The 144,179-nt window shown below is 35.0% G+C and overlaps 2 long non-coding RNA genes and 1 pseudogene across 4 annotated transcripts; 1 reads left to right on the top strand and 2 right to left on the bottom strand.

The window, feature by feature from the left end:
- Positions 1–31,074: 31,074 nt before the first annotated feature.
- LOC129058735 (uncharacterized) lies at positions 31,075–54,649 on the bottom strand. The gene is made up of 3 exons (XR_008524070.2): positions 54,523–54,649; positions 52,434–52,539; positions 31,075–31,518 (listed from the first exon to the last, which is right to left on the bottom strand). It is a non-coding gene; the product is annotated as an uncharacterized LOC129058735 (long non-coding RNA).
- Positions 54,650–61,347: 6,698 nt separating this feature from the next.
- Positions 61,348–122,882, bottom strand: LOC129058734 (uncharacterized). 3 transcript variants are annotated; one of them, XR_008524069.2, is made up of 4 exons: positions 122,754–122,882; positions 101,940–102,058; positions 85,290–85,387; positions 61,348–61,505 (listed from the first exon to the last, which is right to left on the bottom strand). It is a non-coding gene; the product is annotated as an uncharacterized LOC129058734 (long non-coding RNA). The 3 variants fall into 3 exon arrangements; XR_008524067.2 differs by lacking the exon at positions 61,348–61,505 and adding an exon at positions 78,578–84,418; XR_008524068.2 differs by lacking the exons at positions 61,348–61,505; positions 85,290–85,387 and adding an exon at positions 96,731–97,069.
- Positions 122,883–131,560: 8,678 nt separating this feature from the next.
- On the top strand, positions 131,561–132,416 carry LOC100450233 (trimeric intracellular cation channel type B-like; annotated as a pseudogene).
- The last annotated feature ends 11,763 nt before the right edge of the window (positions 132,417–144,179 follow it).

The following is a 144,179-nucleotide window of genomic DNA, read 5'->3' as shown; positions in this document are numbered from 1 at the left end:
TCTTCAATGCTTCTAGCAAGAATCAATCTGGTGTAAGTTTGTAGAGTGTTAATAGGTCAATGTTTAATTATCTCTCCCTCTCCTGCCTGGATTTGTCTATTTTTTTGATTAATAGATAATATCAATCTTTCATATATTCAATTTTCCTCAGAAATGTAAACACAATACTCTATAAAAATAGGAAATTGAACACTTCTTCAAATATACTATTTATAATTAGGTGGATTACATACAGGATATCTTTAGGATATTCAAATGGATTTCAGTAAAAAATAAAATTTTGCATGTGATTTGAATTGAGTTGGTGAGTGTTTTTGCAGTTATGGTGTTGTCTGAGCAATTTCATATCATTTAAAGTTGTTTTCAATTTGAGAAAGAAAGGATCATTAATTTGTAATTGTTCTCACTTCAGAAAACTCAAAATGTTCAAAACATTAGTGTTGAATAGCAATCTGAACATGACTCTCCCAAACCTAAAGCACAACATTCACCATTAGCTTATTAGAAATCTAGTAAAAAGGTCAGTAGGAAACTAAAGCCAAATAGAAATCTTCTTGAAATTGAGAAGGAATTAGATATAAAGGAAGTCTGCGATCGGGGAAAAGGATACGAGTGGCGTAACTGTGAAGGTAAGGTTGGTGGTTATGACTTTTTTGTTTCTATGATCTTGTCATGTCTTTCCCTAAGCTCCTGTACAATGTCTTCATTAAGTTTTTAAAAAACTGCATCGTATTTTAGAAGTTTAGAAATTTCATCCTTTTTGGCAGAAATTCACTTTGAATGTTCACCTTTTAAAATTTGCTTTTCTTTTCCTCTCTAGTACAGAGATTGATTCAACAAGAATCAATCATTTGTCTTTCAGTTAGGTGAGTTCTTCACTGATAAGCTGATTTTTTGGACGTTGGTGTGGAGAAAAGACTGGGATAATTGACAGGCCATCAGGAATATTCCTTATGATAGACAATTGCACGTGAGAGAGCTCTCTTTGCCTTCATTGAAAAAGTACTACAGAATAGCTTTGTGTAGTGTAACCTGGAGAACTAAAAAATAAATGATCAGCTACACAATGTCCCAAGAGAATTGCACCTGGATCATTGGTTTGAGACCCTAGCATATGTATTTTCAAAACTTTCTCAAGTGATCCAAAAGTAGAGTAAGAGCTGGGAATCACTATTTACTTTTTGTTTCTCACCAACTACCTGAGTTTGTCAGACAAAGGACTGTTCAAACCAGTCTTCTCATTGCTTTCCTGCAGAATTCTGGCCATAAATATGGGTCAGCCCCGCTAATTCTGTTTGGAAATAAATTGAGCACAGTGAAGCTCTTAGGGCCAAACCATACTCCTCTTGTATTGTGTGGTTTCGAGTTTCAAACAAATAGTACTTTCACCAAAGATGGGATTTCAAAAAATTTTTGTGCTTATTGACTTTGGATAGTTTTTAACAGGATAAAATAAACAATAAATAAAAAAAAAACTTTTTCCTACTATGGTAAATCCAGAAATCTTTATAAATATTTTATAAGTAAATTAAATATCTTTTTTATATTAATAGACTTTATTTCTTTAATTTTTTTATTTTTATTTTTTCTTTTTTGAGATGGAGTCTCACTCTGTCACCCAGGCTAGAGTGCAGCAGCGCAATCTTGGCTCACTTCAATCTCCACCTCCTGGATTGAAGCGATTCTCCTGCCTCAGCCTCCTCAGTAGCTGGGATTACAGGTGTGCACCACCACACAGCTAATCTTTGTATTTTTAGTGGAGATGCAGTTTCGCCATGTTGGCCAGGCTTGTCTCGAACTCTTAACCTCTAGTGATTCGCCCCCCTCGGCCTCTCAAAATTCTGGGATTACAGGCGTGGGCCATCGTGCCCCGCCTAGAATTTATTTCTTAGAGGAGTTCTAGGTTTATAGCAAAATTGAGTGGAAATTACAAAGAGTTCCTCTGTACCTCTTGTCCCCACACATGCACAATCTCCCCCACCATCAACATCCTGCATCAGTGTGGAACACTTGTTACAAGTGACTCACCTACACCAAGTTAAGTATCTTTTGATAAGAAAAGATTTGGCTTCTTTTCAGAATTTGTCTTTATAGGCTGCTATTTCAGAAAACAGTGAGAAAAATCCCATGATCGTTTCTCAGAAAAGTATTTTGGAAAGAGTGATATTTAGACGTTGAGCTAATGATCAGCCGGGTGCATTTTTTTTTTTTTCTTTCTCAAAGCTTTCTCATGTTTTTGTGAGGCTGCTATCACAAACACTGCCACAATTTCCATAAATACAACTAGGCCCAATAAGAAAAGATACTAAACTTTTTAAGAACTTTTATAAACTAATCTTTAACATCATCCCAGAAGGAACTGATTATAATGATATTGTGCCCAAGACAACACTTTCCCAGAGTGTTGCCTTTCCTCATTTCAATGAAACCTAATTTCTTTAAGGGGAGCCTAGAAACCCCCAACATTTCATTGATAGAGAGAATTTCTTTTTATAACGTTGCAATAGGGAAGAAGCCCTGAGTTTATTCTTAGAGATTAACTCTACTACAATACTGATACTTCCATATTTGTGAGCGAGGTGGAGCTGTCTGTTATTGATAGCCTCAATTTGATTACATGCTCTGTTAAGAAAATATATCTGTGTCAAGAAATACAAGTTGCAAGATTGAATCAACTTACTTTTGTGCTGTTATTGGACTATTTAATTATAGTTCATAGTTTTAGACCAACACAGGTTAATAATAAATATGAACAATTTATTGCTGGACTTTAAATGTAGAATGATATTTCAAATAGTGTTGGAAACAGAAATATTCATTTCATATTTAATTTTGGCATAAACTTAGTAACAAAAACCATATCAAACTGCATAAAAACATAAAAATTCTGGTTGCATTTAACAGTGTTTTGGAAATAGAGCGTTTAGTTTAAAATAGTGATGTTTTTAAAACTTAAGCTGTATTCCAGTTTAATATTTGAAAATATGTTGCTATTGACTGCCAAGTTAAATGAAATATAGTATATATGAATGTAGATTTTAGCCGTAATTCACTACACCACAAGCTTGTTATAACAATGTGTACTATAATATGGATGAGACTCTATTGTGGGCTGTTTCATTCTTCTAGGGACACAAGCATTCACAGAAAAATAATGATATAATACACAGTAAATTTTTGAGGTGTAGTTATATACTCAGTTCCAGACTAACATAATAAATTAACTGAAACATTATGATAATTTTTTAATACATGAAGCCTGAAATGTTAAAATCTGCACGCTTTTTATCAGAAGTTCCTAACAGTGTCTAATTGTCAACTAAAATGGATATTCAGAAGCATAAATTAATAACAGATTAAGGAAATATTTATGACTTTAAAAAACTGATATTGTCTTAGATTTCAACTGAATTGCACACTGGAATACTAATAGATGGGCATATGCCTTCAGAGACCAATTAACAAATAATCTCTGGGAACTAGCGCTCAAGCACTGATACTTTGTTAAGCTCCCATAAATAACTAATGTATGCCTAGGGTTGACAGCCTTAGCTTACCACATTCTACTTCTTCATCAATATCTTGAAAACACTGCTTTTCTATGCTAAAGAAATGGAATTTACTTCAGATGCAGATGAGATTGGTTTAAGGGATGGCCTCTTCTCTTAGCCACAAAATTTAAGTTGTGATTTTTCTGCACTTCCCATTCTTAGTCTTTGAAATAAGGAAGATTTTCTAGGTAAAATGCAAGATTCTCTCAGCTTTGAATTTCTAGGTTTTTTAAGTAATGGAAGGAAGAAACTATTCTGTATCTCTGCAATCATGAACTGGTTAATCTATGTAATGAATTACCAGTAAACTGGCAGTAAACACAATTATTTATGGTGGAATTATTAAATAATTCTATGTAATAAATTTGAGTCTTCTGCTTTTTTATGTTAAAAATACAAATAGAAGACTAAAGTAGAAATAAATTTTTATCTAGAAAATTTAGATCAAAATTATTTATTTTCCAAAGAAAGCATTTAAAAAATGAAACATTTTCTAAATAATACCTTAAAAATACTGATTTTCTCAATTTGCCACATATGTGAAGCTTGACTATAAAACGTAGAATATTTACGGCAAAATTTCACTATATAAATTTGCTCTTTGTATAATGAGCTGTGGTGTATTGAAATTTAAAACTTTGCGTTTGAGCTTGCCATTACTATATGTCTCTATCAGTAGACCTCCAACAAACCTTCAAAAATGCATTCTCAGAATCATTTATTTATTCAGTTAACAAATATCTCTGTTGCAAATCTACTGGGCACTAAGGATGGAAACAATTGTCACTTCTTAAGGAATGCAGGGCACAGAATCATATCTATATATGATTGTATATTATATTGTATATTATATATGTGTATAATATATATTTATATTTAAAAGGGGTTTCTTATAGGCAGCATGTAATTGATTATTGCTTTATTGTACAGCTTTACAATCTCTGCCTTTTTATCAAAGTGTTTTAGACAAGTGATACATTTTTTAAAATGTTGAAATGATAGCAGTAGACACATTTAAAAACATAAAAAGAAATATATGTGTATAATATATATTATATATAATACACTATTATATATAATATAATACACTATTATATATAATATATAATACACTATAATATATTATATAATATATAATACACTATAATATATTATATAATATATAATACACTATAATATATTATATAATATATAATACACTATAATATATTATATAATATATAATACACTATAATATATATTATATATTATATAATATATAATACACTATAATATATAATATATGTTATATTATATATATATTCCAACAGAGATATCGACAATATAATTTGGAACTAGAGTAGATGTAGCCAGTAACAAAAGGTAAAAGAGAAGTAATTCTTTAGGAGGAAAGGGGAAAACAGACATTGCACGTGGAAGTTAAGTATGTGTATAAAAAATGAACATTTCAACAGTTTTAACCAAGCCTGTTAAGTTTAGAGAATTAGAATTCAGTTTGCAGGGTCATTTGGTGTTTGTATAAAAGGAGATAATTCTTTAAAAGAAGGTTACATGGTGATATAAATGTTAATTATAACTTAAGATGATATACTTGACATTTCTAGAAGATCAAATGGCCACATAAAGATTAACTTTGCACTTTAAATATGCAGTATCCCTTATCCAAAATTCTTGAGATCAGAAATGTTTCAGATCTTGAATTTTTTCAGAGTTTTGGAAATTTGCATGTACCTAATGAGATATTTTAGGGAAGGAACCCAATTCTATATACAAAATTCATTTGTTTCATATTCACCTTATACAAATAATCTGAAGGTACTTTTATACAATTTTTAAACAAATATTTTATCTGTAAAATATACACATATTTTCAATGATTTTGTACATGAAACAGCTTTTCACTGTGATGTCTCACGTGATCAGTTGTGAAATTTTTCACTTGTGGCATTGTGTTGGTATTCAAAAAGTAGTTGATTTTGGAGCTTTCCAGATTTCAGATTTTCAGATTGGGGATATCTAACCTATATATTTTGAAAAATAAACATTTGTTTTTCAATATCCTTCATTTGAAGACTCTTTCACCTAAGATCTTAGTACTAGAAAATGTCTTTCTCAACTATATAATATTGCTTTTTTTCCCAGATATTGAGACAAAGCATTCCACTTTTTTACCTCTTTAACACCTAAGTAGAAAACTTAATGGTGAGTTCTCAAGCGGCAGAGGCAACCAATGTTCTGATTTTTTTTTCCCAGCGTATGTTAGTTTTGCCTCTTTTGGAACTTCATACAAATGAAATCATACAATATATATTCTTTTGGTATTTGGTTTCTGTTTCTTAGCATCATGGTCCTGATATATGTTCATGTAATTCCGTACACGAGTTTTCCTCTTATTGCTACACAGTACTCCATGAATGAATGTGTATGAATATGCTAGGGTTTTTTTAGTCTTTTTTTTATATTGGATACCTGGACAACTATATAGTTTCCAGATTTGGGCTACTATGATAAATAAATAGATTTACTTGTAGATTAATCTACTATGGACATGTGTGTACTTTTTTAACGATTTAATTTATTTGGGCTAATACTTGTGAGTAGATTATGTTTAAAATTGTAAGAAACTACCAGATATTTGCCAATTAGGTGTATTATCTTAGGTCCTCACCAATAATGTAGGAGAGACCTAATAGTCCACAACCATGAGAATATTTACTGTAAAGTTCAATGAGTTTTCACAAATGTATATCATTATGGAATCTTTTCATCACCATACAAAGTTTCTTCTAGTGATTTTTTTCTGCTACTCTGTGTCTTTCATATGAATTTTTAATGATATCTTTTGATGAACAGAAATTTTTAATTTTAATGAAATCTAATTTTTTAAAAAAATTTTATGGTTATTGCTTTTTGTCCAGACCAAGAAGTGTTTGTTTACCCAATTGATGAATATATTATCTGGTGAGTTTTTTAAAAAGTTTTATGGTGGCTGTTTTTATGTTTAGATTAATTATCCATGTGAAATTAATTCTTGGTATAATGCATAAGTTCAATTTTTTTCTCCTATATACATATTGAGTTGTTCTAGCGCCTCTTTTTGAAAAGACTTTTTTCCTTTGGCCTGTTTTGGAATCTTTGTCAACAATCTAACCATACATATGTATAGATCAGTATCTTGATAGGCACTCTATTCTCTTACATTGATCTTGCTGTCCTTTGGCAGTACCACAATGTCCTTAATATAAAATTTAGTTGTGTTGAATACAGGTACTCTAAGTCTCCAAAATTGTTATTCTTTTTCAATATCACTTGAGATATTCTGGATGCTTTACAATTTTATATTTAAAGTGGTTTCTTATAGACAGCGTGTAGTTGATTATTGCTTTATTGTACAGCTTGACAATCTCTGCCTTTTATCAAAGTGTTTTAGACAAGTGATACATTTTTTAAAATGTTGAAATGATAGCAGTAGACACATTTAAAAGCATAAAAAGAAACAGGCAACTGATAGCAGTTATATATTTAACTCAGTATATCCAACATATTATCATTTCAGTAAGTAATAAAGACAAATATATTCATTGGATTTTTACATTATTTTTCATACTAAATATTTGAAATCCAGTTTATATTTTACGCTTAAAACATATTTCAAGTTTAACATAAAATTTTCATTGCAAATATCTTATCTTTAGATTTCTTAAAATTTACAGTTAAAAATGTTGATTCACATACATGCAGGGTCCAAAAATACTGAAAAGTCTCAGAATAACTGAACTGTTTGTTTTCCAATTTAAGCTTTAATTAAACATTTAATAAAGTTAAAAATTTAGTTCTTGATGTATGTTAGCCACACTCCAAATGCTAAATAGCCACATGTAGCTAGTGGCTACCATATCAAAAAGTATATATTTAAAGTAATTCAATTCAAATAAAGTATAGATCAATTCAAATTTATTGTAATAATTTTTATGGTTGAGTTTAACTACAATCTTGCTTTTTTACATATTTTTCCATTCTTTCTTTTTTTGAATTATTTTTGCTCTTTAATATTACATTTTATCTCCATTATTGGCTTATTTGCAATACTTCTTTGTTTTACTTTTTAAAGGCTAGTGTATGGTTTTTAAAATGAATCTTTAAATTAATAAAGTCTATATTCAAATAATATATTGCTTCTTTATGTATAACTGAACATCACACAGTATAATTACAATAGTGTGCTCCTTATATTTTGTGCTATTGATATCAGGCGTTCTCCCTCCTAGATATGTTGTAAACTTTACAGTACATTGTTATTTTCATTTTAAGTTTTTTTCTTTCAAAAAATTTTTTTTAAATGGACAAAAAACTATTGTATATTTGCTCACATAATGACCATTTCTGGAGCTGTTCATTTCTTTTTATAAATCCAAGTTTTCATCTGGCATTGTTTTCCTTCAGCCTGAAGATATTTTTTATACTGTGGGTCTGTTGAAAACACATCCTCTCAGCTTTTGTCTGTCTGAAAAAAAAATCTTCATTCACTTTCATTTGTGAAAGGTATTTTTGCTGGATATAGATTTTTTTTCTTTTCTCTTTTAGCACTTTAAAAATAATGTTCCATTGCCTGTAAAGTCCCTGTTCAGAAGCCTGGAGTCATTCATATCTTTGTTCCTGTATCCATAATGTGTCTTTTTGTCTGGGTGATTTTATATTTTCATAACTGTTTTTGTGTAGTTGGATTATATGCCTCCATGTACTTTTGTTTTGTTTGTTGGTTTTTTTAGCCTACTTGTTGTTTTATATTTTTCTTGAATTTACTAGTTCATGATTTTTATCAACATTGGAAAAATTTTTATTCATCATTTTTCCAAATTTTTTCTCCCCATTTTAAGGAAATCCAGATACCCATGTGTTTGATTATTTGATACTGTCCCATTTTATACTGCTCATTTTCTTAGGTCTTTTATTTTTATTTACTTCAATTTTGACCATTTCTATTAATAATAGAGTCATATTCACTGATCTTTTCTTCTGCAGTTTCTCATCTGCGATTAATCATATCTAGTTTTTTTCTTAAGCTATTATATTTTTCAATTCCATAAGTTCTACATTGCTATTTTCGTATCTTACATTTCTCTTCTCTTTATGTTTTTGTTTTCCTTTGAGCATTTTGGCATATTTACATTAGCTATTTTAAAGTTCTTTCTGATAATTCCAAACTTTCTCTCATTTCTGGGTTCATTTATATTGACTAGTTTTTCCTGATTATGCATTTCAATTTCCTGCACTTGGCCAGATTCTGAACACTGCAAGTGCTTTACCATTGAGTGGTTGAATATTGTTTTATTCCTTTAAATTCGTTGGCTCTTGTTTCTGTCAAGCAACAGATTAGCTTGAATCTTTGAGACACATTTTAAAAAGTCCTTAATTATTCTTTAATCTAGTGGTGTGGTGCTATGTATTACTATCAGGTCCATCTTTGGTTCTCAACAGATTGGTTGAGTAATCAACAAGGCTTGTCAGAGTTTAAATGTCCTCCTGGAATGTTTGACGCTTTAGGAATTGTTCAATATTCAGCTCAGAAGTCACTGAAGTTTTATCATATCTATGCATAACTTAAAGTTCATGTTCAGCAAAGACTCAAGAGAATCCTTATGAAGATGTTTGGAGCTGTTTTTTTTTTTTTTTTTTTTTTTTTGCTATATAACCTCCAGCTCACTGAAACCCTGTCCCACTACTTGTAACTCTCTCAATGTTCCTGATCTCTGATCTCTGGCTCTTCACTTCAGTAAGGCAGCCTCATTTTTCTTGGCATTCTATTCCCACCCTTGCTAGAATGAAAGTCTGGGAAACCAGGCTCCACCATTATGTTTACTTTACTCTTGGGTGTCACGGTTCTGTGCTGGCTTTAGTATAATGTCTGAAAAGTGACTTCATACATTTTGTTCAGTTTTCAAATGTTTACAGCATGAGGCTGTATCCAATTTCTGTTTAGCATGTTCAGACGTGAACATCTGTTCTTGTTTACATGATTTTAATTAAACTCTTGCTTTCTTTTCTAAACCTCATCAAATACTTTATAGAAGAAAAACAGGAAAAGGGTAATTGTAAAAATTATTTAGCAAGGGTACTTTCCCTATGTATTCATAACTCAAACATGGCCAAATGCAAACTTAGAGCAAGAAATTACCAGATGAGAAAATGTTCATATTCATTGTTCAAAAGAATGGGAAGACTCATGAGTTAACAAGTATAATAAGCATAAAAGATCTTTTACCTAATACATATCAAGGATTGATACTAAAAAATAAATAAGATTAATATATAGAATTGTGTCCGGAGTTCGTTCCTTCTGGTGGGTTTGTGGTCTCACTGACTTCAAGAATGGAGCTGCAGACCTCCGTGGTGAGTGTTACAGCTCTTAAAGATGGCAGGGACCCAAAGAGTGAGCAGCAGCAAGATTTATTGTGAAGAGCGAAAGAACAAAGCTTCCACAACGTGGAAGGGGACCTGAGCTGGTTGCCGCTGCCAGCTGGGGGTGGCCAGCTTTTATTCCCTTATTTCTCCCCGTTTATGTCCTGCTAATTGGTCCATTTTACAGTGTGCTGATTGGTTCATTTTACCGCGTGCTGACTGGCCCATTTTACAAACCTCTGTCTAGTTACAGAGCGCTGATTGGTGTGTTTTTGCAGAGCACTGGTGCATTTTACAATCTTCTTGTAAGACAGAAAAGTTCTCCAAGTCCTCAGTCGACCCAGGAAGTCCAGCTGGCTTCACCTCTCAGAATCAGAGCCTTTTTTTTCCTTTTTTTCAGACACAGAGTTTCACTCTTGTCGCCCAGGCTGGAGTGCAATGGCATGATCTCGGCTCACTGCAGCCTCCACCTCCCTAGTTCAAGCAATTCTCCTGCCTCAGTCTCCCAAGTAGCTGGGATTACAGGCATCCGCCACTTCGCCTGGCTAATTTTTTTGTGTTTTTAGTAGAGACGGGGTTTCACCATGTTGGGCAGGCTGGTCCTGAACTCCTGACCTCAGGTGATCCACCTGCCTCAGCCTCCCAAAGTGCTGGATTACAGGCGTGAGCCACCGCGCCTGGCCAGAATCAGATATATCTTCAATGGTTATCCATCTTAGAAGCAGGCCAAGGAAATTTATTGAGCTGCAAAAAGACAGGTTTATCTAATAAATTCAAATAGAATAAATGTTAATAATTGTCTCAGTTCATTCAGGTGGCTTTACTATAAACTGGGTGGCTTATAAACAACAGGAATTTATTTCTCACAGTTCTGGGGGCTGGGAATCCCAGGATGAAGGCCCTGAATGATTCTGAATCTGGTGAAGGCACACAAACATTTGGATCATAGTAATAATAATAAAGGATACTTACATAGATAAATTATGTCTAAACTTGCATATTATTTACAGATTACAAAGGTTTCCACATTTTATCCAGACAACAAGCTGTAAGGAAGGCAAGGCGAAATTATCCCCAAAGTCAGAATTAAATTTGAGATAATTGATGTCAGAGACATTAGGATACAGAAGAAAAACTGGAAACATGGTTGTCAGACAGACCTGTTTTCAAATGTATGCCATGGCAGTTACTGTGTGAGCCTCAATTTCACTATCTGAACAAAAACTGGAATACAAATAGCTATAAAACAGGAAATTTGGATCCAACCATTTTAACTCTGATGACAATTTGAATGAATCTGAGTATAATTTATTATGAATGCAAAACAAAATGAAGAAAATATGTCTTATTGGCATGACAGAAACCTAACAAAATTGATCTGGGTAAAATTAGATTTCACAGAACAAATAAACTCAAAACAAAACAGAAGCTTAAAATGCAGAAGGCAATGAAAATTTATTGAAAATTTTAATTTTCTTTATAAAATTAGATCAGCAAAATCTGACCTGAGAAAAAAATAGGCATGAGAGAAATAGTAGTCATGAATAAACACAACAGAAGTTGTGATGGGTAAAATTAACACGTACCAAAATTTGACTTATAATCCTAATAATTATTGTAAAATTTCTCATAAAGTAATAAGAACAAAAAATTAGGATTTATGTTAACTAGGTTTCTGTATAGAATCTAGTTAAATGATTAGTGTATTCATATTTGCTCTGGAAAATTGTTTCTCAATAAAAAGTCATCAATATTATAATTGTCATTTTTTAAAATTCATAAACCTAGACAAGAAAAACTTCTGCTTCATCACAATAAGCCAAATGTTTCAGACATGAAACATTTCTAAGAATAATTCTTTATCAGTAGTGCCATAATATACACAAAATTTTCTAGTACAGTGTCTGGCATAGGAAGCACAAAATATACAGATGTTTTAGACTCAGAATAGCTCAGGGCACATTTTGGCTCCACTGTCCCATTCTGTTTGACTGTGAGCAAATCGATTAACCTATTCAGTTTCCCCACTATAAAATGAGGATAATTTTAATAGTAAATTGGAGATAATGCATGTATATTACTAGTATTATTTAAAACTTTGATTATTAATAATATTATTACTTTATTGCTTGAGAGAGCACAACTCTGCAAAGATCTCTATCATGATTCAATTATCCATGAGTCGGTTCCTGAGAACTTTGGCTGAAACAGTTTTATGTTTTGCACCAATATGATACAATGTTAATTACTGTAGCTTTACTGTGATTTTGATACTTGGTAGAGCGTATAGTCCAATTTTCTTCTTTTCTCAGGGTGTCTCATCTATTCTTGGTCGTGTGCATAGCCATAGCAATATTAGACTAAGTTTGATAAGCCATATATACTTGCACACACCCACAAATATAGAGACTCTTAGGGTTTTAAAATTGAGATTGCACATACTCTTTAAATCAATTTAGAAAATATTGATACCCTTACAATATTGTTTCAAATATGTTTTTTCCTAATCGTAAACATGGTATATTTATTCCTTTCAAAATATTACTGGTCACTGACAATGTACCTTGTCAACCAACAGCTCTGATAGAAATTTACAGAGATTCATGTTGCTTTTATGCCTACTACCACAACAGCCATTGTGTAGCTCATTAAACAAGGAGTAATTTGGACTCTCGAGTCTTATTATTTAAGGCTTTATTATTGATAAGGCTGTAGCAGCCATGAATAGCTATTTCTCTGGTAGATCTGAGAAAAGTCAATTTAAAACGTTCTTGGAAAGATTCACCATTCTGAATGCATTAAGAATATTTGAGGGCTGGGCACGGTGGCTCATGCCTGTAATCCCAGCACTTTGGGAGGATGAGGTGGGTGAATCACGATGTCAGGAGTTCAAGACTAGCCTGACCAATGTGGTGAAATCCCGTCTCTACTAAAAATACAAAAATTAGCTGGGTGTGGTGGTGCACGCCTGCAATCTCAGCTACTCAGGAGGCTGAGGCAGGAGAATTGCTCGAACTCAGGAGGCAGAGGTTGCAGTGAGCTGAGATTGTGCCACTGCACTCCAGCCTGGGTGACAGAGTTATACTCTGTCTCAAAAAAAAAAAAAAAAAAAAAAAATTGTGATTCATGGAAGGAGATAAAAAATATCAAAATTAACAGGAGTTTGGAAAAAGTTGATTCCAACCCTCATGGATGGTTTTGAGGGATTCAGGACATCCATGGAGAAAGAAGTTACAGATGTGGTAGAAATAGCAAGATAAATTAGAAGTGGAGCCTGAAGATGGGACTGAATTGCTATAATATAACGTTCAAAATCAAACAAATGAGAAGTTGCTTCTTATGAGTAAGAAAAGAAACTGTTTATTGACGTAAAATCTACTCTTGGTGAAGATGATGCAAATGTTGTTGAAATCACAACAAAAAATTTAGAATATTACATAAACTTAGCGATAAAGTAGCAGCAGGGTTTGAGAGGATTAACCCCAATTTTGACAAAAGTTCTACTGTGGATAAAATGCTGTGAAACAGCATCACTTGTTACAGAAAAATTTTTCATGAGAGAAAAAGCTAATATATATGGCAAATTTCATTCTAGTCTTATTTTAAGAAATTTTCATAGCCACCCCAACCAACCTTCAGGAACTATCACCCTGATCAGTCAGCAGACACCAACATTGAGGCAAGACCCTCCACCAGCAAAAAAGATTACAACTGGCTGAAAGTTTAGATAACTTTCAGCAGTTTTAAATAATGAAGTATTTTTAAATAAAGTATGTACATTGTTTCAGACATAATATTATTGCACATTTAATTGACTACAGTATAAGCATAAGTACTACATGCACTGGGAAACCAAAAAACTCATGTGAAAAATTACACTTTTTCTCTCTTGAGTGCTCTTGCTAGTATTTCCAGCACACTGTTGAATAGAAGTCATGAGAATCGACATCCTTGCTTCTTACTGGGTCTTAGTAGGAAAGCTTTCAATTTTTCCACATTGAGTAAAATTTTAACTACAGTTCTATTTGCCCATTCTTGCACTGCTATCAAGAAATACCTGAGACTGGGTAATTTATTAAAAAAAAACCACGAGATTTAGTTGGCTCATGGTTTTGCAGGCTGTACTTGAAATGTAGCGACTTCTGCTTCTGGAGAGGCCTCAGAAAACTTACACTCATGGCAGAAGGCAAAGGGAAAGCAGGTGCATCTTATATGGCCAGAGCAGGAGCAAAAGAGAGAAGACAGAGGAGCTACACACTTTTAAACAACCAGATCTCATGAGAATGCTATCACTATATAGTAATAAGGGGGAACGGTAATAAACCATTCATGAGAATTTCACTCCCATATCTAATCACCTCCCACCAGGCCCCACCTCCAGCAATGGGACATTTCAACATGAGATTTGGGTGAGGACACAGATCCAAACCATATAATTCCACTCCTGGCCCCTTTCAAATATCACATCCTTCTTACATTTCAAAATACAATCATGTCTTCTCAAAGTCCCCTGAAGTCTTAACTCATTCCAGCATTAACTCAAAAGTCTATAGTCCAAAGTGTTATCTGAGAAAGGGCTGGTCCCTTCTGCCTATGAGCCTGTAAAATAAATAAAAAACAAAACAAGGTAGTTACTTCCAAGATAAAATGAGGATATAGAGATTGGATAAATACTTCCATTCCAAAAGGGAGAATTGGCCAAAACAAAGGGGCTACACTCCCCACGCAAGTCCAAAACCCAGCAGGTTAGTCATTAAATCATGAAGTTCCAGAATAATTTCCTTTGACTTCATGTCTCACATCAAGGCCACATTGGTACAAGGTGTGGGCTCCCAAAGCCTTGGGCCCTTGGGTAGTTCTGGCCCTGTGGCTTTGCAGTGTTTGTCCCCTTCCCCCAGCTGTTTTCATGGGCTAGCATTGAGCATCTGCAGCATTTTCAGACGCATGATGCAAGCTGCCAGTGATTCTACCATTCTGGGGTCTGGAGGATGATAGCCCTCTTCTTATAGCTCCACTAGGTAGTGCCCCACTGGGGACATTGTGTAGGGGCTCCAACCCACATTTCCCCTTTACACTGCCCTAGTAGAGCTTTCCATGAGAGCTCCATCCCAGCATCAGACTTCTGCTTGGACATGCAGGTTTTCCACACATTCTCTGAAATCTAGAGAGAGGCTCCAAGCTTCACCTCTTGCACTCTGCTTACCCACAGGTTTAACACCAGATGGAAGCCACAGAGGCTTACAGTTTGAACCATCTAAAGCAGTACCTTGAGCTGTACTTGCGCCTCTTTGAGCCAAGGCTGGAACTGGAGCAGCTGGGATGCAGGGAGCAGTGTCTCGAGGATGCACAGGAAAGCAAGGCCCTGGGCCTGGCCCTTGAAAGCATTATTCCCTCCTAGGCCTCTGGGTCTGTGATAGGAGGGGCTGCCACAAAGATCTATGAAATGCTTTTGAGGCCTTTTCCCCATTGTCTTGAATGTTCGCACTTGGCTCCTTTTTTCTTGTGCAAATTGATACAGCCTGCTTGAATTCCTCCTCTGAAAATGGGCTTTTCTTTTCTACTACATGGCCAAGCTGCAAATTTTCCAAATTTTTATGTTCTGCTTCCCTTTTTAATGTAAGTTCCAGTTTTTGGTCATTTCTTTGCTCACACATATAAACATAGGTTGTTAGAAGCAGCTAGGCCACATTTTGAATGCCTTGCTGCTGAGCAATTTCTTCTACCAGATACCTTAAATCATCACTCTCAAGTTCAAAGTTCCACAGATCTCTAGGGCATGGGCATAATGCACCCAGGCTCCTTGCTAAAGCATAACAAAAACGACTGCTCCACTTCCCAATAAGTTCCTCATTTCTATCTGATATCTCATCAGCCTAGTGTTCACTGTCCACATCACTATCAGCATTTTGGTCACAACCATTCAACAAGTCTCTAAGAAGTTTCAAGCTTTCTGTCATCTTCTTGTTTTCTTCTAAGCTCTCCACACTCTTCCAACCTTTGCCCATTACCCAGTTCCAACATCACTTCCACATTTTCAGGTTTCTTTATAGCAATGCCTAGCTCCTCAATTATCTGTGTTAGGTTGTTCTAGCATTGCTATAAAGAAATATCTGAGACTGGATAATTTATAATGCAAAGAGGTTTAATTGGCTCATGATTTCCTATGATACAGAAAGTACAGCAGCTTCTGCTTTGGGGAAGCCTCAAGGATCTTTCACTCATGCTGAAACGCAAAGTTGGAAAAGGCATCCTACATGGCAGGAGCAGGACCAACAGAGAGAGGGGGGGAGATGCTGCATACTTTTAAACAATCAGATCTCATAAGAACTCTCTCATTATGCAGTACCAAGGGGGGATTGGTGCTAAACCATTCATGAGAATGCCACCCACATGATTCAATCACCTCCTATCAGGCTCCATCTCTAAAACGGGGAATTACATTTCAACATGAGATATGGGTGGGGACACAGTTCCAAATCAAGCAACAGGTTTTCATAAATGACATTTATCATGTTGAAAAACTTTCCTTCTATACCTAAACTGTTGAAGGTTTTAATTAAGAAAGAAGGTTGGATTTTGTTGAATGCTTTTTTTGCATCAATTGAAATAATCATGTAGTTTCAAGTTTTCATTATGTTAATGTGATATATCACATTGATTAATTTGCCTATGTTAAACTAGCCTTGCATGTCAGAGATAAATATTACTTTGTCATAATATATAGTATTTTAAATACATTGTTGAATTTCATTTGCTAATATTTTGTAGATAATTTTTGCATCAATGTACATCAGATAAATTGACCTATAGTTTTCTTTTCTTGTGACATGCTTTTTAACTTAGGAATCAAGGTGATGCTGGATTCATAAAATGAGTTTGAAAGCATTCCCTCTAGTTCTATTTTTCAGCAGTTTTTAGAATTGGAAATTATTTAAGTTTTCTTTGAATGTTTAGTGGAATTCTGCTGTAAAGTGGTCTGGTCTTAGGCTTTTCTTTGTTGGAAAGATTTTTACAACTTCTTTATCTCCTATTTGTTTTTATATGTTCAGATTTTTTATTTCTTTCTGGTTCAATCTTGGTAGGTTGTATTTTTCTATTAATTTATTAATTCCCTAGATTATCCAATTTGCTAGCATATAATTGTTCCTAATAGTCCCTTATGATTTTTATTTCTGAGATACATATTATGAAATTTCCACTTTCATTTTTAATTTTGTATTTGAGCCTTCTCTATTCTTTTCTTAGTCTAACTAGGGGGTTGTCAATTTTGTTTTTATTTTTAAAAAATCAAGTGCTGGTTTGATTGATTCTCTCTGTATTTTTTCTGTTCTCTATTTGATTTCTTTCTGATCATTTTGGGTTTAATTTGTTCTTTTGATTCTTCAGGCATAATGTTAGGCTATTTATTTAGAATGCTTCTTCTTTTTTAATGTAGGCATTGATTGATATAAACATCACTCTTAGAATTGCTTTTGCTACATTTCGTGGGTTTTGGTATGTTGTGTTTCCATTGTTGTTGGACTCCATATATTTTTAAATATTTCTTTTGATTTCTTTCTTTACTCATTGGTTGTTCAGAAGTGTGTTGTTTAATTTCCACATATTTGTGAATTTTCCACAATTCACCATGTTATTTATGTTTAGTTTCAAATCTTTGTGATATGAAATGATACTAGATATAATTTCAAACTTTTAAAATTTGTTAAGACTCATTTTGTAGCCTAACATATGTTCTATACTGGAGAGTGTTTCGTGTGCACTGAAGAAAAATGTGTGTTCTGCTGTTGTTGGAGGTAAAGTTTTGTAAGTGTGTTTTAGGTCCATTTGTTCAAAAATACAATTCAATTTAGTATTACCTTATTAATTTTCTAACTGGTTGATTTATTCATTGTTCAAGGAGGCTTATTGAAGGCCCCTATTTTATTGTATTGTTATCTCTCTTTTCTTTCACATTTATTAATATTTGCTTTATGTATCCAGGTGCTCCAATGTTGGGTGCATGTATATTTACAGTGGTTATGTCCTCACAATTAATTTACCTTTTTATCATTAAATAGAGACCTTCTTTGTCTTTTGTGATAGATTTTGACTTGAAACCTATTTAATCAGATATAAGTATAGCCACTTCTGCTCTCTTGTAGTTGCCATTTACATGGAATATCTTCTTTCATCCTCTCACTTTTAGCCTATGTGTGTTCTTAAAGTTTACATGAGTCTCCTGTATGCAGCATATAGTTAGTTCTTGTTTTCCTATGCATTCAGCCACTCTATGTCCTTTGATTGGAAAATTTAATCCATTTACATTCAAGGTTATTATTGGTAGGTTAGCACTTACTACTGCCATGCTGTTAATTTTTCCTGGTTGTTTCGTATCTCCTTTTTCCCTTTTTTCCTCTCTTGTTGTCTACCTTTATAATTTTATAATATTCTGTAGTCCTATGCTTAAATTCCTTTCTCTTTATCATTTGCATATCTGCTATAGTTTTTTGTTTTGTTTTGTTACAATGAGGTTTGCATAAAATATCTTATAGTTGTAATCTACTGTTTTAAGCTGATAACAACTTAACTTCTGTGACATACAAAAAATCCCAGACTTTTACCCTTCCCCTCACAATTTATGTTTTTATGTCACAATTTACATCTTTTTGTAGTGTGTGTTTCTTAATAACTTATTGTAGCTTCATTTTTTACTCTTTTGACCTTTAGACTTCATACTAGATATATGTATGAATTACACAGCATCATTGTAGTACTGGAGTATTCTGGATTTGACTACATATTTAATTCTAACAGTGAGTTTTATGCTTTTATATATATATATAATAGCAATTATTGTCCTTTCATTTCTGCTTTAAGAACTCTTAAGCATTTCTTATAAGGCTAATCTAGTGGTAACAAATAACCTGAGCTTTTCCTTCTCTGGGAAAGTCTACTTTTTTTTTTCACTTCCGAAGCACAGCTTTGATGGGAATAGTATTCTTGATGTGCAGGTTTTTTTTTTTTCTAGCACTTTGAATATATCATCTCATTCTCTTCTGACCTGCAAGGTTTCTGCTGAGAAAACTGCTTATGATTTAATGAGGATTTCCTTATATGCGAGTTGATGCTTTTCTCTTGCTGCTTTTCAATTTCTTTCTTTGTCTTTGACTTTTGATGTTTTGATTTTAATATGTGTTGGAGAAAATCTCTTTGCATTGAATGTATTTGGGGACTTTTGAGTTTCATGGATGTCCATGTCTTTCCCAAGACTTGAGAAGTTTTCAGAAAGTACTTCATTAAATAAGCTTTCTGTTCTTTCTCTATCCCTTTTCCTTCTTTTAAACTCTCACAATGTGAAACGTTGTTTGCTTAATGGTATCTCATAAGTCCTGTAGGCCATCTTCACTATTTTTAATTCTTTTTTCTTTTTTTTATTTCTTTTTTCTTTTCTTTTGAATGAGTCAATTCAAAAGACCTTCTTCAGGTTCACAGATTCTCTCTTCTATTGGACCTAGTCTGCTGTTGAAGCTCTCAATTATATATATATACATATTTATTATATATATATAGTTTGTATATTATATATATTTATTATATATAATTTGTATATTATATATATTTATTATATATAATTTATATATTATATATTATTTATATATAAATATTTATATATAAATATTTATAAATTTATATATAAATTTATATGAAATATATTTATATTATATATAAATTTTTATATAAAAAATTTATTATATAAAAATTTATATATAAAAATATTTATATATAAATAAATAATTTATAATTATATATTTATATATAAATAAATATACATTTATATAAATATATAAATATATTATATATAATAATACATTATATAATATATTATTCTATATTATAGAATAATATATATTATTCCATATTATATATAAATATAATATAAATCAATATAATAAATATATATAATTATACAGAGGGTGCAACAGCAACTGGGCTGAGGGGAATGTAGGGGATCTGCAGTAGCTTGGCTCTAAGGTGCAAAGATGGAGCATTACCTTTGCTTGGAGATGGAACACTACTCAGTGGGCATGGTGCAGTGGCAGCTTAGCCTCTGAGATGGAGGATCTCTGCAGTAGGATGCACTCCAGCAGTGGCTCTGGTTCTAAGACGGTGCAGAGAGGTGGCCGCATGGGCCACAGGGGTGAGGGTGGAGCACAGCGTCAGTTCCTTCTCTGGGGGTAGCTCAGCACATTTACTCTCGGGAGCTTCCCCAGCTGGGCTCAGAGCCTCTGAGGACTACACGAGTTTCCAGTAGTGAAGATGCAGGTGCCTGTGATGATAATGGGTGCTGTGAGGTCCTCTTGTTTACCTTTTCCTTGCAAAGCGAAGTCCCTTCTGGTTCCAAGCCGATTCTGACTTAGGGGAATGAGGTGGCAGAGGCAAAGTGTCTCCTTTCCTTCCATGTGTGACCAACCTGAGTTTCTGTGCTCTACAAGATTTCTGCAGCTTCCTCACTATTCTCCAGTGCTCCTTTAGTTATTTTGGATAAAGTGTAGATTTTTTTTGTAGTTTTGGAATTTCTTTTTATGGGAATGAAGACCACAAGGAGCTTCTAGTTAGCTATCTTGCTGATGTCACTGTTGCTACTTCTTGTGTCTATCTTTTAATATTATGCTTTCCTAAAATGTTGCCTATTTCATCTAAATTTCCAGACATAATTTTTCATAATAATTTATTATCTTTTTAATATCTGTTAGCTTTTAGAGACAAAGTACTTTTACTTTTTAGTTTGTTACAAGTTATTTATGCCTTCTAACCCCTTTCCTCTCTTTTTAAAATCATTTTTCCAGATGTTTGCTTTTAGTCTTTTCAAAGAATTAACACTTCAATGTATTAATCATCTCTTTATATTTTTTCAGTTTATTATTCAGCTTTCATCTACATTATCTTTCCTTTTTTTATTAAAGTTTTCTTTGCTGTTTTATTTCTAACATCTTTAGATGTTAGCTCCTTACACTTTGAGCTGTCCTTGTTTCCTACTGCATTACTTTAAGGCTATAAATTTTCATCTATTACTATGTTAAATGTGTCCCAGGTTTTTTGTGTAACACACTTTTATTATCATTCATTTTAAGACATTTTATAATATCTGTTGTTATTTCTTTTTATTTAAGGTTTAAATAACATTCATTTCTTATTTAGCAAATAGAGTTTTTCTAGAGGCTGTTTGTAGTAGTTGCCTAGTTAAATTTTGTTGTGGTCAGAGAACATATTCTATATTTTATCAATCCTTTGGAAATTGTAGAGATTTTCTTTTTGGATGAAAATAGAGTCAATTTTGTGAATATTCCTTTTTTGCTTGAAAGGAATGTGGGTCTTAAGATTGTTGTATGTTATATTCCGATATAAATTTATTTGTTCAATATTAATTGTTTTGTTAACATAAACATTTATAAAAAGTAATATTTTTCAAAATATAGCATTATTTTATATTTTTGTAAAACTCTTTAATTTTGACTGTTTGAATATAGCTAAATTCTTATATCTGTTTCTGCATTCAACCTGTTGCAATACTTTATTTTGGTTTAAGTGCATGAAGACAATTGGGCCTCATCTAGTTAGGCAGTTGGAAAATAGAGTAAGTCAGATGACCGTTAGTTGTCAGATCATATTTTAAGAATGCCTGGTCTAGTTCCATTATTTCATTAGATACCACAAAATACTAATTTTCTAATTTTACCATTACCTCAGTATTGAAAAATCTCCTTTGTATTCTCTTTTAATATCTGATTTATTTTTTATTTATCATCCATTCAAAACAATATATTTTCTGCCATATCTCTTTACTCTTGTGTTAATTCTAATCTTTTTCCTGATTATTAAACTTTACTTATAATTATTTCCCAAATTCTTTTAACTGTCTTTCATGTCCTTATTTCTCATTTTTTCCAATCTTTCTGCCAGATATCCTATTTTTCTTTCATAATCCCTGTTTACTCCTATAGAAATACTAGTTTATAGGTTTTCCCTGCATTGTGACACATTTTTCTTGTGTGTCTCCATTTCCTGTAGGTGTTTGATTCTCATTATCTTCTTTTATTCTTCTAGTATTTACTACGGGCTTGAATGTAATCCTTTTTTATTCTTTATGTCTAAGTCAGATGAATTTTGTTATAATTTTAGAACTTTAAGCCAGAAAAGCATTTCTCATTTTATGGCTCCAGGGCTGCTTCTTTGGGGTGTGATGAAAATATTATTGCTACTCTTGGTAGAGGTGCTGTCTGGAGGAAGCTCTGAGCTATCAACCTCTTCAGGGATTAGCTCAGCTACAGAAAACCACTTTGCTCACATTCACTCCCCTTCCTGGAGTGATCTACAACCAATTAGGATGAGGGTGGGAGGCCGGGCACGGTGGCTCAGGCCTGTAATCCCAGCACTTTGGGAGGCCGAGGTGGAAGGATCATGAGGTCAGGAGATCAAAACCATCCTGGCTAACACAGTGAAACCCCCATCTCTACTAAAAATACAAAAAAAAAATTAGCCGGGCGTAGTGGTGGGCGCCTGTAGTCCCAGCTACTGGGGAGGCTGAGGCAGGAGAATGGCATGAACCCGGGAGGTGGAGCTTGCAGTGAGCCGAGATTGCACCACTGCACTCCAGCCTGGGCGACAGAGCGAGACTCCGTCTCAAAAAAAAAAAGATGAGGGTGGGAATTAAAACCCAACTCCGAACAATTCCTGAAGGGCTTTTCTTGCTGCAGAGCTCCCAGTGTGGGCAGCTGAGGCTATTGTGCTGACATTGCAGCTTGATAGCTCCCTGTATCCAGCCCCACTTCCTTCCCTCCCTTTCACAAGTATTGATCCCGAAGGATACCCCTTCATAAGCATCCAGTGTGCTAAATCCCGTCTCAGAGCTTGCTTCTAGGACCCAACCTGAGATGTGACAACTAATATTGAGAAAGTAGTCTCTCCGTCACTTTACTAGAATTTCTGCCACCTGCTTTCTCTCAAGTTTTCCTCAAATGGTATCGAAAACTTGCCCTCCTTTTACCCCAAATCTGTTTTATTCCTTAAGCAATTTGTATTTTACTTCAAGTTGTCTGTCTCTGTTGCCAAGTCTCTGTCCTTTTGTTGAGTATTTCAGTAGCTGTGAAGTCCCAGGTCAACCCTCATGGTCAGTTCCTTCCCAGAGAATCTTGTACTCACCTACCAGTTTGGATTGCTGTTCTCAGATCCACCAGTCAATTTCTTTACTCCCAGTGGGGAGGCTTTGTTTGGAGTGGTGAGGACTTAGGATTGCTCAGAGCCGCCTTCTCTTTCTTCCCTTTGTTCTCACACCACTGCTGACCTGGTGGTTTGCCCCAGTCTCCTTGATGCATATTCATCAGGTCTTATTCAACACATTGTTTCCATCGTTTTGTTCTGCTATCCTGGTTGCTCTATCCATTGTTTTGGAGGATTTGTAGAGATTTTAGTAAAGCTCCAAAGATATGCTTCTGCTATCTTCTTAACATTTATCCAAAGGTGATATTTCTTGATACATTCTAAATCTGGACACCTCTTAGGGAGTTTCCTTGCTTTCTTTTCTTCATCTCCTTAGTGATCCTCCCGCCTCACTCTGACTCCTGCTCACAGCATTTCCCATTCCTTGTGGAACTTCCTCTTTTGGGTTCTGCCACTGCCAGTCTACCACTTGTCTTCTCATTTTTTCCTGCTTGTCTCAGTTTTTGCTTTTTTGTGTTTGGTGTTGCTTGGCTATATGAACATATAATTTAGACTTTTTCCCCACTCATTTTGTTTTCTTCTTTAGTTTATTTGAGAAAAAGTTGAGCCATTATTTCTGATAACATAGGCTCCTAAAATGTGGAGGCAGAGTCCAACTCTTACTTGACACAGTTGTTTTACCTTTTACTTTTATTATAGGTAGCTAGCAATTGTGTAAATTTTCACTTCACCTTCCATTGTTGAGAATTCCATTTTACTGCATTTAAATAAAAATTCAAATTCTCAGTTGATAAGTGGTTACTGATATGTAACATAGCTACTCACACAAACCACTAATGGCTAGAGCCCTTGGAGGGAAAGGCAGAAGTGAGTCTAATTTGAGGTAGCCCGATTATCTCCTTTTACAGTCTATGCCTGTCAATAACTAGGCCAGGTATTCAATTTAGTCTCTTGAAGTGAGATAAATGTCTCATCAAATGATTTATATCAACATTCAGAAGCATTTACCTAAGTGAGTGCTACATATAAAGACTATTTATGATTTTATAACAGATGAGAGCTGTCTGAAATAAGCATTCAGCCTGTACCATAGACATACATCATTTCATTTTTAGAACTTTTGAAATATCTTTTGTGTGTGTGTGTATTCAACACATACACACACATAATGTATATGTGTATTGTGTAGTTTTCTAAGTAAAATAAAGCATTCTCCTATGTACTCACCTTATCACTCAAGAAAAACAAAATTACCAGTAGCCTTGAAACCCAGTGTGCGTGCTACACAATCACATGCTCCACACACTTTTTACAGAGATAACTATTATTCTAAATATGTTTTTTTAAGTAAATTCTTCCATATTTTTCATTTGAAAATGAGCTTTCTTGTCCATGTTTCCTGATGAACATGTACAAGAGTATTCTGGATTTTAAAGTATGCAATTGTTATATTTAGATAATGCAAGATACTCTTCCAAAGTGCTTTTAAAAATCTCCTGTCACAAGGAATGTGTAGGGGTCAATTTCTACAAATCCTTGCTTGTGCTTGGTACTGCCACATTAAATTTCTTTGAGACAAATTAACATTTTACTGATTACTAATACGTAAGCATCTTTTCTTATTATTGTTGTCCTTTGTGTTGGCAAGCCAGGCAAACTTCTTTGCTTCGACAAGAAGAAAATCATAAGCTTCAAAGCACGCGCTAATAGAGATGGATAGCACTGGTGGGCTCTATGATGGGCCCTACAGTCAGTGAGGCAACCTACCCACATATATGCCGTCTTCCCTCTGAAGGCTGCAAAATACTGCACTCACTCATAATCTTGAATATGCCACTTTCATTTTGTTAACAAATGTTACTGGCCTTTTCTTCTCTCTTTTATTCTGACATCTTTCTTTTTAGTGTGATTGATATTTCTGACATAAGAATCATGGTGCTCTTCCATGGTAGGGGTAGTTTTGATCAGTGCCCCATAACAAGCTAGCAATTTTCCTCTAAATGAGCTATCATGAGTATTTGTATCAGGGACATTCATATATCAACACCTGAGAGTAGCCTTTTGCAGAGTTTCTGCCAAAAACTCCAGTCTGGGTACATTTTATTAGTAGTTTCTGCAGACTAGCCTTCTTTGGTTTCTGCCCAGAGCTTGAGTCTGGGTATATTTTACTTTCTAACATGTCTAGCATCATCTGAGCAATGAAGTACACTAATAATGGCCAAGTTGGATTGCCTGTGCTATGATCCTTAGGAATATTTTAAGGCATATTTTCTAAACAGCTATCCTCCCATCCAAATTCAGATTTGTTTCTACTGATTTTGTTAATTGGACCAACAAGATTCCTGGACGAGAAATATAATGTCACCAAAACCCCAAATTCTTAGCTGTCTCTGAGTTTCTCAATAGTGACTTGGTCTGTGAGAAATAGTAGCTTATTTCTCACAGTTTAAGGAATGATTCTAAATTTAAGAGCTCATGCAATCCTCTAGAACTTCACAAACTTTGCTAAACCCTGAATTTTAGTTGGATGCATCAGCTACACAGGGTGACTGTAGTCATTAACTTTTCCTTTACACCTCCCTCTCCGAAGCCAGCTATCAAGATATCACAGTTGTAGTGCCTAACTTGCACTTAATTTTTGTCAGTGTAAATCCTGCCTCTCTAAGTGATGGCAAAACAAACACAACACTCAAAACTTAATAGCAATAACATAAACCTAAAAAGGAACAAAATATTTGAATACACACTATACCAAAGAAGACATACTATTGCAAATAAGTACATTAAAATATGTTCAACTTTTTTTTTACAGGAATGTAAATTAAAACTGTAATGAAATACAACTACATGCCAACTGGAATGGGTAAACATAAGACTGGCCATGTCAAGTGTTGGTGAGAGAATGGAGCAAGTAGAATTCTCATACACTGCTGGTGGGAATGTATAATGATGCAACCACTTTGGAAATTAGTTTGTCATTTTCTTTTCTTTTTTTTTTTTTTTTTTGAGACAGAGTCTTGCTCTGTCAACCAAGCTGGAGTGCAGTGGCACAATCTTGGCTCACTGCAACCTCTGCCTCCCAGGCTCAAGCAATTCTCCTGCCTCAGCCTCCCGAGTAGCTGGGATTATAGGCGTGTGCTACCATGCCCGGCTAATTTTTGTATTTTTAGTAGAGACAGGGTTTCACAATGTTGGCCAGGCTGGTCTCAAACTCCTGACCTCAGGTAATCCATCCACCTCGGCTTCCCAAAGTGCTGGGATTACAGGTGTGAGCCACTGCGCCCAGCTAGTTTGTCATTTTCTTAAACAAATGATATGTACTCTACTATATAACTCAGGCATTCCACTCCTCTATGCTTATTTGAGAGAAATGAAATATGGGTGCATACACAGGAATGATGTGAATCATCATATTAGCTTTTTGTGTAGTAGCCAAACACTAAAAACAAGCAAAATGTCCATTGAGAGGTGAAGGAATGAACAAATTGTGGTCTATCCACACAATAAAATACTACTCAGGAATGAAAAGAACAAACTTTTGATAAATGGAATACATGTATCAGTTTCAAAATAATTATTCTTAAAGTATCCAGGCACTAAAATAATAGATGTTGTATGATATATTTATATTAAATTCTAGAAAATATAAATTAATTTATAATGACAGAAAGCAGATCAATTGTTGCCTGTATAGGTGGAGACAAACAGCTAATGCTATTGGTTGAATAAATAGGCTAATGGTTTCAATGATTACTAGTATAGGGATTAGTGGAATGGGAGAGATGAATTGCAAATGAGGAAACTTTGGGAAGTAATGGTTGTTTTTACTCTTTCGCTTATGGCGATCTTTTCTTCACTTGTATGCATACGTCAAACTTATCAAGGTGCACACTTTAAACGTGAAGTTTATTGTATTTCGATTATATCTCAATAAATCAGTTTTTACAATATATCAAATCAACCCCTTCTTTAATCAGAACAATGATCTCTAATTTCTCTCCTGGTATTATAATACATTTTTTCTCTTATATAGCTTAACATATAGCGCCAAAGAAGGCTTGAGCATTTTCAAATGTTTCCATCCAGAATGGCTAATAAACACCGGCTCAAAAATGAATTTAAGCAATGTACCCTTTGAAGATAGTAAGGGCAAAATTCTTCATTCACATATAATATATATCATTATATATCATATAATATATATCATTATATATCATAATATATATCATTATATATCATATAATATATATCATTATATATATATCACATGTCATTCACATATAATATATATCAAAATATATCTTCAGGCCATTGTTAGTAATTTAACTCACACATTAAGTCACATCTTCATGACATCTCCTTATCGCTCAGTCTCACTTTTTAGACCCTTAGAATGGTGTCCTTACTCCTTACAGGATATACACTAATGGGTATACAATAAGCACTGATCAAGCCACCCTAAAAGGTGATGCAACCACCCCTAAAACTGGAAGTTCTGAAATCTATTTTGAAACCAACATTATTTCCATCTCACATTTGTAGATAATTTTAGGTTTTATGTATGTTTTAATTTTTTTTCCTAACGTGGGAATATAATCTGCCAGTCTCTTGGTTGTTTGAGGAGAGAGATTCTTTCTTCTATGTTGCTATCCATAGAGTTTAATATTGTTTCCGAACCATGGTAGGAAGACTTTTCTTGATTGCTAAATAAAACAACTGTAGTAGATACTGTTGACTTTTTAACTGTTATTTTTAATTGTGGCAAAATATGCATAATTTAAAATGTATTATCTTTAACCATTTTGAAGTATACAATTTAGTAGTGTTAAATGCATTCACATTGTTGTGTAGACAGTCTTCGTAACTTTCATCTTGCAAAACTGAAACTGTATACTCATTGAATAGTAACTCCACATTCTCCTTTTCCCCCCAGCCCCTAGCAACCACCATTCTACTTTTTGTCTCTATGTATTTGAATACTCTAGGTACCTCACATACCCTAATGTCATCAAGGTTCATCTATGTTGTAGCATGTGTCAAATTTTCTTCCCTTTTAAGGCTGACTAATATTCCACTGTTTATATACACTGCATTTTGTGTATCCATTCATCCACTGATGGACACTGGGCTGCTTCTGTCTTTTGCTACTGGAAATGATGCTGCTATGGACACAGATGTACAAATATCTCTTCAAGATTCTGCTTTCAATTCTTTTGTGTATATATCTGGGGGTGGCATGACAGGATTATATGGTAATTCTATGTTTAATTTTTTGAAAAAGCACCATTTATATTCTACAGTGGATGCATCATTTTACATCCCCAGCAAGAGTGCCCAAGGGTTCAAATTTCTCCATATCAGCAATATTTGTATTTTCTGTTTTTTAAACTGTCATGGTCATCCTGATGATGTAAGGTGGTATTCCACTGTTCTTTTGATATTGCAGAAAATGGGAGGTCAGAAAATTGCAATTTATTCAAGATTACATAACTGTTACATGACAGAGCTGGCACATGAATCCAAATCTGACTCAGTCTAGTACTTTTCATCTATATGGTTAATAAGCATATTATATATAAATCTGATTATGTCACTTTCCCATTGAAACCCTCCTTTTGATTCTCATTGCACAAATAAAACCACATTACAGTTATGGCTTGCAAGGTTCTGTACTATCTAGATCCTGCCTTCCTGATTGAATTATTCTAGTCTGTACTTCCCTTCTCTCACCATTTTTCAAAATTTGCCTTTTATTCCTGTTTCTTGAACAGACATGACTCACCTACTTCTCAGGACCTTGTCAAGAACTATGAGGGCTCTGATATTTTACCTTAATTGCAATTGCAGAAGGTTAGTCTGCAAAAGTTTCATAGATGTTGGCAGAAGATAAGAGATTTCTGCATCAGCCTTAAAGGACCTTATTACTTCCAGGGTTAACAGTAACCAGAGTGTCAGCAATTATGCTGATTCTCTGAGTCACGACACCCAGGGCTTATTGAAAAGAACTTTTCACATGCAGTTGTTTGCACTCCAGAAGAGTAACCTCAAGCTTCTGGAACCCAAATCTTTATAACAGATAGTGAACATTCCTGATCTTTGACCCAGAGGATGACATTATTTATATTATACCAAATGGGGGGTGAAAAAAAAACAGTTTTCCCTTTGCTCTGGAGAGAGACACTATTCTTATCATCAGACTTTGTAAACAAAGCTACGTTTGCACTGGAGGAAGACAGTGTCTCTATCTTCTAATGCTGTTTTCCACACACACATTCATGAAAAGGTGGTCTAAAACAAAGACAGTAAGTACCTCTGCTCAAATTGAGAGGTGACAGCGTGCTGGCAGTCCTCACAGCCCTCGCTCGCTCTGGGCGCCTCCTCTGCCTGGGCGCCCACTTTGGCGGCACTTGAGGAGCCCTTTAGCCCACCGCTGCACTGTGGGAGCCCCTTTCTGCGCTGGCCAAGGCCAGAGCCCGCTCCCTCAGCTTGCAGGAAGGTGTGGAAGGACAGGCGCGAGCGGGAACCCGGGCTGCGCGCGGCGCCTGCGGGCCAGCTGGAGTTCCGGGTGGGCGTGGGCTTGGCGGGCCCTGCACTCGGAGCAGCCGGCCAGCACCGCCGGCCCCAGGCAATGAGGGGCTTAGCACCCGGGCCAGTGGCTGCGGAGAGTATACTGGGTACCCCAGCAGTGCCAGCCCACCTGAGCTGCGCTCGATTTCTCGCCTGGCCTTAGCTGCCTTCCCGTGGGGCAGGGCTCGGGACCTGCAGCCCGCCATGCCTGAGCCTCCCCCCGCCCCTCGCCGTGGGCTCCTGTGCGGCCCAAGCCTCCCCGATGAGCGCCGCCCCCTGCTCCAGGGCGCCCAGTCCCATCGACCACTCAAGGGCAGAGGAGTGTGGGCACATGGCGCGGGACTGGCAGGCAGCTCCACCTGCAGCCCCCGTGCAGGATCCACTGGGTGAAGCCAGCTGGGCTCCTGAGTCTGGTGGGGACATGGAGAACCTTTATGTCTAGCTCAGGGATTGTAAATACACCAATCGGCACTCTGTATCTAGCTGAAGGTTTGTAAACACACCAATCAGCATCCTGTGTCTAGCTCAGGGTTTGTGAATGCACCAATGGACACTCTGTATCTAGCTACTCTGGTAGGGACTTGGAGAACCTTTGTGTCCACACTCTGTATCTAGCTAATCTAGTGGGGGTGTGGAGAACCTTTGTGTCTAGCTCAGGGATTGTAAACGCACCAATCAGCACCCTGTCAAAACAGACCACTGGGCTCTACCAATCAGCAGGATGTGGGTGGGGCCAGATAAGAGAATAAAAGCAGGCTGCCGGGGCTAGCAGTGGCAACCCGCTCCAGTCCCCTTCCACACTGTGGAAGCTTTGTTCTTTTGTTCTTTGTGATAAATCTTGCTGCTGCTCACTCTTTGGGTCCACACTGCCTTTATGAGCTGTAACACTCACCACGAAGGTTTGCAGCTTCACTCCTGAAGCCAGCGAGACCACAAACCCACCAGAAGGAAGAAACTCTGAACACATCTGAACATCAGAAGGAGCAAACTCTGGACACGCCACCTTTAAGAACTGTAACACTCACTGCGAGGGTCCGTGGCTTCATTCTTGAAGTCAGTGAGACCAAGAACCCACCAATTCCAGACACAAAATGTCATGTAGAAATGCATACGCATACAATTTTAATTTTCTTTAATTATCCTTAAAGTACTCGTCATATTTGAAATTTTCTTCTTTGCTTATTTTCCTGTCTCAAGCATACCTTGCAAGCTCTTCAATTTCCCTGAAACTATCAAAGCTTCATGAAAACAGAAATAATCTGCAAAATTATCTGCCTTATTCCTGGAACCTATACCATTTGGCATATAGGTGCTTAGTAAACATTTCTTGAAGGAATAAGTGAACCAGACACCATTGACTCAATTAGAACAAGTTTTATTATAGGATTCTGTGATGGTTTATTCTTGGCTTTCATAGACTTTTTAGATGGTTTCCTTTTGGCTTTCATTTCTAGCCTTTTGTATGAGAAATGAGAGAATTGTATTCACTCATTTATTTATTAGGATTCAAGCATTCAGTACATGGGTTGCACTTATATTAACAAAGAAGCTAATGCAGCAGATACGTTGTTGTGAAAATAGGCAAATAATTGCTCATCTAGGTATGAGACAATTTAATATTGTAATGGGCTCCTCTGCATGCAATGCTGATTTTCAGGCACTGGTAGATGCAATTCAGTACTGAATTCTGCAACTCATCACATTTTCTGATAGCAGCAGCATCTGAATTAGTCACAGTGATTGTGTGTCTTGGAGATATAAAACTATATGGGATCTTCATCTTTCAAAATAAGTAGAAAAATATCTATAAAATAAGATATAGAACAAAATATAAAGGTTAATTTTAATTTTAATTGAAATCTTGTTATCTAAGTTGCCTTTTTTTTTTTCTGGGTACGTATAAAGACCCAATGGTACAAAGAGCTCTGCCTTCTTTTTCTACATCCACTGTTCCTCATAACTCAGTACTGAAACACCACACATTGTTCTATTAGGTTATCTACAGAACATTTCTTTAAGTAAGATATATACTCTTCTCTTGGGAGACTATGGGCCAATCAAAATTTGTTAATCCAAATAATCGAATACTGTGAAAAGTTCTGTATCTTATCTCTTTTCAGAAAAGCAACTAATTTTTATCGAGCATCCACAAAGTGCAAGACACTATGCCATTTTGTGTAATTTTTCAGAACCAAAATAACCTTATGAGATAAATATAACCTTCATTACTGTTAGTGCTATTATTACCACTACTGCTTCTATTGTTATTTAAATAACATTTTAAAATGTGGAAGCTAAAGCTTAGAAGGATTAAATAATCTGATCAAGGTCACAAAATTAGATGTGGAAAAGCCAGGATTATGTTTTTAGTAAATCGTTCAAATGAGGATTAGGAAACTTCATTCTCTGAACCTTAACTGGACTGTGTCTGATCATATATCTGAATGCTACCAATATTTCACATGCCATACATGACAATCTTTTGAAACAGGCCAATAATTCTAAGCATTTGGTATATAAAATCCTATGTTAATATATATTTTGCATAATTAGGTTCTGCTGTATCTACTGCATTTTAATTTACATTTTCTCTCCATATAAAAATAATCTGGAACATTTTCTCATGTTGTTAGATGCTTTTATAGCCATAGTGGCTACCTTGTAGTACATTACGGGGATGGCAAGACAATTACTCAGTTGATATGGTTGCTTCTGATTTTGATCTGTTAGGCCACATAATTACATATGTAAAAACATTGATTATTTAAAATTGTATAACATTTATAAAAGTTTAAGGTTCTTGAAACATAATTTCCAAGTCAGGTTCAGAAATTTTGCACCAGTGTACTTTGCTGCAAGTAATATTTACGAAGCTTGCTTCTGATTTTTTCTGAAACTAGGTACTACCAATTAAAAAGAAAAATAACCGATTTTCAAAAAGAAAATCTGGTTGTCGTGGCTATTTTTTATTACTTTAGTGGTTGAGGTAGTAGAAATGTTCTTCATCTCAATTGCGGCCACCATGACATTTGTTAAAACTCATCAAATTATCTCTCTAAAACGGGTGAGTTTTACTGTGTGTTAATTATTGCTCACTAAACTGACTTAATGAAGTTTTATATCTCACTCAGGCTGTATATCCATCATGGGTCAGCCGGGAGGTTTGCTTCAAGTAGTCCTCATTTTAGGACTTAGGTTGGAGGAGAAGCCACCATTTCACATATTGCAGAGAGAAAGGGAGTACAGTGATCACCATTGTATTAGGCTGCTCTTGCATTGCTATAAAGAAATACCTGAGACTGGATAATTTATAAAGAAGAGAGATTTAATTAGCTTGTGGTTCTGCAGGCTGTGCAGGAAGCATGGAACATGCTTCTGTTGCATTCTGGGGAGGCCTCAGGGAGCTTTTACTTATGGCGAAAGGCAAAGGGGAAGCAGGCATGTCATGTGGCAGAACGAAAGCAAGAGAGAGAGAGAGTTGGGGAGGGAGGTGTCACACTCTTTTAAACAACCAGATCTTGCAAGAACTTACTATCATGAAGAAAGCACCAAGCAATGAGGAATTCAGACCCATCATCCAAACAACTTCCACCAAGTCCCACCTCCAGCATTGAGGATTACAATTCAACATGAGGTTTGGGTAGGGACAAATATCCAAACTACATGAACCACATTCTTTGACCTGCTCCAATAGGGTACAAAATATTTTTCTTCACCAATGATCATAAATTGAGTTTATCTTACCTAAAAGCTAAAAACACATATTTGGTCATGGGATTTTACCTCATAGATAAACATATGATGCTCTGTAGATTGTCTATGCAGTTTTGGAAAATTAGGGTACTAACAATCTTTGGTATTTTCCTGATAACTTATAACACAAGCTCTAAAATAATTTTTTATGGCTATAGCCTCAATATTAAAACAATGTCTGGCACATATTAGCCACACCAAAAAATATTTGTCAAATGTATGATGTGTGTAATTTTAGTGAGTAGAATTTTTTAAAGAGATAATTAAATACTGTTTGTTTCAGTCAAGAAAAAAACAGTACAATAGATTGTGTCATTACAGTATAAATTGACCTACAAACCAGAAGAAAAGGTCAAACATAAAAATTAATAGAGACTCACACATCCAAGGCCTAAAAATTAAGAAATTGGAAAATTAAGAAAAATGTCAAACAGGTTAATTTTAATAAGGATTTGTTTACTTTTTTAATATTGCACAATGGGTTGGGAAATGGTTAGTGGTCATTTGAAAGATGGCTTCATATTTAGCACTTCAGAGCAAATTGAAGGTGTTAGAGATGATTATCCACAGCTACAGACTTTATCACAGCAAATATAATGTTTCAAATTGTGTATATTATAAATGTAGACAATTCTGATTCTGGATTGGAGTATAGAACTAAACCACTTTATATACCTTACACGTTTGGTATTCTTGTATTTACCAGTAGCGGGCTAAATAGCACATACACTCACTTTCAGCTGACTTCACAACTCTATGATGAGATCCTGACTATGGAGCATGACATACTCTGGCATGTCACATTCTGTCACTTGAGAAGAAGACTAGTTTGATTGCATGCTTTGTCTTCTTTTAAATGAAATTGAAATTCCTAAACCTAAATCTGAAGTGTGTGACTTAAGCCTGATATGTACTTTATAAACAATATTTTCCTGTATGTCATTATGCCACAATTAAATGTTGGCATTTATTTTCTCTAAATGAGTTGCTCATGAGCAACAAAAGATGTGCTTAATGTACAAGATTATCCCTTTCTAAATTACAAGGTGGTTTTCTGAAGGATTTATTATTTTATTTTTCATGTATGTCAGTCATCACATTTAAATATCTCTGATATATCCATTTATTTTTGTAATATAATTGCATATATAATAAATGTGATAAGACTGTATCCTGGCAAAAAGCATTAAAATCCAAAGTCTGTAGAAAAGAATAATACAATGTTAAAAATCAAAGGCAAGATCTTATGCCTTGAACAAACCATCCAGATGAAACCTAGGCTATTTTATTCAAGATCATAAATAATCCAATGCCTTCATTAACCTTTATTCTTTTTTATTAGCAGACTAGGCACCATGGCTCTGAGCCGAGCCCAGCAGGCTGCCCATGAAGTGACATTTTAGAGATTGGCAAAGAAATGCACTTTGTGTCAGAGTATACTATCTTGAGTTTTTGTCCTTCACAGCAGGAAAAAGCCTCTCTGGATCCTTTTGTCCTTTTAAAAAGAGACTTGAGGGCACATACACATAAACACATGAGTGTAAGAATTTTTCTTGCTAATATGAAAGATAAATTACTTACCCTTCTAATTTAAAATAGAACACTAAGTATTTGAGTTGGTCGCAAAGTAACTTAAACCAAATTCAGCTGAAGAAAAAACTTAAAAAACAGAATTGAGATTTCCTTAATGATGCATTTTATTTCACAAAGATGCACTAGGTATTTAAGTAGACCCTTCTGTAGTTTTGTAATTTGCTTTAAATATATAAATACATATTTAGGGAAAGTAGATAGGCAAGATATGGTAGTTACAAAAAACAAAATAAAACAAATCACATACAGTAGTTGGAAGTGGCAAAGATGTGAACATAACAACACTCCTGGTCTTAATAACATACAGCTGAATGAAAAGAAGTGAAACATTTTTATGTATAACAAAATATCACATAGTTAATTTAAATACATCCATTCAAAATATTAATGCAGATGTTTTAGGAAGGCAAAGAAAAAAGCCATATACATTAAACACTTTAGAATTATTGCCTAGGTTGAGAGTGTGAAATGAGAGCTCAGAGAGGGATAAGTAGATAGATAGGAAGATAGATAGATAGATGATATATAGATAGATAGATAGATAGATAGATAGATAGATAGACAGACAGACCAAGAGGACTTTGTGTACACCAGGGATGATAATGTGGCATAATGCAAACATTATAATTAACTCAGATATCTTCCTGTGATTAAAAAACAATTCCAGTGTGAATTGAACCTACAAAACAATATGAGACTGTCTTCCTTTCTTCTATTCTATGAAAACAAAGGTGCATTGAACAACTAAGAACCCACTTCAGATAGATAGACTTGTATGTAGGGGTAATATTAGGTAAAATTATAAAACAGAAAATATCACTTCTAAGGTCACCTCTTTGAGACCTTTCTTCACTTCTATGCCTTTAAGGCCAAAAACAAGGATCTGCCTCTCCCGCAAAATGTTGTAATTCAGTAAATTCCTCACTTTATGATTACTGAGAAATAACCTATAACTTCTTCAGTAATTATTGGAAAAGGAAAAGAAGAGAAAAGAAAAATCACATCTACCTAACACATATACTATCAAAATACATATGATATGTTATATAATATGTATTTTATATTTTATAGAAATTTATATACACTAAGTAAATACATGTAAATACATTATATATATATATACACACATATAATGTTTAATTCACCCTATGTATATTTATTCGAAGTATTTTCTGTACCAGGGAGTTTTCTATGCTCTAGGAAAATCACAGTCAACAACACAAGGTCCATGTCCTCTGGGAGTTTATTTCTGCCGAGGGAGACTGACAATCCATAGCAAATAAATTTAGTGTCAGGTAATAGTAAGTGCTATGGAGAAAAAAAATAAGCAGAGAAGTGATAGGTAGTAACAGGGAAACTACATTATATACATAAACCACAGACTGAGAAGGTAGCATTTGAGTATAGCGTGAATGACACAAGAATCCTACGATCCCCAATAACTTATGGAGTTGAGATGGCAACATGGCTCTGTATTACAGAAGCCATGTAGTGGAGTTGGTTTCCTGACCATAAACACAAATATACAAGTAATTATTTTTTCCTAATTCAGTATCTACTCTTTTTTTTGGTGGCATTTGAAATGATGGCAGCAAACAACTTAGTAAATTCTAAATAAATGGTGATTTCTGATTGGAACACAGTCAATGCAAAATTGCAATCATTCTAATATCTTTCCTTCTCCATTGGATTTATCTAAGCAATAGTGGGGGTGATGTTTGTGTATGTTTTTGGGGTGGGCAGGGGGAATTATGTGGCATTATGGTGCAAGTTAGTTAAATAAAGGCATATGGTCCACAGTTGTTCCATGCTGGCATCCACTGGGGTGTATAAATCTGGGACCTTGCATTGTCATCCCACTGCAATGGCATCCTCTGAGGTGTCAATCTTCCTCCCTGGTGTCTGACCATATGGTCTAGAGTGCCTTCTGCTGCCATGCCCCCTTGTCAAAGACTCAGAACTCCTTCAGTCTTTTTCTCTTTCAGTTGTATTTAATTACTTACTCGAAGGCAGGAAATGTTACATTTGGCTTCAAGGCTGCCTTTCATGGCTTGTTCAGGCCCTCAGCACCTGAACATCCATTTCTCTCCAAACATTTCTCTACTGCGAGGTAAAGGGGATTCCCTCAAGCTTTCTCCTTCTCAAGATTTTCTGTGAGAAAGGAGACTTGTTTCTTCTAAACTTGTATCCTGACACATTTTAAGAAGTTTATTTCATTATTTCCTTCCCACTGAAGTGAACAGGGAAGGCAGGATGTAACTCTTATTGCATAACCAACCAATGTTTACAAATTGCTTCTCACTTTAAATTCTCTTCCCAAGCCTGGAGAATATTTAGTCTCAGGGAAGTGAGAGAAATGCCCTAGTAAATAATCTTTGGGTCTTGTTTTATTTTTTTTTTCAGCCTGGAAACTGATAATCTTGTGTCTGAATTCTTTTATAATAAAGCCCCCTTGACAGCAGAACTTTTAGGGATGAGGAAAGGAACTTATGGAACAACTGAAGAAATCCAACGAAGCTTGGAAAGGAGATAAATAGTCAAATACAGGAATACCTTGCAGATATTGTGAGTTTGGTTCTGACTACCACAATAGAGTAAGTATAACAATAAAGCCAGTGGCACATTTTTTTGTTGTTGTTTCTCAGTGCATATTAAAGTTAAGTTACAACATACTGTAGTCTATAGAAAATAGCACTATGTCTAAAAGTAGTTTATTACTAAAAATGCTAACTATCTGAGCCTTCAGTTAATCCTTATCTTTTTGCCCATGGAGAGTACTGCTTTGATGTTGACTGATTAGGGTAGCGGTGGCTGCAGGTTGGGGTGGCTGTGGCAGTTTCTTAAAATAAGACAACAATGAAGTTTGTTGCAATGATTTGGTCTGCCTTTCATGAAAGATTTCTCTGTAGCACACAATGCTGTTTGATAGCATTTTAGCCACAGTAGAACTTATTTCAAAATTGGAGTCAATCCTCTGAAACCCTGCTGCTGATTTATATACTAAGGGTATGTGATATTTAAGTCCTTTGCTATTATTTCAACAACATTCACAGCATCTTCACCAGGAGTAGATTCCATCTCAAGAAACCACCTTCTTCACTCGTCTCTAAGAACAACTCCTCATCCATCCAAGTTTTATCATGAGATTGCAGCAATTCAGTCACATCTTCAAGATCCACTTTTAATTCAAGTTTTCTTGCTATTTCTACCACATCTGCTATTACTTCTTTGACTAAAGTATTGAATCTCTAAAAATCATCCATGTGGTTTGGAATCCCTTCATCCAAACTCCTGTTAATGTTGATATTTTGACCTCCTCTCATGAGTCACAAGTGTTCTTAATGGCTTCAAGAATGGTGAACCTTTTTCAGAATGCTTTCAGTTTACTTTGCTCAGATTCATCATTGGAATCACTATCTGTGGCAGCTGTAGCCTCATGAAATGTATTTCTTAAATAATAAGAGTTAAAAGCCAATATTACACTTTAATCCACGAGCTGCAGAATGGATATAGTGTTGGCAGGTATGAAAACAACATGAATCTCTGCATACATCTCCATCAGAGCTCTTGGGTGACCAAGTGCTCTAGCCAATGAGCAGTAATATTTTGAAGGGAATCTTTTTTCTGGAAAGTAGGTTTCAACAGTGGGCATAAAATATTCAGTAAACCATGCTGTAAACAGATATGCTGTCATCCAGCTTTGTTGTTCCATTTATAAAGCACAGACAGAGTAAATTTAGCAGAATTCTGAAGGGCCCTAGCATTTTCAGAATGGTAAATCAGCATTGGCTTCCACTTGAAGTCACCAGCTTGTATTAGCCCCTAACAAGAGAGTCAGCCTGTCTTTTGAAGCTTTGGTGCCAGGCATCGACTTCTGTCTAGCTATGGAAGTTCTATATGGCATCTTCTTCCAATGTTTGTCTACATTAAATATCTGTTGTTTAGTGTAGCCACCTTCACCAATTATCTTAGCTAGATCTTCTGGTTAACTTGCAGCAGTTTCTCCATCAACACTTGCTGTTTCACCTTGCATTCTTTTGTTATGAAGATGGCCTTTTTCCTTAAACCTCACAAGCCAACCTCTGCTAGCTTCCAGCTTTTCTTTTTTTTCTTTTTTTTTTTAAGACAGAGTTTCGCTCTTTTTGCCCAGGTTGGAGTGCAATGACGCGATCTCGGCTCACTGCAAATTTCACATCCCAGGTTCAAGTGATTCTCTTGCCTCAGCCTCCTGAGTAGCTGGAATTACAGGTGTGCACCACTATGCCTGGCTAATTTTGTATTTTTAGTTGAGACAGGGTTTCACCATATTGGCCAGGCTGGTCTCGAACTCCTGATCTCAGGTGATCCATCTGCCTCAGGCTCCCAAAGTGCTGGGTTTACAGACATGAGCCACCAAGCCCGGCCCCCAGATTTTCTTTTCTAGATTCCTCACGCTTCTCAGTCTTCACAGCATTGAAGAGAGTTAGGCCATTGCTCTGGATTAGGCTTTAGCTTAAAGAATGCTGTGGCTGATTTGATCTTCTATCAAACCACTAAAACCTTTTCCATATCAGCAATAATGCTGTTTTGTTTTATCATTTGTGTGTCCACTGGAGTAGCACTTTAAATTTTCTTAAAGAATTTTTCCTCTGTATTCACAATTTGGCTTGCTGTTTAGTGCAAGTGGCCTAGTTTCAGCCTATGTCAGCTTTGGTATGCCTTTCTTACTGAGCTCAATCATTTCTAGGTTTTGATTTAAAGTGAAAGATATGTGAGTCTCTGTTTCTGGGAACACTTAGAGGCTATTGCAGGATTAGTAATTGGCCTAATTTTAATATTGTTGTGTCTCAGGGAAAGGGGAGGCCTAAGGAGAGAAAGGCAGATGGGAAATGGCCTGTTGGTGGAGCAGTCAGAACACACAACATTTATGGATTAAGTTTGTCGTCTTTTATGGGTGCAGTTCATGAAACACAACGGTAACATCAAACATTGGTGAAATAGATCACCATAATAGAATAACGATGAAAAAGTTTGAAATATTGGGAGAATTACCAAAATGTGACACAGAGACATGAAATGAGCACATGCTGTTTGAAAAATGGTATAGATAGATTTTCTTAATGCAGGGTTGCCAGAAACATTTAATTTGTGAAAAAACCCCAATATCTTTGAAATGTAACAAAGCAAAGAGCAATAAAATGAGATATGACTGTATTTCACAGATTTTGTAAAGGGATGATTAAAGATCTTCCACTCCTCTGGCCACAGACACAAAAAATTCGAGAGAAAATGTATGAAATTTTAATCAATGAATGGCTGCTCCTGTAAAAAGACATTTCGGTAAGGCCAGGAATAAAGTGGGACCACATTACAGACCATGCCTACTCCAGAAGGATTTTTGTAGCTAATGGAGAGGTGGAGACTGTTGACTGAGTCTTAAGTCTATACCGGGAAGAGAGTGAGTTTAGAAATCACCCACCTAAAACTGAAACGGAGAAAACGATGAGCTGGCACTAACCCATTAAGCCAATAATAAAGGAAAATTGTTTGTCTGAATTCTGGCTCCATTGGAGATTAAAATGCAATAAATAAAAATGCTTATATGTCTGTGGGCCTGAGTTACACTATACATGTTTTCTTTTTTTATTTTATTTTATTATTATTATACTTTAAGGTACATGTGCACAATGTGCAGGTAAGTTACATATGTATACATGTGTCATGCTGGTGTGCTGCACCCATTAACTCGTCATTTAGCATTAGGTATATCTCCTAATGCTATCCCTCCCCCCTCCCCCAACCCCACAACAGTCCCCAGAGTGTGATGTTCCCCTTCCTATGTCCATGTGTTCTCATTGTTCAATTCCCACCTATGAGTGAGAATATGCGGTGTTTGGTTTTTTGTTCTTGCGATAGTTTACTGAGAATGATGATTTCCAATTTCATCCATGTCCCTACAAAGGACATGAACTCATCCTTTTTTATGGCTGCATAGTATTCCATGGTGTATATGTGCCACATTTTCTTAATCCAGTCTATCATTGTTGGACATTTGGGTTGGTTCCAAGTCTTTGCTATTGTGAATAGTGCTGCAATAAACATACGTGTGCATGTGTCTTTATAGCAGCATGATTTAGAGTCCTTTGGGTATATACCCAGTAATGGGATGGCTGGGTCAAATGGTATTTCTAGTTCTAGATCCCTGAGGAATCGCCACACTGACTTCCACAATGGTTGAACTAGTTTACAGTCCCACCAACAGTGTAAAAGTGTTCCTATTTCTCCACATCCTCTCCAGCACCTGTTGTTTCCTGACTTTTTAATGATTGCCATTCTAACTGGTGTGAGATGGTATCTCATTGTGGTTTTGATTTGAATTTCTCTGATGGCCAGTGATGGCGAGCATTTTTTCATGTGTCTTTTGGCTGCATAAATGTCTTCTTTTGAGAAGTGTCTGTTCATGTCCTTCGCCCACTTTTTGATGGGGTTGTTTGTTTTTTTCTTGTAAATTTGTTTGAGTTCATTGTAGATTCTGGATATTAGCCCTTTGTCAGATGAGTAGGTTGTGAAAATTTTCTCCCATTTTGTAGGTTGCCTGTTCACTCTGATGGTAGTTTCTTTTGCTGTGCAGAAGCTCTTTAGTTTAATTAGATCCCATTTGTCAATTTTGGCTTTTGTTGCCATTGCTTTTGGTGTTTTAGACATGAAGTCCTTGCCCATGCCTATGTCCTGAATGGTAATGCCTAGGTTTTCTTTTAGGGTTTTTATGGTTTTAGGTCTAATGTTTAAGTCTTTAATCCATCTTGAATTAATTTTTGTATAAGGTGTAAGGAAGAGATCAAGTTTCAGCTTTCTCCATATGGCTAGCCAGTTTTCCCCGCACCATTTATTAAATAGGGAATCCTTTCCCCATTTCTTGTTTTTCTCAGGTTTGTCAAAGATCATATAGTTGTAGATATGTGGCGTTATTTCTGATGGCTCTGTTCTGTTCCATTGATCTATATCTCTCAATAAATTAGGTATTGATGGGACGTATCTCAAAATAGTAAGAGCTATCTAGGACAAACCCACAGCCAATATCATATCTAATGGGCAAAAACTGGAAGCATTCCCTTTGAAAACTGGCACAAGACAGGGATGCCCTCTCTCACCACTCCTATTCAACATAGTGTTGGAAGTTCTGGCCAGGGCAATTAGGCAGGAGAAGGAAATAAAGGGTATTCAATTAGGAAAAGAGGAAGTCAAATTGTCCCTGTTTGCAGATGACATGATTGTATATCTAGAAAACCCCATTGTCTCAGCCCAAAATCTCCTTAAGCTGATAAGCAACTTCAGCAAAGTCTCAGGATACAAAATCAATGTACAAAAATCACAAGCATTCTTATACACCAATAACAGACAAACAGAGAGCCAAATCATGAGTGAACTCCCATTCACAATTGCTTCAAAGAGAATAAAATACCTAGGAATCCAACTTACAAGGGACATGAAGGGCCTCTTCAAAGAGAACTACAAACCACTGCTCAATGAGATAAAAGAGGATACAAACAAATGGAAGAAAATTCCATGCTCATGGGTAGGAAGAATCAATATTGTGAAAATGGCCATACTGCCCAAGGTAATTTATAGATTCAATGCCATCCCCATCAAGCTACCAATGACTTTCTTCACAGAATTGGAAAAAACTACTTTAAAGTTCATATGGAACCAAAAAAGAGCCCGCATCACCAAGTCAATCCTAAGCCAAAAGAACAAAGCTGGAGGCATCACACTACCTGACTTCAAACTATACTACAAGGCTACAGTAACCAAAACAGCATGGTACTGGTACCAAAACACTATACATGTTTTCTAAAAGTCTGTACCTACAAAATTTTAAAGGTAATTACATCTGTAATTGCCTTGTGAATCTGGCCAAAGCAAATATAAAACCTCTCAGAAAGGGATCCCCAAACACCACAAGAAGTTATGAAAGGAAAACACTAAAAAATGGTGAGTTAAAAAAGTAAGATATGGGAAAATCTAATATATTGACTACATAGAAAAAGTAGTATCACGAATAATTTCTAAATTGAAGAGACTTTGAAAATGTCACAATTAAAACATAGGATAATAATAGCATATAAGCTAGGAGAGGTTAAATATCTTGAGAGGCCGAGGCATGCAGATCACGAGGTCAGGAGATCGAGACCACCCTGGCTAACACGGTGAAACCCCATCTCTACCAAAAATACAAAAAATTAGCCGGGCCTGGTGGCAGGTGACTATAGTCCCAGCTACTCAGGAGGCTGAGCCAGGAAAATGGCGTGAACCTGGGAGGCGGAGCTTGCAGTGAGCCGAGATCACACCACTGCACTCCAGCCTGGGCGATAGAGCCAGACTCCGTCTCAGAAAACAAAAACAAACAAACAAAAAACTTGGGGTCCTTAAGCTGTATAGAAGGAGGGTAAACACTTTAGAAAATTAAACCATTAAGTTAGGTATGTGCATATTAATTTCAAGGCTTACCAAACACAAATAGTTATTTTTCGAAAACAGAAGAAGATTAAAATAGAAAAAGAAATTGTGTTAGCACAAAATAAGACATGAAGCAGAGGAAAAAAATAAATGGAAAATACCCACAAATAGGAAGCAAGAATAAGGTGGTAGAAATAAATGTAAATATAGCAACATATATTTAGACACTGTGTAAAAAACTCAATTACTTGCTTTTTAATAGAACACACCTAAAATGTAAAAACTGATAAAAGTAAAGAGTGAAAGTTTGGGAAAAGGAATTTAAGTAAACACTCAACACAAGAAAGCCGGTGTAGCCGTTTTTGTTCTGGGATACCCATTCTCATGGGGGTGGCTGACAGCAACAGTAGCGTGAAAGAGAGATGACATTCTTGAGTCACTTTACAGTTCTAGACAGCAATGAGGGGCAGCAGGTGGCAGGACACAATAGGGACTGTTTGTAAGCTCATGTGAAATACCTTGGGGAGCTTCCAAGATATCCTTGTCTCAGAATGAGGAGAGTTTTTTTGTGGTATTAGAGTATGATTTTATGCATGTAATTTAGGCATAAATAATAACATGTATAACACTTATAACATTAATTTAGTTTTATAATTTATAATGTTTGACTTGAACCAGCAGGCAGGTAAGACCTAGAGAAATACGGGCTGTACCCATTACTTTTGTTTACAACTTTCCAGGAGACTCTGAAGGCCATTGGTGAGCAGTTGATGTATCAAATGCATTCTCCCTGCGAATAAATAGATCTAGCTAATACCAAATGTTGGGTATATATTCAAACTTGTCACATTTGAAACCAAACTATAAGAGAGGTTATAGATGTCTTATAGATGTAAAACTAATTGTATTTAAAATATAATAAATTATAAAATATTCACTATGGGATCCAAATAATGTCAGTTTTCACTTAATGGTCGTCTGTTAAGTCCAACTATTATGTCGGGTGTTTTTAGGGTATTCTTACTCAATCTTCAAAAATTAGCAAACTGATTATATTAGCTCTATTTTTGGCTAGGAAAATTAAATTTACTGAGATTAAGTAGTTTACAATAACATTGGAGAACTTAATGTAACAATTTTCTAAAAGAATTTTTAGAAAATTCTCATTCTGAGACAAGGATATCTTGGAAGCTCCCCAAGGTATTTCAGATGAGCTTACAAACAGTCCCTATTGTGTCCTGTCACCTGCTGCCCCTCATTGCTGTCTAGAACTGTAAAGTGACTTAAGAATGTCATCTCTCTCTCACACTACTGTTGCTGTCAGCCACCCCCATGTTTTTCTATTTTTTTCACCTTAGCATTTACCACTCTCTAACATATCACGGTATTTACTGTATTTAAAAAAATAGATATCTCCTCAAGTAGAAAGAAGCCCCATGAGGATAAAAATTTCTGATTTTTTTGTTCATTGCTCTTTTCCCAGAACCTAGAAGAGTTCCTGCCATAGTAAGCAATCAAGTATTTTTTAAATAAATGAATTAATAAATAAATAATCTGTGATCAAGGATTTTGAATAGCTTTATTCAGTGGCTATTGGTTCCAAGCTCTTTATTATGACAGAAGAGATGGTGTTTGCAGAATATTCCACCTACTTGGGAGACCCTTGTTCAAAGAAAGGATTTGTCCTTCTTAATCATGAAGTAATAAATCATAATATTATATCAACTGTTAAAAATAATTTAAAATGTTAAAAAATATATCGCCAAAACAAAACAGAAAAATAATCCTTACCAAATGTAGAAATAACACATGAACTTTCGGTAAGTATGAATTACTGATACCATATCCAAAATGTAGAAGCTATGAGGAAAAATGAATACACACATTTGCACATTTACTCAAGGGATGTAATGACATGTTTTGTGATTTAAGACCCTTGATATTATCTTTGGCCACAAATCAAAGCCACTAGCTTTGTCTTAAAAGAAAATGAAATAGTTTACATCAATAAAAATTAATTGTGTTCCAGTTCCATGTTTATTGTCATAGATAGGCAATACTATATACATCTACTTCACCTCCTTCTCACAACATGATTTCTTAAACAGACATAAATAATGTTTATTTCTTCAGATAGAGATGAGCAATGATCTTACCTCCAGCAATAATTAATTGGTGGCTTATAAAGTTGAGAAGCATAATTTTATTTATGTAAATAATCTTTTTCAGTTATTCTAGGTTATAGATGAATTGTGAGTAGCTTAGTTATAAGAAGAAACTGAGATGTATTTTAATTAGTACAGTCAGGTCTAGTTATGCATGAAAAACAAGATAATAATAATTTGAAAGGCATTCTATGTTTATATATTTTTTGAATTTATTATTTTAAAAAATGTTTTCCAACTATGTCATGTTTTCAAGATTTTCTTGTTAAAAATCATTAATTCTAACAAAGTTTTATGCAGTCTTAAAATATAATGGCATCTCTTACTTTATGAGTATGTATTTTACCTAATCCATGAGAAATGTGTTCTGGGTTTTTTTTTCAGCCTTTATATAAACTGGTGGTATCAAGCAAGCATTTCTTTCAAAAAAAGATACTCATAGATACTATGTACTTTATGTGAATTAATGTATTTAATCTTAAAGACAACTGTATGCAATATTTACTACTATTGTTACTCTCGTTGAACAGAAGAAAACTGAGGTTAGGTCCTGTAGCCAATGAGCAGTGGATTCAGAATTCAAACACAAGCATTTTGGTTCAAAAGCTCAAACTATGAACACTATAAAAATATTAATTTCAATTAGAATTATAATAAAAACAGCACCTATCACTTATGTGACAAACATTGTGTTAGATGTTTTATATAAATTATCATCTCTCCATTAATTTACCATTCTTCTCTACTTAAGGTCAATTGACTACAGATATGTGTGTCTATTTCTAAATTTTATTATTTCTAATGATCTGCATGTCATTATTTGCAGCAATATCACACTTTAATGCTTACTGCTTTATAGTAAATATTGAAGTTAGGTAGTGTAAGTCCTCCCACATTTCTCCTTTTTTTCAAATTTGTATTGAATATTCTAGATCCTTTACTTTTTCAGATAAATTATAAAATTGGCTTTTTAGTTTCCACCTCAAAACATTTTGATATTTTGGTAAGAAGTTGACTGAATCTACAGAGAACAAATATCTTAAGAATATTTAATCTTTTGATTCATAAGCATAGTATAACTTTGTATTTGGGGGAGTATTTGTTAATTTATCTCAGCAATGTTTTATATTTTTCAATGCAGAGGACTTGAAAATTTTGTTAAATTTAATTCTAAATATTTTACATTTTATATGCACATGTAAGTAATTTTCTGATTGTTTACTGATAATATTTATATATGAAATTGATTTTTGTATATTAAAATTATATCCTGTAAACTTGTAGTAACAATTTTTAATTAGGAGTTTAGAAAGATAATCATGTCATTTGTGACTAAAATGTCTTACTTCTTCATTCCTACATTATGTATTTTATTTCTATTTCTTACCCTATCACAAAAGCTAGTATTTTCATTACAAAATTAGATAGATGAGGGAAGAATCATTATTTTGCCCTAATTCTTATTTTAGGAGACATGTATTCTCCATTTACCATTAAAATATGAGAGCAATTATAGTTTTTTGTCACATGTAAATGTTTCCAGGCTGAAGATGTTCACTTTTGATTCTGGTTTTCCAAGAGATTATTTTTCTAAACACAAAAAGATATCAAATTGCTTCAAATGCTTTTATACATCTATAAATGTTGATCATATGACTTTATACATTTGTTAATATGGTGAATTAGATTGATTACTTTGAATGTTACACCAACCTTGCATTCCATGAATAAATTTCACTTGTTTATAAAATATTTTAATATATTACTTCATTTAATTTCCTAAAATTTTGTTAAGAACATTTCATCTGTGTACATGAGAAAATTGTAGTTTGTTTTGCTTGTATGGTTTTGACATGATGGCAATTCTAGCCCCATACAATGAATTGAGAAATGATCTGGAAAACTATGAAATCTTTCATGTAAAATTTGTAACATTTACTCCTTAAATGTTTGGTAGAATACATAAGTGGAGCTATCAGGTCTTGAGGTTTTCTTTGTGGTAAGATTGTGATAGATACACAGTAAGATTGTGGCAATTTGGGTCTTCCAAATAATTTTTCCATTCTATCTAAATTATTACCTTTCTTAACATAAATTATTTGTAATATTTCCTTGTCATTGTAATACCTATAGGTTCTTTAATCATGTCTCATCTTTCATTCCTCATGTTGGTAATTTATTTGCCCTCTGTTTTATCATTTAAACTATATGGCTAGAAATTTATCAATTTTATTGGTATCTTCAAAGAAACACTTGATTTCATTCATTCTCTCTATTGTTTTCCTGTTAAGAATTACATTGATATTTGCCATTATCTTTTATTAATTGCTCCCTTCTTTGTTTTGATTGCTCTTCTTTCCTGGTTTTGTAAGGGTAAAGCCTAGATATGAGTCTGCAAACTACAGCCCATGGGTCAGAACCTGTTTTTGTAAATAAATTTGTATTGGAATGCAGCCACACTCATTTGTTTAGATATTGTCTGTGATTGCTTTCTCAGTGCAGCCTCAGAGTTGAGTAACTGTGACAGAGAATATAAGGCCTAGAAGCCTAAAATAATACTCTCTGAATCTTTAAGAAAAAGTTTTTTGACTATTGGCTGAATAGTCAAAAAAAATCCCAAGAAAAATTGGGATTTTTCTTCATTTCTGATATAAAAATTTAAAGCTATGTATTTCCATTTAATCACTATTTAACCTGCCTTTCTCAAATTTATATATGCTATGTTTGATTTCCACTTTATTCATGATATCTTTAATTTTTTTCTGATGTTTTCCTTAACTCATAAATTATTGAGAAATGTATGGTTTAATTTCCAAGTATTTGGAAATTTATCTTATTATTTCCTTTAGTGATTTATAGCTTAATCTCATAGTAGTTGGTTAGAGAACGTATTTTGTATTAATACAGACAGGAGACAGGGAAAAATACTGGGTAGAATAGGGCTGTCCCCAGCAAAACCTCACCTTCAATCCTGAATCCATGGCCCAAAGTGAGACATGCATCCCTATTTTCCCACCTGAATATTGCCTTTTTCAAAACCACTCTGGCCTGCCCTGCTCCCAATCCTGTACCCATAAAAACCCCAGACTCCACTGGCAAGAGTGGCAGAGTGGCAGAGGAGCAGAGAAGGAGAGATGAGAAGAAACAGCCAGACATCAGAGAAAAGCAGCTTGACTTCAGAGGGATGGCTTGATGCTTAACAGTGGGTCCTCAGAGAAGAGTTTGGCGGGGGAAGACCGAACTCTTCTCTGAGGTCCCACTGTCAAGCCATATCTCTGAAGGGAGAAGACCACCTTCCCACACCATCCCCTTTCCAGCTCCCCATCCTGATGAGAACCACTTACACCACTCAATAAAATCCTCCACATTCACCACCCTTCAATTAATTTGTGTGACCTGATTCCTCCTGGATGCCAGACAAGGACCTGGGTGTGGGTGCAAGGGGGTGTCACACTGACCCTCCACTGAGCTGTCTAACACTTAAGCCATCCACAGACAGCAAAAGTAAAAGACGACACCGTAACACATGCCCTCTGAGGCTCTGGGGGTCACGGGCAACCCCTAGATGCTGCTGCAGGTTCACATGGAGTTCTGCTCTTGTTGGTTACCCAGAAGCACTCATCCTGGCCTCTGCACCTGTGCACCTGCATGCTCCCCCTCCCGCGAGGGGTTGAGAGCTGTAGGCTGAGTAAACAAGCCAACCTGCTTGTGAGTCCCATGAAGGGGTCAAGGGAACTATCAGATTTCAGTGTGATTTTAATCCATTTATTTAGTTTTATATTGTGATACACAGGGTATATTATAATACAATTATAATTATGTTAATAATATTATAAATTATATTCATGTTTACAATAATATAATTATAAGGTAATCTAACCTGTTAAATGTTTCATGTACACATTGAAAAAATAGTTGGCTAACCACAGCCCATGGCCCTATCTAGCTTACAATGTGTTTTTTTTTTTTGGGACATAGCCACTTTCATTCATTTATGTATTGTCTATGGCTTACAAAGACAAAGGTGGGTAGTCGTGACACCGGGCATATGGCCTGCAAGGTCTAAATTATTTTATTTCTGATCCTTTACAGAAAAAAGTTTGCCAATCACTGCTTTCAAAAAATGTGTTCTGCTCTTGTCTAGCAAAGTGTTTTACAAATGTCAATTACAAAAAGGTTGCACAAGTCTCTGATTTTCTGTCTACTTGTTCTACCGATTGAAGGAAAGCCATTGAAATCTCCAACCTAATTTTGGGTTTTTCTACTCCTCTGTAAAATTTCTGTCAGTTTCTGCTTTGTGTAGTTTAAAGCTCTATTTTTAGGTACACAAAATTTAGGTTTGTTATGTTGATGAATCGCCCCCTTTATCATCTCTTTTTGTTAATATCATTTGCTTTGAAATACACTTATATCTCTTTTGATCCTTTTTTTGTTTCCTTTTACTTTGAGATAATTCTATAGAATTATATATTCACATGAAATTGTAAGAAATAATACAAAGAAATGTTGCATACCTTCACTCTGTTTTCCTGAAAAATAACATCTTGTATACCTATAATACAATAGCATAGCCATAACATATACTTCGATAAAACCCACCTACCTTAATTAAATTTCTCCAGATTTGCATACACTCACTTGTGTGTATGTAATCATATGCAACTGTTTTCCAGAGTGACTATACCAATTTACCCTCCCACCGGTATTGTATAAGTGATACAACTTCTCCACATCCTTCCCAGCCATTGATTGCTTTAAGGTTTATGGTATATATCTTTAACATATCAAAGTCTATCTACCTTTAAGTGATATACAGGTATCATGTATAAGAACTTTACAGCAGTATGCTTCCATTTATTTCTTCCCAGCCTTTGTACCACTGTTGTCAGACATTTTATTTCTGTATAAGTGATAAGACTCATAAGACTTCATTTTTTTTGCCATTAAAAAGTTGATTAATACTTAAGTAGATGTAAATAATTTTTTGTATACCCATAAAATATCCAGTTTTGATTGTTTCCATTTCTTTGTTTATAGCCAAATTCCCATCTTGTATTATTTTCCTTGTGCTCAAATAACTGTCTTTAAAATTCCTTATATTGTGTATCTGTTGGTGGTTAATTCTTTTAGATTTTGAATGTCTTCAAAATCCTTTTTTTTTTCCCCCGCAGGTTTTTAAAGCCTTTTTCTTTAGAAACATGCTTTTATTTTTAACAGATTTTTTAATTGATAAAGAATTTTATGTTGATGGGATTGATGATTTTCTTTCTTCTTCATTTCTTTTCTTTTTTTGGTTGTTGTTGCTGTTGTTTTCAATACTCAAATGAAGTTTCTGTCTTCTAACTTGCACTATTTCAAGAAGAGATCATTTGTGTACAATGGGTTACTCTCTAGCTGCTTTTAAAATTTTCTTTCACTGGTATAAAGCAATTTGGTTACTGTATGCTGTGGTACAGTTTCTTGTGTTTGAGTTTCCTTGAGTTTCTTGGATTTGTGGGCTTATAGGTTTTAAGAAATTTGGAAAAAGACTCAGTCATTGTATCTTTAGGTATTCTATCTGTTTCTTTCTTTATTCCTTCAAGGACTTCAATTACATTTTATATTATGCTACTTGAGTTGTCTGCCAGTTCAGTGACATTTTGTTCATTTTTCTCATGTTTCTTTAACTTGTGTTTCACTTTGGTGTTTTGGTGTTTTGTGTTTTCTATTGCTATGTCTTCAAGTTAATTAATCCTTTTTCATACAATGTCTAATCAGAAGTTATTCATTACCAGAATATTTTTTCATTGCAGATATTTTAGCTTTCATCTTTAGAAGTTCAATTTGAATCTTCCGTGTTTTAATTGTTAAATGTTTTATCCAATTTATTGAGTATATGCCATACAATTTTAATAGTTGTTTTAATGTCATTTTCTGCTAATTTAGTTATTTGTGTCATCTCTGGATATTTCAGTTAACTAAGATTTTTCTCATTAAGTGTCATATTTTTCTACATCTTTGCATACCTGGCAATATTAGATCTAATAAATGACATAAATTTTATCTTTTTGCATACTGGATTTTTAAATATTTATAAAAATATTTTTGAGCTTTTTTCTGGGATGCAGTTTAGTTAAATGAGAACAGTTTGTTCCTTTCAGGTCTTGATTTATGCTTTGCATGTGGGACCAGAAAAAGCATTTAATCCAGACTTAATGTTTTTTCAATACCGAGGCAAGACCTTTCTTAGCCAAAAATAGCAAACCCCAGCTGGAAGACTGGGGATTGTTTTGATAAATAAAGTATATTGAAACACAACCATGGTTGTGTTTTTCCATTTTTCTGTTTTCTCTGGCTGCTTTTGTGCTACAATGACAGTTGTAACAAAGACTATGTGGTCCACAAAGCCTGACCCTTTAAGGAAATGTTTGCCAGTTGCTCTCCCAATGGATACCTCATGAGCTAATGAGGTTTCCACTCTGTCTTTTGAGAAGAGCCATTATCTGGCCTTATATTTTTCTTTCTCTGGCTCCAGATAGTTTGTATATATGTAATAATCAGTATTCAAGTGAATACAGGAGGGGAGCCCTCTACAGCTCTCTGGAATTCTCTTTCTGCATAACTCTCTCCTACAGGAGACTTTTGTCATGCAAATTCTAGCCACCTTGGTTTGTCTGAACTCCCAGTTCTTTCTACTCAACTCTGGAATGCCATTGAACTCTTTGATTTTTCCATCTCAGCACTGTGGCCCAGAATTATTCTCTAGACAGAAACCTGGGCAAATGAAACTCACCTTTTCATTTTCCATCTCATTATTTCCATATTTTGTCCTTTATTCTAGGTGTTTCCTAATCTTGTCCAGAAGTGGCAGTCCAAGAATTAAATTTTTTTCTCAAGTTCTAGGATAAATAAACAAAAACATCTGGGTCTTAATGTTTAATTTATTTTAGGTAAAATGTCTGGATCTAACTCATTGTAAAATGAGAAGCTCAGAATTAATAATTTCTAAGTTCTTCCCACTTTTTACAAATTGTGAATAAGAAATTTTGCAATATGTAAGTCACAGAAAGACATTTAATAATTTGGAGAAATAAGAGGGTGTTTATATGTAGGTAATCTTGGATGAGTTTAATTAAATGAAGAAAACTCCAACTATTAGCATTGATTATGTAATATAAGCAAGCTATTTTAATTTTAATCCAATAATGAACTACCTTTAAGATAGTTCATCATAGATTATATTTTTTTCTTCTAATAAATGGCTTCTTTTTATTGTCATTACCCTTTAACCAAAGGTCATTGGGAAAGTAGACTGTAGTTGAATACAATGGTTTTATTGCTCTTTGAAAAAGGGAGAAAATTCATAGTAAAAAAGTATCTCAGTAAGAAGTTGTTAGAAAATATTTACAGGAATTGAGCTTGTGTTAGGAAAGATTCACAGAAGCATGGATTTGCTCCAGATTGGATGTTGTCAGGAAGCAGGAACAATTCTATGATTGGATTCATAATAAATATTGTCTATAAGGCAGGAGGAAAAAATTGGGGCTAAAGATGTAATTGGTAAAGAAGCAGCAGTCAAGCATATTGGCCAGGATTGAGATGTTTGCTCTTTTCTATGGCTGAGACAACGATCATACTACTTGTGTTGAGCCATGATTATGGAATAGTCTTGTTTTTGTCTTAATTCTCATTGATAGCACAGCATGGCCTTTTCTGATGCTGATATTTCTGTGAAATTGTTTATGTTCAATAGAAGAAAATCAAAGCCTAGTTGTAAGTGTCAGGCCACTTTCCAAATGCCAGAGGCTGCTTTTTTTTTTTTTTTTTTCCGATTGTCAGACATGAGTACAAGATACAGTAGCCAGAACCCTGCATTGGTATTTAGGAGACTGGAATTACCATCTTCCTTTTTCTATCATCTAGGTATCATTGAATAACTACACACAAATATCTGAGTCACAACGTTTAATTTATCTCAAGTAAAATTTCTGGGTCTAACACTTTGTAAAATTAGAGAGTTAGATTTTAATAATTTCTAAAGATGGTCTCATTTCATATATTCTATAAATAAGAATTTTTTAAGCTAAAAGATTTCATTCTGAAATACTGAGTGAAATAAAACATTAGGGAATTGTATTTTTTATTTCTTTAGATTTAATCTTTATAGTAGGGATAAGAGGTATCTATGCCCTGCTTCATACTTTCTGAATCTCTGGGAATAAGTCCATGAACAAAGCTGTCTCTTATTTTATCTTTCATAACAATGCTGATGATAATACTTCTAATTCATTGCATGGCTTTGAAAAAATACAATTCTATTTTATTTCCCTTTTAATAGGAAAGATGACATATTACAAATAATTCTTTCCCTTCCCTCCTCCAACAAGTTCACATCTATATATTTTATGGGAACATTTTTTATTTAGTGTATTTTATGATTCAATTTATAAATAAGACAGAAAATTTTTTAGAAGTTTAGAATTATATTCATCATTAGAGTTCACCTGTTTATTTTTTCATCTGTGTAAATATTCATTTTAGGTAGTGCCTCACATTTTAGCAATGAGCCCTTTTAAGGTATTTTACATCTATGTAATCTAGAAAGAGAGTAGGCACTGTTGTTTGTTTTCACCTTGGCTTTCTGGGAAAGTTCTGCTCCTTGCTGAAAGTTCGCCGGGTATCTCTTATCTTTTTCCTAGCCAATACTTGGAGCTATTATGCTGTGAAATATTTTTAACAGCCAGTATGTCTTTATGTGTGTCACAGATTTCTTTGCATGATCCTTTAAATACACAGCCTGAACTGTTAAGTCAGATTATGTTTCTTTACCACGTGCAAATCCCCTGTAAATGGCTCAATCAGTGCCCAGAGCAAAATGCTACCTGTCTGTCTCTGGCGTGGGATCTTTTCCAAGTTGACAGATGGCCCTGCTTCATCTGTCTGCTCCCAGGACAGTTCCTGGGAGAATCATAGGCTGGATGTACTCAGATAAAGTAAGGGTTTGGCCTGTAAAGTAACCAGTGAGAATTTGCTTAGATTTATCTTTTTCCTATTAACTTTTCTTTTTGTTTGAGAAGGAGTCTTGCTCTGTCACCCAGGCTGGAGTGCAGTGGCGTGATCCCTGCTCACTGCAAGCTCCGCCTCCCGAGTTCACGCCATTCTCCTGCCTCAGCCTCTCGAGTAGCTGGAACTACAGGCACCCGCCCCCAACGCCCGGCTAATTTTTTGTATTTTTAGTAAGAGACGGGATTTCACCGTGTTAGCCAGGATGGTCTTGATCTCCTGACCTGGTGATCCGCCCGCCTCGGCCTCCCAAAGTGCTGGGATTGCAGGTGTGAGCCACCGCGCCCGGCCCCTATTAACTTTTAAGAACTATCAAAAAAGAGACAGAAGATTCATATAAAGTTCTTTGATGAAATAAATAAATGGCCTTGTGGGAAATTGGTAACAAATATATTGGGGAAAAGTATAATATTTAACATGGGATTTTATTAAGTGCAAATATTTTTACCAATTATTCAGTACTTCTGGCTTAGCTGGCCTTTTTTTCTGGAGCAGGTTAGCAGTAAAACATAGATCAGTACAGGATGTGGTTGCCTTATCCTTTGGAAGTTATGGTCTGCTTAGACCGTTTTCCGTTGTTTTTAGCCTCAAGTGTACTATCAGATCAGCAATGATCTTGGCATTACAGAGAAACAAAGATGCCTATGACAGTACTTTCACAGAGCTAAAAAGATAGTTGGAGAGATAAGATGCCAAATATTAACAAATTATAAAAACTAAGAATTTTCTAAAAGAAAATGATCACAGTGAGCAGTATTATTTTCACAGGAATGTATAAGTTTTTTTGAGATAATCCCCACTTTATGAGAGTGTTTTCTTTTCATAAAGGAGGCATATTATATATAGAATTCAATGTTTATGTCTTCACAATGCTTTCCATAAAAACCAGGGGTAAAAATCTGAATATGTGATTGGCTACTCAATTTTAGAACTTGTTTACACATACTCGCACATGCAGAAAACCATAGTTATAAACATACTCATATATAAATGACTTTGTAGAGAAAGCAAAATTTGAAACACATTTTAAGTGTTCAAGATGATTAAAGTAAAAAGGAGAGAATATAGGGCTTTTTAAGAACAAAAACTGTATGAATGAATTCACAGAGTTTGAAAACTTTCTCTGAGTTTGGAGGATGGTGAAAAGACTAGTCTAGAAAGAGCAAGGGTAGTAGGGGAAAAACAAGAAATAAAGTTAGAGAGGTGAAACAGTGTTAGCATTTAGAAGACCTTCAAAACTGAGTTTCAGTTTTACAAGATAAATATTATATGATCATTGCTATTTCATGATCAAAATATTTTTACCATGAGACTCATCTTCCAGAGATCGTACAAATTCACATATACAAGTTAGGAGCCAGAAGAGCAAAGTAGACATAGGACAAAATTTTGCATTTGAGGATTTTAGTTGAAGTTGTCATAAGAAATATACTTAATCCCTCTAAGTCTCAATGCTCTCTTCTGTCAAATTTGGGCAGTCATATAATCCCACCTCTGTATGGTATAATATTCAAATAAAAGGATAAGATAAAATATCTAATAAAATTATAACAATATTCATTTTACATGTTACTTACTTTTCTATTAAAACACTAAAAGTATAGCTATAATGTGATAAGGATCTGGACAGTGGAGGTGACATGCAATAGAAATGCTTGGATCAGAGCTGGGCACAGTAGCTCACGCCTATAATCCCAGCACTTTGGGAGGCCAAGGCAGGTGGATCACAAGGTCAGGAGTTCAAGACTAGCCTGGCCAAGATAGTGAAACCCCGTCTCTACTAAAAATACAAAAATTAGCCGGGCGTGGTGGCAGACACCTGTAATCCTAGGTATTCGGGAGGCTGAGGCAGAGAATAGTTTGAACCTGGGAGGTGGAGGTTGCAGTGAGCCCAGATCGTGCCACTGCCTCCAGCCTGGGTGACAGAGTGAGACTCCATCTCAAAAAAAAAAAAAAAAAAAAAAAGAAATGCTTGGATCAGAAAATGTATCTATTTTTTTTTCTTTTTCATGTTGTGTAACTTGTAGCTTCTTTCCATTTCTTTCAGGGTTTTGCTCAAGTACAGCTTCTCCCAGGAGCACATGGGCTTAGTGATCTGCAGCTGTGAAAACCGTCATCAGTTGAAAGCAAGCAATGCCACTCCCTTTAACTGTAGTCCAGGGAAGCATTAGATGTAATGGTAGGACTTTGTAACCTTACAGCCTTAGGAGGAAAGAAAGCATCAAAACTAGCTCTTTTCACATTTAGAATTCCAGAATAATACTGCTATCGAAAAAAATTGTGTCGTAGAAGAGGGAATCAGTTTTTGTGGTAAAAATCAGAAGGTTCAATTCCGAATAAGATGTGCTCTAGTTTAAACATATTGAAAGTTAGTTGCTAGCAACAAGATAATTTGTGCTTAATGCGCACAGAATTTGAAGGAAGAGAAAGAAGAATACTTTGAAGACAAGAAAGGATATTGAGAATGGCAAAAATAAAACCAAAACAAGAAATGCAATATTAAGGAGAAAGAAATGTTTTTAAATAGTCAGCAGCGTCAGCTAACAGAATTCAAGGAAGATGAGGACTGAGTATCAATCTGTTTTATTTGGTTAGAAAGATTTCATTTTAAAAAATGAATTTCATTGCAGAAGAGGATTAGTGATTGAAGACTCACCAAAAATCCAAGGAATACAGGATGAATAACACTAGAATGGGTCAAAGTAAAGAAAAACTGGTTTAGGAATCTGAGAAAGGAAAATCTGTGTGCAGAGGAGGGGACTTTATTTAATTGAAGAGTGTTTTTGTGTCATGTGTACGGGGGGGTATGTGTATGTGTAGGGAGGGTAAAAACAACCGAAGCTCTCAGTACAAGCAATAAGTAGGTGGACACTTGATAGAGATATTTGGAGAGAAAAAACAGGTGAGGATGAGGATCTCAGAAATGCATCATATCAGGATGCATGTGATTCTCAACAGAATTACAAGAATTCTTAAGAATTCCCACTTAAGGAAACAGGTTAGTATCTCAGAAGCATTTCTTCCAGCTCCCCATAGCTCCCAGAGTTTCTATATAATGTTCCTGAAAATGGTGTGCACTCCAAATGAAAAGCTATTTTACATGTTTTTTAAAAATGTTAATGGGAAAATGTGGTGCATATGAAGTGTATAGAGGCATAAAAAGTTTTGAGGAGCTACTAGAAAGTCAGTAAGTCTAAAAATCTAAGAGATAAAGTTCATAAACAGACATCAACTTGAAAATTGTTGTTGCAAAAAGGCAATATGACATAACAGAAGAGTTCTGGGATTAGAAGGACCTGGGTTTAATTCTGTCTTTGCCATTTGGGAAAACATTCCGAAGTTCATTTATTTCTTCAGCTCTTGAAGGAGATACTGATATCTGCTGTTATAACATGAGTTTTCTGAGGATTAAGTAAGACATTACATGTTAAAATGTTTTATTAATACTGAAGCACTACACAAATTAAAAGTGTTAGATTGTTTTTATTATTACTGCAGTTGTTGTTATCTAGATGATGGTAGATGAAAGACTTGAGTCAAAAATGAAGATCTTGGTATTTTTAAAAATTAATTTATCAGAAGAAGACACTAATGTAAGAATCAGAATTGAAATGAAGATATTTGAAGATGGGGTAAGTGTTGGTCAGAAAATTGTATTTGTGAGCAAGCAGCAGGCATATCCTTTCTGCCAGGGGTAGAAAAATGGGATCAAACATTCATTTGAGAAGATGTCATGGTCTATAATATTTTCAGGAAAAAGCCTAATTTGCATTAGAATCTGCAACTAGAGACAAAAGGAGAGGCAAGACACAATAAGTATGTATATGTATTCTTTTACATATATTATTAACTTGATGTATTTAAATACTATGGATACATATTATTATTATTCCCATTTTACACATGAGAAAACTGAAAGGCAAAAATATTAAATAATGGGTCCCCATTTGTCACCCCAAGCAATATGTGGTAGTTCCCTAATTCCAGTCTAGTTTGTTGTTGTTGTTGTTTAAATTTCTTTTGAGCCTGTACCCTTTCCAATACTCCTCTTGAGTTTTGTATTTAAGATAAAGTTTGGTTTATGGGGCTTTCACAGGGTAGAGATGAGGTTCACAAATGTCTCTCTTTTTTTTTTTAAGTTCTTAGTCTTCAGGTTTGTGTTTAATTTAATTCTGAATTTATCTCAACACATGAGACTTTCCTATGTTTAGGATATTCGAATAATTTTCTGCAGATAGTCAGCATATAGCTCTCTCTCTTTCTTAAATGGTTTTTGATTGCATATATAGAATACGCCATTGAGTCCTGCTGGGGGCTATGGAAGTAGGAGTTGAGGAAGTAAGAGTAGCAGCAGGGTTTCTCTTTTCTATCTGTATATTGGACAATGTTTTTAAGTATGTATATGACAAGACTATTTTGAGATTTCTAATAAAACTACCCCTGAGCTAAGAAAAAAAATCATTTAAACTTGAGGAAATTTGTAACATCTGTAAAAGGATCTAAGGAGAAAAATGCAAGTAGTTTTCCCTTCAATATTCAGATAACTTTGTAGACTGAAATAAGAAAGTTGAATGAAACACAATCTGAGGTAATAGCATAATATATACTAAGTTGTATTATTTTAGTGGCCAAATGAGTCACATAGACAAGACAGATTTGGTAAGTCCTTATTCAAAACAATTAAATGTAGGCTTCTACATATTATTTAAATTGCTTGGTAGTTATTATCAGAAATTGTTTTCCTGCAAATCTGACTGTTTTTGAATACCTGGGTAAGTGGCTAAGTAACCAAATATAATGACAGTATATAGTTTTACAGGTAGGCAAAAATATTTTTTAGGTCCACGTGGCACAAAACCTCTCTGGTATTTTCCCTCCTAAATTCATATTCGAGAGGGTATAAATTTCTAGAAGTATAGAGAAAATAATTCTTTTATTACTGTAGATGTCTCTAGCAAGTTATACTTAAAGATATTAACTGACCCAACTACTGAGTACCAGTTAGTTCATAGTTCAGGACATAAACCTAATAGGGAACTGTAAAGGCTGAAGGAATTAAGGATGCTTTCAAATGCCACTACTCTTAAATTCTACTAATTCATTTGTGTTTACTAATGGGCTTTGATAATAATAATTCAAAATTATAAGATAAAAGGGGTCACTTTTCATTGAACTGACTCATGTTTGTAGATATATATATATATATATATATATATATATAAAATTTTTAATAGTACACTATGTTCCTTGAAAAATAATAGCAGTTCAGATGACTGAGGTCGCTGATTCTTAATCACTGTCATGGTTATGGTTACGGTTTGCACTAAAATCTCTAATGAAAGAAGTAGAGCCCCGGTATTAAAGAGACGGGGAAGGCAGGCAGATAGGAGTTCTTTTTTCATGCTGGGTAATCTACAGAAACTATATTTTCTTTCTCTTGCTTTCAACTACTGCTAATAGTAGATGTGAGCTTTAATTTCTCTTTTTTCTCTTCTACTACTGCCCTTTTCAAAAGTAGGTAAAGTTGAAATGGGGAGGGTACAAGTGCCTCCCTTTCTCATTTATAACATATAGTAATTTCCTTGACATACCTACATATGCACAAATACATATTACTTGCCAGAATCTCAAGAGGGAGAGAAACAATATAAAACAAAATATACTTTTAACTCTCAGAAATATGATAAAACACATTTTATAATACACAAGAAAAGACCACTGTATAAAATTTGAAATATGGCATGTTGTCTTTATTCTTCTGTAGTATCAAAACTGAGTTTTATAGTTGTTCAGATAGAAATGATAAAGATAATAATTTACCCTGGAAGATTGTGTGTTTCCACCTCCCCACCATCTAAGTACCTCTGTATCCCACCTTCACCTGTATTTTACAACATGCCGCAGCATTGTAATAATGTCCTCAGCCTTATTACCCTCCTCTACTCCTCTGAGTAGACAGGCAGCATTTTAACTTGTGGAAATGGTGCCTAATTCCCCAATAGAAGTTGCCTTTCTGCTGTATCTTTTTGATGTTGCATACGACTTCACAGAACTGCCTACTACATATCCAAAGAGAAAATGTGTGAATAATTTCATTATGGAATATCACCAGGTTCAGAGTTAGTGTCTTGAGGATGGGGGAGGGAGGCAAGCTTTATTTACATTTGTGCTGCCATTTTTTTATTATTATAATTTAAGTTCTGGGGTACATGTGCAGAATGTGCAAGTTTGTTACATAGATATACACTTGCCATGGTGGTTTATTGCACCCATCAACCTATCATCTAAATTAGGTATTTCTCCTAACGCTATCCTTCCCCTATCCCCCCCACCCCCGACAAGACCCGGTGTGTGATGTTCCCCTCCCTGTGTCCATGTGCCGCTATTATATGACATAGAATCTGTAACTCCTTTTCTTATTTAATGCCTCTTCCCCCAACCTATTAAAAATGTACCTCTAAAATGGTATAGGTCGCCATGTTTAAAAAAGATGTAATTACAAATAAAATTTAATTTTGAAATTTTATAATTGTACCTGAATATGAATTGATAATACAGGGGTAACTAGTTGTTACTAAACAAACAAACAACAAAAAGCTAATGAAATAATGAACAAATAAATTAATAAACAAAAACACCGATCTTTAACCTAATACTCTTCCATTTTATAGTTTCATTTACCAATGTAAACTGCTGTTGACCAAACACAGACTTAGTATCTGCTTAAGGTCATGTCTTCATGCAAAGTGGAATACAGTTGGCTTTTCATACCCATGAGTTCTGCATCTGTGGATTCAACCAACTACAGGTAGAAAATGTTTGGGAAAAAAAAATTAAAATAACAACGAATCAGTAAGAATTATACAAATTTTAAAAAGGCAGTATAGCAACTGTTTACATAGCATATAGGTATTATAAGTAATCTAGAGATGATTTCAAGTATATGAAAGGGTATGCATAACTTATTAATATATGTAAATATTATGCCATTTTATATAAAAGACTTGAGCATTCTTGGACTTTGGTATCTGTGAGTGGTCCTAGAACCAATCCCCTGTGGATACTAAGGGATGGCTGTGTATATATTTAGTCAAATATATTGAATATTTTATATTAAGATTATTACTAATTAAATTTAATATTAAAGTCAATATTAATTTTAATCATTTTATATTTTATTTTAATAACTATAAACAATCTAGTTATTCAAATAGAAAATATCTCTTTCAAATAATGCTTCTTAAAAGGTATTTTAGGTTAGTGAATATTAAAAATGACTTACAGAATACAGTTTGAATGAAGCATAAAAGCCTTTATGGAATTTAACATTGAAACTTTATCTCTCCTGACTCATTACAACAATAAAACAGGATACAATTCTTTACCTTAAATTCCAATTTTTCATTACATTCCATTACAACAACAGAACAGGATACAATTTTTTACCTTAAATTCCAATTTTTCACTTTATGCACAGCCACTATTGATTCTTCCCAACCCATTTAGTAAAAATAAGATTATATTAAACATTATTGAGCTTAATTGGCCCTTTTCACTGCACACAGAAAGCACAAGAATTTAATTATCACTAATACTGTGGACTGCAGAATAAGGGAAGCAAGCTAATATACCTGTTGTTTGCCAGGTGCTCATACCTGTTTTTTAGTCTCCTAAAACAACTTTGAGAAGTACTTGTTATTTTATACATAAGACTAAAATACATGAGCTTTAAAAAGAGTATATGATTTGCCTAAATTCACAAAGTCATTAAGTAACAAATCTATTATCAAATCTATGACTGCCTGGCTTTAAAGCCTAACTCCTTGTATAACATTCCTTATTCCAAATACAGTTAATTATGTACTTTTTTGAAATATCATTTAATTTTCTTCTACGTATTGGCCTCTCAATTGGGTTGTAAGATCTTCAATGCTATGGAGCCTGGGCCTCTAAAAAAAAAATAAACCTTGAGGTGTAGGATTTGAACTTCAATTCTATTGGTTACAGCCAAATAGGAAATCATTCTGAACCTCATTTTACTGATACTAAAATGGGATTATGATATTACCCTGATGAATTTCTGAATATTAGTGAATATGAGTATGTAACTTTATATTTAACATATATTTAATGCCAATATGAGCCAATTTCTTTCTAATTTCTTAAACAATTTTTATTTTATTTTATTTTATTTTATTTTTATCGTATTCATCTATTTATTTTTGAGACAGCATCTCGCTCTGTCACCCAGGCTGGAGTGCAGCAGTGTGATCTCGACTCACTGCAACCTTCCCTTCCAGGGGTAGGTAGGGATGTAATCTAGTACAGCCACTATGGAAAACAGTGTGGAGATTCCTTAAAGAACTAAAAGAACTGATATTTGATCCAGCAATCCCACTACTGGGTATCTATCTATCTATCTGACGGAATACTATTCAGCCATAAAAATGAATGAATTAACAGCATTTACAATGATCTGGATGAGATTAGAGACTATTATTCTAAGTGAAGTAACTCAGGAATGGAAAACTAACCATTGTATGTTCTCGTTGATAAGTGGGAGCTAAGCTATGAGGACGCAAGGGCATAAGAATGGTACAACGTACTTTGGGGACTTGGGGAAAACAGTGGGAGGAGGGCGAGGGATAAAAGACTACAAATACGGTGCAGTGTACACTGCTTGGGTGATGGGTGCACCAGGATCTCACAAATCTCTGCTAAAGAACTTATTCATGTAACCAAATACCACCTGTACTCCAATAACATATGGAAAAATAAAATTAAAAAAAATAAAGTAAATGATCTCATTCTGCTGGCTTCCCATTGCAAGAAGAAAAATCCAAACCATTGAATGTGCCCTATTAGGCTCTGCATGACATGGTTTCTGCCTAAATTTACCCTTACTGTATTACAGCCACAGAGTTTCAGAGGGAGTTATTGCCTTTCTAATTTGGCACTTGCTACTCTATTATTTGAACACTCTCCCATCTCCAGCTCTTCACAGAACAGGTTTCTTCTCACACTGTGGGTATCAACTACATTTATTCTCTTTAGTGATGTCTTCCTCCATGACTACATCAAATGTGAGGCTTACCTGGGGCCATTTCTGACAGCATCACTTTATTTCATTCATAACACTTAATGATATTGGGTTATACATTTTTTCAATTGAATATATTATTTGGTTATAAAATACTATATAGTTTATAATAACAAAGATCTTTTATGTCTTATTTGCTGCCATATTGCTGAGTTCCTAGAACACTGCCTGGTGCAAACCTGTGCTTAATGAATATTTGTTAAATTAAAGAATGGATGATAAAGAGATGTTATATAGATTCATGAATAATATACAAAATCTAAAAGGGGTTTTGTTTTTTTGTTTTTGTTTTTAATTTTGTGGGTACATAGTAGGTGTATATATTGATGGGGTACATGAAATATTTTGGTACTGGTATGCAATGCATAATAAAAACGTCAGGGTGAATGGGATATCCATCCTCTCAAGCGTATCTTTTGTTATAAACAATCCAATTATATTCTTTTAGTTATTTTAAAATGTACAATTAAATTATTTTTGACTATAGTCATCCTATTGTGCTAGCAAATACTAGGTCTTATTCATTCTTTAAATTTTTTTTTTGGTACCGTCTCCACATCCCCCTTCACCCCCACTACCGTTTCCAGCCTCTGGTAACCGTGCTTCTACTCTATTTCCATTTGTTCAATTACTTTAATTTTTAAGCTCTCCAAAATTAGTGAGAACATGTGAAGTTTGTCTTTCTGTGCCTGCCTTATTTCATTTAACATAATGACATCCAGTTCCATCCATGTTGTGGCAAGTGACAGGATCTCATTCTTTTTTATGGCTGACTAGTACTTTATTGTGTATATGTACCACATTTTCTGTATCCATTCATCTGTTGATGGACACTTAGGTTGTTTCCAAATCTCAGCGATTGTGAATAGTGCTGCAAAAAAAAACAAGGAGTGAAGGTATCTCTTCAATATACTGATTTCCTTTCTTTTGATTATATACCTAGGATCAGAATTGTTGGATTGTATGGTAGCTCTATTTTTAGTTTTCTGAGGAAGCTGTGAACTGTTCTTAGTAGTTGTTGTATTAATTTACATTCCCACCAACATTGTATGTGGGTTCCCTTTTCTCTTCATCGTCACCAGCATTTGTTATTGCCTGACTTCTGAATAAAAGCCATTTTAGCTGGGGTGAGATATTTCATTGTGATTTTGGTTTGCATTTCTCTGATGATCAGAGATGTTGAGCACATTTTCATATACCTGTTTGCCATTGTATGTATTATTTTGGGAAATGTCTATTCATATCTTTGCCCATTTTTTAATTGAATGGTTAGATTTTTTCCCTATAGTAAACACTTTTTATTAGGCCTTCCAAGATTCTTTCTCAGCAACCACACTTATTAAAAGTTTTTTAACAACCAGCATATTAATTTTTATGTTCTATTTCATGTAAAGAAGACATGGGAAAAAGAAATCTATTATAATCCATGTGGAAGCAAACAGACCAGATTCCAGGATTAAACTTAGGGAGATTTTTGAGGTTAAAGTGTTTTACTTCTCTGACAAAAAGCCTTAAATGACAGAATGAGGCAGAATGAAAATTGGGTTAGTGTCTAAAGATGACTTTCATTTGGCCTGGTTATTCAGGAACTGCTATATTGCTTTTAGGAATTCTCAAACAAATAGGTTTGTAGTATGACACAAATTCTGACCAACCAGGGAGAAGAAAGAAGATAAATTACATATCTCTCAATATTCCCCTTTATGACATATCCCCCTTTAGGCTTTGCTTTGCCTCACTATCCCTGAGTGGAATCAGTCTCTTTGAATTCCACTGGCAATTAGTTTGTACCTTTCTAGAGTACAAGTTGCCCCCATTTCATACTGTGGCAGAGTTGATCATGGACCATTTGTCTTCCATCTCACAGTAGCTTGCAAACTCCTCAAGGGAAGAATCTGAGCTTTACTTTTTTGTTGCTCCTAAATGACAATAATAGACACTATCATTTGGGTTTCAAAGTTTGTTAGTAACAGCAACTAAATTTGCTCTCTTTAAATGTTCATGAGATATTATGAATACAAATTATCTGTTGGTAGGAAAAATAAAAACAAGAAAGGAATGAAGAAAGGAAGGATAAAAGGAAATAAAAGAGAAAGAAATTACTCCTAGTTAATTTTGAGACAGGAAGGCTTTGATGTGAGGGGTTTAGCTAAGCACCGAGTTTTCTTCCTCGTATTTTCAAACCTTTGATTTAAGTCCACTGAAGGTACAAACACCAAGTACTCAGACACCAAATAACAGCTTTCATCAACAAGGTGACAGCTTGCTCCTGATGTTTAGGCAATTAAAAGATCTATCTGTGAGGTGCTGCTTTTGCCAACATGAAAGTCTTCTGCCTGGGTGACTGCTACAGGATCCAACCCTCCGACATGTGTCCTATTGATCTCCTAAGAGAGCAGCAATTAATTCCAGGTGTCTCTCTGGGCAAAGGGGTGTTGCTGGCTCATTTGTGAAACTGCATGTTTTCTAACAAGTCTCCTTGCTTTTCCACATTCAAAGGCAGTGCATTCACTTTCTAATGATGAGTGTGCTATGAATCCAAATGTTCTCTACCAGATATTTGCTGCAACTCTCCAGTGTCTCTCAGGGCTTACCTGAGTGACCTTGGAAAGTTTTTCAGTCTCAATTTTCTCTCTTTTAAATGTAAATAATACTTTGCTCCTTATTGCCTCACCAGTATACTAGTGAGGGAAAGGGAGATTTAAAATAAAATACTGCAAAAGTCATAAAGGTAGATGTAAGATCCTAGAACAATGTACTGAAGACAGGGAGGCTCCCCCAGGGATATTTTGTCACGTTAATGTCAAATCCTCAAAACTGTAGCATGTACAGAAACAATTATTTTGACTAAATTGTGTGAAAGGAAGACAAGAATAAAGTACTTAGGAGATAAAAAAATAAAGTAACAAAAAATAAATAAATCAGAATATTTACATTATCTTTTTCCCTCTCAAGATTAAAGAAAAAGCAAGAATTTTGTATATTTTTAATATGGGTTATAGTAAAGCACAAGGAAATAAAGAGAAACTCAGAAAAATAGAAAAAATATTCCTAGGTTCGTTCTAGGGTTGCTTTTACCTTCTTTGTCTTCACACCATAATTTTTATATAGTAGTTATTAACAAGAGAAATTATTTGGCTTTGAATGAAAAAGCAAAGGAAGAAAATATTCCTCAGTTGTAAGATAGCTTTGATGACAAGATGTACATTTCAAATTATATGCCTTCCCTAATACATTTTCCACTTATTATCTGAAAATTCCCTTATAGCACTGCTTATTCAATCTGAATCCGAAGAAATAATGTATTTTAAATACAGTTTTTTAAAGTAACAAGAATTCTCAAGGAATTTGAAGCTATCTCAATGTATTAATAATTTTTACATGTAGGATCAAAAGGCTTTGATTCTCATTAAATGCTTGGGAAATTGCCTAAACCACTCAATTTACCTCAATATTTAGCTGTTCCTTTTTTAAGACTCATTGGTGGACAGATATGAGAGCAACATAGTTTCAATCAGAAGAAACACTTCTGAATTCTTGATTTCTAATCTATACATTATTTTAGTATAAGTAGCTATTTCATATTCATCTTCCATAATTTGCTTCATTTCGCATTTTTTATTGTGGTGATTTTGACTCTGGAAAAGATTAATTACAAAAATGGTAGTTTATCACTGGACTTAATGTGATTTCTTAGGGTAACTTTGATTTTCCTACTGGTGACTTATAGGTAAATTAGGTATCTCCAAAGGCAGCAATCTCTTCCCGTATGTCAAGGCAAGTATCTGTATGGTGGTGCCAAAGGAAAAAAAAAAAAATAGATCTCCAATTTAAAAAAAAAAAACTGTTTAATTAAAAATCAAGAGTTTTGAAGGAAATTTTTGTAGCCAATTGAACAAGCAATGAATTAATAGTAAAGATGTTCAGAAAATATTTTTTGAAAGATGAGTTACAACAGGCCAAAGATGGGAAACTCAAACTAAGGACATGGTTAGTCTTGATTCAACTATTTTAAGTGTATTTTCAGAGGAAAGATAAATTTATGTATTCTACTCTTCTCGACAAAGCTGCTGTGTTCTGAGGTTTCATAATTTCATTCTTCTAGGCCTGACTAAATGATCCATTTTCTGTGCTCTCAGATATCAAAATTTTGCTAATGCCAAGAGCTAAAAGGCTGAAACTTCATCTCTTACTAACTTTCACATTTCAATTTATTCTTTCAAGGAAAATGACACATCTTTTTTGGTCTCAGGCTACATCAAAACTAATGACTTCCCACCTCTGGGTGGAGTGAGATCCATCTTAGGGGGCAAGTGATATGACAGAAGAAAAGGTGAGACCTCCAGCATGAATTTTAACGCAATCTCTGGTATAGAGGATACTAATGGCATAAACTTATTGAAATGTCCCTGAATTTAAGTTGAGAAATAAGGCAACAAAAAGATGTTCTCAAACTCAACACTTCCTTCAAGTAACAATAAATAGGATATTAATTTCTGTTATTGCATAGAGTTAAAATGGTAGGTATGTATTTTAATTAAAAAAAATCTTTCCTGAGAAATAGTGAGGAATGGGGCAGTAGAATAAGTATGGCATTAATAAAGTTAACTCTCATTGGTGTGTTATTATATGTTTTATTCGTCATTCATTTAGCAATTATCTATCAAGAGTTTCCTGTAAGTATAATAATAGCTAATATTAATTGTATGCTTACTATGGTCCAGACATTGTAATGAACATATATACAAACTGACATATTCAGTCTTCTTAGCAATCTATGAGATTGGTACATTTTTAACACCATTTTTTCAGATGAGAACACCGAGGCAGATGGAAATAATTGGTTTTAAATTACATGTGTAGTGAATGGTGGAGCTTCAATTCTCATCCAGGCAGTCTGGTTCTGAAGTCCACTATACTTTTTGGTGTAGGGATAGATAGGGGTATTTCCTCTGCTTTCAAAGAGTCTAAGCCCTAGAAAGGGATAAGTGGGATTTAGAAATTCTCAAGTAATACTGAAGAAGAACAGGAAATGGAAATGTGAAAAAGCAATGTTGCCTTCCCAAAGCTCATATTCTCCCCAAGGGCAGGGAAGGACATGTGAACAAATACAGACATATAAATAATTAAACCTAATAAAGTGTTAGATAATGTGTTAGTGTTCTGTAGCACTCAGTGGAGGCACAGGGGAGAATGTAACCAGTCTAATCACAGGTGTCAAGAAGAGTAGAAAAGCTTGAAAGTAGGTGATCCCTAGGTGACTGAGAGGGTAAGGGCACATCAAAGGGAAAAAAATCAAGAAAAGTGAGTACTAAGAAGAAATAAACAAAAATCTGATAGAGCATGAACTGGCCTGGTAGACTGAGAGTAGCATGAACAACTTTCTGGAGCATGGAGAGTGAGATGGACATCTATTCCAATGTAGAATTTCAACATAAGGAAAAAAGGATCACTAAGGTAAAGGAATAGGTGAAATACTGTTTACTTGTCCTGCATGAAAATTCTCAGCCATGGTGTATATGTGCCACATTTTCTTAATCCAGTCTATCATTGTTGGACATTTGGGTTGGTTCCAAGTCTTTGCTATTGTGAATAGTGCTGCAGTAAACATACGTGTGCGTGTGTCTTTATAGCAGCATGATTTATAATCCTTTGGGTATACCAGCATGGCACATGTATACATATGTTCATTACATATGTATGTATGTATGGTACGTTGTGCACATGTACCCTAGAACTTAAAGCATAATTTAAAAAAGTATATATATATATATATATATATATATATATATATATATATAAAGAAAATCACCAAAAAAAAAAAAAAGAGAAAAAGAAAATTCTCAGCCAAACACAAGTTCTCTATAAAAGGAGGGAGGGACTTTTTAAAAACCTGAGTCTTCTGCAATAGACTTCCATATACGTATATATTTGCACTATGAAGTCACTTCCACCGATGCATAATTTATTCATTCAGCCTTTAGTCTTTCCAAACTACTGGAGTTCACTTACTATGTTCAAGGCAGTGGGCTAGGAACCTTAAAAGATATGAAGGTTAATCGTGAATTGCATGTCTCCTCTGGACACGTGAATTCTCGTAGGCACAGCTATGGCTTGTTGGCTGTGCCCATGCAAAACTGGTTGTTGGTGCCCATTCTAATAAGTTGGTGCCCATGCAAAACTGGTTGTTAAATATTTTGAATATGAGTCATGATTGTATATAAGTTGGCTTATACAAGAGTGTGCTAAAGCCTACTCGGACAACATCATAGTGGATTTCTAAGAATTATGGGAATCGTTAGTTGTCAAACACAACTGGTATTGAAAGTTAAATACTATAAACTTAAAATTAAGTAAATTATATAAAAAGAAAGAAAATAATCACAACTAATTATTTTTTCTACATTTTCTATTATCTATAGTCTTGAAGTTATTGTTGATTGTATCTGTATTATGGAAATGCTACATAATCATATGCCACTTGCTATGCATCGTCTCCCAAATTCATATTCAGAGATGTCAGTTTGATATCTTAAAATTACCATAGTAGGAAGATTTATGTCATGGAAATTGGAAAATCTGTATATTAGGTCTTATTATTAAACATTTATCAGCACACCTCTGCTCATTCATAAAATAGCAATATGAAGTGTATTATCATGTGTCCTTCCCAGCCTCAATTGGAATTTATCAGTACCTCAACCCACCATCACAAATTAGAAGCTCAAGCTCTAATCTCCCTGTTGGTAATATAAGCAAGTCTAGGATAAACTCTGTTATCCAGCATACCATGTAATCAGAGTTTTCTGGAACAATGGTTCTCAACCCTGGATATATATTGGAATCATCTAAAGGGTTTAAAAAACAACAAAATTCCAATGCCTGGGTCTATCCCGGACAATTTGAATCAGATCACCTGCCAGTGAAAACTGGGCATCCATCATTTATCTATCTATCTATCTATCTATCTATCTATCTATCTATATTTTTTTGAGACAGAGTCTCACTCTGTCACCCAGGCTGGAGTGCAGTGGCACGATCTTGGCTCACTGCAACCTCCTCCTCCTGGGTTCAAGTGATTCTCCTGTCTCAGCCTCCCGAGTAGCTGAGATTACAGGTGCCTGCCACAATGCCCAGCTAATTTTTGTATTTTTGAGGAAACAGGGACCAAAGCCAATTCTTTTAGTAGAGACGAGGTTTCACCATGTTGGCCAGACTGGTCTCGAACTCCTGACCTCAGGTGATCTACCCGACTCAGCCTCCCAAAATGCTGGGATTACAGGCATGAGCCACCATGCCGGCCTTCTATTTTTAAGATATGTGTATTTTCAAGATGACTGTAATTGTGCAACCAAGGCTGAGAAACTGCACAAGAACTTACAAGAAACCCGGGTGTTGTGTGAGTAAGTTATCTTCTGCTGCTAGGAGAAGATATATTCTACCTCCCACAAAGTAAGCATGGAGCAAAACAAGTGGCTATTAGACACTTGTCCAGAGGTCATGCTTAAACAGCAGAGGTAAAACCAGGGGTTTCTGCTGACTATCCCATCACCCTCTTTTCCCTCAGCCAGGAATAATGCCCTTTCACAGCAGTTCTTTGTTCAATAAATGCCCGCTACCACCTCCCTAGGCTGTAGACTAAGGAAGGGCAACCAGGTCAGAATTGGTTTTGGTGCCTGTTTCCTCAAAGACTTGTTATCATCGTCTTTCTTTGCTTCTTTCCAGGGAATCTATTTCAAACCCTTGAAACATAAAAGAATCTAATTTTGTCGCATTCATCAGGACAATGGGTCCTCTACTCTGCTCCTTCCTTTTCTAAGGAAGGCTACGTTTAGTCATTCCAAGGCACTGTTCTTTTCTTCTTTTCTAAGAGGACAGTGTTTTCAGTAAATCTCAGGAAGCTTATGGTCTTTTTGTTCTTTGGAAGAAAAGTAACACAACTATTCTTCATAGAGAAAGTTACTTCACAAGGTAGAAAACATGAAAGAGATAAGTTTATCTGTTTTGGTCTCTCTGTACCTTCAAATCACTATTCACAGTTCCACACTAGTTTATTTCTTATGCATAGGTATTATATGTCACTGCTTAAAAAAAAATCTCATTCTCCGTGGTGGACAAACTTTAAGATGACCCTCATGATCCCTACTTCCCGGAGTTTACAATTTCATATAATTCCATCCCTTTGAGGTCAGTGGGACTGTGACTTGCTTTTAACAAATAGAATATAGCAAAAATGATGGGATGTTCTTCCTGCATTTCCATTATGATATATAACACTCTGTCTTATTATCAGACTTGCTTCAGTCTCTCTCTCCTTGCAGACTTTAAAAAAGCAAGAAACTGAATGCTGCCAACAATCACCCAAGTGGGGAGGAAGATGCCTACCTAGTTGAGCCTCTGGATGAGAATCAAACCCTAGCTGACATGTCAGTTGCAGGCTTTTCAGGTCCTTAACAGAAGATCCAGCTAAATAATGCCTATACTTCTGACCTGTGAGATAGCAAACGCATTTTGCTTTAAGCTGCTAAGTTTGTAGTAAATCTTTATGCAGTATAGAAAACTAATACGGTCACTTTTGAAATAAATTTCCAATGCTTTATTGTGGCATTCAAAGCCTTTAATGGCTGGTTCTATTTTTTTTTTTTTTTCTAATTTCCTCTCTTGCCAGTGCAGTGACCCAATCACCTACAAAACATCCTGGCTACATTTACATTTTCGTTCTCTTGCTTTTGTTATTTTCTCTGTTTAGAATTTCCTTTCTTTCTCTCTCTCTCCCTCCTTTCCTTCCTTCTTTCCTTGCTTCCTTTCTTTCTTCCTTCTTACCTTCCTAGTGAGCAATCATTTACCCTTAGAAGTCAAATATAATAACCACCTCTAGGCTATCTATAAAAGTACTTGCTACTCAATGCCCCCTAAAGGTCAACCTGATTGATTCTTTTTTGTGGTCTCATAATATTTCCTGCATAGCTCTCCTATAGTACTTATCATGTTATCTCCAGGTTAATTTTTATGTTTTTCCTGTTATAGTGTGAGTTCCCTGAGACTGGGCACTGTATATTATTTATCCGTAGATCTCCAGAACCTGGATTAGTGCTTTGACATACATCTGGCATCCAATAAATGTTTGTTAAATTGAATCAGACTGAATTGATTTTCGTAAAGGTAGAGAGTTTTATTGTTTGGCACATCATAGGCATTTTAAAATGAGTATTCTGTGTATAATTGCTTACATTTTTTAACCACATTATCTATTCTGGCAAAGAATCATTAAAGGCTGTAGGCTGCTTTAATGAGATAGGGGCGATTCAGGCAACAAGAAATTACCTAATGGGTCTTCCTGATAACATTAAGGGCTAGCAATTCTACTTGGTAATTATATGATGCTTAAAGGAGGGTTGAATAAATACACAGAATCATAACATTGAGATGCAGGAGAAAATGATCCAACTAAGAATCTGATAGAAGAATGCATGTAATTATGTTTTTGAAAGAAAGTAATACATAGAGAATCAATCCAAAGAAATGAAAAGCTCACTTACAGTAAGTAGCACAACTCAGCATTCTGCAATCGACTAGCTACCAAAGTACTTTGGGGTCGAGTAGATAACCCTTAGAATGACCTGGCAGTATAATAGTGTATGATAGATTCATCACAGGAAGTGAAAGTAGAATCTATGGAGGAGGAGGTAATCCCAGCAGTATATTAACACACGAGATACGGTTCTCAAAATAATAAAAACTCAAGGCTAAAATCTTTGAAGTGCAGGTGTTGATCTCTCCTAGGTTTAAGAAGTTTTTCATTGAAAGTGAAACAAAAGAATGGTGTGATCAGTACATGACATGAATATCTGGGCCAATCCTAAATTAAGAATTGTAAATAATGAACAATGTGCGGTATGGCAAGAACGTCCCAGAATATTGCTCCCCATTCTCTAAATTTTCAGTCATATATTTCCCCAGAATTTGTTGGAAGCCCAGTAGCTCCAATTAACCACTATAACCTTTGCAGAAGTGGAAAACTAAAATATTTGCTACTCTTCTAGAAGGGATTTCTGTCTCTGCTTTAATTCTGGAATGAATATAGAGACTCCTATCAATGTGAAGCTTCAGTCTAAATATGCACTTTCGAGCCCTGTAACTTGCTAGATGTATCATCCCTGGCAAGCTTTAAAGTTCTCTAAGCTTCAGCCTCCTCATATGAAAAAACAATAATGACAACTTGTTGTACTACGGCTACTAATAGACACCTAATATCTTATTTTGGATATCAAATAAGCCTAACACATTCTGGTATACAGTAAAGACTTCAGATATATTTGTTCTTTCTCTCTTTTTTATATATTAGATTTTTGAGAGTAACTACATCAGGATTTGGATTTACTATTAAAAATTCAAGGTTTATAAAGAGCCTGGCCTCAAATGTTCAGAGTGACCTTGCTCCCACATTTTCTACGAAGCCTAAGGGTTGACCCATCTTCTCTTGTATCTCTGCTCCTATCTATCTTTCGAGGCTGTTGGAATGAATCCTGGAAACATACTCTTCTTTCCCTAAATTTTTTTGACTGCTTTGACGATGTTTGTAAGACTTTAAATGGGTTGCAATGTGGTCAGCTTGTAGCTCTGATAACCAGAAACTAAGTTGAAACAAGAAATTCTTTAGGTTATATTGTTCTTTCTTCCCTGGTCTGTATCTTTCTACTAAACTTGTGATGTTTTGTAGAAAACAGACTACATCAGGAACAACAAAGAATCACCAAATGCTGCACAATTGACACTGAGAGTACAATTCTCATTTGAACTACTGACCCAGAAGTGGCAATTGTTTGTGTGCCGGGAACTCTTTGTTTAACATCAAAGCATAACAAGCTAACACCAGAAATGTGCGGTCTTCTGCTTTTTTTTTTTAAAAAAAACAAAAACAAAAACTTCTCAAGGAAAAGAGATACAGAAGATAACCGTCAGTTTAATCCTAGTTCTTATTAAAACACACACACATACACACACACACACACACACACACACACAAAGAATATTAAGTTGAATTATTTTCCTAAATAATTATTTTGGAACAAGAAAATGATGATGCCATGTTTATTATTTCCTCATTCAAGATGATAAATTATAACATAATTAATTTAACTGTCTCTAAATTGCTTTAGTTAAGGTATAAAATTCTTAAAACTTAAAAAATTCAACTACTTCAACTATACCATCATGTTTAATCAGTTTTTTGGTTTTATAATATTTTACTTTAGACAAATTTCAAATTAAAATTAATTAATAATACATTAATGAGATTTAATGGCTCTTAGAGATGAGGTTTCTGGCACATTCCAGAGTAAAAAAAGAAAACTATAAGATTTATCTCAGTCTTGGCAACATGAAAATTACAGAAAGAAAATTTAGTTTAGATTAAGAAGACTTTTGTTCTTTTGTCTCCACCATTATTATCTCTGTGATTTTGGTCAAACCACTTAACATTCTATAAAACTGAGATGTTATTTTCAGCCCTGTATACCTCTCATGATTTTTGTAAATATCAGATATACAAAGACAGGACACTTTAAATTGTAATACGTATAACATTTAAATGATTGTTTTTATGCTGGTTGCTAAATATAGGCTCAAATTTCCTTTGTTATAATGTATTTCAGCCATTCAATTTTTATTTCATACATTGAAATCCAAGTAGATGTCTGCAGAGTGCAATGGAAACTATACAAGTATGTAAGGCAATCGACTTGGTAAAATATTGAGGGATCATTGCTGGAAACTACTCTTAAACCATTTCATGTAGCCATAGCCACAAATCTTGGACCACAGACATTGATCAAGCCAGAGAATGGGGTTGTGATTAGAATGGCATACCTAAGGAACTGATGGGAAATTAATTTTGGAGCAAAGATCTCCTATCTAATAAGACAAGGAGAAAAGTTTATTTGAAGTGGTGCAGTCAATTGTTGTTTATCAGAAATTTGGGTTATAGATTCATGTAAGAATTAACTTGTTATGAGTTGGTTGGACCTGCCTCACACATTCCATTCAACACAAAAATTCAAGATAGGCAGTATTTCTTTTAATTACCAGCATAGAGGTATGGGGGGACTTATAATAGGATTCCAGTTTTATAAATGGCATAATTTTGAAGTTATTAAGTAATGTGTGTTCTTGTCTTTTCTGCTTTTTTCTCCTTCCTCTTTTCTACAACTGTTGAGTCTATAAAAATGAAAATTCCAGTTTACTAAATCTCTGTTTAGCTAGAGATATTCTAGTCTGCAGCCTTACTATTCCATTGAGCTTTTAAGTTACTCTCTTTTACATTTTAAAACTCCATTTGGTTAGTTTGCAAATCTGTGCAACAAAACTTTATAGTTGTTTGTTTTCTTCCTGTATTTTCCAGTTTGTCTTTTATTTCTCTAAATAGCAGTAAGCATAGATTTTTACAAAATACATATCTTTAGTGTCTGCTCTCTAATTCTGTTGCCTTTTTGGGGAGGTGATATTCTCACTTGTGGTGATTGGTTTTCTTGGTGCTTAACTATTAGCTATTCAATTGTATTAGAAAATTATTTAGGGAAAATTATTTCTGGCCAAATATTATGGTAGGTTTCCCTGGAAGGGATTACTGTTGCTTTTACCAGATATTTTGGAGCACATCTAACTAAAGGACATACTAATTTAAATGGACACTTTGAGGTTTTCTGGAGCACACAGATGGTATAAAATTGAGTTGGAAACCCATGTAAGGGATGGCTTTCAGTGGTAAGTCTTTTCCACCCTGCTTTCCTCGACAGTAAAGCATTATATATCTCAATTTATTATTTACAATAATAAGTAAAAATGACAAACAGGTTTGGGAACAAACACAATTGACTCATGGTAAGCATTCAACTCGACTGGTATGAGCATTAGTCATTAAGATTTACAGAGTTTCTGGAGCAAGTTGCTTCGTCTAGCAAGTCTGGTGAGTTTAGGTAACATAATTTTTCCTACCTTTCAGTTTGGCTGGACTCCAGGGGAATTAAGGTGAAATTACATGACCTAAGAATAAACAGGTTGGTTGGGAAACAAATCATGAAATATCTGGATTGTTGTTGGGATTTATGGGTACTTTTGAGTTGGTTATGGAAAATCATTAACATTTGTGTAGTTTTTGCTTTAGAGTGGAATAAAACAAGAGCTTGTCCTAAAACTAGTTCACCAACAATGAGTAGAAATGCTTTAATTTTACTTATTTATGGAAATGTGGAGATAAAATTATCAGTTCTATTACAGTAAGTTGGATGAGAAAGAAAGCTTTTTAAATAAGGTAATGTTCCTGAGAGTAAATAGGAGGGGCTGCTATGAAAGTCATTGTAGGGTTTCTGTAAAAGGCACTTAGCAAATGATAGTATCTATGAGAGAGAAGAGTCAGAGATAAATAACTTCTATCATCAGAAACAAACCATGGCCTTAATCGTGGGGCGTCACACCATCCCAGCCACTGTGTTACCAACTCATTAAGATTAAAGGCAACTGTAAGGAACAAAGTGATAATAGATTAATCGTCTTTTAAAGGAATGAATGAATTGTCAAAGTCTAGGACTGGAAAATATCAAGACAGAATCTGTTTTCTTGTTTTCCAATGTCAGTTCACATGAACTTGGGAAAAAACCTTCAGATAGACAGAGAAAATGAGAGAGAGAGAGAGATTTATTTCAGCATGAGACAGTCTTTCCTATTTGATGTTTATTTCTTTTACTTAATTAGTAATTTGTTAACAACACTAAGTATACATTTACATTGTAAAAGACATGGTAGGGGCTATATGTTAAAATGTCTGGTCAAAAGTAAATAAACTTCCTTAATTGCATTTATAATTATTATTATGACTACTTCCACTTCCACTCTCTCTGGGAAGGTAAAACTTCTTACAGGTTAAAAAAGGAGGAAAAAAAGACCCATAAAATGTCTCCCTACTTAGTAAAACAGCTGCTGCTCCTGACTGCTTCAGTTTATGGTTGAATAAAAATTAAATACATGATACCCTGAAGAAAATTTTTCAATTACATAAAACGAATAAACCATGATGACAGAATGAGCTGCCACCGACTTATCATACATTACATTCACAAAATAATTTATATTATTTTATTTTCTTCAATCTTAATTTTAAGACAGAGCCTATAACTGTGCAATATAAGTGGAACATTTTTATATATTAATTATTAATTATGTGACGATCAACCTAGTCATTTAAGTGGCAATGCAAATTTATCCTTTTTTTTTTTCTTTTATTATTATTATTATTATTATTATTATTATACTTTAGGTTTTATGGTACATGTGCGCAATGTGCAGGTAAGTTACATATGTATACATGTGCCATCCTTAATATGACTGGAAGTACAGATTGACTATACACCCTCTGTGCCTTTGTTTTCTCTTTTGAATTTAACTACCATATGGCTTGTGACAACCAGGAAAAGTGAAATAATTAACCTTACTAGGTTTAAAGAATCAGACATGTTTAATACTTGCACATTATATGCAATCATATAGTTTGTTTTGGTCTTGTAATTGTAAGTGTTCTTTTTATGTTCTACAACTCTAGGATAACTATGTCACATTCCTAAAATGGATACATGGATTATTTTCTTTTTTAAAATTTTTATTTCAAAATTAGGAAACAGGTGGTGGTTGGTTGCATGGGAAAGTTCACTAGTGGTGATCTGAGGTTTTGGTGCACCCATCACCTGAGCAGTGTACACTCTACCCAATGTGTTGTCTTTTATCATTCACCCATCCAATCCTAACTCTCAAGTCCCCAAAGTCCATTATATCACTGTTATGACTTTGCATTCTCATAGCTTAGCTCCTGCTTATAAGTGAGAACATACGATGTTTGGTTTGCTATTCCTGAGTTACTTCACTTCTTAGAATAATGGTCTCCAACTCCATCCAGGTTGCTGCAAATGCCTTTATTTTGTTCCTTTTTATGGCTGAGTAGTATTCCATGGTGTGTGTGTGTGTGTGAATATATATATATATATCTTTTTTTATCTACTCATTGGTTGATGGGCATTTAGGCTGATTTTTTATTTTTGCAATTGTGAATTGTGCTGCTATAAACATGCATGTGCAAGTCTGTTTTTCATATAATGACTTCTTTTCCACTGGGTAGGATTGTTGAATCAAATGGTAGTTCTACTTTTAGTTCTATAAGGAATCTTCATACTGTTTTTCACAGTGGTTGTACAAGTTTACATTCCCACCAGCAGGGTAAAAGTGCTACGTTTTCACCACATCCATTCCAACATCTATTATTTTTTGATTTTTTGATTTTGGTCATTCTTGCAGGGGTAAGGTAGCATCACATTGTGGTTCTGATTTGCACTTCCCTGATCATTAGTGATGTTGCACATTTTTTCATATGTTTGTTGCTCATTTGTATATCTTCTTTTGAGAATTGTCTATTCATGACCTTAGCGTAATTTTTGATGGGATTATTTGTTTTTACTTGCTGATTTGTTTGAGTTCCTCATAGATTCTGCATATTAGTTCTATGTCGGATGCATAGTTTGTGAATATTTTCTCCCACTCTGTGGGAGAAAATACTCTGCTGATTATTTCTTTTGCTGTACAGAAGCATTTTAGTTTAATTAAATCTCATCTATTTATCTTTGATTTTGTTGCGTTTGCTTTTGCATTCTTTGTCATAAACTCTTTGCCTAAGCCAATGTCTAGAAGAGTTTTTCCAATGTTGTCTTCTAGAATTTTTATGGTTTCAGGTCTTAAATTTAAGTTTTTGATCCATTTTGAGTTGATTTTTGCATAAGGTCAGAGATGAGGATCCAGCTTCATTCTTCTACATGTGGCTTGCCAATTATCTCAGCACCATTTGTTAAATAGGGTATCTTTTCCCCACTTTACGTTTTTGTATGCCTTGTTAAAGATCAGTTGGCTGTAAGTATTTGGATTTATTTCTGGGTTCTCTGTTCTGTTCCGTTGGTTTACATGCCTATTTTTATGCCAGTACTATGCTGTTTTGGTAATTATAGGCTTGTCCTATAGTTTGAAGTGGGGTAACTTGATGCCTCCATATTTGTTCTTTTGGCTTATGAGGGCTCTTTTTTGTTCCATATGAATTTTAAGATTGTTTTTTCTACCTCTGTGAATAATGATGACCGTATTTTGATGGGAAATGCATTGAATTTATAGAATGCTGTGGGCAGTATGGTTATTTTCACACTATTGATTCTACCCATCCATGAGCGTGGGATGTGTTTCCATTTGTTTGTGTCTTTATGATTTCTTTCAGTAGTATTTTTTAGTTTTCCTTGTAGAGATCTTTCACCCCCTGGTTAGGTATATTCCTTTTTTTTGAAAAAAAAATATACTTGAAGTTCTGGGTTACATGTGCAGAACATGCAGTTTTGTTACGTAGGTATACACATGCCATGGTGGTTTGCTGCACCCATCAACTCATCATCTACATTAGGTATTTCTCCTAATGCTATCCCTCCCCTAGCTCCCCACCCCCTGACAGGCCCTGGTGTATGTTTTTCCCTTCCCTGTGTCCATGTGTTCTCATTGCTCAACTCCCACTTATGAGTGAGAACATGTGGTGTTTGGTTTTCTGTTCTTGTGTTAGTTTGCTGAGAATGATGGTTCCCAGCTTCATCCATGTCCCTGAAAGCTTGGGGGGCTTGTTAGGTATATTCCTAAGTATTTTGTTTTATTTTTTGCAGTTGTTGTAAAAAGAGTTGAGTTTTTAATTTGATTATCAGCCTGGTTGCTGTTGGTGTATAGCAGTGCTACTGATTTGTGTACATTAATTTTGTTTTCTGAAACTTTACTGAATTTGTTTATCAGATCTAGGAGTTTTTTGGACAAGTAGGATTTTCCAGGTGTACGATTAATCATTGGTAAACAGCAACAGTTTGACTTTCTCTTTGGATTTGGATGCTTTTTATTTCTTTCTCTTGTCTGATTGCTCTGGCTAGGACTTCCCGTACTATCTTGAATAGAAATGGTGAAAGTGGACATCCTTGTCTTGTTCCAATTCAGCTTTCAACTTTTCCCCATTTAGTATAATGCTGACTGTGGGTTTTTCATAGACGACTTTTATTACCTTGAGGTATGTCTCTTCTATGCTGATTTTGCTGAGGGTTTTAATCATAAAGGGATGCTGAATTTTGTCAAATGCTTTTCTGCAACTATTTGGATGATCATAAAATTTTTAATTCTCTTTATGTGGTATATCACATTTATTGACTTGCATGTGTTAAACCATCTCTGCATCCCTAGTATAAAACCCACTTGATCACAGTGAATTATCTTTTTGATATGCTGTTTGATTCAGTTAGCTAGTATTATGTTGAGGATTTTTGCATCTATGTTCATCAGGGGTACTTGTCTGTAGTTTTATTTATTGTTATGTCATTTTCTGGTTTTGATATTACAGTGATACTGGCTTCATAGAATGATTTGGAGAGAATTCCATACTTCTCTATCTTTTGGAATAGTTTCAGTAAGATTGATACCAATTCTTTGAAGGCCTGATAGAATTCAGCTGTGAATCCACTTGGTCCTGGATTTTTTTATTTGTTGGCAATTTTTAAATTTCTGTTTCAATCTCTCTGCTTGTTATTGGTCTATTCAAAGCTTCTATTTCTTCCTTAATCTTGAAAGGGTTGTATATGTCCAGGAATTTATCCATCTTCTCTAGATTTTCTAGTTTGTGCACGTAAAGGTGTTCATAAAAGCCTTGAATGATCTTTTGGATTTCTGTGGTATTGGTTGTAATATCTCCTATTTTGTTTCTAACTGAGCTATTCGGATCTTCTCTCTTCTTTCCTTGATTAATCTTGCTAATGGTCTATCAATGTTGTTTATCTTTTCAAAAAACCAGCTTTTTGTTTAATTTATCTTTTGTATTGTTTTTCTTTTGTTTCAATTTCATTTAGTTATGCTTTGATCTTTGTTATGTATTTTCTTCTGCTGGGTTTAGGTTTGGTTTGTTCTTATTTCTCTAGTTCCTTGAGGTGTTACCTTAGATTGTCTATTTGTGCTCTTTTAGACTTTTTGATGTAGGCATTTAATGCTATGAACTTTCCTCTTAGCACCTCTTTGTCTCTATCCCAGAGGTTTGAATTAGTTTCATCACTATTATCGTTCAGTTCAAAGAATTTTTAAATTTCCCTCTTGATTTCATTGTTTATCCAAAGATCATTCAGAAGCAGATAATTTTTCATGTTTTTTATAGTTTGGAGGGTTCTTTGTGGAGTTAACTTCCTATTTTATTCCACTATGGACTGAGAGGGTACTTGATATAATTTTGATTTTCTTGTATTTATTGACACTTGTTTTGTGGCCTATCATATGATCTATCTTGGAAAGTGTTCCCTGTGCTGCTGAAGAGAATGTATTTTCTGCAGTTGTTGGGTAGAATGCTTTGTAAATAGCTATTAAGCCCACTTGTTGTAGGGTATAGTTTAAGTCCATTGTTTCTTTGTTGACTTTCTATCTTGATGACATGTCTAGTGCTGTCAGTGGAGTACTGAAGACCCCACTATTGTTGTGTTGCCATTTTTCTCATTATTTTTGTTCAGTAATAATTGTTTTATACATTTGGGAGCTCCCATGTTAGGTCCATATATAATTAGGATTGTGATATTTTCCTGTTGGACTTATCTTTTTATCATATTATAATGTCATTATTTGTCTTTTTAAACTGTTGTTGTTTTAAAGTCTTTATTGTCTGATACAAGAATGGCTACTCCTGCTCACTTTTGGTTTTCATTTTGCATCGAATATCCTTTCCATTCCTTTACCTTAAGTTTATGTGAGTCCTTATGTGTTAGGTGAGTGTCTTGAAGACAGCAGATACTTGGTTGGTGAATGTTTATCCATTCTGCCATTTTGTATCTTTTAAGTGGGGCATTTAGGCCATTTACATTCAACACTATTATTGAGATGTGAGGTAATGCTTTATTCATTCTGCTAGTTGTTGCCTGAATACCTTGATTTTGTTTCATTGTGTTATTGTTTGATAGGTCCTGTGAGATTTATGTTTAAGGAAGTTTTTTCTTGCTGTATATTTGAGGTTTTGTTTCAAGATTTAGGACTCCTTTTAGCATTTCTTGTAGTGCTGGCTTGGTAGTGGTAAATTCTCTTAGCATTTGTTTGTCTGAAAAAGACCTTATCTCCCCCTCATTTATAAAGCTTAGTTTTGCTGGCTAAAAATTTGTTTGGCTGGCAATTATTTTGTTTGAGGAGGCTAAAGATAGGACCCCAGTCCCTTCTGGCTTGCATGGTTTCTGCTGAGAAATCTGCGATCATTCTCATACATTTTCCTTCATAGGTTACCTGATGCTTTTGCCAAACAGCTCTTAAGATTCTTTCCTTCCTCTTGACTATGTGCCTGGCTTATGATCTTTTTGCTATGAATCTCCCAGATGTTCTTTGAGCTTCCGTATTTGGATGCCTAGACCTCTAGTGAGGTCAGGGAAGTTTGATTATTCCCTCAGATATGTTTTCCAAACTTTTTGATTTCTTTTGTTCCTCAGGAACACCAATTATTTTTTGGTTTGGCTATTTAACACAATCCCAAATTCTTGGAGACTTCGTTCTTTTTATTTTTTAATACTTTTTTATTTATCTTTGTTGGATTAGGTTAATTTGAAAGCCTTGTCTTTGAGCTCTGTGTTCTTTCTTCTACTCATTTGATGCTTTTGTTGAAACTTTGCAGTGCATTTTGTGTTTCTCTAAGTGTGTCTTTCATTTCCAGAAGTTGTGATTGTTTTTCTTTATGATATCTATTTCTCTGGATTATTTTTAATCCATATCTTCTATTGTTCTTAAAATTTCTTTAAGTTGGTTTTGACCTTTCTGTGGTATCTTCTTAAGTAACTTAATAATCAACCTTTGAATTCCTTAGCTGGCAATTCAGAGATTTCTTCTTGGTTTGGATCCACTGCTTTGGACCTAGTGTGATCTTTTGGGGGTGTTAGAGAACCTTGTTTTGTCATATTACAAGAATTACTTTTCTGGTTTCCTGTCATTTAAGTAAACTATTTCAGTGGAAAAATCTGGAACTCAAGAGCTGCTGTTTAGACTCTTTTGTTCCACAGGGTGGTCCCTTGATGTGGTGCACTCTCCCTTTCCCTAGGGATGGGGCTTCCTGTGAGCCAGACTGCAGTGATTGTTATTGCTCTTTTGGGTCTATTGTTATTGCTCTTTGGGTGGGTTATTGCCTCACCCAGTGAGGCTACTGGGCTCTGGGATAATGCTGGGACGTGTCTGCAAAGAGTCCTGTCATGTGATCTGTCTTCAGGTCTCCCAGCTGTGGATACCAGCACCTGCTGTGGTGGAGGTGGCAAGGGAGTGAAGTCGACTCTGTGAGAATCCTTGGTTGTAGATATGTTCAGTGCTGGCTTTCTGGAATGCTGGTTATGCTAGCAGTGAAGTTGTCACATGGACAGATCATGACCACTCGTTAGCCAGGATGTTGGAAACAGTGGAACTACCTGTTTCCTCCTTCCTTGGAGCATGTTTATTCTGTCATGAACTGCTATAATATGTTGAGTTGGTTGGTCTTCTGCCAGGAGGTGGAGCTTTCAAGAGAGCACTAGCTGCAATAGTAGAAGTGGGATATAAGTTTGCCCTAAGTTGGCCAGGATAAGTGTTGGGTTTCTCAGGCAAGGGTGGTGTCATTAAACCCCCAAGAGTTTATGTCTTTTGTGAATGGCTACTGGGGTGGGGAGAGCAATACCAACAGGTAGGGGAAGTGTTAGGTGGGTCTGAGCTCAGACTGTCCTTTGGTGGGGTTTGCTGCAGCCACTGTTGGGGATGTGAGCATAGTTCTGGGGCCAAATGGGTTATGTTCCATAGGGTTTTGTGGTGCGTTTGTTGTCAGGGAAGTGGGGGAAAGCGGTAATGATAGGCCTCACCCAGCTCCCACACAGTTGGTGAGGCTGGTCTAGCTCTAGCCATGCATAGAGCTTATCTCCAGGCAGCTTGTGTCTTGGACTCTGACCTAGCCCCAGGCTATATGTTTCCTCATGAAGAAAGCAAGCATGGCTTCCAGGCCATGCCCCTTCCTGTCTTCCCACACTTTCTGGGGCTCCTGCTCTCCTTTCTGCAGCAGTTCCTGTTCGTCTCTCTATTCTGCCTGAAAGTTTACTCCCAGTGAAAATTATTACAAAGTTCAGTTGGAAGCTCCTTTCACCTTGTGACCCCTCCCAAATTCTGACAGTGACCTTCTCCAAGAGCCCCTCTGTGTGATACAGTCAGGGATGGCTTCCCTGAGCTCCAGCTGGAGAATGCGAGTGCCTAGAAGCCTCTTCCCACCGCTGCTTCTACCTTTACATTTCACACTAAATTCATTTCAGCTCTAGATAGAGTTTAAGGTTAAATCCTTCTCTCGTAATCTGGACTTTTGGGTTCCCCAGTGGAGATGTGTGTTCAGAGGCAGGTTATCCCCCTCACACTTTGGGAACTCACAATTTTTTGCCTTTCTCATGGAATTTGCAGTGGCGTACTCTTGTTTCGAAGGATCTGTGAATTCTTTCAGTTTTCCTGGCATGCTCCTGTGGTGGTTCCTGGAACAAAAGTCCATAGTGTAAGTCTCCAGAAACTGCTCTGTCCAGTCAAGTGGGAACTGCATATCTGCCCTCGTATTTGCCATCTTCCTCCTGCTACAAATGGATTATTTTCTTACGTCAGTAAATTCAGCCTAGCAATTTTATGCTCTAATTCTTTTAGTAAAAATCATCGATACTGTCTAATTTGTAATCTCAGTCTCAGAATTTTCTTTCCTAATGACTATTTTCCTTTTTGTTTCAACTCCACCTCTTAGGAGGGCCTCTGCATTTTTGAGTCATGGCCAGTCTCAAGAAAGGGGAAGTTCTTTCTTGTTTCTTTTTCTTCCCACTCTCAACCACTATTTATGTAAACATATTTTCTACTCCTGGTATTTGGTGGCATTGAAGAAGGGGACTTGTCTTCTTCCATTTGGTACAAAAAACAAGTGATATTTGCCTATCTGGCTTTTACAGTTTTCTTGGGCAACATCCAATTTGAGTTCATCAGTTTGTAAGGACCTGCACAGGACAGACTCATCTCCCTTCATCCCCTGCCAGTACTCCTTCTCCATGTCACGTCACCTTCCCAGGTTCAGTGCCCACATGTGGCTAAGTGAACATCAGGGCAAATCAAAGTTCCTTCTTCAACTACCTCCATGTTCCCTCTTGTATAGTCAAAGGATTCAACTGTGTGTTCCTCAGTGGGAAGTAGGTTAGAAAGTGCATCTCGACTATCAAGAAGAGTAACCTGTTTCACTGAGCGTTCTATGATACCATTTCATCACAAATAGGTTGGATACAACCCCATTTTTCAAGTTTAATGAAATGCTGCTTTTGTTGTTCATACTGGAAGGCTGCAACATTTAGACGGCAGAGAATGTAAAGAAAGAAAAGCATTTTGGTAACTTTTTGGTTTTTTTTAGATGGGGTTTCACTCTTGTTCCCCAGGCTGGAGTGCAATGGTGCTATCTTGACTCACCGCAACCTCTGCCTCCTAGGTTCAAGCGATTCTCCTGCCTCAGCATTCCGAGTAGCTGGGATTACAGGGATGCGCCACCACACTCAGCTAATTTTTTTTTTTTTTTTAGTAGAGATGGAGTGTCTCCATGTTGGTCAGGCTGGTCTTGAACTCCTAACCTCAGGTGACCCTCCCACCTCGGCCTCCCAAAGTGCTGGGATTACAGGTGTGAGCCACTGTGCCCAGCCGCACCACGTTATAAATGCTTAAGGAATCAGTGTATATCCAGCTATGTTCTTCATTCATGTAATCTAAAATTATACTAAAATTATTTTCGATTTCTTTAATAGATCATTACATTTCTCGGGTATAAATCATTGCTATGATTTTCACAAATCTGCACTTTACATTAGTTGAAAAGATATAGCCATCAGTTTTCCAGCTTCCTAACTACATATATTTTAAAGTTCATTCTGGGTGCCTGCCAAGTTATTTTCGAGATTCTGATTATTAGTTCACATTTGAATTTATATTACCCTTCAACCTGAACTTTGCCATAAGAAGCAGCTCTGATTTGGAGATGTGTGGTTTGTTAAGTCTCATTTTTTCTTCTTTAATATCTCAGAAAGATATTGCTTCCTACAAATTGGCAATCTTACTTTTGGAAAGAGATGCAAAGGATCCAAGGTCACCTTGAGGGCTTTAAAATAAGTTGTCTGATAATTTGCCAGGGGAAATTTCAAATACCCATGGTTCACACTGCTAAGTACATGACCTTTTCATCAGTTTTTGCTCCTGTAATTATGTTGTTGAATTCCTCATTTATAAATTATATATACTTATATCCCATGGTAGATACATATTTGTGTGTATGTGTGTCTGTGTGTGTAATTTATAGTAATATCCTTTCAAATTAGTAATGAAAGGAATTTTTAAGTAATTTCATCATCTCAGAAAAGGAGATTTTTAAACCTGATTTCAATATAATTCATTATTTGAATCAATTTAAAAATTATAAGATTTGTCTGCTCAGATGATCATTAGCATTTTTAGCAACAAAATACTTTAAGGTATGCACATTGTTTTCTTAAGACACAATGCTATTGCACACTTAATAGACTACTATATAATGTAAACATAACTTTTGTATGCACTGGGAAACAATAACAAAAGAAAAATATATTGTCGTCCTATATAAAGCAAATTGACAGAAGTGGGATTAGCTATTTGTGTACTTGCCACACAGGCATTTTCTCACTTCTGCCAGTCTTGAAGCCCATGACTTTAATGACTCCGTAACTGCAATCCCAGCATCAACCATCCTCAGCAAGCTGCACCTAATATCACTCACATCCCATAACAAAATGAGAAATTTGAATTGTATTGGTGCTTGGTAGTCATAGAAACTCTTAGTTCAGGTATTCTAATACTGGCTGTAAATCAGAATCCTATGTACAGTGTCTGAAAAATTATCTAAAACTGGGAAGTAAGGTAAAAAAATGGATGATACATCTTTTCAGTGTTACATAAGGGCAAAGACTACTGAAAATCATTTTGGGAAATAACCTAAATCAACCTAATAAACTTAGTTTTATTCTCTATTACTTCTGATTAAACTCTCAGATGTAGAAAAGTTACAGATTAGCTTGTAAACTTTTGTTTCAGAGAGATACAAATAATTTGTCCTGTGAAACACATAACCCTAGAGATGGTATTTCATGGCTATGGTGGACATTAACTAATTTACTAACCTGCTCAGTGACCCTGTCCTCCTATACATAGCCTAGCTTCTCAGATGCTCTTTGAATCAATAATACTATCATTAATATATAATGTTAATAAAACTCTTATTAATTAATAAGTTAAATAAAATTTTGGCATGTGTTTATATTATTTGCCTTAGAGTCATGACTTTTAAGGTATTGGACAATTATAGTTTAACAATCACTTTCAAACTATGCGGATATCTGAACCATGTCACAGGCTTCCAACATTTGCAGGACACTATCCATGAGCCCATAGATTTTCCAGAATAACATTAAGGAACACCCAGCAAAATGATGAAGTCTGTGATGCCGTGTTCTAATTTCTTCTACTCCTACCCAGTTCATGCCTCAGTCTTGTTAAAGGCTCCATCTAGCATTCCTTTCCTCATCTTCAGGACCCATTTAAATATAACCTGCTCTGAGTCTTGCTTTATTCCTAGCCACCTGTACTCCAGAAAAAGTTAATTTCACTCTTATTGCAATCTGATAGTATTTTACTTACTTTTCTATTGTATAGTAAATTTTGTTCTTTTTTTTTTTTTTTTTTTTTTTTGTTTGAGATGGAGTCTTACTCTGTTGCCCAGGCTGGAGTGCAGTGGCTTGATCTCAGCTCACTGCAACCTCCGCCTCCTAGGTTCAAGTGATTCTCCTACCTCAGCCTTCCTAGTAACTGCGATAACAGGCATGTGCCACCACGCCCAGCTGATTTTTTTTTTTTTTTTTTTTTTTTTTTGAGACAGAGTCTCGCTCTGTTGCCCAGGCTGGAGTGCAGTGGCGTGGTGATCTCAGCTCACTGCAAACTCCACCTCCTGGGTTCATGCCATTCTCCTGCCTCAGCCTCCCAAGTAGCTGGGACTACAGGCACCCGCCACCATGCCCGCCTAATTTTTTTGTATTTTTAGTAGAGACGGGGTTTCACCATGTTAGCCAGGATGGTCTCAATCTCCTGACCTCATAATCTGCCCGCCTCGGCCTCCCAAAGTGCTGGGATTACAGGCACAAGCCACTGTGCCTGGCCGATTTTTGTATTTTTAGTAGAGACAAGGTTTCACCATGTAGTTCATGGTTGGCCAGGTGGGTCTCAAACTCCTGACCTCAGGTTATCCGCCTGCCTGGGCCTCTCAAAGTGCTGAGATTACAGGCGTGAGCCACTGTGCCCGACCTCATGTTTAGCACTGTCATTAAACAATCATTTACTTAGGTAGAAATCATGTCTTAGTCATTTCTTTTCAGCCAGCTCTTAACCCACTGGCAAGACAACGTATACAAAATGCAAGTATGCTGACAAAGTCACTCAAGGAACAAATAACAAAGGAACAAGTTGATAATCGAAAGGGTACACTCATAGTTACACTAAGGCAAATAAGTCAATCTGATAAAAAGAAAAGAGTGAGTCGTCTTGGAAAGGAGTAAGGTAGCGAATGATAAGATGGTGAATGGCCAAATCAGGAATGACCTTGCTTACAGATCAGTAAAAATATTTTAATTAGAGGAACTGACTTCAGTGTCTTTATGCCAGGTTCCAAATGCTTTGCTTTTGTGAAAGTATAAAAATTTTATTTAAACAATTTGTTTCAATGGTCTAAAACTTCACCTAAATCAACGTACTCTACATACAATTTTGCTAGCATTGCTTACAAACATTAAAACATGTGCAATTAAACAATAAATGTGCTCCTCATCACCTAGTGAGATTTAGTAAGAAAATAATTTTCAGCTACACTACAGTTTGAAGAGTAGGAAGAATTATATTTTTCAGTTTAACTCCTAATATGGAATAAAACATGAATTTTTTTTTCCATCTCTCTCGAGGGAATATTTCAGATTCACTGAAGAGCTATGAGATAAAAGAAACAGAAAAAGTTTTTTATAGAATTTTTTCAAAGGAAAAATTATTTTTGAAAGTAGAAGGTTTTTTCCCAAGTTCATGTGAACTGCATTTTTTTTTCTGTGTCTAAGTCCCGACCTGCTCCTGTGTTGTGCCTTGCTTTATTTCCCAGCTTTTTCTGGTTTCCTTTCATCTGTCTCCTTGTTAAGTTGTATCTTCTGTGCAGAATTAGACCTGAAGGTTTTAGTGTTTTTTTTCAGTTTTTCTTAAATCGAGTGTGGTTGCAATCAGAAAACTGTTTGGAGAGGTGAAAGGCAGCAAGAAAGGAGTATAGGGAAGGATGTGCTGAAAAGAAAGACCAAGGAGGAACAGAGTGAAGAAGGAAAACTCTGCTAGCAATTAACACAGGGTGGCCTTCTCTCATCAGGAGCTGAAGAAATATTTCATGAAGTAGAAGAAATGACTCATAAGCTACCTCTGAACTCTTTTTTATATATAGACTATACATATATTTTGTTGCATAAACACGTCTCAGTTAATGGAATAACTACATTTAGAGATTTGAACTCTGCTTTAGAAGCAATATTAACTTCACCCAAAACGTTTAGAAATAACTGGAAGAGAATGGATGAACTTCTGGAAAATTCTACAGTGAATTCCAATTAAAGAAATTCTCAAAATTCATTTGTCTAAATTGTTACAATGAACCAATAATTAGATATTAGTGTTCTAGACTAAATGTGCATCTTCATTTCTTAGTTTTCCTTCTCTAACTTATACCCAGTAATCCTCTTTTATTTAATCCAATCCTTTTGTTTGTTTGTTCATTTAATGAGAGAGGAAACTAATGCATCTAAGCTTTGCTTTGTTTGCAAAATTCAACTACTGAGCATCAACCTTCCCCATTTTCTTAAATTCTGATTGGCAGACCAGATTGCAATAATTCCTCCAGCCCTCCTCTTCAGAAAGTGGCAATTTAACTATTAATTAAAGATAAAGAATCTGATCCTTGTTTCACCTTGATAATCAGAGGCACTCTGCGAAGTCTATTAGAATTAGTTTTCAGTGGGCTGATTAGGATAATATTGAGACAGGAAATTTTAAAATGCTACACTTGGAAATGGGTCAGGAGACAGAAGAAAATATATTTCTACATTGAAGAAAACAAAAAAACAATTTAAATCAAGGCTTGTTTTTCCCGCACCTCCTGAATAATAACTTGGGACTTTCACCAGCAATTAAATACATTTAACTTTTTTTAACTTTTATGTTTGTGTTGGAAGCCTAATTCTGAAAAGCTATGTGAAAACTACCATTATACAAAAGCAATTTAATACTAGAAAGCAAACAAAAACCGAGAAGAGTCAGGATGGTTAGAAAGTTGGTATATTATATAGAATCTTATATTTCTTCTCTCTCCCTGGGAAGATAGTTACTACCCATTGTAAAGGTTAACTGCTGAGATAGCAATTGCCTTTCAACTACCCCTGGTAGCTCTGTTCCTCATTATTATAGATAGATATAGTAGATCCTTTGATCAGGCTTAATGAAACATTTGGCTCCCCAAGATGCAGGCTGAACCTCCGTGACCAGTGATAGTTTGTAATCGTCCTGGAACAAACTTAGTCTCCCCCATTATGGGCTTATTTATGAGAATAAGTTTGTGGTGAGTAATCCTAGCTGACTTTCTAGCATATGCAGCTCAGCCTGGCTCTTTTATTTCACTTGTTCTGTGTATAGTAACGTGTAGTGGTAAAATCTTATGATTTTGTGGGAATATGGACCCCCAAAAGAAAACCCACCACTTTTCCTGTATTTAAAAGTGAAGAAATCTTAAAGAAATAAAAAGAGATAGTTTTTATTTAGATGAGAGAAGTTTTAGGAATATAAAAAAGAATATTGAATTTACCATTGCTCTGATATGGAAATGACAAATTTTTCATACATTTTATATACCAACAAAAGAGAGAGAGAGTGAGAAAAAGAGAGACTGAAATTTGTGAGACTGCCTTTTACTTCAAAAATCACTATTTTTTTTAGTTAAGTAAAAAAAAAAGAAATTTGAAAAGCAAGAATGCTTGCATGATATTTATAATTTTAGTTCTACATGTATGTAACATTTAATTATCTAAAAGAATCACTTAAAATGTTCAGTTAAACTTTATGTCATACTGAAAATAATATAATTTTTAACAATGGTCTTCATAGATTTGAGACTGTAATCAGAAATATAACCTTTATGTATGCCAAGCATTTACTGTATATATATGCAAGAGTGCTTATGTTTTAATAGAAAGTAATTACATTAACTACAGATATTTGTCCTAAGATTTAAAAACATATATAGGTGACATTTCTTTGCTCAATCAGTTTCTGTTTTCGTTTTTGTTGGTTGTTCATTTGTCTTTGAGACAGGGTCTTACACTGTCACCCAGGCTGGAGGGCAGTAGCACCATCATGGTTCACTGCAGCCTCGACCTCCTGGGCTCAGATGATCCTCCTGCCTCAGCTTCCCCAGTAGCTAAGACTACAGGCACACACCTCAACACCCAGCTAATTTTTGTATTTTTTTGTAGAGATGAGGTTTCACCATGTTGCCCAGCCTGATCTCAGACTCCTGGGCTCAAGTGATCCCCCTACCTCGGCCTCCCCAAATGCTGAGATTACAGGTGTGAGTCACCGTGCCCGGTCAATCAGCTCTTTTAGAGTCTCTGATCTTCATGTATTTGCTTGATTGTCTCAGCAGCTTTTTCTTTTATTGTACGAATGCTTGCACTAACGAATAATAAAACTACTTAAGTATTTATTGCTTGAGATGTAGCCAGTGGAAACTCCACAATGAATTTATCAATTTTGAAATAAATTTGTATCTTTATCATGATAGCAGATACATCAGCAAACAGCAGCATATTGTTCAACTGTATATTATCAAAGACTAACATCAATCAACTAAGAAAGCCATAGGCTGCTTTCAATAGTTGTTTTGCTCTCCTAGACCTTCATTGTTTTGGAAAGCAAATAAATATACAAATATGTGGCACAAATAGTGGCATTTGATTAATATAATTGGTTAGAAATTTTATGTTACCTTTCTTTTGTTTTAGTAGGGCAACTCTCCTTGCCGAATAGAAGTTGTGATTTGGTATAAATTTATATTAAAGAGCTAATGCCTATTGTGCCATAACTGTTGGAAAGCTGTGAGAATAGCAGGTGAGAGTAGCTGGTAGAGCTTTGAGCCACATTCTGAAAGATATGCACAGTGGTCATGCCATTCACCAAGAAACTTTGTTGAGTTGCTTTAATTATCTCCACAAAGTCCTTGCTGCCCAGTGAGAGGTGGTTAACCTGTCAACCCTCAACACCTAGGGTGAACTCTGCTTACTTTTCTTTCAGGATTTTTCTATTACAATTTTTTCCCCCAAAGACCCTGGAGTACTTTTTCTGACCAATCTTTAGTTGAATAAATATCCTAAGGTTTTTCTCCATAGGCTTATAACAGGATATTTATTTAGATTTATAAACAAAAAGGAAGAATTTTGAAGTCAATGTACATTTTTGTTCAAATGTAGTTATAACATTTTAAGACCTCTAAAGACAACCTTGTATAACACTATGAACACTCCATGGTACAAATTATTGTATTGCTAACCTATTAGCAATTATGGTACTGCTAATTATTGTATTGTACTGCTAACACAAATAGACTGCTTGTATGTGTTTGTGCATTTATACATACTTATTTTTATATACCATGAATAATACTGAAGTAATTGCTAAAAAAGATTTCACAATAAAATTATGTAATTCTAAATAACCAAAAAAAAAAAAATTACTGGCTACCAGAATATTTGTGGCTCCTTTCTCTGTCATTGATTTTGGTAAGAGTCCAGACAACATTTCATCAGTTGGTCTGTAATTTACTTTATAAAGCTCAAAAATGAGTTAAGGATAAGAGTGAGAGTTCTGATTAAAAAAGAATGGTAAAATAAAATATTGACAATTTGTAAAAAGAGCTGAGGATACCTGGGGATTCATATATTTTAATATATTTTTTCTGCTAATTTTTCTATTTCTGTTTATATTTCTAAATTTCCATAATAAAAAAATATCATATTTCTCATGGACTAATTCTACACAATTTTAAGAGATAATTTTTTTGAGAGTTAGAAAAGCAACAGAGAAAATGTCTTCTCACTTTTGTATAGTGTTAGGCCTATGATCTATAAAAGTTTAGACATTGAAAAATACTTAAGCTTGAAAAATGAACAAAGTTAAAGTGTTCTGGGAGGGTGCAATGGAGGTGTCAAAAGACTAAATGGTGGATAAATCAGAAAATAGTTGAATGAATTTTAAACATCATAATATAAATATTAACATATCCTTTCATTGATTACTTGGATTGCCTCTATGGCAATGATGTTTGACCACAGCTGGTTTTTTCAGACACCACTAAAATCTTAACTTTGTCTCTAATAAAACTATTAAATATATCTAATTTCAAGTGTTGATTATAGTGTTCAAACAAAAGCTTATACATAGTTTAGAGCAGAACCGGAAAAGACATCAAAATGAAAGTAGTTAAAAATTATTCTTGTATATTCCACAAAATAAAAAGTGACAAAACATTATTTATGTAAAATATACAAAGACAAAAAAGTAAAATAAAATCTTATGTAAAAACATTTATAAAAGAATAATTTTACTTATTTGAAAAGGTATTTGTTTTCTTTTAGAAAATTCACTCTATACTCAAATGATAATGCTGATATGGAATAAATATTCATCAAGAGAAAAATTGTGAAATCGCTTTATTTCACCAAATAATATTATTTTACTTGTGAAACTGAATAAGGAACACATTCATGTTAATTGCATAGCTTGCAATTTTGTACCCCACTTCCAGTAGCTTAGACACAACATTATTAACTTTCCAAAAAATTAACACATATATCTACTTTGATTTTCTCCAAAACACTGAGAGAACACTAATCAATTGTCTATAAATACCTTTGGAACATAGACTTGCTTGATAATTTTACTAGTACACTGTAGACCAGCTACAAAGAATTTGGATGTAAATGAAGTGCTGTATTGCCATGACCTAATCATATCAATTATAGGCAATTATAACATATTTATCTTGAACATTGAGAATTACTTACTAGAGTAATTGCCAAATACGAAATGTGTTTATTTGATGAACTAGGGCAGTAACAAGTACTACTTTGTAATCTAAATCTAGAATGTAAAGATCACATTGAATAAACCAGTCATAAAACTGACGTAAAGGATGCATTTACATCTAGGAACATGTTATCTTTGCATATTAAAATATTTTATATCTGGTAGGGAAAATTTTCTGCTTTTATTTTAAATACTCTGTTAATTTATTTAAATAAATTTCATTATTTAAAAAAAAGAGTAGTACTTTTCCAAGTTTCCATAATCAAAACAATGTAAAATAAACTTTGAAAAATCTGGTCCCACTCATATCTCATTCATCACATTTCTCCTCCCACTATGGAAAATTACTTTCTTCCCCTGTATATCTTTGCAGTGTTTCTTTATTGAGAATGCAAGTAAAGTAAATACAAGTATATATTCTTATTTCCCTTGGGTTCTTCCATACAAAATTAGCATACTATATATACTCTATTGTGACCTGTTTTACCTACTCAGCAGTTTCACATGGAGCTCTACTCATATCATTTTATAGAGAGTTTCATCACTTTTTTTTATAATTTTCTATTGTTGATGGACATTTCCCCTTCACATTGAGAAGAAAATCTGAATTCTTCAGCATGGTTTATAAATCCTACATAGTATGTATGTCCTTCCCTTATTTTTCTGATCTTATGTTATGCCAGTCTCTTCCACACCCATCAAACTTCCAGCATATCAGCATTCTTTCCATTTTGGGATTTTAATAAGCGACTTTAATCTTTATTTAATATATAAATTGCCTATGGTACTTATAAATATATAAGTAGATACACATCTTATTTTGATTCCTTTAAATATACTAATGAATACGTTATGAGCCATAATGTTGAATTTATAATGTTTAATGTTTATAATATTGAATTCGACATGCTGATTATTTAAGAATTGTATTAGTTTTCTATTGCTGCTGTAACAAATGGACACAAAGCTAGTGGCTTAAAACAATACAAAGGTATTATTTCATAATTCTGTAACTCCGAAGTCAGTCTGATATGAATCTCTTGGGTTGGAATCAAAGCGTCGGCAGGTTTGTGTTCCTTTCTGGAGAAACAACCTTCTTTTGTACTATGCCAAAAAACCTCCAACTTTATCCTAAGAACGATGCTCAGTGAATGAGTCCCTTTGCTCTCATCTTTCTCCTTACTACCTTTGCCCCATTCACTTACCTACTTAGCACTCACTTTCACACTGCAGATGGGAACCCATTCCTAGTATGGGCACCCCTCCTAGTCAGTCAGTGCCTTGGAAGCCGTCATTAAGAATTCTTTACCTTCAATTAGGAAGTCAACCTATAATCATCATGTTTTATTCAAACCTATGTATCACTGATTTTCACTATAGAGTGCAATTCCCTTTATAGCGGGAATAATCAGTCCTGGGCTTCAGATCACTTATAAAGGGAACTGAATCATATTCCATGAGGAGCCTCTTTCCTGATTCTGTGAATACTACTTCTTTCCATGTATTGTAAAAGGAATTACCAAATTATTTACCTGGAACAGTCTTCTATAGAACTTCGCAGAAGTGCAGAACAAATCAGTATGTTTATGCAAACACACACACACACACACACACAGAATGTGACTGCTATGATTTTATTAAGATTCAGTTCTCCTTAGTTTGAAGTTCAGCCCCACACTAAGGATATTTCTCTTAGAATTATGGACCTACAGGGCCAGAGTCCTTTTATACAAGAAAAAATGTTCAAAATAAGCCTGACAATAATAAATAATTAACCATCAATATCTTATTTTTGTTTGGTAGGTAAATATTGATTGAATATGATGGAGTTTGCTCTGCTCAATTGTAATTAATTTTTCTGTTGACTCTCCAGGCTTCTTCTTCACAATGAGAGCTTCAAAACGGAAAGGCACTTGCATGCCAGCATATTTGCCCAGCTGTGCGGTAATTGTCTTAAATGTGAACTGATGGAAGAAAAACAAACAATGAGAGACTTTGTCCTCAACCCAGACACTGACGATGAAACCATCCAAAGCAAAAATGACATTGAGAGTGAAAATAAAACCTAGCCCAACCTGAATGAGTGTTCTGTTTGTTTTTGAAATGAGATATTCTATCACAAAAACTGTTGAGGCTTACTCTGGTGTCTCCAGGTTAAGGCTTGAAATAAAATTTACAGAGAATTTCAAATGATTATTTAAAGAAATTTAACTTCTTCTATGGTCTAAATTGCTTTAATATTTACTATTTTTAATTTTTATTCTTTAGGTGAATAAATTTATACGTAATAAAAATGACTACATAATTTATATTAAATATGGAAATAAAGTAGCTGAGGTTTTTTAAGGTATACATTCTCAAAAGGTGATATGGTTTGGCTATGTCCTAACCCAAATTGCATCTTGAATTGTAGCTCCCATAATCCCCATGTGTCGTGGGAAGGACCTGGTGGGAGGTAATTGAATAATGAGGGTGTATTCTTTCCATGCTGTTCTCATGATACTGAATAAGTCTCATAAGATCTGATGGTTTTATAAAGGGCAATTTCCCTGCACATGCTCTCTTGCCTGCCATCATGTAAGACATGCCTTTATTCCTCCTTTGCCTTCTTCTGTGATTGTGAGGCCTCCCCAGCCATGTGGAACTGTGATTCCATTAAACCTCTTTTCCTTTATAAATTATACAGGCTCAGGTATTTCTTCAAAGCAGTATGAAAATGGACTAATACAAAAGGGGTGCTTAGGTCACAAAACTCAAATGACTGTTCATTTGATATCTCCAAGACTCACTTTAAGTGTTAATGCAGCAGTTTTCAACCCTGGCTGTGTATTAGAATTGACTTGGAGGTTGAAAACAAAACACATACACAAAACAAAACAAACAGGGCTGTCTGTACCCCTAACAACTCTGATTTAATAGATCTGCCATAGGGCCTAGGCATTGACCTTTTTAAGTACCCTCCCTCCACCCTTAATGATGGGTAGTATGGATGTAGAGTCACTGCTAAAGAGGGGAATCTTTTCCTAAGTTCATCCACATCTCAGCTGCTCTCCATGTTGCTCTAAACTCCTGTGCTTCTGCTTATTTAGTTGCTGGTTGTTGTTTTAAATTTCAGAATTACCACTTCTAATTGGCATTGCCAAGCTTCCCTTAGCAGAATGGTGATATACAGAAAGACCATTTTCCGTTTTTTTTTTAAATCCATCAAAACAAAGTGAGATTATTTGGAGTATCTAAAATGAATTACACTGTCAAATGAAAAAGGCAGGGTCTGTTTCCAGATGAAAGAGAATGTATAAACTACTCAGACAGAATATCTTTCTGGGCAAAGCTGAGTTCTAAACATTGCTTTTATGTGGTGACTCTATGCCCTTTCTGTACCAGAGACATAGCACTTTCCACATTTCTGGAGCATGAACATCTGTTCCCCCTTTGAAATTTCAATCTTTGTAATTAGTTTGCTCTTAGGATTTTGCAGGGATTTGCATCCTCCTGTCTCTCCTTAGGCATTCCATAGGATACAGTATTCTGCAGAGACATATTGCCCGTTACATAAATAACTCCTGAATATGACCATACATGAATACGGTAGTTATAAATAATATTGGGTGAGTAACAGAGACCTGAAATGTAGGTACTTAAATAGTCTCATTGTGTATTTCTTTCACTCATAAGTATATGGATAAATGCAATCCTGAAATGAAGTGATAGCTGTAAATTTTCCAGGGCCAAAAGAGCGTCTAGCTTTCTATACTACATTACTAGGGTATAGCCTTCAGTGCATGATCCATTACAAAGTTCCAGTTATATCCAGCAAGATAAAAGAAAAGAACATTTTCTGAAATCTGCCTGGTAGCACTTCTTATATCTAATTTTCATGAATTTGATCACATGACAACACCTATAGAAAGGCAAACTAGAAAATATAGTCTTTATTCCAGGTAATGAGGTGTTCAGCAAAAATAAAATGGGAGTGTTTTGAGGAGGAGAACAGGTGCTGAAGGTCAGTAGGTAAGGGTCTTTGCACCAGAGGATTCAGTATAACAATGTAAAGTAGGATTTGGAACTAAGGTAAGCAAAAGTGTAGAGTAGGTTTTGGTGCTGTAAAATCGGTCACCACAATGGGGTGAAAATATATGTGGTGGCTGCAATGGTACACTGCTTGTGCTCCTTTTGGGACCCAGAGACACTTTACACATTTCCCCAGCTGGTAGGAGCATTGGCTATAGATAGCTTGCAACTAAGTCCTTGGGATGTTTCTTTGGCTAAAAGGAGTTGCCTCACTGACAGTTATGTCCCATGCCCTATAGGGTAGCCAAAATCTGATAATTGTTCAATGCAGAGGGACAAAGACCTGCCACCTTGCTTTAATCCTGGACAACTCTGAAGCACTCTCTCAACTCCCGAGCTCCTGAGCAGGCCAAGGCTGTGGCTGCATCTCCATCTCAGTTCAGATTCTCCCTCTACATAATCCTGATTTCCATACTTCTTTACAGGTATTTTCCTCAAAAGCACTCATAAATATACCTTGTACATGCAGAACTCTTTCACAGAGACTGTTTTCCCACAAACCAAACCAAGGAGAGTTGATAGCAGAGGTTGTCTTAAGATACACACTTTTGAAAGGAATTGGAGCTGGATCATCAGCAGTTAGCAATGATCTCCTCATTCTTGACAAGGTAGAAAATTACTAGCCCCTAAATATGCTACAGTGCCACAATTGTTAAAGCTCTCCTCTGTGTAGAACTAGGATAGAATACCTATAGAAAGGAATGCAGTGGTGCCTGCAATGTTTCACACTTTTAGGAAGTTTGGGAAAAATAGAAATTATGAAGATTATGAGATTATTATTGACATTCATTGGGTATTATCAGTGTGCTAGCGACAGACAATAAAAAGCTGAGGGCAACTGCTGGCAGATTTAAAGAGACATTTGAAAACAAGAGGTTCTCATTAGCTGCATGTGAAAAGTTTTTTTATCTCTTGGAAAGGGAGAACAGAAAATCTGAGAACTAGGCTCAGAAATTAAATATCTAAGAGTAAAGGAAATCCAAGGACACTTGAATTTTCAACTGTATCAAGTCTTCTATCTCAAGGCCTGGCCCCTGATAGGCTGAGTCTTGGAATGGAGATACCTAGATAGATGGACTCAAGAATCTTGTAATCCCAGATATCTCAGAACTCTGGACCAGTAGAAATGTCTCAGTACCCTCTGCTAAAGGCCAGTGCCCTCCCTGGCTTGAAGACAATGCCGATGCTTCCTTAGCTTTCTGTTCTCTCTCCTTGTGGTATAGACCTCTCCTATCCTTACTTCCTCTCTTAGGGACAAAACCAATAACTGGGGTCCAATTACAACATAACCTGGAGGAGAAGTATTGGTCATTCAAGGAAGGAAGTGAAATACATGCCAAGTTTGCTAAATGTCCTAGAAAACATATATGACAAGAGCCAAGAAGAAAGAATGGGGCTGGATTATGAAAGTTCCATATTGAGGGATGTGAAGCATAAAGTTGGATAGGAAAGAGAGATTGTTCAAATGAGCAATGCCTCCTGATACAAGAATTAATAACTTTAGTTTCAAGGGAGATTGGAAAATGGTGCTAGCATGCTACTAAGGATGGCTCTTGGAAGCTTGACAAAGGGTGTGGTCCAAATAAAGTAAAGTAGAAATGCTGTATTGTTAAGTCAGATAGAGAAGAAGAGAATAAAAGGCTCAGAGAAGTATTCAGCCTGGAGTGGATACATTATTAAGGCAGGAAAACTCATCACTGGTCTCTAGTCTCTTGAAGGACCTAAAGGACACTTCATTTACCAAAGTGATAAGAAGTACACTGGCGATCAGGGTACTGGCATTGTTGAGACAACTCTTTGCTCTAGAATATGGTTGCTTGTGGGAGATGCTGTTACAGAACTGGCTCCCTGATAGCAGTGGTGGTGAGAGGCTCTAGAATTAATAGAGACCATGTTGTGGTGCTTAATCATTAGAGGCAAGGCAGTCTGTAATGGATGGCATAGTGATACTGGGAGGGCAAGCTGATTTGTGGAAAGCTTTGGAGATAATTAATAGAGTATGGTATTCTTAGAGCAATATAAGTTGGGCAGTCAACAAGGGTGTCAGATGATCAACACCGAGAGTAGTTGCTCTAATAGGAATCCACAATATCTTTTCCCGTTTCTTGACCTAATATAGTTTTGTAAATCAGAAACTTCTATCTGAAGGAGAGGCAGAGTCCCATTGAGAAAGGACCTGAAAATACCACAAAAAGGTTATGAAGAAATAACCCCTCTAGACCTTCTGCAAAAGGTTCTATGACCATTTATGCAGGTAACCACAATAGGGGTCAAAACTAATGCATGCAGGATTTAAGTTGGCAATAATACTGGGGATTTGAGGCATCATCATGACCCACCTCTCACCCCTGCCATTTGAATGGGGGTAGTTGGGACACAGGTAATAAATCAAGTCCTGACCATGCCTGGCTCTTAGTGAGTGTTCTGTGTCTCTGAATGTATATACAGGTCATTTTGCTGGTCTTCACATGTATAACTCAGTGGAAATAATTGGTAGTTGAAAGAAATCCCCAAAATACTTCACTAGCCTATATGACCTGTCATAGTGTGTTGGGCCAAGAAGAAACTTCTGAAACTGTTCCTCTCCTCAGAAAGATAGTACAAAAGCAGTATTAACTTCTAGAGAAAATAGAAGACATTAGCTCTGTTCTAAATTATCTACGGGATTCAGGGGTTTGGTCCTCATTATATCCCCATTTATTTCAAAATCTAGCTTCTACAGAGAAGATGGATCCTGGCAGATGACAGTGGAATATCACAAACCTGATCCAGTAGTAATCTTAATTGTAGCTGCTCTGCCAATTATGGTGTCTTTGTGAGAGCAGCTTAACTCAGTCTCAGGCATGCATCCATGATCAGGTGAAAGCATTCTCTTTTCATCCCTTTTAAGAGAAAAGATCAAAACCAGTTCTCATTTATGTGGGACAAATATAAGAACACATTTAACATTGTGCTCCAAGGCTATGCTAATTCTTCCGCCTTCTGCCTTAGTAAAATCAGAAGGGGCCTGGACCATCTGGACATTTCACAGAAGATAAAATTTGTCCACTATTTTGATGACATTAACTTAATTAAACCAGATGAGCAAGACATGGCAAATATATTGGAGGCCTTCATAAGACAAATATATTCCAGAACAGAGGTATAACACCTGTAAACTTTCAAGGCCCTAAAATTTTTAGAATGGTCTGTGCCATGTCAGGAATACCTCTCCAAAATGAAGAACAGAACACTTTGGTTGTTACCACTTTTGGCTAGTATTCATAAGGCTACTATGAACATTACTGTATCTGTTTGAGTCCCTGCTTTCAGTTCTTTTGGGTACATACCCAGAAGTGGAATTACTAGTACAGCCAAACTTTCACTTTCATTTTGCTTTTCAAAGTAATCACATTTCTTGGTTTTAAAAGTCAAACAGTTCTATACTGTTTCTAACGAAGAACGGCAGTTACCTGTCCTACCTCTCTTTGACCCGATTCCTTCCTCAGTGTCATCCACTTTAAACTCTTCAGCTGTTTGTTTTATTTACCATATTTATAAATTTCATTCTGATTTGCTGATTTTTTTACATTAGAGATTATACTTATTTCTCACTATAGAAGATAAAGACTTAACTCCTATATACCATAATGGTAAAGTGTTTGAAAACATAGCTACGATAAGTTCTCCCATCCCTCAACAAAGTTATTTAAAGAAAAGAGAAAAAGCTAAAACATTTGAGAAATTTAATGCCAATAAAATAAAATCTGCAAAATGAGAAAATGAATCAGAGGGAGCATAAGTAAAGAAGACAGGCAAAAGAAATTCTACACACATATATTTAGACTCTAAAAAAACTAAAAATAACCAAAGAGAATTAATATTGAACATGATAATTTAAGACTATAATTCCCAATGTTGTGAAGTAAAAGAGGACATATTTTACTAGAACTAGCCAAAAGCAAGCTGAATAAGCTATGTTTAAATCGCAGAAAGTGGCCATCAAAGCAGAGAATATTAAAGGAAATATGACCATTTCATCATAATAATTAGGTCAACGTTCTTAGAAGACTTACAAATCTCAAACATGTATACACTGAACAAGAGTGCTTCAAGGTATACATGGCAAAACAGAACAGAATAGAGGAACAAGTTCGCAATTATATTCGAAGACTTTACTGCAACTATCCCAATAATGGATAGAAAAGATATAGACAATAATAGAGAAAACTTGAACACCATCAATCAAATTGGCCTTATCAACACTTTTAGAACACTCTCTTCAACAAAAAGAGAATATACATTGTTTTTCAGTGTACCTAAAATATTTTTTAAAATACCATATCCTGAGTGAAATGACAAATCACCTTAAATCACTTTAAAATGATCACTTTAATCATTTTAAAATAATATAACTCATACTAAGCATGTTCTTGAATCATAACGAATTCAAACTAGAAAGCATTAACATAAAGGTATTTAGAAATTTTATAAATATGTGGAAGTTTTACAATATAGTTCTAAATAAATAGTCAAAGAGAAAATCTCAAGAAAAATTTTGAAAATAAGTATCAAAATTTATAGCCTTGAATTTTATATTAGAAAATAAAAAGGAATTAAAGTAGAAATCTGAGCTTTGGCATTAAGAAACAAACATAAAAAATAAATAAAACCCAAATAAGCAGAAGTAATGAAATAATATAAGAGTATGAATCAATAAAATTCAATGCACACACACACACACACAAAATCAGAAAATCAATAAAATGAAAACCTAGTTTTTGGAAAATGTCAATAAAAATGACAAGCCTTTCAGCAGACTGACCAAGAAAATAAAGAAAATATGAATTTTTCAATACTGGGAACAACATTAAAGCTTCATAGACAGTAAAAAAAAAGGTAATAAAAATTGAAATAAAAAAACTTACAAAAAGTACTATGCCTCCAAATTCAACAACTCAGAAGATATGCAATTCCTTGAAGGACACAAACTAACCAAGCATATTTTAATCTAATAGATTAACATAAATAAAGATTTATTTATTAAAGAAATTGGATTCATAGTTTAAAAACCTTCCAACAAAGACAACTTCAGGCCCAAATCATTTTAATAGTAAATTCTAATAAATATTTCAGGAAGAAATAACACTAAGTCTGTACAAACTCTTCACAAAATGAAACAAGATCAACACCACTCAATGCATACTATGAAGCTAGCCATACCCTAATACCAAAACCAAGTAAAAAGAAAAACGTTACAACTTACACCAAAAGCAATGGCAACAAAAGCCAAAATTAACAAATGGGATCTAATTAAACTAAAGAGCTTCTGCACAGCAAAAGAAACTACCATCAGAGTGAACAGGCAACCTATAAAATGGGAGAAAATTTTCGCAACCTACTTAGCTGACAAAGGGCTAATATCTAGAATCTACAATGAACTCAAACAAATTTACAAGAAAAAAACAAACAACCCCACCAAAAAGTGGGCAAAGGATATGAACAGACACTTCTCAAAAGAAGATATTTATGCCGCCAAAAGACACATGAAAAAATGCTCATTATCACTCGCCATCAGAGAAATGCAAATCAAAACCACAATGAGATACCATCTCACACTAGTTAGAATGGCAATCATTAAAAAGTCAGGAAACAACAGGTGCTGGAGAGGATGTGGAGACATAGGAACACTTTGACACTGTTGGTGGGACTGTAAACTAGTTCAACCATTGTGGAAGTCAGTGTGGCGATTCCTCAGGGATCTAGAACTAGAAATACCATTTGACCCAGCCATCCCATCACTGGGTATATACCCAAAGGACTACAAATCATGCTGCTATAAAGACACATGCACACGTATGTTTATTGCGGCGCTATTCACAATAGCAAAGACTTGGAACCAACCCAAATGTCCAACAATGATAGACTGGATTAAGAAAATGTGGCACATATACACCATGGAATACTATGCAGCCATAAAAAATGATGAGTTCATGTTCTTTATAGGCACATGGATGAAATTGGAAATCATCATTCTCAGTAAACTTTCACAAGGACAAAAAACCAAACACTGCATGTTCTCACTCATAGATGGGAATTGAACAATGAGAACACATGGACACAGGAAGAGGAACATGACACTCTGGGGACTGTTGTGGGGTGGGGGAGGGGGGAGGGATAGCATTAGGAGATATACCTAATGCTAAATGGCGAGTTAATGGGTGCAGCACACCAGCATGGCACACATATACGTATGTAACTAACCTGCACATTGTGCACATGTACCCTAAAACTTAGAGTATAATAATAATAAAAAAATAATAATAATTAAAAAAAAGAAACAAAGTTATAAGAAAATATGTTACAAGTAACAAGAAAAAAATATCACCAATAACAAAAACTACAAACTCAAATTCCTCATAAAAATAGTATTATAAGTAACAGGAAACAACAGAAACAAGAAAACCACTACAAGTAACAAAAACTATAAACCACAATTCCTCATAAACATAGACATAGTAAACAAAATATGTAAGACATATTAGTAAATCATATCTTTAGAAAGGATAATATACTATAATCAAGTGTGGTTTATACCAGGAATGCAAGACTGGTTTAGCATTTAAAGCCCAATCACCATAATTCACCACAGTAACAGATGAATAAAAGGAAAATCACTAAGAAGAAAAGGAAAATTATTTAACTTGACAAATTTAATTTATAGAAACTTACATGTGGTCATATATTTTTCATCTAAGATCAGAAACTAGACAAAGATTTCCTCTCTGAACGCTCATATAGAAAATCATAATGGAAGTCCTAGTCAGTGCAATAAAGTCAATTTTGTTTGTTTGTTTGTTTGTTTTTTTAAAAAAAGCATTCAGATTGGAAGGGAAAAAAAATCTATCTTCAGTCAGAGAAAACATGATTGTCTATATAGATGCTCCAGAGAGTACACAAAACTTCCAAAACCAACAAAGAAATTTAACAAGATCACAAAATAAAAGGTAAATATTCAAAAGTCAATTTTATTTATATGCATCAGTTATGACATGCTGAGATTCAAAATTTTTAAAGTAGCACTTCCAATACCACCAAAAATATCAAATACTTTCAAAAACTACAAAACATTGATAAGATAAGTTCAAGAAAAGGGGTTTTAATTGTTTTAATGGAGAGGTAAACTATGTTCATGGTATGTAAGAATTGATACTGTTAAGATGTAATTTTCTTCTAAAATTGATCTATAGATAAGACACCATCTTAGTGAAAATCCCAGCAGATTTTTTTCTGATGCATCAGCAAGCTGATTCTAACATTTAAATACAAATGCAAAGGAGTTAGAATAACTCAAACAATTTGTAAAAATAAGAACCAAGTTGCAGACTCACACTACTTGATTCTAAGATGTACCCAAAACTATGGTAATAAGACACTGTGTTGTTGGTGAGAGGAACATATAGACATATATCACTGAAACAAAAAAGAGTTCAGAGACAACTGACTTGACAAAGCTGCAAAAGTAATTCAAAGATAAAAAGATAGTCTTTTATACAAATGACTCTAAAACAATTGGTCCTATAAATGCAAAACAGAAAGTAAACCTCAATAGATAGTTTATATTTTATTCAAAAATTAACTGGAAATGGACATCAACCTAAAGGTAAAATGTAAAATTATAAAATTTCAAGAATAAATCACATGCACAATGTTTCACAAATCATATTTTCGTGCTTTTCCTTCCAAAGTGTTTCAATGTGTTCACCATGTCTTTTAGTTTGTGTGTTTCCTGAGGATACGGAAACTTACTATATAAATCTCTCTTCTTCCGTTGTCATGTCTTATATAATATGTTGATACTCAACACATATTTTATACTTGGTAGATTAATTTACTGCATACTATGAATCTCACAAAAATATTCCACACTTATTTTTACAGATGTAAATTTTCTTTCAATTTAGGAATATTATGAAGTGTAAAGAAGAGGTGAGCTGTTACATTAGTGACCATTTAGCAAGAGAGTCAAAGGCAAGAAGTTAGGCGTTAGTGAAGTATAATTTTAGCTCACAGTGTGAGTGTTAATTAAATGTTACTGCTAATATTACAGCTATAACAGTATAAGCACTTGTGAAGTATAGAAACAAAGTAATTATAGGAGTAAAATTAGTGAATTAAAACAGGCAGTTAGTGAAGGATCCTGTTAACACACCATTATATTTTTAAAGAACTAAAATTGAATGTGTGAAATTAAGAATGCAATACCATTTACAATAGCCACAAAAAGAATAGAATACCTAGGAGTACAGCTAACCAGGGAGGTGAAGGATCTCTACAGTAAGAATTACAAAACACTGCTGAAAGAAATCAGAGATAACACAAACAAATGGAAACACATTCCACGCTCATGGATTGGAAGACATATTATTAAAATGGCCATGCTGCCCAAAACAATTTATACATTCAATGCTATTACTACCAAGTTATCAATGTCATTTTTTCATAGAATTAGAAAAAAAAAACTATTCTAAAATACATATAAAACCAAAAAGAGTCTGCATAGCTGGAGCAATTCTAAGCAAAAAGAACAAAGCCAGAGTCATCACATTACCATATGTCAAACTATACTGCAAGGCTCTGGTAACCAAACAGCATGGTACTGGTACAAAAACAGACACATAGACCAATGGAACAGGTTAGAGAACCCAGAAATAAAGTCACACAGACACAACTATCTGATGTTTGACAGTCAACAATGTCAAGCAATGGGGAAAGACCTCCCTATTCAACAAATAGTGCTGGGGTAACTGGCTAGTCAGCCATGCAGAATATTGAAACTGGACCCCTTCTTTTCAAAATACACAAATTTCAACTCAACATGGATTGAAGGCTTAAATGTAAGACCTAAAACAATAAAATCTCTAGAAGAAAACCTAGGAAATATTCTGGAAATTGGTCTTGAAAATGAATTAATGACTACATCTTCAATAGCAATTTCAACAAAAACAAAAATAGACAAGTAGGACCTAATTAAACTATGGAGCTTCTGTACAGCAAAAGAAACTATCAACAGAGTAAATAGACAGTCTACAGAATGAGAGAAAATGTTTGCAAAGTATGCATCTAACAAAGATCTAATATCCAGAATCTGTAAGAAACTTAAACAAGTCAACAAGCAAAAAACAAACTCCATTAAAAAAAATGAGGAAAGGTCATGAACAGACACATCTCAAAAGAAGGCATCCACCCAGCCAACAAACATGAAAAAATGTTCAATGTCACTGATGATTAGAGCAATGCAAATCAAAACCACAATAAGATAGCATCTCACACCACTCAGAATGGCTATTATTAAAAAGTGAAAAAAAAAACAGGAGAGCTTGGTGAGGTTGTGGAGAAAGAGAAATGGTTACAAACTGATGGTAGAAATGTAAATTAATTCAGCCTCTGTGAAAAACAGTTTGGAGATATCTTAAATAATACAGAACTACCATTCAACCCAGTAATTTCATTACTAGGTATAGACTTAAAGGAAAATAAATCTTTCTACCAAAAAACACAAGCACTTCTGTATTCATCGCAACACTATTTACAATAGCAAAGATATGAAATCAACCTAGGTGCTCATCAACAGTGGACTGGATAAAGAAAATGTGGTACATATACAACATGAAATACTATGCGGCCATAAAAATGAATGAGATAATGTCCTTTGTGGCAACATGAATGGGGCTGGAGGTCATTATCCAAAGTGAATTCACACAAGAACAAAAAATCAAACACCACATGTTCTTACTTATAAGTGGGAGTTAAACATCAAATGCACATGGACACAAAGTGGGGAAGAGTAGACATTGGTGCCTACTTGGTGGTGGAGTGTGGGAAGGTGGTGAGGATCAAACCACTACCTATAGAGAATTGTGCTTACTACATGGGTGATGAAATCATCTTTACACCAGACCCCAGTGACATGTAATTTACCACATAACAAACCTGCCCATGTATCCCCAAAACCTAAAATGTAAGTTGAAAAAAATAAATAAATAAATGTAGTGAGTCCAAGACAATGGAGCAAAAAATTCTTGATATTCAAGTTAACTGATATGAACTTTATAATCAAAGAGAGCTTTGAGGACAAAAGAAGAATATAATATTCAATATTGTATGTATTTGCCTTCTTATAGACAATTACTAATCATACCTATTTTTAAAAATATTCCAAGACTAGATGATTTTGCAATTTTTGAGTCAAGTTTATTTTTAAGTATTTTTGTTGTTGTTGATCTTCTTCTGATGGAATGGGTTTAATGTGCAGAATGTGGCTTCCATTTCTATTAATCTTACATGTTTGATGAAATTTAAGGAGATAATGTACAATTTGAAATAATGAACACCTCCCTAAAGTAGAAAGTAAGGTAGATCTAGAGAATTTTACCAATAGGTAAGAATTAGATGATAAAACTCAGAAAGATGTATTTGTTTTACTAACTGAATGTGAATATATGATAATTATGTAAATTATTTCTGAATTCTATTTTGTCCACTTTTTCACTGTGCATAAAAATATTTCCAGTGTCTTAATATTTCAGGTAGCAGTCAGAGTTAGGCATATCTTAGGTATGTGGAAGCAATATTTATGTTCACACTTGAAATTTGCTTGCCCTAACCTATTTGGAAATTCAATAGCCTCTCTTAAAAGTACAAGGATGCCAGTGTAAAAGCTCATTATTACTTGATGCCAAGATTAAGATCCCCTATTATATTAGTCTGTTCTCATGCTGCTATAAGGACATACAGGAGACAGGATAATTTATGAAAAAAAAAAAAAAGAGGTTTAATTGACTCACAGTTCAGCATGGACAGGGTGGCCTCAGGAAACTTACAGTCATGCTGGAGGGGAAGCAAACATGGCCTTCTTCACAAAGCAGCAGGAAGGAGAAGAATGAGAACCCAGTAAAGGGGGAAGCCCCTTATAAAACAGTCAGAGCTCATGAGAACGTATGAGAATAATCAGGGGGCAAACTACCCCCATGATTCAATTATCTCCCACCAGGTACCTCCCATGACACATGGGGATTATGGGAACTAAAATTCAAGATGAGAGTTGGGTGGAGACACAGCCAAACCATATTACCTGTACTTTAAAGTAAGACAGAATAACACTAATGATGAGGAATAACATCAATGATGAGCACTTCTCTTAGTGACATGTAGGATGTTAAAATCTACAAAATATTCCATCACTTTCTCTCCTTTGTTCATTCTCTCTGTATCATGCCCTTTCTTGCATCATTCTAAAATGAATTTGAGAAAACTATACAAATAACTGTAATACAAAATTATCATGATAAACAGTTGATGGAATGCAATAGAAGGAAAAGTAGAATAGATTTACTAATAAGAGATGGCGTAGGACTAACACATTTTAATGTGTGTCACAATGACCACAAATACTAACGAGATATCTTTTTCATCAGTGTCTGTAGGGCATGCACATCTTCCACATATTCGCTCAAAGTGAAGCTGACTGATGTGTTTGTAGGAATGATATATTCATATCATTCAATTGGCTCAGAGAAGAATAAAGGTATATGTAAAGAAGGGAGAAGGTAGGGGGAAAATCTTATAATTTTCAGTGTTTCAGACTGTCATAATTTTTTAAGAAATAAAATATTTACATCATTTTCAGGACAGCCTTTTGAAATGTTCTGAGGATTACAGAAGCCTATGAGCATTTGAAACATTTTTTGGGGAAACATGTCTTAAGATGTTATATAAACTACACAGAAATATATCTATGCATTTACAGTCAACTGATTTTCAACAAAAGGTACCAAGAAAATACATTAGAGAAAGGACAGCCTGTTCATAAATGGTGCTAGGAAAACTGGATATCCCATGTTTATTGTGTCCCTATTCACAATAGCCAAGATATGAAATCAACCTAAGTGTTCATCAATAGATGAATGGATAAAGAAAATGTATATTTACACAACTGATTATTACTCAGCCATAAGGAAGCATTAAATCCTGTCATTTGCAACTATTTGGATGGAACTAGAGGACATTATATTAAGTGAAATAACCTAATTATGTTAAGTGAAATAAGCCAGGCACAGTAAGAAAAATATTACATGTTCTCACTTTTATGTGGGAGCTAAAAAATTGATTTCATAAACATAGAGAGTATGATAGTCAGCAAAGGATTGGAAGGAGAGTGGAGAGGGGGATAAAGAAAAGTTTGTTAGTAGGTATAAAAGTACAGTTACACAGAAGGAATAAGATCTAGTACTCAGTAGCACAATATGGTAACCACAGTAACAATAATTTATTGTATATTTCAAAATTACTAGAAAAGTGGAATGCTAATCTTGCAAAGAAATAATAAATATTTTAGGTAATGGATATACTGATTCCCCTGATTTAACCATCACATATTGTATGCTGGTATCAAAATATCACACGTACTTTACAAATATGTGCAACTATTATGTATCTATAAAAATAAAAAATAAAATCTTAAAAGATATGAGATAAATTAAATTTAGAAATCAGTTTTAGAAGCTGGAATTCTATAAAGATCACAAATCGAACAAATACTTTGAGTCTGATCCCATCTCTAGATTATGAGCCCCTAAAGGGCAGGCATGTTATCTAATTAATCTCATGATTCCTAATCATCCTTAGCACCATGTTTTACACAATAATTTTCAGAAAAATGTTGGTTTAATTAAAAGGAAATAAGCTTTTTGTTTAGTTTAGTTTACACTTTCACAAATGCAAACTGAATACTACATACTCATATTTAAAAGTTTTTCGATTTTTCTTGAAGAGAGAAGTGCTTTTTGCAGCCTCAGTTATGGGGCCACAGGGAGAAAAATAAAAAAAAAGAACTTCAACAATTAATTACACATATGTGTGTGTGTTTGTGTCTATGTAAATGTTAAATATTTTTGTTTTACTGTACCTATGATAGCAGATAGTGCTGCTTACCTCCCCAATATCCATTCTCCCCATCTTCTAAAAGGAACTAAATATTAAATTCTTTGAGAGTCAGAAGTTGTCCAGAAAAACTACATCCCCAGAATGCCTTGCAAATTCTAGTCACCGTGCCAAATAATTCTACAAACAAGATGAAAATGTAAGCATTATGGATGAACTAATGATAGTTTTAAAAAAAAGAAGGGGGGAGTCAGCCACCATACATCTTCTGTTCTTCCCCTGCTTCTTGCCTTCTGGTGAACTTGCAGCCATGTTGCATGTTTGAAGGCAGAAGCCTCACACTAAGCATGGGGAATATCCTGAGTCCCTGACACAGGACTGGATCCACAATTGTAGACCACGTTTGTTTACCTCTGGACTTCTTTTGTGCAAAGGAGTTCCAAAAATATTTGAATAAGGGAATACAAGAGCTTGTTTATAACTCACTGCTGATTGCATCTTGTGTGTTGTATTAGTCACTTGCCCAGAAGAGAATTAGGAGTCTACAAATATATAAAAATATACAACAAATAGTTTAACAGGGGAAGGAAAAATAATAGTGTGGGGAAAAATGGATACTCACATGAGGTTAGTTCAGTGAGAAAAAAATGCTAGGCTCTATAGACTTTGCTAGAAGAGGCTTACAATTGTGAGTTTGAGTTTTATAGGATTCAGTACTCAAGTGGAAACATGATCATAGTCTTGTGATCAAAGGAAATCAATTAAAGCCTACCTCTCCCTAATATTCTGGGTCTAGAATGTAATGGGTTAAAAGGAGACTAATGACACAGAAGAATATGTTATGGAGATAGGTAGTTGTGTGTTTGGATAAGAAAATGAAATTATTCTCAGCAAAAGAGTAACTATAATGGTGATGTTCAGTTTAGGATCACACACTTTATACTATACTGTGTCAGGGAAGTGAAAACAATTCTGAAGTTACTTAGTAGTGTATGAAATCTCATTCAGCACCCAAACAATAGAGTCTAGGTTAAGGCTTTGTTGGAAACTTACTTCTAAAAGTAATTAAGTCATCATGATACCCACTTACATATTAGGGTGAGGGAACAACTTTACCTAGAAACTCATGGACTCTTCTCTACACATATGACTTTGATAATACCAAGTAAGTTTTTGTCATGAATAATTTTCAGACTTTTGAGGTATAATAAACCAACAAAACTAGTTGGGCTTTTACTAGAGGGCAGGAGGACTCTGTGAGTAATGCTTACTCTATTTTTGGAAAATTTGATAACAAAGACCTGATAAAATTCAAGTCAGAGACTTAAGAATAAATAAGAATGTATCTCTTCTCTCTGGAACCTTCTTACCTTGAAAACAAATGCCAGGGCAGACCTGAATCTAGAGACACTTTGCTGTATACACCATGTGGCTTACGATTAGGATATGTGTAGAGCTGGGTTTACCAAAGACGGAGAATAAACATTTCTCATTTTCAATGCTATTTTATCAATCTTTGAAAATAAATAGATCAATGAAAAATAGGATCTATTTCCTAGAACTTGAATGCTAATAAGAGTATATTTCCACTAGAAAAAAAAATCCTCTGGTAGATCAAGTTGAGCATTAGCTATTGCTATTGCTATTCCTCTGAGATTTCTTTCAGGAAGACCTAGTTTTATGATCAATACAATTGCTTCAAAACTTTTAATTATTTATCTTTTGGTCACGTGTCTAGACCCAGCAGTTTTTGTCTCTCCTTAGTGGGCCATAACTCCTTCCCTTGCCCCTTCCTTTTCTGTTCTCTGCTTTCCTTTTCTTTCTTTTCTTTTTCTTCCTTTTCCTTTCTATTTTTTTTTTCGTTTTTATTTCCAGACAATGCTTGATAATTTCCTAAGGTTTACAAACGATGATGGTTTATTATTCTAATTCTCCTGTACCCCCTGTTCTCTCATAGGCAAAAAGCACATGAGCAAGTGATTCCTCTCAACAATCATTTCGTTGACTAGAAAGGCTATTATTGTCAGAAGAGTTGCCAGCAAATGAAGTAAGGTAGAAAAACATATATGAGTGAAAATTTGGGTGACCCCTTTACCAGAAATTTCATATATAGATAGAATTCTAGGTTTCTGGAAAAAAGTTAAAAATCACTGTTGTTCCTGCATTTCAAAGTCCCACCTTACACATAGACTTCTATGGTTAAGAAAGATACTTGTTCCTTTTTTTCCCCTTGTTTTACTTGTTTTTACAATTTAGCATGATACATTGAATTAATTAAACTTATTTCAGTTCCAGCAGCTAATCCAAATGAGAGAAATCTTTATGAAAAAAATATGTAAAGCAATTTGTATTTGACATAGCCTCTTATTTCTGAATTCACATTTGAGTGATACCTAAGACAAGATCACTTGTGTTTTTCTCTACTTTTTAATGAGTGCTCTACACTATTTGTAGTACACAGGATTGCACTGTTATCCAATTAGGAAAGTATACAGGATACAAGGCTTATCATTATTCTGCACATAATTGAGTCATGCCATCATAGGTGTTTTATTTTCCTCAGAGATGCTTATTATCATGCATAGCTTTTGCTTTTTGGCAGAACTGAGGATGTCCTTTGCGGGTTGAACCTCAGAGTAACTTGACATCCTCATTAACCTATATGGCAACTAAGGTATTGAGCATCCTCAGACTGAAGAGTAGTCTCAAAATTTTTATTATTCCTTTTCCCCTCAATTCATTGCATACAATCTCATATTGTTGCAGATCAGAAAAAAAAATGAGCAGAAACCAAAATAAATCACTGAGATTTTTGAATGTATGTTTAGTGTATGTCTAAACAGAAATAGTAAATGCTTTTTTTCTTCTCCTAAATGAAGAGGCAGACAGCCTATCAAAGCATACCTTTAGTACTTCACATAACCATTTAGTTTTGTTATTTCAGAGAACTTGAAGCCTGAAACATATTTTAATGATTGCTAAGATTACCCATCTTATTTTATAAATGAAGTTCTGAAGGCTTAGAGAGAGTAAAAGACTCACCAAAGTTGGCAGATGAAAATTAAAGCCACAGGGTTTTGGTTTTTTTTTTAAAGCCAACTGTGTTTGATGCATGTTAAAGGATGTTTAAGTGTTTAAAATGTGAGACTATAATATAGGTTAAAGAGAGTGATCCAAATTTCATTTCTTTCCAGATTATTCTCCAGATTACTGTAATTCATCTTTCTAATATGTACATTTGAACGTGATGTTTCTCTTTTAAAATGCTTTGCTAGCTCTTCTTCACCTACATTCATGTTTCACAAATTTGGATGATCATCAGAATCCTCCAGTACCCACTACGTCATGCTCCTTATTCAGCAAAAAAGCACTTATTGTACTATACTCCTTTTTTTTTAAAGAATATATGTTTGTTCTCCCAGTGGTTCTTGAAAACCTTGACAACCACCTCTTACATATTATTACATTTCCTAAAACATATAATTGTGTTTTTCACATGGTAAACTGCTCACTGAACATGTTTTTGTTGTTGTTGTTGTTGTTTTTGAGACGGAGTGTCGCCCAGGCTGGAGTGGATGGCGCGATCTCGGCTCACTGCAACCTCCGCCCCCCAGGTTCAAGGAATTCTCCTGCCTCAGCCTCCCGAGTACCTGGGACTATAGGGGCCTGCCACCACGCCCGGCTAATTTTTGCGTATTTAGTAGAGACGGGGTTTCACCATATTGGTCAGGTTGATCCGGAACTCCTGACCTCAGGCGATCCACCCACCTTGGCCTCCCAAAGTGCTTGGATTACAGGCGTGAGACACCACACCCGGACTGAACATGTATTTTTATTGCAAGACCATCGTGGATACCAGTTTCTTCTTCCAGAATTGTGTGTTAAAAATCTCTGATTATTTTTTTCCTACCAAAATATATCATACTTCCTTTGGGCTGGAAATGTGCTCTTACAAGTCTCTTTTTCCGAGATATCCTCTATTGTTTACCCACCTACCAGACAGTGTGGAGGGGGATGCCATTCATTAGGGCCAAAAGGGGACTTGGAGTCTGTGGTAGGGAATTGGGAAATGGCCGTGGCTTTCAGGGATAAAGGTAGCCTTGAAATGAAGCTCTTGATGAACTGTTTGACTTAGGAAAAATCTTTGTAAAATCTCTTCACGACGCAAAGTGTTTAAAATATATTTTATAATTGTAGAATAGAGAAATGTGCATGGATGGGCTGGGAATGGTGGCTCATGCCTGTAATCCCAACTCTTTGGGAGATCGAGGAGGGTGGATCACCTGAGGTTAGGAGTTTGAGACCAGCCTGGTCAAAATGATGAAACCTTGTCTCTACTAAAAATAGAAAAATTAGCTGGGCATGGTGGTGTGCATCTGTAATCCCAGCTACTTGGGAGGCTGAGGGAGGAGAATCACTTGAACCTGGGAAGCGGAGGTTGCAGTGAGCCAAGATCATGCCACTGCCCCTCAGCCTGGGCAAAAGAGTGAGACTTCATCTCAAAAAAAAAAAAAAGAGAAAGAAAAAAAATTTTGCATATATGTATCTACATCTATCTCTTCATCACACCCATTGAACTTGAAGATCTGGGTGTTACAGTTTCAGAGCAGGGTTACATTTATGAAAACATAGGCCTGTCTTCAAAGCAATATTAAAGTCACTCAAATCCTTTGTTTTCATTCCTAAAGAACATTAAAATGGAATAAAGAGACATACCCCAATTTTACAAGTTCTTTATTACTTTTTTCCTCAATTTTTTAGTTGTTCCCTAAACTTACTGGAGCATCTCATTCCACAGAAACCTTCACATTCTTGCCATTGCTGATTTTTCCTATATAATTTTATTTTCTTAATGACCTTTGTCTCTACCAGAACTTCTAATTATGGCCACACCGTGTACTCACAGCAACCATAGTGCTAACCCATGAAGCTCCCAGCTGCTCAGTTCTGAAAGGAGTGAACTCTACCTTCCATGCTTACTGATTTTCTCACTATAATTAACCTATCTCCCTCCCTCTGGTTGAATTCTACAGGAGTTTAGTGTAGATGATTATACTCACATGTTAGCAATTTTATAAAATTATATACATCCATATGTAATTTACCAATTATTAGTAGTTATAATTTTAAATGTTTAGTGTACAAAATATGGCAAATAAAATATATAAATTAAACAACCTCCATTTATACTACCAGATGTTAAACACAAGTAACAGATCATTGTATCTTTTCTGATTATAGATAGCTATAGATTTCAGTATATACAACCTAATAACAGAATTTGAATCTTATTATACACATACGTTTCTCTTCCCACTTATTCTATAATGATACTTTCTATTGAAACTTTACATGCTTTCATAAAAGTGCGATTTTTAATACTTATGTTTAATCAGATGAATACACCATAATGCCTTTAAACATTCTCGAGTACGTGGACATTTAGGTGAAAAATAAATATTGAAGTGAACTTTACAAGTTTCCATTTTATAGAAAGAAAAATCTTGTTTTAGTACCTGAGGAGATTCACAACTCCTTTTGAAAACTCTTCAGAATCATCAAAGAACCAAAGATACTTTCAACTCCCCCCCTAGAAAATGTTTGTTGTAAAATGAAACTGACTTGGGTTCAGTTAAACATTCTTTTTAAGTTACCTACAGAGTAAGTCAAAGTGTCACTTGCTCTATTCTAGTGATAGAAATAGCTGTTTGTTACATTTCTAATTTTTTTAAATTAAAATTTAAGTTCAGCTGCAAATTTCTTTTTCAAATTTTGTTTTTATGATTACCGTAAGTATATGCTCATCAGCAGATATTTTAAGCTCACTGCAATCAATCAATTACTTCATCAATCTAATGCAGACAGTACTTATTTTTCATGGTAATTTTATTCAGTATTTTGCAGCCCAGACATACTAAAAATGTGTTTTTTTTAAACAAATGAAATCGGAACAGTCAGAAAGAGGCTGAATCTGATGGAATTTTTAAGTAAATGCCCACTTTGGTATGCAATTTATTTATTCAATAAGAGGGCAATTGACAAATAAAGAGAAAAACGACATGTTTTAATCATATTCTATATTCATAGCTTAGCCTTGTGACAAAAGGTACTAAACAACGTAGAATAATACTTTCCCTTCTCTGAGCCTCTAACAAAAGAAGCTTTAAAAGTTGCAGACATTAACCCTTCTGGTAACCTTGTAAAACCACACTTTGTAGTTAAAGAAGCAAAGCAACTGAGAGGTTAAAGTCATAGCGTAAAGTGCATATAACAACTTAGCAAGCATAGTCAAGATGAATCTCCTTGTTTTACTGTTATACCTATTGGATGCCTTCCTTGCAAAAGGGAAAATACTACTATTATGACCGTGATGACACTGACGGTGATGAGAAAAATGATGATCACTACTCGAACTGCTAACAATGATAATCCTCATGATAATAGTAATCAGAACAAAGGATTATCGTAATTATAAAAATTTGACGAAATTCAAAAACTTTCATCCAAAGAAATGAAAAAACAAAAATGTCATTTGAAATAAAACTTTAGGACAAAATGTGCTTTAAAAAAACTTATATTTTTAAAATTAGGTTATGTTGATTATTATCCTCAGGGTTAAATAAATGTGGGCAACAAGATATAAAATTGCATCACTCTTAGTAGGGCAATTTCATTTGTTCTATCTTTACTAATAAGTTATAATAGGGATTGATACTTTTTTCCAGAACTTTGGAAGGAGCGTATAGATTGAACTAAATGAAATTATTGTCTTTGTAGGTCAAAGGGTCAAATATCAGCAATTACATGTGATTTACTTGATAAAACTAAACCTATTTGGTTTCTCTCTTAAAACAGTTTCTTTAGGTCTTCTTCTCTTTTTCTATTTGCCTTCCCTACTAATCTCTTCAGGGCTATCTAACCTTCCCCTGAGTCTACTTATTTTTATCTTCTAAGGTATCCTTACTTCATGTTTGTAGCCAAGAGGGAAACATTTTTAACATTTCCTAGATTGTTGTTTGTTGGAATAGAAGCTCTAGGTTTCAGGTCTTCTTCCATTAAAATGGTACGTAGATAGAATTAGGGGAATGAAAATTCATCTCTATCCTTTTGGGTTTTTTTCAGCTGGGCTTGAGAATTAAATTACCAAGAGACAAATAAACAGAAGAAAAACATACAAATTTATTTATCATAAATTTTGTGTGGCATGGAAGCCTACATAAAGAAATGAAGATTCAAGACACAGAGTTGAACACATACATATTGAATTGGACAGAGTATTAAGTTGTGAGAACATAACTAAATTATGTAGTGAGGCTGAATGAAGGTAAGACTTATTTTAACAAGGTCTGTATAGAATTCTGTCAGTCTTAACTTTCTGTCCTTGATGATAAAAATGCTACATTCCTTCTAGTATAGGAAGGTCATCTTTCACATGAAAATTCCATATTTTGCTGTTAAGAAACTGAAGAAAGGTCAGAGTAATTTTCTTGTACCTGCTGTTTTCCAAGCTGCCTTTAACTCAAAATAGTCAATCTGACAAAGTAGTGTATTTTGAATGGCATGTTCTTAACTCCTTTAAAACAGAAACTACACATTAAAAAGAATCATATATAATGATCAAACTGAATTTATCCCAGGAATGCAGGATTAATTTAACATCCAAACACTAACCAATGTTGTACACTATATAAACAAAGGAACAAAAACAATATGATTGTACAGACAGGTACACAAAAAGCATGTGACAGATTCTAACACTTTTTATAATTAAAAAACAAAAAAGGACCCAATAAACTAGAAGAGAGATAAATTTCCCTACCTAATAAAGGCCATTTACAAAAAAAAAAAAAAAATTTGATGTTTTCACCTAAGATTTGAAAAAAGATAGTGATTTCTGTTCTTGCCATTGTATTCAACATTGTATTAGAGCTTCCAGCCTCAGCAATTAAGCAAGAAAAGTAAATAAAAGCCATCAGGTTGGAAAGGAAGAAGTAAAATGATCTCTCTTTACAGATGGCATAATGATGTATATAGAAAATAATAATCAACCCACTGAAAATATTAGAACTAATAAATGTGTTCAGAAAGATCACTGCCTCAAAGTAAATATCTAAAAAATTAGTTGTATTTTTGTATACCAACAATAAAAAATTTGATAAAATTAAGAAAACAATTGTTTTATTTGCATAAAATAGAATAAAATATCTAAGAATAAATTTAACAAAGAAGTGTAAGACTTGTACACTGAAAACTATAAAACATTTTTGAAAGAGATTAAATAACACCTAAACAAATGGAAAGACATCACATGTTCATAGATGGAAATACTTAATTTTGTTAAGATGACAATAGTTTCCAAATTAATCTATAAATTCATTGAAAATCTTATCAAATTACTATACGACTGGAATAGAGAAATTAATCAGCTGGTCCTAAAATTCATATGGAAAATCAAAATCCCAGAATAGCCAAAACAATTTTGAATATGAACAAATTTGAAGAACTCACACTTTCTTATTTCAAAGATCTATAGATAAATGACATAGAATTGAGAGTCTATTTCATACTATTATAAAAATCCATATTACGATGAATTGAATTGTTTTTCAATAAAAAAAGTTCATAAAACAATTAAATTGGCTTTTCAACAAATTGTACTGAGACAATTGGAAATTCACATGCAGAATTTTAAACTTAGATTTTGCATTAGTCCATTCCTGCACTGCTGTAAATATATGACCTGAGACTGGGTAATTTATAAAGAAAGAAACTTCAATTGACTCACAGGTCCACATGGCTGGGGAGGCCTCAGGTAACTTACAATTATAGCAGAAGGCAAGGGGGAAGCAAGGCACATCTAAAAGGCGGCAGCAGAGAGAGAGAGAACGGGGAAGCTCCAGACATTTATCAAACAACCAGATCTCATGAGAACTCACTCACTATCATGAGAAGAGCATGTGAAAACCTCCCCCATGATCCAAACACTTCCCACCAGGTTCCTCCCTCGACATGTGGGGATTAAAATTTGAAATACAATTCAAGATGAGATTTGGGTAGGAACACAGCCAAACGTCAGGTTTCTACCTCACCTCATATGTAAAAATTCACTCCAAATGGATCCAAAACCTAAGTGTATGAGCTTACACTAAAGTACACAACTCTTAGATGGAAACACAAAAGTTAATTATTGGTACTTTGAATCAGGCAATAATTACTTAGATATGAAACGGAAAGTATAAGCAGCAAAAGAACAAATAGGTAAATTGGACTTCATCAAAATTAAAATAAAAACTTTCATAATTTAAAGAACACTATAAAGAAAATGTAAAAACAACTCACAGAATGGGATAAAATATTTTCAAATCAAATACAGTTTTGCTTTATTGAATGAGGAGAATACAGTCTGAGAAATGTGTAATTAGGTGATTTTGTCCTGCAAACACAATAGAATGTACTTACACAAATCTTGATGGTATAGCCTACTACACACTTAGGCTATATGGTATAGCTTATTGCTCCTAGGCTACAAACCTGTACAGCATGCTACTGTGCTGAATACTGTAGGCAATTGTAACGCAATGATAAGTATTTATGTAACTAAACATATCTAAATGCAAGAATGGTATAGTAAAAATAAGATATAAAACATTAAAAAATGGTACACCGGTATAGGACACTTACCATGAATGGAGGTTACTGGACTGGAAATTGCTCTAGTGAGTCAGTGAGTGGGGAGTGAATAGGAAGGCCTAGGACCTTCCTATATGTTACTGTAGACTTGATAAGCACCCTACACAGGCTATACTAAGTTTATTAAACTATTTTATTTCTTCAATAATAGATTAACCCGAGGTTACCATAATTTTTTATATTATAAAATTTTTAATTTTTAAAACTTTTTGACTTCTGTAATAACACTTATCTTAAAACACAAATATATTGTATAGTTGTATGAAACAATTTCCTTCCTTGTATTTTTATTTTTTAATTTTGTTATTTTTAAAATTATTTATTTATTTTTATATTTAAACAATTTTGTGAGAAACTAAGATATTAGTACACACTTTAGCTTAGGCCTACACAAGGTCAAGATGATCAATATCATTGTTTTCCACCTCTACATCTTGTCCCACTGGAAGGTATACAGGGCAATAACACACATGAAGTTGTCATCTTCTGTGATGATAATGCCTTCTTCTGGGATACCTCCTGAAGGATACTCCTAGAGTTCTTTTACAGTAAATTTTTTTTAATAAGTAGAAGAAATACTCTCTAAAATAATGATAAAACATATAGTATAGTAAATGCATAAACCAGCAACACAGTCGTTTGTTATCACTATCAAGTATTATGCACTATATATAATTTTATGTGCTGTACATTTATACCAGCAGTCCCCAAACTTTTTGGGACCAGGGACCAATTTAGTGGAAGAAAATTTTTCCATGGATGGAGGTGGAGGTGGGGATTGGGGTGGGGATGATTTCAGGATGAAACTGTTCCACCTCAGATCACCAGGTATTAGTTACATTCTCATAAGGAGTGCACAACCCAGCTCCCTCATGTACGCAGTTCACCATAGCGTTCATGCTTCCATGAGAATCTAATGCCACTGCTGATCTGATGGAAGACGGGAGCACAGGTGGTAATACTCACCCCGCTGCTCACCTCCTGCTGTGCAGCCTAGTTTCTAACAGGCCATGAATCTATACCCGTCTGCAGCCCAAGGCTTGGAGACCCCTGTTTTATATAATTGGCAGTGAACAGCATCACCACAAACTGGTGAGCAATGCATCCATCTATGATGTTACAATGGTTGCTATGTCACTAGGTGATAGGAATTTTTCAGTTCCATTATAGTCTTATAGGACCACCATCATATGTACAACCCATTGTTGACCAAAAAGTCATGTGGGACATAACTGTGACTATAAGTGTAGTATCCAGAATATATAACAAATTCTTACAACTCCACAATAAAAAGACAAATAATCCAATTAAGAAATGGGCAAAGAAATTGAACAGACATTTCTTCAAACAAGATATACAAATGGTCAATAAGCACATGAGAAGATCAACATTATCACTTGTTAGAGAAATTCAGTCAAGATGACAATGAAATACCACTTTACAGTTTTTAGTGTACCTATAAGCAATATATTGTACAATGATAAGTACCAGCAAGGATGTAATGGTATCTGAACCCTCATACATTAGCTGTGAGAATACTCAATGTTGCAACCATTTGAAAAACCTTGCTGCAATTCTTCAAAATGTTAAACTTAGAGTTACCATATGCAATGTTCTGAATGTTATGTCCTTCAAAATGCATGTGTTGAAATCTAATCACCACTATGATGGCATTAGCAAGGAGTTGAGGAGGGGATTTTGGCTGGTCATGAGGGCTCAGCACTCATGAATGGGATTACTGACCTTGTAAAAGAAGCCCCAGGGTTCTTGCACCTTTCGCCATGTGAGGACTCATAGAAAAATCACTGTCTATGAACCAGGAAACAGGCTTTCACCAGATACCTAATGTGCCGGCACCTTGATACTGGACTTCCTAGACTCCTCAACTGTGAGAAATAACTTTCTCTTGTTTATAAACTACTCGGTGAATGATATTTTGTTACAGCACCCCGAATGAACTACGATACCACAGGACAAAGCAATTCCAGTGCTAGGTATATAAACTCAAGTGAAATGAAAACATATTTTCAAAAAAAAATTTTAGATAAATGTTTACAGCAGCATCGTTCATGTTAAGCAACGATGGAAGACAATACAAATATCTAGGAACTGATGAAGGAATGAATAAAATGTGGAATCTCTATACAACAAAATATTATTAAGGAAAAAAATAGAACCAAAGCAAAACAAAACAAAATAAAAAACAGAATGAAGTTTTAATATATGCTAAAACATGAATGAACCTTGAAAACATCATTCTATATTAAAGAAACCTGACACACACAAAAAATCACATATTTGTGATTGAATTTCTATGAAATGGCCAGAATATACAAACTTATAGAGAAAGAATGTAGACAGGTAGCTGTCTAGGGCTGAGGGTTGGGAGGAATAGTGAGAGACTGCTAATGGGTACCTAGTTTGTTTTGGGGGTGACAAATATTTTGAAATTAATTTGTTATGATTATAACACAACTCTGTGAGTATACTAAAAATCATTTAACTATACCTTTAAATAGATGAACCATGTGATATATGAATTATGTATCAATAAAACTGTTTAAAATATTTAAATTAAAAGCAGAGTTTAATCACTTTTCTCTGAATTGCGACTCTACTCTTTATTAAGAGAAGCAATCTATGAAACAGGCTAACACTATCAAGAATGTCAAGGAGCCTGAAAAAGCCACAGTTTGAAAGGATAGACTCTAAGAGCTCTCGTCCTAAAGTCTTCCCAGCTTGATAAAATAATATTTACTTTTAATAATGCATTACACTTCAGCTTCATGGTATGTAATGGAACAGCAAAGCCAGATCCTTGATATCCTTTGACCCTACGTGATCCATGTTTGACCATGACGTTGCACCAATTTACATGGCTGGGATAATACATCCCATTCAGTCTCAGTTATGTCAACTAGGCTTTAGTGTGCTCATGACCTGAAGCTGCCAGGTTCTATTCTTATTTTTCTGTCTGTGCATGACACAAAAAATATCAAGAAGCCTCACATTTGCCTCTTCTGCTTGCTTTATCATATTAATATGATTTCATAAGGCTTTCTGCTGCTTAAATACATAGAGATAGAAATAATCCTTTTTCCATTTATGGTTTTGTGAAGTCTGTGACTAAGCAAATTTAGAAACTCAGTCATTTCAGTTCACAATTTAGTCAAACCAGCTGCTTGGTCAATTAAAATCACCTAATGTCTTAGTGATATATAAACAGAGTCTAAGTGTGTTGAAACACTGAACATAGGCATTATAAATCAGAATCCATTTTCCCTAAATGATAGCTTAATGTTTTCTAACTCCTGTATGATTTTGCTGACAATCACATTAATTCTTTGTATAACGCTGCATCTTGTTTATGCACTTTTGCCAGCTGAATTTGCACTAGGCTCCACAACCATTAAATGTTGTAGGTTTCTTAGCTATGGGAACAAAAAACTGGTGTTTGGAGATGCAAGGTCTAATTGCCAATATGTTTGCATATGATCTTACTTCCTTGCAGATAGTCTTTTGTTTTCATTTCTATGCATCTGCAGGGATTGTATGCTTATTTTAGAGTAACTAAAATTTAGTTAAGACCAATACAATTTTTAAGCAATTTAATTGTAATTATCAAAACGTTTCTGAAAGGAAAGTAAACTGGTTACCTTAATTTCAAATATATCTTCTTTCATTAGATAGATTTAATTACTCCTATTGTGACTTTTGTTAAACTACAGGAAATCCAGAACTCTAAAGAGCTTCTTGTGTATTGTTTTAAATTATGAAAATTATTGTTATCCATATTAAATTATTTGTATTCACTGAATACTTGAGAAAGAAAAAAAAGAAATTCCAAGGGACACTATTAGAACTATATTGTAGCATTTGCCATCAGTTTGTGGTTGCAATGCTTCCTCATTGCAGACATCTGTAAATTCCCTGATCACTGCTTCTAATTCCCTCAGCATTTTAGTACCTTATTTACTTTATTCTCTGAATGTTACTCTGGTTACAATTCTTATTTATTTCGATATCCCATAGGTTTTTTTTTTTTTTTTTTTTACCACATCCTGGTTTCTTTTTTTTTTTCTTTTTCTTTTTCTTTTTTTAATTGAGACGGAGTCTTACTGTCACCCAGGCTGGAATGCAGTGGCACAATCTCGACTCATTGCAACTGGTTTCTTGGTGCTCTTTCCACCTGATCCCATTTGCCACACTTCTTTAGTCTCCAGTACTATGGAGAAACCACAGACACTGTGAATATCAGTAATACACCTCTTTCATCATCTCCATCTCAACAGTCTACCCTCTGAAAACCATTACAGTATACTCCCTCTTCTGCCCAAACTATCACAATTATTTGACCTCATCACTACATAAATTAAATGTCCTTTGATTCTACAAGCCTGTAGCTATTCCTCACTGCTCTATATCTTTCAATCCCTTCCTAACCAATTTAGTTTCTGTAGTCCAGCCTGTAGTCGACTAATTCCCTTGGATGTATTCTCAGCTCCCTTTGCTTCTCTCTCCTGATATATATATATATATCTGGTTAACCCACAAGCCTGATTAAGTCAAATTATCTGTCTATTACATGCCTGCATTTTGACATCAGACTTGGGTGGGGAAAACACAAAGCTTTACTGATTCTATGCTTCTAAAAAAATATGACGGTTAACCTTGCATTTAAAGGTGCTTAGAAATACATCTACATTTCACTTATCTAAAAATGTTCCCATACTTAAAGACAACTATTTAATGCCTTTCCCTCACACTTCTAACATTCCCTCTTTTTCCTCCGTGATCACCCTGTCTTGTAGTTCATTAAGAAAATAAAATCAGGCCGGGCGCGGTGGCTCACGCCTGGAATCTCAGCACTTTGGGAGGCCGAGGCGGGTGGATCACGAGGTCAGAAGATCGAGACCATCCTGGCTAACATGGTGAAACCCCGTCTCTACTAAAAATACAAAAAAAAATTAGCTGGGCGTGGTGGCGGGTGCCTGTAGTCCCAAATACTCGGGAGGCTGAGGCAGGAGAATGGCGTGAACCCAGGAGGCGAAGCTTGCAGTGAGCCGAGGTCGTGCCACTGTACTCCAGCCTGGGCGACAGAACAAGACTCCATCTCAAAAAAAAGGAAGAAAATAAAATCCATTAGAAGAAAGCTTTCTCATGTTTCCTCCACTACAAATCACACTATATTAACCCACTTGTATCTATACCAATGTGCTTGGTTTTTTAAAAATAATTTCTGCTTTTATTTTAGATTCGAGGGTGCATGTGCAGGTTTGTTACCTGGGTATATTGTGTGATGCTGAGGTTTGGGGTACAAATGATCCCTTCATCCAGATAGTGAGCTAGTACCCAACAGTGAGTTTTTCAGCCCTTGCCTTCCCACTCCCTCCCCGCTTTAGTAGTCCCCAGTGTCTATTGTTGCCATCTTTATGTTCCTGAGTACCCAATGTTTAAATCCCTCATATAAGTGAGAACATGAGGTATTTGGTTTTGTATTCCTGTGTTAATTCGCTTAGGATAATGGCCTACAGCTGCATTCATTTTACTACAAAGAACATACTTTCATTCTTTTTTATGGCCGCATGTTCCATGGGGCATATGTACCGCATTTCCTTTATCCAATCCATTGTTGATGGTCACCTAAGTTGATTCAATGCCCTTGCTGTTGTAGACAGTGCTGTGATAAACATGAGTGCATGTGTCTTTTTGGTAGAGCAATTGATTTCCTTTTGGATATATACCCAGTAATGGGATTTCAGGGTTGAATGCATTCTGTTTTAAGTTCTTTTAAGTTCTGTTTTAAGTTCTTAAAAAAAAAAAAAATTTAGAGATGGAGGTCTTACTCCATTGCCCAGTTTGGGCAATCACAGCTCACTGCAGCCTTGAAATCTAGGACTCAAGCGATCCTCCTGCCTCAGCCTCCCAAGCAGCTAGGACTACAGGCACATGTCACCACACCCATCTGATGTTTTAAGTTCTCTGAGAAACCTCCAAACTGCTTTCCACAGCAGCTGAATTAATTTCCATTCTTACAGTGGCTGAATTGAATTAATTCACATTCTTATAAGCATTCCCTTTTTCTCTACAGCCTCATCACCGTTATCTTTTAACTTTTTAATATTAGCTATTCTCACTGGTATGAAATGGTATCTCATTGTGGTTGTGATTTACATTTCTCTGATGATTAGTGATGTTCAGCACTTTTTCTTATGGTTTTTGGCTGCTTGTATTTTTATTTTATTTTATTTTTTTATTTTTGAGACAGAATTTTGCTCTTGTTGCACAGGCTGGAGTGCAATGTTGCGATCTTGGCTCAATGCAACCTCCATCTCCCCGATTCAAGTGATTCTCCTGCCTCAGCCTCCCAAGTAGCTGGGATTACAGGCATGCACCACCACACCTGGCTAATTTTGTATTTTTAGTAGAAATAGGGTTTTTCCACGTTAGTAAGGCTGGTTTCGAACTCCCGACCTCAGGTGATTCGCCCGCCTTCGCCTCCGCCTCCCAAAGTACTGGGATTATAAGCGTGAGCCACCACACCTATGTCTTCTTTTGAGAAAGGTCTGTTCTATCTTTTGCCCACTTTTTAATGGTGTTATTTGTTTTTTGCTGTTGAATAGTTTAAGTTCCTTAAACTATTCTGAATATCAGACCTTTGTCAGATACACAGTTTGCAAATATTTTCTCTCATTCTGTAGATTGTCTGTTTAATGTGTTGATAGTTTCTTTTGTTGTGCAGAAGGTCTTTAGTGTAATTAGGTCTCACTTGTCATTTTGTTGTTGTTACAATTGCTTTTGAGGACTTAGCCATAAATTTATTTCCAAAGCCAATATCCAGAATGGAGTTTCCTAGGTTTTCTTCTGGGATTCATATAATTTGAGGTCTTACATTCAAATCTTTAATCAATCTTGAGTTAATTTTTGTATATGGTGAAAAGTAAGTATTCAGTTTCATTATTTTACACATGAGGAGCCAGCTAACCCAGCACCATTTATTGAATATGGAGTCCTTTTCCTATTGTCTATTTTTGTCAACTTTGTCAAAGATGAGGTGGCTTTGGGTGAAGATTAATTTCTGCTACATTGTTACATGTGTGTGTTTTTGTACCAGTATTACGCTGTTTTGATTACTGTAGCTTTATAGTATAGCTTGAAGTCAGGTAATGTGATGTCTCTGGCTGTGTTCATTTTGATTGGGATTGCTTTGGCTATTCAAGCTCATTTTTGGTTGCTGCTTGTATGTCTTCTTTTGAGAAGTGTCTGTTCATACATTTTGCCCACTTTTTAATGGGGTTATTTGTTTTTTGGTTCCATACAAATTTTAGAACAGTGTTTTCTAATTCTATGAAAATGTGATGTACATAGTTTGACAAGAATAACATTAAATTTGTAGATTGCTTTCCAATTGCAGTCTACAGATTCAATTCTATTCCTATAAAAATATGAATACTCTCTCGCTGTTTGGGTATTATGGCTATCTTAATGGTATTTATTCCTTCAATTCATGAACATGGAATGTTTTTCCATTTGTCTGAGATGTGGAAAAAGCTTTCAGTAAAATCTAAAAACTTTTCATGATAAAAACCCTTAACAAACTAGGTATCAAAGGAACATATTTCAGACTAAAAAGAGCAATTTATGACACACCCACAGGCAACATCATATTGAATGGGCAAAACTTGAACATTAATTCCCCTTGAGAACTGGCATCAGACAAGAATGCCCACTCTCACCACTCCTATTCAATGTAGTAGTGGAAGTCCTAGCCAGAGCAATCAGGCAAGACTACAAAATAAAAGGTATCCAAATAGGAAAAGAAGAAGTAAAACTCTCTCTCTTCACTGATCATATGATTCTATATTTAGGAAACTCTAAAGATTCCATCGGGGGCTTGAATTTGGTAAACATTCTGAATACAGTTAATGTATAAAAAGCAGTGGCTGAGTGCAGTGGCTCATGCCTGTAATCCCAGCACTTTGAGAAGCTTAGGGGGGTGGATCATGAGTCAAGAGTTGGAGACCAGCCTGGCCAATATAGTGAAACCCTGTCTCTACTAGGGGTAAATACAAATATTAGCTGGGTGTGGTAGCTCATGCCTATAGTCCTAGCTACTCAGGAGGCTGAGGCAGAAGAATTGCTTGAACCCCGGAGGCAGAGGTTGCAGTGAGCCAAGATCATGCCACTGCATTCCAGCCTAGGTGACAGAGTGAGACTACTTCTCAAAAAAAAAAAAAAGAAATCAGTAGCATTTCTATACTATACCTCAATAATGTTCAAGCTGACAGCTAAGTCAAGAACACAATCTCATTTAAAATAGCCACAAAAATAATTATGAAAGCATCTAACTAAAGATGTGAAAGATCTCTACAAAGAGAATTGCAAAACATTGCTGAAAGAAGTCATAGATGCCATGTGATTGTTACTTTGGATGTTTGTTCTCCTAACTATGGTCAAGCCTTCTACTTATGCACTAAACCCTAACCCATCTTGTCTATGCAAGATTTTGCCTCTGCAATTATCCTCTCCTTATCTTTCTATCACAAAAAGTTGTCTTCCTGTCTGATCAATCCAATCAACATGCAAATATAGTGCAATATCTTCTGCCTGTTAAGAATTCCATTTGCCATCTCCGCACACATTTTTGTCTGACTGACATCCTTTTCTGTGCTCAGTGCTCAATGTGTGGTATAGTGAAAGAATGAAATTAATAAAGCCTGATTTAATTTCTGGTTTTCTACCTTTTAGCTTTATTATCTTAATCAAGGCACTCAAATCTTTGAGCCTCAATTTATTAATCTATTAAATGGAATTAATGTTACCTCTAAAGATATCAAAGCAATTTTGAGGTATTGTCTTAAAGCACTCGAAGCACTTAAATGTGTTAACATTTATTGTTTGCCATAAATCTATGAGATAGGTTCCATTATCATCCCTAATTTATGGAAGAGGATATCAAGGAACTAAGAGGTTAAGTTGTGTAAAATATTACATTAAGTAAAGCACAAAACTATCATGCTGGAACTTAGACATGATGCAGAAAATCAGGCTTTCCTCTAGTGGAAAATGCTGTTATAGTTCCCCCAAAATTCATTCTGTTCTTTCTTTAAACATTAATAGAGTTGTAGCAGGCACAAATCTGCCCAAGACCATTACATTTCCTAGCTTTCATTACAGCTAGATATGACTAAATTCTTACCAATGAAATATGTGTGGAAGTAATATGTGCTACCTTTGGTAATCATCCTTAAGATAGTGGTCAATATCTTCTTTTTCATTTTCTGTCCTTCCTTCCAATTGACCAGTACCCAAAAATGGCAGCTATTCAGCTTCAGCTGTGTGACCATAATGCTGTAGGGCAGGAGTCAGTAAACTATGGTCCATGAGCCAAATATATTTCATCTTCTGTTTTTGAATATAAAATTTTATTGAAACAGAGGCACATCCATGTGTTTACCTATTGCCCATAGCCACCTTTCCACCAAGAAAGCAGACCTGTCATTGTTGACATAATTGCTACACGGTTCATTTTTCCTTTTTAATTTCTTAGTATTTAAAATTTTGAGATTTTACAACTACTTACTTTTAAAATTTATTGTATTCCATAATTTTTAAGTCAATTTAGACTATGGGAATATGGGATATCCTCCCTACCACCACGAGTGACACCTCTTAACATACTCATTTAATTTTCTTATTGAAAAACTTGCTTTACCGTGCATGAGAAGAACCCATCACCACTGCTTGGGACACCACCATTCTCGGTGATCGTCATGAGTTCTCAGTAGGATGACCTGGCTCTGGCCTTCTCCCACATATCTCAGTCGCTGTTTTTGACATCGCCTACTATCTGGTGTCAGTGATGACACTAAAGCATAAGCCAGCAACAGCAGCAGCGGCAGTGGCATGGAAGAATCCTATTTCAAGCTGAATTACTGCCATGCTCCACTGCTTTGGTGGGGGAATTTTAGTCTATGTACTGCTTACAGAGCATCCATTGAGATTTCTTACAAACAACACTAACATATTACTGACATCTTCCACCTGGCATATTATATTTTTTTGCCCAAGGTTGTTCACTTCTACCTGTTGAACTCCTGGCTGAGAGAATGAAGAAAGTGACTAGAATTTGGAAAATAGCAGTTAAAGTCCAACATGCTAATAGATAATATGAAAAATGAGGCTGGATTCTCATGATAGCTATCGGATGGGCACAAGGTGCAGGTCCTACCATTATCACGAATTTTGAGTAGTTGGTAAAAGGAAACAGAAGGTAATAGATGTTTGAAGATGTCTTATCCTTCCTAGATAACCGTGCTGGGGTCAGTTATCCTCATATTCCAGCACACCAAGCATCTGGCAATATCAAAGCATAATCTGATATTCCTTTATAACATCTTTATTATGGTCACAAAGATAGCCATAATGATTACAGAGACTTCTAGCATGACATTTGTTTCTTTTGAGGATACATTGAGTTGGATACTGTTTGGCTGGCAACAATAGTTTTCATGTGAAAAGAAAAGAAAAACAAAATTACCTTTCAATGACCCTGGTTCATTGGCCTCAAATCTTACAGCTGATGCTTCAGATAATGTTAAAAAGAAACGTAGTAAGAAGACTGAGTAAATTTACTTGATGAGTTCTGGGAGGCAAAATAATAACAATAATAATAGTCTCTCAGACTGTGATTATATTTTATGTAAATAATATGAAATACATATTATATATAAGGAGTGAAGATGACAAAAAGAAAGGCACTTTTTTTTCTATTTCAGGGAGACTACTTCTTTCTGGATTGTAAATTTTGAGTGTTTTGAGTGTATCATATGAATTCGTTTTTCGGATGTTAAAAAAATCTGTTGTATTTCTTTGAATAGTTTTACATTGATAAAAGAAGGATAGTTTTTAAAAAAAAGTTAGAAAAAGTAAATCTACCATTGCAAAGTAACAAAAATTTCAAACTTGAAAAAATTAGGTATTTTTATGCATTAAAAAAACAGTTTGCTCTTTAGTTAGCAGAATTAAGCTTTTGCTTTGCTTTGCCATAATTCCTAGGCATAGAGAACAATTCCTGTATTATTTTGAACACTCAAAAGAGTACATTTTTTGAAAACACTTTATATTATAAATAAAAATAAATTGATAAATTTTATTTCAGATAATAAACACTGTATTTTTGCCCAGATTAAATGGAAAAGTCTTAAAATTTTATTTAATTTTTGTCTATCAATACTTTTCAGTGAGAACAGAATGGTAGTATAAATCTCAATCTGAAATCTATCTCATGCCCTTGTTTATAAAACTACTGTTTTTTTTTCCTCAGAGGAAAATCAAGGGTGTAATTTTTAATAAATTGCTAATCCCATGTCTTGTAATTTCATTTTAGGAGCTTAGCTTATATTTTTCTCTCTCTCCTTGAAACTCATTTAAGTGTTAAGAGAGATTCCTCTCGGCATTTCACATGTTCTTCTTTCTGATCTTAGTTGGTCTGAATATATAGTGGTAGTTATCCTAACGATTTAACAAAAAATGCTATCTCAATTTTAAAATTTCCACCTATGTTTTCTTTCTAGGTGCTGGTTTTTCAATTTTCTAGTTTAATGTCTCTTACTAGTTTATATACGGTTATATTTTAATCTACATCTGCATATGTCATTAATTTTATTTTAATTGAAAACTAGTTACTCCCATGTGAAAAGGTTTGGCACTAATGAGAATTGTCCTTGGGCATTTGATAGTAACCAGCTAACCAACAAGAAATAGAGAAACCAAAACCTCTTACCATTGTCCATGTGAATGAATGATAACATTAAATCTAGTTTCTCACTGGCAAAATAAAAAGCAAACAAAAAAAGAAAAAAAAACACTTTGCTTTGCTTTGCATGGAGTTACATTACACACGAATTTTCAGAAATTCATTCATAACATATTGCAAGTATCCACAATAAATCACTACCTCTCCCTCAATGTGAATAAAATAAGTAGCTTTTTAGTGCTTGGTTTGAAAAATGTGTTTATATGAAATGGTCAACATTGCAAGACACAATAAAATTGATTCAATGATATTTTAGTAGTTATTTTAGTAATATGTTTTTCTGTAGTGATTTGAAATCTATAAGAAAATAGTTTATATTCATGGGAAACTAGATAAGTAAACAAAATGACTTATTATATTATTATTTATAAGACTTTTTCTTATAATTCACTGATACCTAGGTGGCCAAAATTTTCTGACAACTACAAAAAAAGTTTTCATTTGATATTATAGTTAAATGAGAAACCATCCATCATTTCTTTATTTTTTAAAAAACTACCTGCTTCTGTAGATCCATCTGGATATTTTTGTTTTTGATCATGAACTTTGATTTGAATACATGTAAGATGATATGTCTAAGGTATCCATATTTATACTTAAGCTGTCATACATTTAGTACATACTATGTGACAGGCATTGAAAGCCAAATTTTATATTATCTGTCATCCTCACCACAGTCTTTAGGGTAGATATTATTGTTCTTAATTCATTAATGTCTAAATGTTTCTTTGTTTAAAATAATATAGTAAGTTTAGAATTAGAATTCCTTCTTAGATATGCTTGGCTCCCGAGGTATGACCTTCCATGAAGATACTCTGCCTCTTTACTGCCCGTCACACTAAATAATACACAAAAATAAAGTTGTGCATTATCCCAAGAGTGGGATTGACCTTATTATTGTGAATAATGCCAATATTTCTTAACATCTACCGTAAAATAATGTTTTTACTACACTTATTATTCTCCCTGTAAAACCATTGCTACTTCATTTTTGTTGCAGGAAATATTTCCTTCTTTCCATTTGCTTTTATTTTTACATTAAATAAGTATATAAATCCTAAGCTCCTTTAGTTGTAACAATGCAAACACACTCATGTAACCAGCACCAGATTAAAATATGGAACATTACCAGTACACATACATATATAGTAGGTTATTTTTGTGCCTGGATTCTTTCACTCAATAATTTGTTTGTAAAGTTCATCCATATTTTATGTGTAGCAATAGCTTTGTTCATACTTGTGACTATATAATATTTCATTATTGAAATGAAACACAGTTTACCCATTATACTCTTGAAGGGCATTTGAGTTGCCAGAAATTTTGGACTATCATGAAGAACAATCTTGAATTTTTTTTGCATGTATGAATACATTTATTTTTCCCATATATACCTAAGAGTAGAATTGCTGAATCATTTGGTATGCTTTAGCAGAAACTGAAAATCACTTCTCCAGTCTTGTAGTAATTTATATTCCCACCAGCATTGTATGTGTTCTCTCAACTTACCAGAATTTGAAATTGTCTGTCTTTCTGGTGTTTATGTATGATATTGTGCTTTTAATTTTTATTTTCCTCATAGCTGATGACTATATTTTCTTATGTTTATTACCCATTTAGATGCCTTCTTTTAAGAAGTGCCTTTTCAAATTTTCTGTCTCTTATTTTTATTGTGTCATCCTTTCTCTTATTGACTTGGAAGAATCCTTCTTATACTCAAGTACAAGTGCTTTCATGTGTATTCATATTACATGCAATTTTTTCCCACTCTTTGGCTTCATTTTTCATATATTAATGACATCTTTTGATAAACAAATGTCTTTAATTTTAATGTAGTCTAAGTTATTTTTTGAGTACTATTTTGTATCTAGAAGACAAACCCTGTCTCACATTTTAATTTTACGAAAAAATACTACTGTTTTGAAAGTGTTCCTGCAAAACATCTAATCTTAAAGATTCATCAATAAAAAGCTTTATCTATAAAAATATTTAACGATAAAAATATATTATTCCATAGAGATATTGTCATTAATACCCAACACTTTTCAAGAGCCTTAATTCATTGAAAAATATCATTTTTGAAAAAAATAGGCATTCCTGAAATTAAGAATGAAGAAAAGTAGAGTATTGGTCAATTTTAAGGAAAGGATATGTTTTATACTTGAGAACGCAGCACTATTTAGACCTCTCATCAGCAAAACTGGGTACATTTTCTTGATTTAAGAGTTAATTATACTGAAGCTAATTTATTAAGCCTCATAATAAGTGATGCATCAAAAGCTATACTATATGCCCTCTGAAAATCCAAATAAGCAATAAACTTTTTCTTCTAATGTACTTCTATTTAAAATTTTCATATGATAGTTTGATTGTCTGAGCTCTTTCGATTATGCCTGTTTACATAACTAAACTTTAAGTAGAAATACAATCTCTCTTGATATACTGATTAACCATAGGAGCTGCTTAAAAAGAAAGGATGATCATCATAAACTTCCTGGAAACTGTTTGACTTGGACCCAATCATGCTGAAAAGTAACATCTCTGCTTCCAAAGTGTTCAGTCATTTTCAAAACTTAAATTGGTTTTACACTTATGCTTGGAAAATTTAAAGTTGTTGCTGAAAAACACATTCAGAGATAGTAGTGACTACCGTGACTTACAGCCAGTATCTCATTATACCACTTGAGCTTAAAACACTACATAATAGATTAAAAACCATTTGCTCAAGTAAATAAGGTTGAGTATAATCTATTTTTTTAAAAAGAAATGCTGCACATTTTTATATTACACTCTTTAGTTCATGGACTGTGGTGTTTTAACCTTGAAGAATCTTTTATTCTAATATGGTTTCAGTCTGAATAGAGTGGTCATATTATTTTCCAAGATGACGCGGTTAATATACAATTTAAGTATCATCAAAAATATATAGTGTTTTGTTAACCATATTTAAAATTAACTTTCATTTCTGAATTTATCATTTAACACTTTTTGAGGTAGACAAATTGTCTATAGTCTTCAGAAGAGTTAAGCGTGAGGGAGAAAAAAAAACCCTGAAGTGTTTACACTTGTTAAAAGATTTCTTTACAGAAAACTAACGTTAGAATGAAAAAATTGATTCCTATTATTATGATAATTTTTTGGTGTTGTTGAGTGGCTGGTATTGCTGCTACTGTTTTAATATGGGTGTCCTTGTCAGTTGCAAGCATCAGAATTGGGAAGGAAATGACATGCTGTGTCTGCAGACATGGGCTGACTTAGGCTACAGTCATATCCCTGTTCACATTTGATGCCAGTGAGGAGGAAAGCTCTCCTGCTGGCAGTGAGAATGAGAAACCAATGAATTGAAAAGTTGGGAGAAAAATTTTTACAATTAAAAAGGCTTCCTAGAATAAGGCATGGGAACACCAAAAGAGGCCAAAACCAAGAGATCAGTAAGAGGAACATAGAAACAAAATATGGAGTCCTTCTTAAGGGCACATCAAGAGATGTAATAGAAGGCAGGTGTGCTAGTACATACCTGTAGTACCAGCAACTTGGGAGGCTGAGGTGGGAGAATCTATCGAACCCAGGAAATAGACGCTGCAGTGAGATGTGATTGTGCTGCTGCCCTCCAGCCTGAGTGACAGAGTGAGGCCCCATCTCTAAAAATAAAAACAAATAAATAAATAAATAATCAGAGACATAATGGATGGGACAAAAAATGCTGTGAGTCACTATTGTCCTGAGTTTAAATCATCTTGCCATTTTCTACAATTGAGATTTTGGACACATGCTGACACTGTGAGTACAGTAGTAACAGCATCTACCCTTGCCTCAAAAGTTTGTTGCAAGGTTTAAGCATAGTTATTTCTGGTAAATACTTAACAGTACCTTGCACATAATGAGTGGTCAGTAATATTTATTCTTGTCAATACAATTCCATGTCTCTACTCACTGCTGGTCTTTAGTCTAGTTCATCATTTGTGGGAAGACTTTCATCTACATGCCTTAAAGCTTCCAAGTGGTTTTGGGTTTTGACAATCCTCAAGTCAAATGATGCCAACACTGAAGTTCTTATCATAAATTTTTTCTTTCTTTTTTCCCCCTTTTTTGTCCCCTTCACTCTCCTATCTGTCTCCTGCTTGTTTTGCCTCCCTGGCTGCTCTTCATTTGCCCTCTTATTTATCTTTTTTTTTTTTTTTTTTGAGACAGAGTCTCACTCCGTCACCCAGGCTGGAGTGCAGTGGCGCGATCTCAGCTCACTGCAACCTCTGCCTCCCAGGTTCACGCCATTCTCCTGCCTCAGCTTCCCCAGTAGCTGGGACTACAGGTGCCCGCTACCACGCCCGGTTAATTTTTTTTGTATTTTTAGTAGAGACGGGGTTTCACCGTGTTAGCCAGGATGTTCTCGATCTCCTGACCTCGTGATCCGCCTCGGCCTCCCAAAGTGCTGGGATTACAGGCATGAGCCACCGTGCCCAGCCCCTCTTACTTATCTTTAAACACATATTGATTGGCCCTGGGTATATAGAGTAATATAATTCATTTCATGGAGAAGTCATAGTTTAGTTGGCAGCAACAATGTGTAAAGAAATATTTATAACTCACTGAAATATGTAGTAAATATTATTGACTGATTAAATTTCAGTTTACTCATCTGTGTAAACTTGACAAGTGAAAAAAAAACTACCTCATAAATTTATATTTTCTAGGCAGCAGGGTTATAATGAGCAATTTCTATAGATTCCAAAGCATAACATAAGCTTGCAGAACACATTGCATTAGATTCCTAGGGCTGTCATAGCAAAATATCACAAGCCTCATGGCATAAAAAAACAGAAATTTATTTTCTTACACTTCTGAAGGCTAGAAGTTTGAAAGCAATAGTCAGCAGGCCTATTTTCCCGATGAAAACTCTAGGAAGGAATCCCTTCTTGCCTCTTCCTCGCTCCTGGCAATCCTTGCCGTTCCTTGGCTTGTGGATGCACGATTCCATCCTTTGCCTTTGTCTTTATATGTATTTCTATTCTGTGTGCTCTCTCTTCTTTTTATAAAGACACCAGTCTTTGGACTTTGGTATTGCCCAATCCAGTATAACCTCACTTACACTTAAATTACATCTGCAAAGACCCTATTTCCAAATAAGATCAGTTTCTGGGGTTCTGGGTAGACAATAATTTGGGGGCACAGCATTCAAATTACTATACACATTTCAGCCCATCTCCCTGTGTACACGCAGGGTATCTTCCCTATCATACCTGTAGAGATAATATAAGTAGAAGTAGAAAAGACCTCTGTAAGCCAATGGGTCAGCTAGGATGTATACCAAGACCTTTTTAATTCACTTTTTTTCTTTGACTATATATATATTATTTCCTAAAGAAAGGAGGGGAGATTATGTGTCTAGCGACAGTAATAACCTCTAAAGTCAAGATGCAAAGATTATCTAAAAGGTTTGATTTTATGCCTTTCTCTTAGCTTCTGAGAGAAAAATATGAAAAAACTCTGTTGTATGTATTTAGGGTCTCCTGACTTTCAGAAGAAGATCACTGGAAAACCACAAACACAAACAAAAATAAATGTAACTTTAGGAAGAGAGTTTTTGAATGAAAGAAATGCAACTATTTGGTTTTGGAATTTAGAGATATTAATGTGAATTTTTATTCAGTAAATATAACTAATGTCCATTTTGAGCCAACTTCTGGTTGGAGAAGTAGAAAAAACGAAAAACAGATTGAAAAAAAGATTTGAAAGAGGAATGAGAAAATGTGTAATAAGAAGAAAGTTGATAGAAAAAAAACAGACATACAAAGAAAGCCAGATATAAAGAGACAGAGCCAATAAGATGAAGAGATTGCCAAAGAGAAAAGTAGGCTTTTTTCTAAGACTTCTGCAATAACTTTTTCCCTAGTTCCAGAGGTCCCCATCATCTAACTGCACTTTCTTTCACAACTCTCAGCACACTGGAGAGCATAGATGCCACACCAAGTTTCCACATGTCTGATAAATACAACTTTTGCATTTTACCTAGGCTGCTTGCTTAATAGCAACTCGTATTTCTTTTATTATTATTATTATTATTATTATTATTATTATACTTTAGGTTTTATGGTACATGTGCGCAATGTGCAGGTAAGTTACATATGTATACATGTGACATGCTGGTGCGCTGCACCCACTAACTCGTCATCTAGCATTAGGTATATCTCCTAATGCTATCCCTCCCCCCTCCCCCCACCCCACAACAGTCCCCGAAGTGTGATGTTCACCTTCCTGTGTCCATGTGTTCTCATTGTTCAATTCCCACCTATGAGTGAGAATATGCGGTGTTTGGTTTTTTGTTCTTGCGACAGTTTACTGAGAATGATGATTTCCAATTTCATCCATGTGCCTACAAAGGACATGAACTCATCCTTTTTTATGGCTGCATAGTATTCCATGGTGTATATGTGCCACATTTTCTTAATCCAGTCTATCATTGTTGGACATTTGGGTTGGTTCCAAGTCTTTGCTATTGTGAATAATGCTGCAATAAACATATGTGTGCATGTGTCTTTATAGCAGCATGATTTATAGTCCTTTGGGTATATACCCAGTAATGGCATGGCTGGGTCGAATGGAATTTCTAGTTCTAGATCCCTGAGGAATCGCCACACTGACTTCCACAATGGTTGAACTAGTTTACAGTCCCACCAACAGTGTAAAAGTGTTCCTATTTCTCCACATCCTCTCCAGCACCTGTTGTTTCCTGACTTTTTAATGATTGCCAATCTAACTGGTGTGAGATGGTATCTCATTGTGGTTTTGATTTGCATTTCTCTGATGGCCAGTGACGGTGAGCATTTTTTCATGTGTTTTTCGGCTGCATAAATGTCTTCTTTTGAGAAGTGTCTGTTCATGTCCTTCACCCACTTTTTGATGGGGTTGTTTGTTTTTTTCTTGTAAATTTGTTGGAGTTCATTGTAGATTCTGGATATTAGCCCTTTGTCAGATGAGTAGGTTGCGAAAATTTTCTCCCATTTTGTAGGTTGCCTGTTCACTCTGATGGTAGTTTCTTTTGCTGTGCAGAAGCTCTTTAGTTTAATTAGATCCCATTTGTCAATTTTGGCTTTTGTTGCCATTGCTTTTGGTGTTTTAGACATGAAGTCCTTGCCCATGCCTATGTCCTGAATGGTAATGCCTAGGTTTTCTTCTAGGGTTTTTATGGTTTTAGGTCTAACATTTAAGTCTTTAATCCATCTTGAATTGATTTTTGTATAAGGTGTAAGGAAGGGATCAAGTTTCAGCTTTCTACATATGGCTAGCCAGTTTTCCCAGCACCATTTATTAAATAGGGAATCCTTTCCCCATTTCTTGTTTTTCTCAGGTTTGTCAAAGATCAGATAGTTGTAGATATGTGGCATTATTTCTGAGGGCTCTGTTCTGTTCCATTGATCTATATCTCTGTTTTGGTACCAGTACCATGCTGTTTTGGTTACTGTAGCCTTGTAGTATAGTTTGAAGTCAGGTAGTGTGATGCCTCCAGCTTTGTTCTTTTGGCTTAGGATTGACTTAGTGATGCGGGCTCTTTTTTGGTTCCATATGAACTTTAAAGTAGTTTTTTCCAATTCTGTGAAGAAAGTCATTGGTAGCTTGATGGGGATGGCATTGAATCTGTAAATTACCTTGGGAAGGATGGCCATTTTCACGATATTGATTCTTCCTACCCATGAGCATGGAATGTTCTTCCATTTGTTTGTATCCTCTTTTATTTCCTTGAGCAGTGGTTTGTAGTTCTCCTTGAAGAGGTCCTTCACATCCCTTGTAAGTTGGATTCCTAGGTATTTTATTCTCTTTGAAGCAATTGTGAATGGGAGTTCACTCATGATTTGGCTCTCTGTTTGTCTGTTATTGATGTATAAGAATGCTTGTGATTTTTGCGCATTGATTTTGTATCCTGAGACTTTGCTGAAGTTGCTTATCAGCTTAAGGAGATTTTGGGCTGAGACAATGGGGTTTTCTAGATATACAATCATATCATCTGCAAACAAGGACAATTTGACTTCCTCTTTTCCTAATCGAATACCCTTGATTTCCTTCTCCTGCCTAATTGCCCTGGCCAGAACTTCCAACACTATGTTGAATAGAAGCGGTGAGAGAGGGCATCCTTGTCTTGTGCCAGTTTTCAAAGGGAATGCTTCCAGTTTTTGCCCATTCAGTATGATATTGGCTGTGGGTTTGTCATAGATAGCTCTTATTATTTTGAGATACGTCCCATCAATACCCAATTTCTTGAGAGTTTTTAGCATGAAGCGTTGTTGAATTTTGTCAAAGGCCTTTTCTGCATCTATTGAGATAATCATGTGGTTTTTGTCTTTGGTTCTGTTTATATGCTGGATTACATTTATTGATTTGCGTATATTGAACCAGACTTGCATCCCAGGGATGAAGCCCACTTGATCATGGTGGATAAGCTTTTTGATGTGCTGCTGGATTCTGTTTGCCAGTATTTTATTGAGGATTTTTGCATCAATGCTCATCAAGGATATTGGTCTAAAATTCTCTTTTTTTGTTGTGTCTCTGCCAGGCTTTGGTATCAGGATGATGCTGGCCTCATAAAATGAGTTAGGGAGGATTCCCTCTTTTTCTATTGACTGGAATAGTTTCAGAAGGAAAGGTACCAGTTCCTCCTTGTACCTCTGGTAGAATTCGGCTGTGAACCCATCTGGTCCTGGACTTTTTTTGGTTGGTAAGCTATTGATTATTGCCACAATTTCAGCTCCTGTTTTTGGTCTATTCAGAGATTCAACTTCTTCCTGGTTTAGTCTTGGGAGGGTGTATGTGTTGAGGAATTTATCCATTTCTTCTAGATTTTCTAGTTTATTTGTGTAGAGGTGTCTGTAGTATTCTCTGATGGTAGTTTGTATTTCTGTGGGATCGGTGGTGATATCCCCTTTATCATTTTTTATTGCATCTATTTGATTCTTCTCTCTTTTTTTCTTTATTAATCTTGCTAATGGTCTATCAATTTTGTTGATCCTTTCAAAAAACCAGCTCCTGGATTCATTAATTTTGTGAAGGGTTTTTTGTGTCTCTATTTCCTTCAGTTCTGCTCTGACTTTAGTTATTTCTTGCCTTCTGCTAGCTTTTGAATGTGTTTGCTCTTGCTTTTCTAGTTCTTTTAGTTGTCATGTTAGGGTGTCAATTTTGGATCTTTCCTGCTTTCTCTTGTGGGCATTTAGTGCTATAAATTTCCCTCTACACACTGCTTTGAATGCATCCCAGAGATTCTGGTATGTTGTGTCTTTGTTCTCGTTGGTTTCAAAGAACATCTTTATTTCTGCCTTCATTTCGTTATGTACCCAGTAGTCATTCAGGAGCAGGTTGTTCAGTTTCCATGTAGTTGAGCGGTTTTGAGTGAGATTCTTAATCCTGAGTTCTAGCTTGATTGCACTGTGATCTGAGAGATAGTTTGTTATAATTTCTGTTCTTTTACATTTATTGAGGAGAGCTTTACTTCCAAGTATGTGGTCAATTTTGGAATAGGTGTGGTGTGGTGCTGAAAAAAGTGTATATTCTGTTGATTTGGGGTGGAGAGTTCTGTAGATGTCTATTAGGTCCGCTTGGTGCAGAGCTGAGTTCAATTCCTGGGTATCCTCGTTGACTTTCTGTCTCGTTGATCTGTCTAATGTTGACAGTGGGGTGTTAAAGTCTCCCATTATTAATGTGTGGGAGTCTAAGTCTCTTTGTAGGTCACTCAGGACTTGCTTTATGAATCTGGGTGCTCCTGTATTGGGTGCATATATATTTAGGATAGTTAGCTCTTCTTGTTGAATTAATCCCTTTACCATTATGTAATGGCCTTCTTTGTCTCTTTTGATCTTTGTTGGTTTAAAGTCTGTTTTATCAGAGACTAGGATTGCAACCCCTGCCTTTTTTTGTTTTCCATTTGCTTGGTAGATCTTCCTCCATTCTTTTATTTTGAGCCTATGTGTGTCTCTGCACGTGAGATGGGTTTCCTGAATACGGCACACTGATGGGTCTTGAGTCTTTATCCAATTTGCCAGTCTGTGTCTTTTAATTGGAGCATTTAGTCCATTTACATTTAAAGTTAATATTGTTATGTGTGAATTTGATCCTGTCATTATGATGTTAGCTGGTTATTTTGCTCATTAGTTGATGCAGTCTCTTCCTAGTCTCGATGGTGTTTACATTTTGGCATGATTTTGCAGTGGCTGGTACCGGTTGTGCCTTTCCATGTTTAGTGCCTCCTTCAGGAGCTCTTTTAGGGCAGGCCTGGTGGTGACAAAATCTCTCAGCATTTGCTTGTCTGTAAAGGATTTTATTTCTCCTTCACTTATGAAGCTTAGTTTGGCTGGATATGAAATTCTGGGTTGAAAATTCTTTTCTTTGAGAATGTTGAATATTGGCCCTCACTCTCTTCTGGCTTGTAGGGTTTCTGCCGAGAGATCCCCTGTTAGTATGATGGGCTTCCCTTTGATGGTAACCCAACCTTTCTCTCTGGCTGCCCTTAACATTTTTTCCTTCATTTCAACTTTGGTGAATCTGACAATTATGTGTCTTGGAGTTGCTCTTCTCGAGGAGTATCTTTGTGG

This window comes from Pongo abelii, chromosome 2 (genome assembly GCF_028885655.2).
Source record: "Pongo abelii isolate AG06213 chromosome 2, NHGRI_mPonAbe1-v2.0_pri, whole genome shotgun sequence".
NCBI lineage: Eukaryota > Metazoa > Chordata > Mammalia > Primates > Hominidae > Pongo > Pongo abelii.
Note: the sequence above shows the minus strand (reverse complement) of the source record. Positions and strands in the feature narration are given on the sequence as shown.